Genomic DNA, 128,211 nt, shown 5'->3' on the forward strand with positions numbered 1-128,211 from the left:
AAAAGGTTTTGAGCACAAAATGACCAAACTGAAATGCTGTCAAAAAGGCTTTGTTTGGTCTGGGTATCGAACCCACGGCGGCCACACAGACAGACACACACAGCCGTCCACGCAGTCACATTTGCACGTACATTGACTGGAGTCAATTGCCTGTCAAATGCTTTGCGCGATTAGACATCAGTAAGGTAGAAGGCCTAATGGAGGGGAGCCCCCCACCCAAAGCCTGGACACTGTGGGGGCCCCGCTCTGTGAAACCTTCTTCCACCCTTCACCCCCCTTCTTTTTCATCTCACCGCCCCAGTTCAATGTTAATGTCCAGTGGTGTCCACTCTTCGGACGTCTCCCTCCAGAGCAGAAAAACCAAGAGAAGAAAAGGCGAAAAATGAGAAAGAGAATGAAACTTTCCCTCCTTCTTTTCTCACCCTGATCGCCTCTTGTGTGCTGTCCAGCTGGCTGTGACCCCTGACCCCCCGACCCTCACTCCTGACCCCTGGACCCGTTCCCACGCCACGCCTTTTTGTGTCCACCTCACCATGGCAACACCTTGGTCACCGCTGCTACCACGGTAACAGATGGACAGAGGCCTGGAAATAACTTCATTCAGCAGAAGGGACAATCTGCCCTCGCTACCCCCACCCCCTTCAGTCCCCAGTTTTTAACACACACACATACTTATACACACACACACACACACACACTCAGAGCGCCCCAACCCAACTTTGACACCTCCTGCGCCACACTCGAACACCCCAATCCCTTTGGATCTCTTTCCTCAGCAGGAGCCTGTGGGTATCAGGCCCTGATAGAGTCATTAACACAGAGATCGCAGATTTATTCTGGCATTTACACGGACATACATGGAAATAAGGATAAGTATCATTTCATCTGAAAAGCGCATTAAAAGAACCCCAACGTTGCCCCCATATCCAGATTTACATCGCTGCTTTTGATGGGTTAGGGGGTGGGCCAACTTCTTAGCGGTGTTGTAATTATCTCTCTGCTTCTTTTATTAGCTCTATTGTTTTCTCACATCCTCGGTTGTGATGAGGGGTTCGTGGAGGGGGGATGAGTTGTAAAGAGACAAAACTGAGCAGCAGGGGACCTGTTTGCCAACTCAGAGACAAATGACAAAGTTAATAGAATGGCTGAGGAGCTCAATAAGGTGCAACAAGAAAATGAACTGCAACACTTTAGTGCTAATCAGTAACTAACCTCCAAACAAGACTGCATGTGTCAGGCCTCCATTTTTTTTTCTTTTTCTCAGAGAACATCTCCCAAGCTGAGACAGGGAAAAGATTAAAGGGGTATTGTGTGATTACTTGTCCTTTATGGGGAAGGCTCATGCAGTTAAAACACTTTTTGTCTTTGTAAAAAGAACTATACTCCTTTGGGTGCCATCTTGTACTTCCAGCCAAGAGCAAACAAACAGTGAACAGATAAAACGGCACCTACAGACTCTGACGTCGCTCAGCTCAAGAACACAAAATGATTTTGAACTTTTGACAATGTCAAAATCAATCAATATGAGACTTTAGTTTAATAATTTTTATGATTTATTTGGAGTTTTTGTAGAAATTTTATTGAATACCTCAAATTAGTTCATTCTTAATTAGTGGGACCAACTGGTCTGAGGGGCTTGCAGGTGGGGGGAGGGTGGTCACCATAAGTATCCATCAAAAGACTGACCACTGAGGCGAAATCACACAAGCGAAGCCACTTATTCAATTTTTCGTATCCCCCTTCCATCCCTGCATGCATCTGCATCCCACTATCTTTTCCCTCCACCCCACCTCCCTTCCTGTGTCCAGCACCCCCTGATTTTACCCTGCACCCCCCATTTCTCTCCCTCCCCTCTGCCTCTCGCCCAATTCATTGTACCAAAGGAGATTTTCTCCATTGAGGCCCAGTCTCTTAGGTAACCCCAGCGCTGCATGAAATGAGGGTAGAGAGAGAGCGAGAGACAAGGAATGAGTGAAAGAAGAGGGAGAGAGAGGCGAAAGAGGGCGGGGAAACCAAGAGGAAATGTAAAGGCGGAGGGTGGGCCCGACAGAAAGGGTTGAAGAAGGAGAGGGAGAAGGATGCAGGATCAGAAGAGGCAAAAGCAGAGAGAGTGAAAGATGGAGAAGTAGGACAAGTGCGGTCAGACGTCGACAGCGATGCAGCTAAAATTCGACCCACAACGGAGGGAGGATGGAATGGAAGAGAGGATGTCGGTCGCACATGTAAGGATGAATGATCGGTGGTTGAGAGGGACTTTATGGCGGGCTTTTTGCAGAAATTCTTGATCCAGATTTTACGTCCCACAGGGTCTTAATACCTGGCACTACAAGCCTCCTTTCCTTTAGGTAATACATCTTTTTTGTCACTTTTAAACAGGGCACCGAGCATTTTCAGTGCCTGCAGACAAGTGCGAGGCAGAAAAGTTTAGGCTTTCAGGCCTTTTTCATTCCAGCAGGATCAGTACTTGTTGTAAAGGAGGAGGTTAGGAAAATGGAGCAAAGAGTTTATGAAAATTGTTCAGAATGCAAAACAAATTCTTTCTGTTAATGCATAAGTGAAGGTGAACTTTACTTAGACTTTATGGACTTCATTAGGAAAAGATAATTGAAATGTTGTAAACTTACTATTACAATGCTGAAACATACCATATCTATGCTGTAGGACTTAAGAAAGCATTTAAGAGGTTCCACTTTGAATTTATTTTTTCAACAAAATGAAAGATTTTCTGGCTCTAACTGCAAACTTTATTCTGAACACAGGCTTAAAACTTTAAGGAACAAGCTCGCTGAGTTGCTGCCATCCTTTGTGGCCATGCTACTCTGCACCTCAATGGTGGGCACACAGCACATGGGGTTCGGATGAATAGGCCAGGCCTCACCAAAGACCGCATCATTTGGATAAAGACGGAGTCCCACAGAAAGAGAGAACGCCTAACAGAGCAAAGCAGATAAAGAGAAAATGTTGCATTCGGCAAATCAGATTAGAGCGAGTCACGGTTTTACTTTTTAATTCTCAAGCATCCCGTTACTCCACCCTCACTTGATCTAACTTGGGCAAATTTTCTACCCCTGCTGCTTATGTGCTTGATAATCAGGTGCACAACTGCTGTGCTGAGTTATCATCTCAGGCTTTTGTCCTCTTTGATCCGTGTGACCGTTGGGGGGGACCCACTCCTTCTTTTGTGCAAGGTCACAGCGCTGGCTCCTTTAGGACGGGCCTGCCCCCGGGTGGTGACCCCTTCGTTTATCATGGTGTCACCGGCTCAGAATACAAGCATGAGTTAGCGCTTTTTCCCTTTCTCTTTCTCGGGCTTATTCTTGGTTTTTTCAGGTCTTTCTTTTTTTCCACCCACAATTGCTGACCTGAAGGCCACGGATAAAACACTGCTTTGAACCTTTTTTCTCAGCAAGTGGACAAACTGATATTTTGGATCCTCTCCCAGGCCTTGGTGGCTTGGTGACTTAAATCACTAAATCAGCTCTGCACCAACTGCCACACAACCAGGCGATGCACCTGCCTCTTCAAGAATGTGAGTCCTCTAATGACCAAAGGAGACGTGGAGGTCTGGAGTTGATTGTCCAAACGCAATTCTTGCGTCTGCCTTTGTGAAACCAGGAGTTGTGGATGGACATCACGCCCCTGACCTCCGAACATCAGCGAGGGACAGACCACCATGGATGGGATCAAACTCAGCGGCTCTGTGGGTGGAAAAGTGAGGCGCAGAAAGACAAACAGATAGAGGGAGAGTGCTATTGAACCAGGCAGAGAGTGTGAGTTTATGTAAATCTAAAGCCTTCAAGAAACCCATCTGACATTTTTGCAAGTCATCCTGAAGGTTTTCTTAATAAGACCGACGCAATTTTGAGATTTGATGCTCTAGAAGCTTTTCATCAAAATTTCTTAAGCTTAGTTTTAATAGAATATTGCACTTATGTTGAGAAAAGCTAACAATGTTTCGTGGCAACATGTACAGGAAGTGAAGAGGAAGTCACCTGATTTATCTAAATGCAACTTAAACATCACCTTTGTATCTATGCTAAGCTCATATTTTTTTCCCAAAATGAAAAGCCTTTTGAAAACATTAATGTTTCTCATTACAAAAGATGCGATCCAGCTTCAGTTGAGAGTGAAAATTAACTCCAATTAATTGAATATCTGCTAACTTTAATTGCTTCTTTCACACAGGTGTCATGTCTAATTGTTCCTACTCATCTTGCTCTGCAGATCAGGAGAGTCCCCCATGTTGGAAACAAGGTTAAAGTCTTTGAGGTGCAGCAAGAAGCTGAATAGTTGAATGTGTCCGGCTCACACTCCAGCACTGAAGTCTAAAGCAGGTCTTGCTAAATTTGCACTGGAAAGGGTAAAGTGACAGAAAAGGAGAATGAATGGGGATTTGGAATTTGTGTGTGTGTGTGTGAGTGTGAACTCACCCTCTCTGTGTTTGCTCCTGTGAATTTGCTTCTGTGTGTGTTTTCCTGTGTTTGACAAAGTTCAGGGGGGAGGCAGACCTGGAGAAAGAAAAGGGAAAATGAGAGCAAGTGAAGGATTTGAATGAGGTGCAGAAAGAGTGGGGGGAGAGGCAGATTTTTGGAGGGAAAAAGAAAACCAGGAACCTTGAAGTTTGTGTGGCCAGATTGTGTGCTGCTTCACAGCACGAGGAGCGTAAATTGGTGAGATTTATAGATTGAAGCTGCAGGAAGCAACATTGCAGTCTGGGAAATATGTATAGAGAAAGAGAAAACGCGAGAGAGGGACAGAGCGGGAGAGTTAGAGGGCAGAGGGAGATCAAGAGCGAGGCTGCATTAATATGCTAATGTCCTGAGTGAATGCACAACAGGCCCACTGACCAGGCTAATCACTAGTGGACACACACTGGGGCTAATCCCTAACACAGCACTGACACACACATGCGTGAGGCACAAATGCACATATTTAGATAGTGACATCTTCAGCATTAATTAGTGTTTGTTTGAAATGCAAGAAATGGACAGGTTTGGGTTCAGTTTTTGAAATTGCAATTTGATTTCTAGATAATATTACAAGATGTAACTGATTGCTTCCATCAGTAAAATCACAATGTTTTAAAGTTTTTCTTGTTCTAGATGTGACTGAATACAAAATGCTTAAGAAGCATCAACACAAAAGGATGTTACATTTCCATAGTAATATAGTATATATTCCATATATCATATATATGGAATATATACTATATTACTATAAGGGTCGAAACATTTTAGTCTAGCATAGCTGAAAAAAAATGCCATCGTCTGTTAAAATCTGGATAAATGTGTAAAGCTAATATGATAATTATTAAAAAATTCAAAATGATGTAAAACATGAAGATAAAGCTATTCTTTTCCTTGCATTTGAACTTCAGTAGCTTTCATTTGCTTTAAAATATTATTTTATGTACTTTGTTTTAAAATCTGATACTTTTGTACTATTACTTACATGTTTTCAAAATAAAGTGATTAAAAACAACATGTCAAGATTTGTTCTGGGTTTTTGCTCCCTGCCTTTTTCTGTTCACTTAAAAAAAATCAATAAAAACTGATAAACCCTTTTCTGTCTTTATGGAGGAGAATGACAAAAAATAATGGCCATATTTATGGTCTGAATTTAAAGCCTTTAAAAAGTAGCTGAGACTAACATTTAACATACATTTAGCTTAACTGCAAAAGGATTAGTAATTGGGTTTGCTTATCTGTTAAAAACATGGTGTAATAAATTCTGAGAAGGAAGTTAAATATTTCTTATAAATAGTGCTATGACATAATTTTATCCACAATTATTTTTCCCAAAAATAAAGTTTTGCATTAAGCTTTATAACATCCCACGCACTTCCTTCAAATTTCTTCAAGAAATTAGAGGATAAAAGTAATTCAATTTGAATAAATAAAATAAAATTGCGTTTATTCATCTGGGTTTTAGGCTTTATTTATCCCTGGAACTGTAAGCTTGTCAGTTTTATGTAATTGTAGTACCATGTCAGGCCACTTGGGGGTGATAATGTATTTGAAATCTCCATTAGGAATATCCTGCAAAAGAACAAAAAAGTTATGAAGAAAAACACATCCAAAAAAGACGTGAGCTGTGTTATTAGACATGTGTATTAACAGAAGGAAAATAAATAAATGAATAAAAAATCTGATGTAATAATGAACTTAGCTGCTTGACATAAGCATTTATTTTGTGTGAGATTTTTTACTGAATAAATCTTACTGTGACATGACCAACATTTGTTCATTTTTATTTAAAAAAAATTATTTGCATGAATTCTATATTAGTGTCATATTTTCAAAATGCTCACTTTTAAATTTAATTACACAGAAAACAGACTTTTCTTGTATGCTCTTCTATATAGAGTTCATTTGTTTGGAATATGTTTGGAAAAAAAATAGGTCATTATTTGCACAGATGAGGAAATATCCAGTGCAAAACTTGTTCCAAAGAGAACAGTTGCAATCCCTATGAAAACCAAAACATCTAATTTAAAAGCAGAAAGTGAAGACTTTAAACATATGTTGTTGAGCTAATAGAAAAGGGACAAAAATACCTTACAGATGTACCTAAAAGTGGTTTTATTTGGTCCCACATAATGATAATTACACAATAAACTGTTCCGTCATTTTTGTAGTAAAACTATCATTCAGCGTTGTCATTGCAGCTCCTTATGACTGATAGTACATAAAAATATTCACCAAAACATTTGTGCAATTTATAGTTTTTCAGGTTTTTAAGTAGAGATGCTGTGTTGATCTGTTTTAGTTACTATTTGGTAAAATTAAATATGTTTATTTTTTATTATTATTATTTCAATATTAAACACAAAACCAAAGTAACCATGTAAATCATGTCATTTATGTGTTTACTCAGCAGTGATTATCAGTAATATTGGTGCAATAAAACTCTTGAGTATTGCATAAGAGCACACACTGGTACAAGCAATAACGAAACTGATGAACTCACCAATGTCCGACAATAACCTTTGGAGCTACTAAAATGCAAAGCTGAACTTGTCTTGACCTCCTGACCTCTTGCTCTGGATGTGTCTCCCTCGCTCAGAGACGTGAGGCGCATCATGACCACACAGCCCCTCTCCGAAACCAGGGTGCTCTGTTGCTGTTGCAGTGATTTTTCGGGGCCAATGTTCATCTGTACAGGAGCACTAAGCCAAATCCTCCACCATCATCATGTTTTCATCGGCGCAGGGGGAGGAAGAGAGGGAGGGCTGACTGCGAGGCAAAGTGGGGGGAGAGATAGACACACACACGGGGCCTAGTCGCCACATCTTTTCATGCGAAGAAGCTGCGCCGTTAAACCGTCAGTAATCCGTTTTTATTTGCTATAAATATGCATTTTGATAATTCAGCTAGTATATATATGAGAGAATGAGCTAGAGGCGGGACTGCCAGGGATAATCCGGTTTGTTCTTGTCTGTCCTATTTTCCTCTGATCCACTTTAGCTATCTAGTTAGCTTGCTGGGGTAGGTGGCTAAACATAGCTAGCTTACCTTGCCAACTTAAAACAGACTCTAATATATTGGTTTCTAAACGTGACAAGAAATATCAACTTTCTTTAAACTGTGTGCCGAGTGCTTTGCGTTTGATTTCGCATTGAAAAATAAGTAAAACAAGTTATTTGTACGTTACAGTCTGATATTTTAAGTTTTCTTGTAACGTTAGCTTGGCTAGTTTACGAGCCCTACCAACTAGCTGTCTCAGAGCAGCAGTGGTTTGTTGCCATCTGTCAGGGCTCCGTCTGGGCTATGTTGCCGTGAGATGTTTGAATCACTGCGATAAACGCACAATGTGTTATGTCAGTAACACGCTGTTGGGTTAATATTGAACTATTACAACCCTGTAATATATCCGGACAGGACGTTCTTGGCACCAGCTGAGCAGCTGGCTGCTTTTCAAAGCCAAACTGTAACGTTACACAAAATGACCAGAAAAAAAAAATCAACAGATTCGCTTTTATGTCTTCTGGCAGCAGCAGATTAAGTAATCGCAACCATTTGCGCAACTGTTTGATTCTGATTGCAGTCACTGAAATGTCTGCCTCTTGTGTTTATTTTTATTTCTTGCTCTTCCTTGTGTTGGAATTCCAGACCCGTTTTTGGTTTCCCAAACCAACTCCGGCCCGGGCCTCAGTCCGCGGTCTCGAGTTTGACAGCGGGCTGTTAGAGACGAAAGAACGCCGGCTTGACGCTGCCAAGCAGCCCCTGCGCCCCAACCACCATCATGGGAGATAGCAGAGGTGAGCAAAAAACGACACATTTCTATTTGTTTCTATTGGTTTGTTCACAAGAAACAATATTTGTGTTAATTATTAAATGTTTATACTTGCATACATATTAGCACCTGCAATAAAATCAGCATTAATAGAACCATGGTTATAATAAGACACCCTGGCAACACTTGCTCACTTCTCCAAATTATCGTCCTAAAATAGCAAAGCGGGTTGTAACATGTTTTATTTTTAGCAATAAAAATTGTCTCAGGAGGTTATTTCGTTTGCCTAAATGTTACAATGTAACATATACAAATGGTTGTTATAAGTTCTTTAAAAAAAATCTATGTTTGGGTCCAAAGATTTTTTTTAAATATTATGTTTAATTTCTTTAAGAGGAGTTGTTTTATAGCAGTGTTTAGAGTTTGACTGTCATCTAACATATCTAAGAGCTGTGCATCTTTATTAGTGCATTATGAGTAAAATGATAAAACTATAATAGTCAGCTTACAAATGTTATTTATTTCAGTTTATGAGAAATTAACTTCTGAGAGTGTTCTACTTGTTTGTGAGTGAGAGCAGTGTTATAAGGACATTGTCTCGTCAGCTGATTTGTCTTATCTAAAATAAACAGATGAGGCGAAAATCAGCATATGACGGTGACAGTGACATGGTAGCTAGACAGTTAAAGCAGTGACAGTGCAGTCTAGACAGCGACAGATGATAGTGTCAACTTTTTGAAGTGATCATAACAAAAACAGTGGTTGAATTTATTATTGTCAAGTCTGTCAGTGTTTGTAGAAAACTGACCTACAAAAAAACAGACATTTTCTTTAACACAGCATCCAAAGTCAGTCTGACCTCTGGCTGTGTAAAATAAAATAAAAAACTAATAAATTCAATTTGTTGAAATGAAACGTTTTGTTAAATGTTGATTTTTGTTGTCCACTCTAATCCCAAGTGTTGCCAAGTAATTATAATCTTGCCATGTGCTGTTACATTTTTTGTCTGATGTTTAATAAATGCATGTTTGTTTCAGACCTGCAGGGGAAATTGATGTGTCAGTTTGATCTTAAATGCTGTTTTGCAGTTTTTATCTAAAACAGTGTAATTTATAGACCTCAGTAAATCCTCTGAAGGATAACTTCTTTAATCCAAATCAGTTGAATAAAGAAGTGTTTTTCTTTATGTTTTAAAGCTTCAGTTCATGATTTGATATCAAAGTAAAACAGTTAAACCCTCAGTGATTTTCCACACTGTGCATTTTGCTTAAAAACCATTTAGCTGACAACAGGTTACTGTTGTCTTTTTACGTTGCACAACTGTATGAAACTCTTTTACATTCTCTCTGTTATTTTTTCTCGTCAGATTCTCGCAGTCCAGACAGCTCGTCTGTGTCTTCCCCTCCCTCGGGCCAGCGCTCCCCACCGCTGGTTCCCTCTGCAGCTTCCATGACTTCACTGCCACCCATCACCACCACAGGGGTCAACAGCCCCATCAGTAGCATTGGTTCACCCTTTTCTGTTATTAGCTCATCACTGGACTCACCCTGCCTTCCTGGCACACCGTCAGTGGGATATGGCCCAATTAGCAGCCCCCAGGTAAGCTAGGTTGTCAAGAAAAAAAAAAGTATATTCTAATGAAAATCTTTAGTTTAAGATGATGAGCTGACTTTGTTTTACTTTATGATATGAAAATAGGTTGGGACAAAATGGCAAACACAAGGTTTTAAATGGGGGTAAGAGTAGGTGAAGGGTTGATCTTGTTTAACAATCTCAGTTTTTCTTTTGTTTTTTTGTCTGTTCTGTTAGATCAACTCAACAGTGACCATGTCAGGGCTCCATGCAGTGAGCAGCTCCGATGATGTGAAACCTCCTCTTGGCTTGAAGCAGCTGTCTTCCCACAGCCCAGGGCCGATGCTTTCCCAGAAACGCCTTTGTTCCATCTGTGGAGACAGATCCTCTGGTCTGTAGGCCTCTTCAGCTCCACTGTTTTAGTGAAACGTGTTTGAAACATTTAAGAAATGTGCAGTTGTTTGACTGACTTTTTCTCTCTATTTCACCGTTTGCTTTTCAGGTAAGCACTATGGCGTCTACAGCTGCGAGGGCTGTAAGGGCTTCTTCAAGAGAACAGTGCGAAAAGACCTAACCTACACCTGTCGGGACAATAAAGACTGCATAGTTGATAAAAGACAGAGGAACCGCTGCCAGTACTGCCGCTACCAGAAATGCCTGGCAATGGGAATGAAGAGAGAAGGTGAGAAAGCATCAAAAAGATCCAGAGACATCCATTTATTCCAAAGATAGATGTTCTGTTTCATAAGAAAACAAGCAACAGAAAGGGGCAGGTTTCAAAGAGATCAATAGCTCTCCTTTAAACACTCTGGGTTGGGATGTTCTTTCAGATCCTCTTCAGGTTTTTTGGAACTGAAGAGAACTTGCAGTTCAATAGAAGAACACATTCTGTGAATGTCTTCCACCCAAAAACCTTTTAAAATCTTCAGCCTTTAACACAGGCAAAGTTTTTTCTGTCCTTAAATTATTTTAGTTTTTTTACTTTGTTCAAGGTTTTTAAATAACGAACAAAGTAAATAATCTTTGGGGTAAGGAGAGTCAGGAAGCTGCTGACGGGTCGGTTTTGGAGTAACAAACACTAATGCTCATTTTTTGAATACATCAGATAAGTTGTGCAAACAGAAAAACCTAAATGTGCAGCAGTTAAACTTGAACAACCCTGACTAGCTCTTTTGTTTAAGTATAGCTCATAACCATTCTGCTTAAATTAAAGACTCTGTTCTATATAAAACTCTAACTGTGGAGTTACTTGTTAGTGAGTCTATTTCACTATTTAAATTTTCAAAGTGAACCGTACACGTTCAGACGTGGAACAGACTGAATGATTTACAACATCATTCGGGTTTTTCCTGCAAATCATTTCAGGGCCTTTCATAAGCCAGTCCACCTGAAGTCGTCTGACGGCAGATCTTAAAGTTCAGAGGTTTAGGAACCAGTCAGATTACTGGTGTGTTTTTGTTATGCTAGGATTTCACACTAAGCTACAATTCAATATTTCGTGTAGCTTTATTTGACCTAAATTAATGATACTTTAGCGATGTAAAGTGAAAATGTACAGAAGAAACATTCAAGGCTACTGGTCTCTATAGGAGGTTCTTGCATGTTTTACTCAACTTTCTCTAGTCATTAGTTGTAATATTTGACAATATGTGACACCAATAAAAACAATCAGGGCTTCAAATTATTAAGAAAGCATGTTATAATATGTTTGTTTTTTGGAGAAGATTTATTTTGGCTGGTGCCTTTTGGTTTTAGTATTGAAACAAGTTGGTTGCAGTTAATTTATCACCTTTTTGCCATTTAAAACATTTTATTCTACCTTAAACAAGAAGTGTCACTGGATGTATTGCTGGCACAGAGACTTGGCTAACTCTGTTGCTTCTTTGTGATAAAACTTGTGACACAATGTGCAGCCCTAAAAACCTAATATTGCGTCAATATTGAAAGTCTAGGTTCTTTTTTTATTTCCATCACTGACAGACCTGGTCAATGTTTAGTACCGTCTCTGTCAGGAATACATTTTTCTCACAGTTATTATTTATAATTCAGATTTTCTTTGTATGTTTTAAAATGACAATAATTTGATCTAAAATAGCCCTCCCAGCCGTTGCTGTTATTTAAAAATAATCTGTATCAGATCAGATTATAATTCATCTTTATCTCATTCTGTGCTACTGAAAGACTAGAAACTATCACAGTTTACAGAAACAGCATTTCTGCTGTAATTGTCCTTGCAGCCACAGCAGCTGAAGAATTTTTGAATGGTCTGGTGTAATCTCTGGTCAGTTTGTGGAAAACACTGATTGGTCTGTCTCTACAGCGCTGCTCTCAATTCCTACAGATTACAAAATAATCTGGCAGTGTAGAACGACCCAGGCATCGCTTACATAATCTGTAACTTTTTTTTTTTTGTTCGGGCTTCGATATTCGTTGTCCGTTTTAGTGCATCTAACTGGACCGATGAGGTGACGTCTATTTGCCTGCTGAATGAGCAGCGTGATGAACAGAGTCGATGATAATCTGAAGGGAGGGGGGGGTGACGTGTTTACAGTAGAGGATGGGAAGAAGGAGAGGGGGATGTGGGGTGGATGAGTCCTATAAACACTAACCCCTTGCCCCCTCTCTTCCTCTTTTGTGTTTCCTCTCGTTCTCTCTCTCCCCCTCCCTCCTTCTGTAGTGGCCAAGATGAACGACAGATGTAAGGAGAAGAGAGAGGGAGGGGGGTGTGGCTGTCTGTATGAGCGATCAAGGCATAGAGGCATTTTGCGCAGCTTGCTGTCGCTTAGAAGGACCTCATTTAAAATAAGTTTCCGTAGCTTAACGCCAGGCCTCAGAGGCAGACCAGAGCAACCCTTGAATGACTTCCATAGGTGTTTTCACCCCTTGTGGACATTCAGCCAAATATACAAACTCTTCTTTAATCATCCCCATTCTTTAAAAAGCTTTTCTCCTCCCATCTGATTGCTGCACAATTAGGGCATATTTCCTGCCGTCAACCACAGAGCCGTTCCACATTTGTTCAGAGGCTAAATGAGACTTTGATGCTTGTGGGGCTGGAAGTATAAATGTTTAATTTCCTGCATTTTTTTTGTTTGTGGTTTGTTGCACAACATTTAATTTTCTCTCTCCATTTCCCAAGTTGATGAGAGCAGATTGTTGTGAAAGCAAATCGTTTTTCTAAAGCGCTTGCCTGAGTAAAGGACGCTTAACTATATTGTTTCCAACAGTAAATAAAGTGACTTTTTTTTTTTCTCCTATTGAAAGTGTTTAGCCTGCGATTTCCAGCCTAGGTGGCGCTAGAGAGCTCAGGGCAGCAAAGGATTTCTGTTTTGCAATAAAAACTTACCACACTAAATCAATAACAAACATTACTTTTAGACATTTAACTGATTTAAATTCAAGGGTTTTAGGAGTAATAATTATTTTCAATAATACATAAAACTTCTTGCAATCACTGTTTAAGGAACTTTTTTATTGAAACAGTATTCCTTGGGGATGTAAATCAGGATTTACTCTGAGACTAACGAGCAGATGCAACGTCCTAAATCAAACATTATTTATAAACTGGAGGAAAAAGATTGAAAATGTTTTATTGGTAGCAACAGGGTGAGTCTGGAGGATAAGAATATTAATTTAATGAGTTGGTAGAGGAAAACTCCCTCAACATCCTTGTTTTATTGCCATTTTTACTGAGTATGTTTATAATAATAATTGTTGCACTGAGGACATTCAAACCATGAACTGCTTTTAGGTTAATGAGGCCAAATGAACAGATTTCAGGTCATTTTATCATCCAGTAACACATTCACAACACATAATTTACCTCATTATGTTTTGGAGGATTTAAATATTTGGACTAATTTAGGGATCAAATAAGATAAACTACCAATATTTTTGTCAGTGGTAAAAATTGTGAACAGCTGGTTTAAACAGTTATTACTGATTTCTATGAAAATGTTTATTTACGGAATAGTAATAATTGACTGACCTGATTAATTTTCATATCTGTGTGTGATGGATTTGTTGATACTGAAGTTATTTGGCTGCTATGTGACATAATGAGGAATAATTGGTGAAGTGGAGCAATTCCTTGATTATAAATATAAACTCATGTTCAGGAGTTACATGTTCAGTTGTGCTTAATGGTTTTCTTGAACAATATTTTCATTATTTTGCAACCTTATAATTCATGATTTTAATGTTTAATTGTCTCCACTGCAGTTACAGTGGGTCGTTTGAATTAAAATACAGAGAATACAGAAAAGTAAAAGAAGAGAAATGTTTAATGTTTGACTGACTTTTGCATGTTTTCATGCTGATCTCTTTCATTTCTCTGCTTCTCTTTCTGATGCTTTTCTTCATTAACTTTTTCTTCTCCTTTTCCACACATTCTGTCCATCTTTGAAACCAATGCCCTTCTTTCTGCTGCTTTCATTAATCTTTTATATCCTTCATGTTCTCTGTCCCACCTTCATTCACCTAATCTCCTCATCCTCATCACACTTTCTCTACTTTTCTCACCCTTTTCTCCAATGATGTTGATCCCGTGCTCCTCCTTTCCCGCTCTGATCCCTCGTTCTGCAGCTGTCCAGGAGGAGCGGCAGAGAAACAAGGAGCGCGAAGGCGAGGTGGAGTCGACCAGCGCAGTGAACGAGGAGATGCCGGTGGAGAAGATTTTGGAAGCTGAGATGGCCGTAGAGCAGAAGACGGAGCTTCATGCAGATGGAAGTTCAGGCGGCAGCTCTGTGAGTAACTACCATGGTAGAAATTAAATCCTGAATTAATTATAAATTTTTAGGATATTTAAAAATATTCCTAGGAGAATGTTCCTGTGAGTATTAATATAAATCTCCATCTCCATGTACTTCAGCCCAACGATCCGGTCACCAACATCTGTCAGGCAGCAGACAAGCAGCTCTTCACTCTGGTGGAGTGGGCCAAGAGGATCCCTCACTTCTCTGAGCTTCCTCTGGATGACCAGGTCATCCTGCTGCGTGCAGGTTAGTCTGGGCCACTACTGTAGTGTCATAACTTGATGAGGATTTTATCCTCTGTATCTTAAACCTGTGTCCTGGTCTTAAAATATAACAAACTGGTTTAAATTTGAAATATGCTAATTTACACGGCCAGGCCAAACACATTCATTAATATTTCTCTAAATGCACCAGAATCAGCAGAAAGGCTGTTTTCCATCTGTTGCCCCTGGACAAAATGATGAAACCAAACAAAGGTTGAAATGACATAACTACACAAATGTTGTTAATAGCAAATACAATCAGTGCAAACAGCAACTATAAAACATTACAATTATTATAAAATGTATAAGAAATCATTAAAACTAATTTAGTCCTTCATCTAGATGACAAAACACAAGACGTCACATGGTGGGATTTGGAGCTGGTTCTTATTTAAAATGTTGGCAAATCTGGTGTGTTATGAACCAATTATTAGTTTTTTAAAATGCAACATGTTTCATATGTTGCTTCCTGACACCATGTTGGTGGTTTTTGTTTGTTCTTGTATCATGTAAGAGGATGAATCGTGTAAATCCAATACAAAATCAGTCCTGATAAACTAAATAATCAGTTTTGAACAAATGTATTTAATAGTGGTTCAACTTTAAAATCTTTTCCACGCAGTCACTTAAAAGGCCTACTATTATTTCACTCTCTCAATCACTTAAGTATGGATGAAACCGTCTCCACTGTGTTCAGACTTTATTTAGAAGACCAACCTGCAGATGTCACAGATTTTATTTCCTATTTTTTGTGTAAAATCATTTTCATAAAATCACCAGTTTGTGCTCACAAACACTGTTGCTAAGTGGAAACAGCAGCCTGCCAGAGAAATAGGTGTTTGTTTGGTATTTTGTGTTCACTTTTAAGAATCTTTGAAGGCCATCTGGACATATTAAAATATTATAACATTATTAATATACTTGCAAATACTTCATAAATTCCAAAAAGATAAATGCTTTCTGGCAAACCTGCTAGAAAGTCAAGATTCTTTTGTTTATTGTCAACTATAATAAACTAAATTGTAGAATTTAAAGCATTTCATAAGACTTTGCTGCTTTTAACCTTAAATGACTAAGCTACTTTTGTTTAAAAATAAGACGGTATTAGAAATGATTATGGTTAAACAGCTCTAGAAATGACTGGAGAAAGAAAGAAAAGAATCTTTAAGACCCAGTTCAGACACTGAGCCGCCGAATCCCCAACAGGCTGGAACGAGCTGCTGATTGCGTCCTTCTCCCATCGCTCCATCTCGGTGAAGGACGGCATTTTGCTGGCCACTGGCCTCCACGTCCACAGGAACAGCGCCCACAGCGCAGGGGTCGGAGCCATATTCGACAGGTAATTTACATATGCATGGGTAGAAGAAAAAGATGTGCAACATTTAAAAGTTTTGCAGATATATGTATGAAAAATACTGCAAACTGGAGGGATTTGGCATAATAAGTATATTTTTATTCACAATATTGTTATCCCACACTAAGAAATAAAATTTAATATCCTTCTTTAATTTTACCTTGTAATTTAACAATCATTTGTCTCAATGGTTTTATACTCCTGTTTAGTGTTTAATGCTAAGTTAGGTTATTAATTATTGACTGGGATAAGTTCTTAGGATATTATCTTCTCATCTTTGGTTGGCTGCAACTGCTGTGTTCTGCATTGGCTGAAAGATTCTGCTTGGTTTTATTTTATTATTTTTGTTTTTGTTCTGGCTGTCCGACTTTAGTGCATGCAAGGTGAGGGAGGCTGGTGGTGAATGCTTACCCATGAACATGCATGCACACCCACCCCGAGTTAGTGGCGTAGCACCGACTGTAGAATGTATTAATCCTGTAATCATGGCTGGAGAGTGGAAAGATACTAACAAATGAAGATTTCATAGCAGTTTTCTTAAAATGATTTAATTTTGATTAAAGCGTTGCATCCTGTTATTGTGGTTGTTATAAAGCATGTGTGTGTAAGTTTTTTTGTTTTTGGTATTTTATCTTGATTTGAAGATATTTTCTAATGATATGAAAACGTATAGTACAGTAGGTAATTTTCTGATGATTACAGCTATAAAGCAAGGCTTAGGTAAAGTACGGCTGTCTCATTTAAAGTGTTAAGAAGCTTTTATATCTGTTACCTGCTTCCATCCATGTATTAGATTCTTATCTGCCTTGATTGAAATGTATTGCTGCAGATGTCCGAACTTCCTAAAAAACATCAAAGTCTGATCACAACGTGTTAATCCACTGTCAATTACACTTTGATTATTTAATTAAAATTAAGCTTTGCTGTAGATTTTAATGGTTTTATGTATATCTGGCTCACTGCAAGTCATTCATTTCCTGCTGATAATTACCTCAAAGCTCAGATCTCCTCCTGCAGCTAGATTATTTTCTATTTGTTATCGTGGATTTAATTAATTATGCATTTATCGATTTAATTTTAACTTTTAACTCTCCATTCATAATGTCTGCAGCGAGTTAGTCATGTGATTCAGGTCTGTTGGAACAGAGACGCATCTGAAGTTTCATTTAAACATTTGATCTAAAGACCAGCGTTATCATCATCTACGCTCTCAAATCTGATCCACCAGATTATAAACAAAACGCTACTTTGAATCATTTGACGTTTTGTAAACACATCTAGGTCGCATCAAGGCGTCATGTGTGAATTGTTATTAAAGTAATTAAAGGTCATGTAGTGCCTGATGACACACTATTAAGAGCAATAAAAGAAAGAAATAAGTACAACGCCTCCATTTGTCAATTAAAATAATGTTAAATTATTTTCTCTCTTACTAGTTTATAATAAAGCATAGAGCTACATCAAATTAAACATTTTAATTTATTCTTATGCAAATCAATAACAGTGAAACATTTGAAACATTTTCACTAGTCAGCGGATTCATCTATAATTTTCTGGTATTGTTGATTTGAAATATGATATTTATCATAATCTGCTCCTCCGAACTAAAAGATATAGAAACATCACAAGTTTACTTTTTAATTATTTTATAAGCATTTGACCCCAAACAGTTTTCTGGTTTAGGTCCAACAAACATAGCATAAAATCCAGACAATAGATTTCAAATGAGTTCAGTTTTAAAGTGGTGAAGTCACGTCTAAGCATGGACTACGTGTAGAGGTGAAGTGCTCAGCACACAGGCAGAATACTGTAATGACCATCTGTGTAATGACATTGTAATAACACATTGTGATTGAATACACAGGGCGAACAATGCTGAGGTTGGGGCCCTATTTGACAGGTAATCACGCCACTACACAAACACTTCTCTTGAACCCCTCCTCTTTGACTCGATGTGAAAATAAACAGAGAAGCTGAGGCTTTAAAGCTCTTTCTAGATCGTTGCAACAGTTTTGCGATTCCTTGGTACAACATAAAAATCTGAACAGAAACTACTGAAAATGGCTCAGCCTTGTCGTATAGCTAGCTTGACTTTTTTTTTCTTTTTGTGGCTTTTATTGCATTTGAACATTGGAGGGATGTTCTGCCCATCGCCTTTGACATCAGATGCTTTCTGAGACAAAAACAGCAAAACGAAAATGAGTGAATTGGATTTTTTTTAAGCTTTTGTTTCCAACACGGTGGAGTCAGAAGATTTGTGTTTGGGTGAAAATGATATTCCACCAGTCCTCAGTTCTTGTATTTACGCTGCTTTACCATGGAGGTTTATGGAAATTGTGTTGGCCTGCGTTAGTCAACGGCGCCTGTGATTGGACGCACCCATTTCATCACATCAGTAGCATGTGTTTCTCATATGTTCTGACAAAACTCCTCTCTCCTTCTTTTATATCCACTAACTTTCAAACCAAATTAATCTACACTGTCGGTGTGAATATAAACCACTCGTATGGTATTGTACTGGTTACTGTGGTTAGGTGATGCCTGTGAAAATACATTTAACAGTAAACCTTCATTTGGATCTTAGATGATCCATCAGTAAGTAAGCAGAACCTAATTTGCATGACTTTGTTTTTCTTAATTTTTCTTGATGGTTCTTATTTTCGTATTTTTATTACAGGTTATATTTCTGTGAGATGCTGTTAATAAATTCTTACGTTTCTCACAAAGCATGCTAACTCTTTTTGTTTTTACATGTTGATGAACAAGATCGTGTTGAAATGTTGCAAAGACGAGTCAGGTGTTTCAGGCATGTTTTTGAACATCTTGGTTTTTGTGAATTCAGATGTCAGGAGTGGAAAATGACTCCTAAATTGACTTGTTTTATTTAGTCGAAATTAAATATAAGTAATAACGAACAGAAGTGCTGAAAGCTCAAACTGTAGAAAACCAGCAGCAGTTAAAAATGTTGATCTTTGGATGAAAAACCTGAGTTACAATTTGCTAAATCTGAATATGTATGTATTTAAAATGGATTTGTGTTACTGTTTCTTCGTTGGTTGTGGTCAGTTTCATCGTCTACATTATCAAACTTCACACATTTTCTAGTAGATCTGTATTTAAACAGACCAGCGCTCAGTCAGCCGTTAGGTTTGCCACTCGGGTACAAAAACGTTTTTTCCTCCCTCCTTTATTTTCTTGTGCAGAACCAGCAGTTCAGCCATGCCATACCTAATGTGATAACCATTGAGCAGCAGTTATGAATGATCATGTGGGCCTATGGAGTCTGTTTTTCTTAGAAGTCATTTCCTCCGTGTCTCTTTTTTTAATATTCTGCTCTTTTTCTTTCATTCTCTCCTCTACTTCTGCTCTCTTAATGAATTCCACCATTGTGGCATCCCCCCTGTATGTATCGTCCTACTGCATATCTCCTTTCTCTTCAGGGTTCTGACAGAGCTTGTAAGCAAAATGAGAGATATGCAGATGGACAAGACAGAGCTGGGCTGCCTTCGAGCTATCATTCTCTTTAACCCAGGTAAAGACTGTTGCTATATCGAAAACCTCGTTAAAACAGTTCAAGGCAGATATTCAGGTTATTTTACATTGACAGGCATCTAAAATAGTTAAATTTGATGTACTGATTGTATATTTTTCCTTTTTTGTTGAAAGATGCCAAGGGTTTGTCCAACTCCAGTGAGGTGGAGCTTCTGCGAGAGAGAGTTTATGCGTCTCTTGAATCGTACTGCAAACAGAAATACCCTGACCAGCAGGGCAGGTGCTGTAAAACTTTAAACATTTTTAGACAAACAGGACATTCATTGTTCAGTAAATTCAGTTTTCCGAGTATCTGATTTTTCATTAACCCATTTGCTCTCCATCCAGGTTTGCCAAGCTCCTCCTCCGACTCCCAGCACTGCGCTCCATCGGTCTGAAGTGCCTGGAGCATCTATTCTTCTTTAAACTGATCGGTGACACGCCCATTGACACCTTTCTGATGGAGATGCTCGAGGCGCCTCACCAGCTGACTTAAGGGAGCAGCGTTCAGACCGGTCAGGATCCGACGCACACCAGGATTACCAACACGGCCTCCAGCCTCTGCTCGCTGGCTCCCCCTGCTGGGCCGCGCTAAACTGCAGCACCCGCTGGTTTAATTCTGCCAGCTCTTACACCCAAACACACACGCGTTTCCCATCACCATACGCTTCATTATGTGTTCACGGACATACAGTCACACACACCTGCAGCTCTCCAAAACTGGATACCTGAACTGAAAACAATCTAACAAATACACAGAAAGAGCTTGAAGTTAATAATTGCTAATGCTCACACAAACACACACGCATGGATTTTTACTATTGTTTCCCATCCTCAGTTTTCTTCTACAGGAGTGTCGACTTGAGAAATGATCCCACACATACAAGAAAAAATATCTTAATTTAAATTAGACGTTAGTTTTCACATCTTCATCTCACAGTGGGATTTTGCTTCTGCATAACTGGTGATTTTCTTTTCTTTTCACTTTGGTTACTTACAGTTGCTGCTCGCTGCACCTCTGTCTCTTACATTCATAACTAGCTGGTTAGTTATTTGTATGATTTTAGCTGAAGATCAGGTGCAAAGCATTTGAATCAACTGTCCAGCGTCGAAACAAAAAACCTCCTTTTAAGGACTTGAAAACACATCATCAAAGCGATTTTATTCAATCGGGTAAACATAGAAATATTGGGGTTTTTTTAAATAGTCATGCTGAAACTTGTTTGAGTTTCTATTTTGAAGTACTGTACTCATGAAATGAGCGCTTTTTAAGGCATTGAAATCCAGGAAAAGGGGGCTGGATGTGCTTTGTTTAACAAGCGAAGCCCCTCCAACCCTGATGCGCACAGCGGGCTTTGTAAGAAAAGAAGAATGACTTGAATAATTTGTTTCTTTTATTTTTAAGTTGAGATTTTATCTCTACTCCGCCAGATGTTTGGCATTTTAAGATGCTTGAAGCCTACAGGAAGTAAAGCTTCATGCAAAGATAAAAGTATTGTTTTCTCTTTTATCTTCTGTTCCCCAAACCAGTCCCCCTTTTCTTCTCTTTTCTTCTTTTCTTCTCTTCTCTTTTCTGGTGGTCATTTATGCACTTTTGTGAGTTGTAACTGTGTAAATGTTCCTGTTCCCTAAAAATGACCATCTCTTCCCAAACACCTAAGATGAACTTGAAGGTACTAAGTGTAGGGTTTTCTCATTATTGCATACTGATATGTTTAACCCGGTGAATGATTGCTGAGTTTCGGTGCAGATGTTAGTGAAGCAGTCTTGCGGTTAAACATTTTGTCCGGCAATCATGATGTGAGTCTCTCCTAACGACCAGCACAGATTTTATCCAGTGGCCACGAAAGAGGAAATCATTCTCTGTGCCCTGAAAGTAATCATGTGGATAATTGGACAGCTTGTATCAGAGTGTGTGGCCTTCTGGTCAGCAAGTCATCGAGGAAATAAATGTGTCTGACATTTGACTGTTGAAGTGACCTTGGACTGCACACTTAGGATGTTTGAATTGAATTGATGTGACTCCACTCTACTCTGTTCTTATGTGGAAACAAGGTGCTGAAATCTTTGCAACTAAGCATCAGTAGAGTTGGGAAATGATATTAGAAGCTGGAATGATGTGACAGTGGAAAAAGTTGATTTAATCTCACCTGATCTCATCGACTGCGGCGCGTCTGCAGATCCAACGGTTTAAATGTGGTCCACAAACAATGAATGAATTACAGAGGATCTCTTGAGTCGTGTTGCAATAATGTAATCCCTTTCTGCTCCACAGTATAATGGAAATCCTACACCTACTACCGGTGGATTTGGACGTTTTGCTGTGTGTTGGCTTGAATCTTTTTGTACCATAGCTGTAAATAATACCAAAAAAACGAACAGAGAAGTCATGCAGAAACGATGACCTGCTCACACTTGTGAAATACGTGGCTTCAAGAAATTTAAAGCTCTATTTTTTGCTGTTTATGAAACATCACGTTTTTATCTCTTGAAATCACGAAACATGAAACTGACCAGGGCCAAAACCACACCTCATTGCTGCTTTTTTGCACCAGCTTCTGCCAGTTTATTCCTGTCGTTCCCAGTAACTGATTGGCTGGACTTTTTTTTTTTTTTAATCTTTTTTTGTTGACATTAGCTCTTGACATCTACTGTGATTGAAATTTGTGAAGAACCGAATCGGTGAAAAAGTCAAATGCAGCTACAAAGTGTTTAGAAGAAAACCCTCCACACACCCTTGAATGTGAGCAATACTGGGAAACACAGATTTACTTCGCTCTCTGGCAGTCATGTATTTAAATTTTTAAAAAGTGTTGATATTCTAAAGTATATTTAGCCGCCTCCTTAGCCAACATTTAATAGAAGTGAGAACATTTTGCTGTGTCATTCTAGTGAAGAGGTACAGCTGTCTTCTTCCAGGTGCTAAATCATCCATGGTCTTTTAAAGACCTGCACATTCACATCAATGCAAATACAGTATGCAAGAACACCGACAAATCAACCATCCATCCTCCCACTCTGTTAGATTTATTCTGACCTCCATCGGCTTTGTTGTAGATTTTAAGTTGTGGAAAATGATTTCCAGCTACGTTCTAGTAGAGTTTGGCTCTGCCCGTCAGAGTCAGACCCGGTTTTAGAGACAAGCGTAGGAAGCTGCAGGGTTTTGCCATCTGGAGACGTTGTGAGCGTCCAGCCCAGCAGATGACCCTGGTGTTCCTCAGAGATGGGGTTCGGCCCCCACGTCGGTGTGATGCTGCGGCTGACCTGTGAGACAGGTGATTTATTTCAATCATGGGAAAAAGTTGGTGTAACTTTAACCTTGTTTCAGTTTCCTTCCATCTCTGCATATGTTTGGTCAAATTAGTAGCGTTTCTATTATTTGTGGAAAAAGTCAGCTTTTTATGCAACGTTGCTGACTCGGATTGTTGGCAAAAGGAAAGCGAGATGAAGGTGGACTTATGATTTAGGTGACCTTCCGGTGTCTGCCAGCCTTTTTTACTGTGTAGTATAGAATCAGTGCTTTAGTGGTGTGAGAATATGAGCTGATGCAGGTTTTGAGTGAGACTGATTCTGTAGCTGCTGAGCTTTTAGATCTGTGATCTAGATTAGAAACAGTCGGACCGAGGAACCCACAACGAGCGTCTCTTTATTTCTCCTCTCCTTGTACCTCAGTGGTGAAGCTGACTGTTGGATACCTGCTTGCATGAGTTCTCTCCTCTGACCGTTTGAAACTTTTCCTTTTGGAGCTTCCTCTCTCGAATGTTTGAGCCTTCTGCTACTGCACAGCGTTTGTAACCAGGGATGAAAACAGCTGAAGGCAAACTATTTAACATGACTCAGATGATTAAACGGTTATTCTGCATTATGTTTCTGTCTGCTACATATTAATTAGGAGTAATTTACGTTTCTCATCCCTCCATACGACATGTTTGTTTTGCTTTCTGTATTTTTTTTTGTTATCTAGCTGAGAGCTTAGCTTTGAGTGATTATAATCATACAGTGATAAAAGCTATAGACTCAGTGCAGGTTCTTAAGCTAAGTTTCTTCCAGCTTTGCTGAGCAGGAAAACGCTTTAGCAGAGCTGGTGGTTGAGCGTTTATAAAACAATGTGCGGCCATGTTTTTATGCATTTGTTTATTAATCTGCAGCTACACGTTTTAACTGGCAGAAACTGTAACTTTGGCTGTGATGTGCTGAGCGTTGTTGAGAGAAATAGGGGGTTGTTGGAAGAATATTTGAATTTTTAAGCCGGTATGTTGACCTGAAGCTTTATTACAACAACCCAACCTCCTGGAGTCGTTTTGCCCCATCTCAGCTGCCGTAGCTAGAACCTAACATTTTCACTCACCCGCTTCGACTTCGCTTGGGAATAAGTAGACTTGCAGCTTAAACCTCTGGTTGTTGGACTGCTTGAGGATGTGAAGCTTTTTCTTTGACGGGAAAGTGTAGAGAAGAGGATTCAGAGCCGCGTGTCCCTCTTTGCTTACGTTACTTGACGGCAGAGCTGCGACGATCCGCGATCACCGCGTGAGACCGCTGAATCGCACCGCAGCGCCCCGCCCACAAATGTTTGTCATTGCAAGTGTGCACTCAAGGCAGGCGCATGCTGCCACCTTTTTTAGGCTGTGTAGCAGCATTGCTGTCGCCATCTTTGTTACATTTTGAAACTTCTTGTGTTTTTATGAGTAAAGATTTTAATTAAATGCTTTTTCTTTTTAAACGGATGGCATGATCTGACTGAAATTGCGTCGATTGGACACGAGGGTGGCGTTGTTGCACGTCTTCTGGAGCCAAGGCTCGCGCTGGTTTAATCAGAGAGGTTCAGTGTGTGCTATGCAGCCTTCAAACTCACCACCCTCACAGTTTTCAATCACTGCCAAGCTGTTTGCAGCCATCTTTTAATGTAGGGCCACTAAGTCCTTGTCATGTGTGTAAATCGTGATTCTTGTGCAGCACAGTGAAGACGGTGTGCTAACGTTAGCCTAAGTAGTGCGTTTCTGAACAGAGGCCCTGATAGGAATGGAAATAGCAGCTTGTGTGGGCAGAGACGTAGAGCAGGGTGTGGACCCCCCTGGGTGCTCAAGCTGATCATTTGGTGCTTTTTATGGGGTCCTACAACCTGACAACATACATATGAGTGAAATGCAAAAAAGGAACGATTAGACAGGGCGAGACTAACCCTGGACCTGGTCTTCTCTGATAGGTTGGTGTTGTGAATATTGTTGGGAACTATAACCTGTCAGAGAAGCAGAGAGAAACCCCCGACCAACATGTTTCTAGTGCAGGAACCTGACAGGAAGGACTGATTGAATATAGCAGCTCTCCTGGAGGACGAGGGGGTTTACGGATTTATGAAGCTCTGATCAGAAACAGAGGGAGAACACAGGGCAAGGACTTAAATAACTTGGATCAAGTGTTCAGTTATTGATTGAGAGAAAAAAACAACTATTTTCCAGTAGATCTAGGATCTTCCTTAATCGTTTACTCTCCATCTTAAAAACTTTCACACGATGTTTCTTTGTCTCGTTTCTCGTCTCCATCTACTCTGACTATGCTCTCCACCTTTTCTTTATTACAAAGTATTAAACAAATGCAAGAACTGACAAGAAAAAAAATCAGAACTGAATTTGTCACTCTTCTGTTTGATTTGTCTGTTTCTCTCTCTTGTGTCTGTTCTCTGTCCTGTTTGTATTCTACTCCATTTTACTCATGGAGCTGATTGACTATTGTGTGCTTTGGGGATTGAAAGAAGAAAAAAATATGAATAATATTTTTTTTTGTTCAGTCATTAATTCTGAATCTTGTTTCTGTTTGTTGTATCATGTCTGAGTAAAAGTTTTAATACTGTATATGTTTTTTTGTTTATTATTCAGAGAAAACGCACTTGTAACTCTTATTTACAACAGTCTTAGGGATAAACTAAGAAAATGAAAATAATACTGTAGGAAAAATTCATAAGGACTTTGTTTTTGTAATTTTATTACTTTTTTCTCGTAATTTGTTTTTAATTTAATGAGCTCAATACTCTGTTATACTTATGTATTATATTAGCTGATCCAAAATAATTATATTACCATAATAGAAAGTACAACAAAAAACCACAACTATGAAATAATTTACAGCTCAGTTACTTCAGAACCAAATGAAGGTTTTTCTACATTATAAAAACCTTCATTTTGTTGCTGGAGTGTCCAGGAGAAACGATGCGCTGCTCAGTCCAGCAGGACCCCAGGGCCTCAGCTGACCACTGCCACTGCACTCCCACCTGTTAACCTCTAGAGGGAGCACTGACCTTTTATCCTGATTAACTTCCTCCATCAGTGGTCTGCTAACTCTGATCCGCCTCCTCTTATCTCCTCCTCTGGTTGTTTCTCCTCAGCAGCACCTGTTTGACTCAACTTCACCTATAAGGAAGCAGCTCAGCTGAGATTGGAGTCTTTCGAGAGAAAGTTCATCCAACAGTGGTGCCTCTACCCCATATCCAAATATGAAGTTTGATCTCTTTCCCCCCATCTCTGACAATATAATCAACATAACCCAAAACTACTGCGCATTTTATTTTTGAAAGTTGATTTATAGTTTCTTGTAATAAATCCCTTTGAACCTTAGTGGTATTTTTGTATGTTACCCGAAAACACAATTAATTAGGGATTTTTCTTGGCAGTTGGAGTATATGGGCTATAAATAATAAACTAATCAGTAATAGAAAACCATTAGCGCTATGTAGGAGTGTTATTATCCATGTTGGAGATTTCAGGGCCAACCTGCCTGTGTGGAAGCGGTTCCTGCAGTACCAGCTGCTGCCAGTAGAGGGAGTTGGCACAATGACCTCTCTGTTGAGAACCACAAGACATTTTCAGCCAAGTCAGCAGCAGCAGATTTAGAAAAGGCGCTATCAGCTCGTAACCTTGTAAGTTACACGTCCGCATTACGAAGGTAGCTGCTGAGTTTTTTTAGTTTCTGAACATAAATATTAAACATAATTTCCACCTAATAAATGTGTCCAAATGAAGTATGATGCTATATTTTCAGTTTCAAGGTTAGGGGGTTTAAAGCTGAAACTTATTTATAGTTGACTGCTTCCTGAATTAAACTGTTGGTGGTCCCTCTGGTTGTTTCCAGCTTTATCTACTCATCCTGTCTTTGTTTCTTTCTTCCTTCGCTTGAATTATCTTCCTATTCTCTCTTTCTAATCACTCTCCCTGCCTCTTCTGCCAGTTCCTCCCTCGGTATCTTCCTCTCCTGTTTCTCCCTCCCCTCCGCTGTGGTATGTGAGGCTTCGCTCTATAGAAAGACACCTTTATGCCCGGGGTCAAATTCCTCTTAATTTCAGCTACAGAAATGTCACTTTTCACCAGGTGAATGTTATTGCTGTACTCTGGATAAATGAGGCGTGTTTGAAGTCACTTGGCACCAGCGACTTGCTGGATCCTGTGTGGTAGAGGAACCCCACACACACACTGCCATTAAAACACACCTGCAGAAAACAGCTTATTTGATTCAGTGCATTCTTGAGAGGAGGCAACATGTCAGCTGCTCAGTCTAGTGGACCAACGCAGTAAAATAACAGTTTAATGGCTGTTTGAACTCAGAAGTTGATGTTTTCGCACATTTGCTGATCTGTTGGAGTTTCATATATGACTTATTATCTGCAGATTTGGTTAGAATTAACCAAATTAAGCATATTTTTCAATCTTATCAAAACTGGCTTCTCCTAAAAGGCCTAAAAATTTTACTTTTAGGGATGATAGTAACAAATCTGTACTTCTTAAAGCTTGAACAAATTTTTGAGCGTCTTGGATCTTGAAGATTCAGATGATGAAGGGAGGAAAAATCCTCAGGAACGACCAGTGACAGCATTTAGCCAAACCAAATTACTGGTCAGCCTCCGTCCCCATGTTCCTTCAGCTGTAATCATATGCTCGGTTTTTTTGGCCATACACAGACTAAATCAGAGCCAAGGTACACTTAGATGACTGAGATCTAAATGTGGGCGAAGCACAACAAAATATAATTTTACATTTGAGGACAGATGATCTTTGTAATCAAGGAAACAGACAGACTGAGATACTTAAAGAGAGTCTTAAAAGCATCAAAAAACAGTCTGAATTTGAAGGGAGGCCGTTCTGGTTGCAGCTATTGGTGCTTAGTCATTATAAGGATGTTAAAAGACGAGGAACGCTGCAAACTATTTTTTGTAGAAAATTTAAAAGTGTAATCATGATTTAAAGTCAGTTTTTGTTTGTAGCTGCCTATGTCTACCCTTTCTAATGTGAGTTTTAGTATTACATTATATTGTTAAAGTCATAAATCTGCATGAAGGTCTAATTAGGGCTTTATTGATGTATTTGAACCATTAATTTCCAGGATAATTGACTACAAAATTTAAAACGCCAATGATCTTTTTGATGATCATTTAATGATCTTTTTCCATTGAAGAACAGAAATAAACTCGTAGGCTGACTGTTAAACATACATTAACCCTCCACCTCCCAAGTTGCACCTAAACCAAACCTTTTGCATCCGTCATCAACTTTCCAACACGAATCTGGGTAAGTACATTTGAGGTAAGTTGAAGAACTTATTCTTTTCTTCTTGTTGAGCTACTAATAAACAAAAGCAACTCGTGCCAAAAATAACCTTTATAAAATCCTATTAAGTCTTATATTTCAAAAGTATTGCAATAAATACTTTCTTGAAACAGAGCAAACCTTCCAGTATTAAAATATACAGATCAAGGACGGCTTCAGACATTTTCAGCACCTCTCAATGGCGTTTAGAAGAATCTGAACTCTGAAGAGTCTCCAAAGCATCTGAAAATGATGTAAGGAATTTATAACTCTTAACTTATTCATGGAAATTTACATCATTACAGAAAAGGAAAACAATAAACATTATTTTACAAATGAATGATTTCCAAAAAAAGGAATAGGCTGAAGCTGAGGCTTATTCTTGCCTACTTTATTTGTATGATGTAAATTGGTATTGGTAGTTGTTTTTTTCACTATTGAACTAGCTTTTATTCATTAATGCTGCTTATTTCAGTGATTGTGGTCACATTTGAAGTTATCTTCTGTTAAAACCTTTTCTCAGATGACCAATTCAGTTAAAGCACAGAGTTAATAGTCTAACATTTATCCACCAGGCCTCCTAACTTCCCCTCAGTGGAGAGAAACTGGGTTGTGTGTTTGGGACCATTAATGAGCTTTTGCCTGTTTACCAGGATTCCACAGAGGGAAATTTAGAAAGGAAGATGGTGATGAAAAGAAGGAGACAAAAAAAGGAAGAGGGGGGTAGTATTTGCATTCTGCAACGCCTCTCGTATTAATGATGCCGCCTTGGCTTGTGCATGCTTTGTTCGTGCAGCAGCAGCCCGGATGAACTGAAGGCAGAGATGAAAAGCTCTTTTTACTTCAAAGGTCTGACAGACTGGAAATAGCTAAAAACCATAACAGTTGGATTGTTTTTATTGCTGGTTTTTCCTGACCTCATTAAGCGGCTGCAGAGCCTGAGAACAAATAATTTTTCTGTGTTCCTTCTTTTCCTTTGGAAATTATTAAAAACTAGTATTTCTTTCCTTTAACTTGTTTTGAGTCCTCACTTTGGGCACCAATCTCCACACATGGTCCTAATTCTGGTTCATATTTGTTACTCATTCTAGTTTTAAATGGACTAGAACCTGTAACTAGACCAAAACCAGACATTATGTGATTGTAAAGTTTGGAGGTCGCAGATCCAGAAGAAGAACCCAGATAGTAAAACGTCCCAGTGATATTTTCTACATCATTCTCAGTGATCCAAGACGTTCCTAACCCAGAAGGGCATAAAGTCCCACCAATGGGTTCTCGGTCTGCTTCTGGGCATTTTTCCAATGTGCCTTGCTTTCGAAAACCTTCAAAATGAGGCAAGCAGGAGGAATCCAGATGAGAAGCTCGAACCACCTCAAAACAGATGCCCTCCATAGTTGCCTCTATAACCCCAGGAGGTCTGTAGGGTGACGGGTTAACTGGGGTAACATTTGCCCACAAAGGAGGTATTTGTTCATCCAGATTGCTGAATCTCTCTTAATCTGACCCCAGACCACCGTGGACCTCACCCTACCAGGTACCGGAGTTCACAGGGAGACTCCAGCCTCTCTACCAGGCTGAGCTGCTGATGCTACAGAGCTGCAATAAAGAGAAATATTACATCAAAGATATTTCTACAGAGGTTCTGAAAAATATTCAGATGTGTATAAGGGCCTTAATTAAACTGGAATATGTTCCATAATGTTTTCTGATCCTCTTTCTAAAGATGGAGAAAACATTTCCAGGCTGAACAAACTTCTGGTTTTCTTAATGAGTTAAAGTTTGTTTTGATATAAGAACTCGACATAATAAACATTGATTATAGATCAAATATGCTGCAGGTTCATTGACATAGGGTACAGTTTGACTCCAACAGAAAAGGAAGACATTTTTAGATTATCCCAATTATGCATCAATGTTTATTTCCCTAATCTTTATCTGTTTTGTTTTGACTCAAAGCAAAGTGGAATTAGACATTTGCAGATTTCAACCCATAGCTGATTGATTGGTGCATCATTTTCTTATATTATTATTGACCATCTCATTGTTTGCTCTTGTAGTTCTCCTCCCATCTTCCTTAATTTCCCAGATTTCTGTCCTCTCTACTGTACCCAGACAGAGGACCTGCTCTCTGCAGCTTCCTGTCTCACAAAAGGCTATACTGTTTCCCCCCTCTGTGTTTCCTCTGCTGCCTCCCTGCCCCCTTCCTCAACACCCCAGTGGTACATTCCCTCCCTCTCCACCGGTGCATTCCTCACTGCCTTCGCCCTCGTCAGGAGTCCCTCTGTCAGCCGGCTCCACGACTTTGGAGCCGCTCTTCTAGTGAACCTGAGAAATAAGTTAACATGTTTTCTGATCATTTTAGACTTCACATCTCTAGATGTGACTTAAGGATCATATTCAGAAAATTAAATCATTTATTATTTAAATAGATGTAAGGAGTTATTCCATGGCACATTTTCATGCCTGTACCTTTATTAATCCCCAACATTTGGTAAAAAGTAATGTTGTTCCACCTGGAAGGTTTAATTAAAATTGTATGCAGAAATATAGTTGTGATGTTTTAGGTTACTCATGCTGACAAAGATAAAACTCAGTTTTGCTCAAACAATGTTTGCAACAACGTCCAACACTTTCATATTTACAGTTTTTCTGCTGTGAACCAAACATATTCCTAATCTAACATTTCTGATGTTTGGGTTTCCGTTGGTCATGATTTCCTGTAATGCTCCAGGTGTGGGTACCAGGTGTGGACGTTCAGGTAGGTCACCTTCGTTTACTCTGCAGCGATGCTTTTTCATGCGTACAGGACGCGACTTGTGTTTCTGAAATATGCAAACCCTCCTCTAAAAAGATGTTATCACACCGAGAGGCCGCGTGTGTTGCTCAAAAGCTCCAGTTATGGTTCATAATCAGTGGTGCATTCACAGAAGTGTAAATTAACAGTCAGTGAAAGCAGCGACCACCCAACGGTGTTTTTCACTTTCATTTTATCCTTTTCCCCCCAAAAACAGATTTATCCAGAAACTGAACAAAACTAAGCATCTCAGAGACTCATTTCCAAGTTTTTGTGTTTTATGTTAATTTTTGTGTTGGTTTTGCCTTTAAGATCAGTTGTTTTTTCTCTTCTTTCAGATATGAGTATATATCCAAAGATCTGAAAAGAACTGGTACAGTATGTGTGATTCAGTTTTGTTTTTATTTTTCCATCGCTCAAATGTCACTATGACAAGTTTTATTAAATGTTGACTAAATTGAATAGATTTTGATTTACATCAGAAGTTTGTAAAGATTAGCTGTAGATAATAGCATAACCTCTTTATTATTTCCCCAATATTTAATATTTATCTGTAATTATTTAGACATTTTATAGTAAAAATATTTGCCTTTTATCAGTTTGAATGTTTGCCTGGAGCTCAGCGCAGCAGCTGGCATCAGGAAAGCATCTCAAACTTTGCTGCCCTGCTTTGCTTCCTCCACGGTTTCTATGTAATCATCAGGTTCACTGATGTGTCACTTCAACACCAAACTGACTCACCTGACCTTCACCTCGACCCCACAGTGTCTGCTAACGAGTCTGGGTTACAGCCGGCCTTCGCTGCCCTTTGTTCCTTCATCGTTCAACCAACCAAATACTTGTGATGCTTCACATTCTTGGTGTGTCTCCTGTTTCATCCCTTACAATTATGAAAACCACTAAAAAAAAAAAAGCTTGATTCTCATTCTGAGTCAAGACGTTTAATAGATGTGCTTGTAGTTTAGTGAAATCTGTCTCACTTTTGTTCCCGCAGAGCCTGTGTTCAGATTAAAACTCTGGTAAATTCCCTTTAGACCTGTTCTTATGGTGATCATTTTATATAACTTTGTACAGTGATTGTATGAAGGGTATGGGAACTTTGAATGTATGATTTTAGACTGGATTATTGACTGACCTGCTCAGGAGCTACAGACACAAATTATTCTAAACTAAATCTGAGGCAAGCAATCTTTTATGGGGTTTTTTGCAAATTGTCTCTGTTAAATAAACTAATAAACTAAACTAAACTTATTGTGCAACATTTTTGTTACATTTGAAAAAGAAACAACAAGTCCTGAACTTTGGTAGCACCGTGGATTAAGATCTTAGTCTGATTAAATTAAGATTATGTCTCATTAGCACTGTTTGCTGACATGTTCTGCTTTTCTAATACTGGATTTTCTTTTCAGATCAGTAAAACTTTTACTCTTTTTCACCTCCAACACAAACCTAATTACTAAAATGTATCTTATACTGTAACCAATAACTCGCCAAACAAACCATGAAACATATTTTCTCTTATAATACGGGGAAAAAAATCTGCCAGCTGAACTTTTTTAAAATCAATATTAAGGAAGTATTGATTTAAATCAAGCTCCTATGTCTTACTTAATACCTACTTCAAAGTTAGTTTTATATTATTTCAAGTTCACTAAGATATTTGCACTAGAGAATAAAAAAAATACTTTGTTAGATTTTTGCAGTGTACATGTTGAGCAGAGATGCTCTAGAAAAGGAGAAACACTTTGATTCTCCTGTTTTTATTCCTTTTAGCTGAGGTCAGGAATACTGTGGTGTCACCAAGTCAACGGTTCCATCCATCCATCCATCCATCCATCCATCCATCCATCCATCCATCCATCCATCCATCCATCCATCCATCCATCCATCCATCCATCCATCCATCCATCTTCTGCCCCACACCTCTGTTTTATTCTGGAATCTCGATGTGTAAATACCTTTTGGCCCCTCCCCCATCCTTCCAGCTCCCTTCAGCCCTTCGCTTCAGTCCCAGCTCTCCTTCTTCATCAATGGCCCTCATTCATTCTCTCTCACCCTCTGCATGCCTGCGTGGCCCCCCACCACCAACTCCCTGCCACCCCCTTCCTTCCACCCCGTCTTTCTATTCATTCCTGTGATTTTTCCTGCCTGTACCTTTCCACGGCCCTGGAAGCCCCCCTGCTCCCAGGCTGCTGTTTCCCCATGTGAGTCCTATCTCCCCTCTATCTTGCTTCTTTTTAGAGATTTCAGTCTTCAGGATATCTGGGTGGTTCCAACATCTCTGACAGAACAGACATCAAGAAAAAAGAGGAATCTGTCAGTTCCTTGTTTTCAGATTTTCATCTTTTATGTCTAATGTTCAGGTGAAACCCAGTCCTGCTGGAACCGTTCACTCTCTGGCTCTGTGCAGCATTAAGTCCTTCTAACTGCCTTTTATTATCCCAGCCATTATTATAAGCCATCTGGGTAAATTACCTTCTAGAACTGGGTAATTGTGGTAAATTGAGCGAATCTTGGAGTTCACCTATTGCTATATTTAAGGTGAAGGAAGCTGCCTGAACTCCAGGAAAAGAACAGCATTTGTGTAGAGAGCCAGAGATGAAATAATAGATGTATGAGGGACACAGATGGCATTCAGGGCGTCAAACATTAAAACTGCTGGTTTACTTAAACAAAATAGACGTTGTGCTCATGTATATATATATATATATATATATATATAAAGCCAATTCTTTCTGCCTCACACATTTTCTTGTGCAGCTGACAGACTCACCCCACTCAGAAAAACACACCCACTTGCCCTACCTCCCTCTGCCAGTTGTCACCCCCTCTCCTCCCTCCTCCTGTCTATTTCGAGGTATGTGGTTAGCAGGGTGTGTGCGCAGCTCAGTTTTAAAATCACTGACCCTTTCTCTGCCTAAATTCCCGTTTTTATCCCCCTCAGCACACCTTCTGCATCTTTCATACTCCGAGCGCTGTGTGTATTCATCACGCGGGGACATGCACGCTCTTTGGTCACTCTGTCTGCACCGACTGTATCAGTCCACTCCCTTTTCGCTCCGTTTCCTCCCAGGCGAGCCCCGGCTCTGATCTATTTCAGTGTGTTGTGGCTAGCAGGGTGTGTGTGCGTTTGTGGCCCTGCCCTGCAAAATACAGACTTTTCAAGGAAGTCAGCTGTATAATATGGTTGCTTTATTGTAATTATAAGGTTCTTCTTTTGGAAATAGCACAGAGAGAGAGAGCTGCCCACAAGCACTTGCTGGGTCCATCTCGCCGAGCTGATGCCATCTCTCTGCAGACACTCTCCTCTCGCTCTCGTCCATCCTTGAGGAGTCTCCTGCTCCCAGTGACCCAGATGTTGGCCCACCAGGGCGCTCTGCCAGCTGCACACTAATCACCCTTTGATATTACAGTGTGTGATGCATCATTGGTCTGGAGGACTGTGAGAATTCATTTTAATGGGAGGCTTCGTGTGATGCAGGTTTTCTTCAAGGAAACTCTGCGGTCTCTGGGTTCTCCCAGTCTTTAAATACCATCTTGACTAATTAAAAGGTTTTATTAATTTGCACGCAGCTGACATTGAAGCTTAATTTTACAGCTGAGGCCTGAATCTGCATCCCAGATTTTGGGGCAGATTTAACAAATGAGAGCACCTGTGTTTTGAAACCAAGCAGCTCCAGCTTTTAAAACATGCCACAAGTCTGTTTTCAGATGATGAAGTCATGCCAACGGAGATAAACGTGTTTTCCTCGTTTTCTGCAGTTTATTATGGTTCCATAACGATGGTGGCCAGCAGTTTTATGCAGATGCTCTACTGTTGCGAATGGCATCCTGCTTTGTGCAGGATATGGTAAAGGGTGGGGACATGTTGGAGGAAATAGACTAAATCAGAACTGACAAAGCTTTTAAGTCTAATTGTTTTTATTCTGCTGACTGTGACAGCAGTAAAACTCTAATACTGAAATATTAAATTGATGTGAATGAATTCAGCAAATAATCTTATAAAAAGACCAATCAAAAGACGTTTCATTACTACCCAGAGTCTGAAGCATTCACCAGTAGCCGTGTGATTGACGATGACGTTTATTATTCACTACTTTTATACCCAAGTCTGTGATTTGACTGGATTACACTGGAATTAACTGAATTTTTTGAGTTACTGGAGATGAGCTGGACCAGTTTGCCTTGTAAAGGTTCTTGAAATTACAGCTTTTGTGAACTGACATCACAGAAAATTGTCTGTTCCATGACTTTTAGAACCAGATCTAAGACTTTCTACCATTAAGATAAGTAAAGTAACAATATATGAGTTGGGACATGGCACCACATGCACTTGGCTAATTGTAAATTTCCTTTTGATAGAGTTTGTCAGAGTAAGAAATTCACTGGAAGAATAAAATCAGAAGAAATCTCTATTTCCAATTTGCATCAAGCAACTCTCAGTCTGCAGCACAATTTAATCAAATATGATATTTTTAGTGATATCACCTTAATCAACCCCACAGTGGTGCATTTATTTACAGTCTGAAAAGAAGAGAGGAATTTCAAATCTTCTCTAGTTATTGATTCTTGACTTCCTGGTCAATAAACAACGTTTCTGTCATGTTCTTGGTTAAACTACAGCTACACTAAAATACAGCTTTGATGGCAAATTTACTGCCAGAAACTCCACACACACACTTAACATGCGAAATCCAGAACAAACATAAACCGCATATGTCCCCTGGGGTGTCTCCTTTTACAGCTTGTGGTGTCTTCTTTCAGAGCAAATTGAGGCTAGAACCAAACAGGCTGTCCTCAGAAGGAAACACTCAGTCCAGTGTGTCCAGAAAACCCAAAAAATAAAGCTGCCACATGGAGGGGGAGAGACTCAAGTTCTTCTGATTTCATGTAAATACTGTTAGAAAGAAAATAGCATCTGAATAAAGATTCCCTGTTTGTGAAAGCAAAATAACTCTTACCTCTAGAACAATGCTAAACGGCACTTTTTGGGTATGTAATTTTTATTTGCACACATTTTTGTTGTTTAAGTCCACAAATATTTGGATAACAGCTGAAATAACCTCTGAGAACTTTAGTTTAGTCCACATTTCTGTTTATTTGCTCAAATTCAAGCCAGTTCGGTGCACCAACACCTAAAAAATGCAAAATTGCGACAAATGTTCTACTATTTCTTTCTATTTATTTCAGGTCTGCATTTTGTGCAAGGAGGAGGCACCGGATGTTGAAAACTCCCTGTTAACAGGAAGAGATCTGCAGCAGAACCAGAATCATTAAATGCAGTGATCTATGACCAAATATTTAACAAACGACATCAAACACTTTCTACAAATCCATGAATCATGAGTTCAGCTGCCCTGCCCTCATAAAAGCAAAGCAACACTCATTTAGGTTTCTTCTATAATCAGACAGAGATATCATCTTGTTTTATATTATAATGTCGCCAGAATAATGCTTCTGCAGAGAAGATTTTCTGATTTTGTTAACATGCCATTCTTACTCTCCCACTGTAAAGTCCAGTTATACTTTTTCTGTTTTGGTCTTTACAGTTTTTCTATTGTTGCTAAGCCCCCAGACTGAATTACAGTCAGGGAGTTATCTTGGAAAGTACCACAGATTGCAAACACACCCCTCAGAAAATAAAACACAAATGGGGAAAGAAATGAGAAGGTGGTGAGAAGGAGTGAGTGGTATAGAGCATCAAGGCATAATTATGGTTAATTACGGCTTTCTGGATGTGAAGTCTGCAGTCAAAGAAAGTGACTAACCATGGGCTTTGTGGAGGCAGCGACGTTTAAAAGCCAGACATCAGGGCACAAGCTGGGACTTTGAACATAACATGGTTCTTTAAAGTGTTTACAGCAGGTATGGATTTGAAAGCCACTTTTAAAGGAATGCATCTTTAGATTAAAGTTTACAGCGCAATAGTCTGATACTTATAACAGTCGGTTACTTGACAGCTTGTTATTTCTGCTCATTTATCTTTCAATTTATTTCCATGTTCGTCTGCTGCACACGTTCTGCACACAGAGACCAGAGGGAATATTGTCGACATGAGAGCTAATCAGATCCAGTGCTATAACTTTAGATTCATTTTCCTAAAGCAGACATGTTCAGGTCTATCTGCAAGAAAAAATGCTTTTGTTGTGTTTTCAGTAAGGACAAATTATTATCAGCAAACACAAAGAAAGTATGAGCTGCTGTTGGCTGCTAGGATTTGTCTTTGTGTTGTTCTGCAGTCAGAAGGGATTTTATTATCTGGAACACAAAGAGATGGTTCACAATATTTATCTGAGCAATAGACCAAACCTTGAATTTGCCTAATCATTGTTTAAATACTCTTTAGGGAAGATATGCATTAGTGCTTATAGGTGAGCGTACGCCATAGATCATAATAATAACAGTAATTATTATGTACTAACAATTATAATATTGTTAGTATCATTATTATTATTATGCATTTGTTTAAATTGTCTTATTATAATAATAATAATAATAATAATAATAATAATAATAATAATAATAATAATAATAATAATATAAAAAATAGTTTAAAACAAAACTTAAAAACATTATTTGAGGTGGAAAAAATTCTGAATTCTGACAGTCCATGAAATGTCCTATGTTACCATAAACATTTTTATTAGAATCTAAATAAACCTTTTCACCACGATAACAACGTTGTTTATGTCATAAAATTAATTTATAAAAATCTATAAAATATCAGTACAGGACTGTGGCTATGATTTTTAAACAGTCTCCTCATTTTTTCATTCCTAAACCTGAGTTGATATTTTATTACAGTTACAGCAGACATCTCGTGATGTGATGAAAGGGGCGTGGCTAATTGTGCGGACAGACTTCTGATTGGTTGGCTCAACACTCACTCAAATCTGCTCCTCACGTCGCTCCAGCTGGCAGCTGCAGTTTACCTCGTTGGTTTTAACTGGGAATAAACGAAGGTAGAGAGAATTAAAATAAACTTCACAACACTTCTTCGGTAAACTGTGATTTTTAGCAGAATCACAGACGAAAACATAAAGTTCTTTCACTGTCAGCCGTAACTTCTAGTCATCAAACTCCGAAACCGCATTAGAAATGCAGCATAATTGTGCTTGTCAGATGAATATTTGTACGTCTCATTGATACTTTTTTATATCTACATGCGCCCTGCGCGCAATTACGCACGCCCTCTCTCACCTTCCTCTGCCTCCGCACCATTCTCTCTCTCCCATTCCATTTGCACACACACACGCACACACACTCACACACACACTTTCACTCTTCTTGTGCGAAAGTAAAGAAGGGGAGAGGGAAGGAGAGAGAAAGAGGGGAGAGAGAGAGTGATTCCAGGTCTCTTCTACTCTCTCCACTTTGGGTACTCGTACCCAATCTGACTCAATGGGGTTTTAGCACCAAGGGGTTAAACGTTACCATTATATTTATTAACCCCAAACCCCGTTCTGTGTTTAGGTTTTTTTATGCATTAACTTAAACATTGGTATCTCATCAAGGAACGTCTCCAGGAGAAAGGTGAAGACGTCTCCAGAGGCGTGCCTTTTTGTCTGCTGCCTCACGGAGAGTTCAGTCGGGCTCCGCTCCACGGCTGGCTTTCTGTGACAGGATAACATCCACCTCATCCTGCACTTACAGCTCAGTCAGGCCGCAAAACCTCCGCAACGCTATGGATATTCGAGACTGTCCCTTCCGGAAGAAGCGGAGACCGTGGCGCATCGGCTTCCCGTCCTTCGCCTTGCTGACTGTGGCGCTCACCCTGTGCCAGACCACCGTGGCTCGGGCAGGTAAGACAGAGACCCTTAATTAATATTCTTGGTTCTGTATGTTGCGCTTCTTATCAAAACCCGAGCATACTCCTCAGTCACATATATCTACATTTCAACCCCTAAACTTCATTCTTGTCATATCTCACTGGATTAACCGCGTAATGAATTCCCGCTTCATCCATTATCGGATACTGGCGCACCTGACATGCTGCTCTGCGGACCCCCTAAAGAATGTGGTAAACAATGCCCCGTTACTGTGGGCCCCACAGTATCCAAACATGTAAACCTCTTTGGTATTTGTTGCGCAGAGTCCGACAGGTTTAAGTCGTGAAGTTTATGCTTTGTGAACCAACAGGTCAAATTCCCAAATCCTCCCAGGGAGATTCCTGCTCTGTTCCTGAGCTCATGATTGGACCAAACTCTTATTTATTTGTCAAATTTAATAGTTTTATGAACGAATCCCGTAAAATTTGTTAGTTTTCAGGATACATTTTATGTGAAATTTAAAATATTGAAAAAACAACAGAGGTATAAATGCTGTTTTCTGGTTAATCTGCAAAGTTTTTTCCACTAATATACAAAAGATGCCAGCTTTAAGTCGTTGAGCAGCTTTTTATACAAGTAAAGATTATTAATAAAGTTTAGGAAATGACTATTACCTGGAATATTTTATTGAAAATCAGATCATATAAAATTCATATCAATAAAACTGTTTACTCCTGACATCGTTTCTCACTCAGAGTCTGCAGCCTGATGCTGGCAGGTGTCGTCCCACTGAATCCGGCAGACACTTTGCTCAAATGTCTCCCAAGCAAGACTTTTAAATATTTTGAAACTTTTTATCTGGATTTATTTTCCTGTTTTAGCTTCTCATTGCGTTACATGATTATCTGGAAGCATTATTTTTTTGCATGTAGAAAGTTACACCGTTGCATGTCTTCCAGAAAAGAGCTTCGGGAAGAATAGTGCAAACATTTGTTTTTGTTGCCTCTTTAGATGTTTGCTTCCTGAACTTCATGTTCTTAAATTATTTTTGTAATAGAAGTAAATATGTTGATTCTGCGTCATGATGAAGGCTGCCAACTGGACCCTGCCAGTTCAGCCTGTTCACCAGTCCATCCGTTACGGCCTGTGGTTGTTTAAGGAGGAGGGATTTCATTCCCACATGCTCAGATGATTTTACTTTTGATTAGTAAATATCAGTAAATATTTGATCAGTATTGAAACTATGTATTTTTTATACAAACTAGCTGGATCCATTAGAAGTTTGCAGTTTAGGATTTTACATTATGAGCCAATTTTTGTGCAGATTTCAGATTCCCTCCTGTCTCTTCTCTCCCCAGATTACAGATTAGTTGGTCTTGGAATGATCTGTATGCAGAGCAGTTCCCTGATGCACCACTAGTCATCTTTGGGTTCTTTTTAGACAGAGAACCCATTTATTCACCTGAGTCTAAAAAGAACATTTGGTCCAATCTATTTTGTACAAAAAGTAGATTTTTAAACATCAAAGTGTGGTTTGTTCTCACCTCTTGCTATTTTTAGAAACCCCAGATTCAGTGGTTAAATAGGTTTTCTTATTTTTCAGGTAGTTTGGAGAATCAGATGCTGTAGCTTGGACAGTTTTTTTTAAACCCGCTTTCTTTGGCCGGGTTTTCAGTCACAGATCCCCAGATTGGCCCTTCTGGTCTCCCATGTGTATTTTGGAGGCAGAAGCCTGAGACATTTTTACTTTTTATGAATAGCTTGCTATGCTGCGGAGCACCTCAGTGGCACGGGTTTGGGACTGAAAGCTTATAGTGTCTGCAGGTCTATGTGTGCTTTGTACAGTTCTGTTTGTGCATATGTAAGCTATGGATGTTTTCTCGCAGCTCAGGGTGTGGAAATGTATGCTTCATGAGTGAATGTGCCTCTGTGTGCCTCCGAGTCAGGCTGGCTGCGTTTTTCAGCTTAAAGGCTGCTTATAGAAGGGAAGGAATAAAGGAGTATTTAAGGTATTTAAACCTTCCTGCTACCTGTAAGAGCGTTTTTGATCCTGGACAAAAGCTCACGTGTTGTGTGAGCTCATTGTGGCGCAGCAGCAGATGTGGGTGTAAATTATGACAGCGCCCCACCCAGGCAGTGAAAGCCCTTTTTAGAGAAAAAAGTGGTCAGAATCTCACATGTTTATTCATTCTTCTCTGGGAGAAAGAAGGAAAAGAGGAGGAGGGATGGACAAGTTACAACCATCATCCAGAGAGCAGCGGAACCAGAGAGCTATGAAAGCCGGGTTTTGTTCTAAAGAGGAGAAATTTAGAGGGCAATATTTGCTTGACATGGATGTTCCTCAGCCTCATTTCAAAGCAGAAGGCTCCTCAAAGGGCAGCCTGTCTCAGTCTGACTAAACATAACATAACGCAGCCCTCCTCTCCTTCGTATTCTCTGTGCCGCTGGTGATGAATGGAGCCACTATATCTGGAGGCAGAGCGGGGCTTTGACAGCTCATTCCTGTGACTGTGTGGAAGTGTGTGGCATTCAAGGCTTCTCCCGGTGACATGTGACCAAAACTGACATTTTTAACCTTGTCCCTTTCATTTTCCACTCCTTCATCATCATTTTCCCATGGATTCCTGCTCCTTTCATGATTCACATCGGTCCATCCTTCAATTTCCTCAACCATGACCTGCCTGTTAGCTGACTTGTTCCAATTTGCAGGCCCTAATTTTGTGCCCTGAGTCACGTTTCCTGACCTTTTGGCAACGTGGCTCTTCGTCTGGCAGTCAGAAGGGATCCGTGCATTCCCAAAGGTTTAATTTAAACCCTTGCTAGACCCAATAAAAATCTGACTGTTTGCAACATAAACTTAATTAGGATTAAAGGGTTTTTCTTTTATAATCCTAGCCAATCACGTACTTATCCTCGACAAATATTTACAATGGATATTATTTATATACAGAAATTGTAATAATGCACAGTACAATGGAAACCAGCTGTTTCTTTAATGCCAAATGATAAGTGTGATTTAATTCAGATAACCCAGAGGATTGTATCTAGTACTTTGCAGAAATCTCTCAACAGAGCAAGTATGTGGCAGCAGCTAAATTTGGTTACATTGTTAAAAAAAAAGTTATGAACCAACATCTGTAGCCTACATGAAACACAAACAAGTCTGTTTTTCTGTTTTAAGACTCCAAACAGCCCATTTCTAAAACCTTTTCCAAACCAGATTTTATTAAAAACACTTTGCCCTGGATTTAGTCTTCCAGGCACTGAGTGAATTATTTATTTTCTTCAGATTTCACCAGGACTGAAACACGTCCACTTTACCTAAGCTATAAATTTACTATAAAGGTATTACTTTGGTGGTGGAGTTACATCTGTGAAAACAGGGTGGTTGGAAGTTCATGGCAAACAGCCTGTCTTAATGTGCTAATTAGTGTCAACGAGTCCACACACTTTATAAAAATAGAGCATGTAATTGCTTGCATGTCTGAACTCTGGCTAACTTCATTTATCACAGGAATTTATTTTCATATTGGATACCTCTCTCTCGTTTATTTTAAGATATGATAAGAGTTTCTTAATTTTTGCCCTCTTTAGGCATCATTTTGCTTAAGGAACCACAACTTTGCTCTCCATCATTTTCTCAATAATTCAGCAGACTCAGATGGTAGCTGTAGCTAAATCACACAGAAGTCAAAGCAGAGATATGATTTAACACCTCTCAGGCCTCAGCTGTAAACCATGACATCGCCTCAAAATGTAAACTTTTAAAGGCATCTTTCAGACAAAACCGCATTAAAAATGCAGACTTGAAGAAAGACAGGGAGCGGAAGATCGCTGTTCTGTTTTCCTTTGGTTTTATAGGTGATGATTTGGTGGTTTGTCTGACTGGATTCCTCCAAGACGTTGTGTTTCAGCAGAAGATGTTCAACGACGGCAGGCGAGCGTGCCAACTTCATAATGACAGACTGTCTGCATAAGTTGCTATTCCCAGTCGCTGCTATTTTCTGTTTCAAGGAAGTCGATGTAGGAGGGCGCAGAGCCCAGCTGCATTTTTACATTAAATCTTAATGTACATCGTTTTTCCAGACATCACTTCAGTCTGCTGGGTGTTCAGACTTCCACAGAAAGAGCTGCTCTTCGCGATGCAGAGCTGCAGGGAAGCACTTGAAATTAATTACCTTTCTGGTGATGCAGAAACTTTTGAGTATAAACTAACATTTAGAGGAAACAGCAGTCCTCTGAGCTTCTCTTGAAAGCTAATAGTTTTTAAAAGGATTATGTGTTGATCTCAGTTTGCTCAGTAGGAACTGTGTCAGAAACGAGCACTGTGCACCAGCAGCTGGTTCAAACTTGTTTAAAATCAACTTAAAGTCAAGGATAGGCTTTATATTTGTGTTATTTCTTTTTAACTTTAAAATTTAGACATGAACTCTGATGATATTTTGTTTGGGTCAGAACAAGATCTTTGGAATGAAACAGAAAGTATTTATGGCTTTCCGTATATGGGTTTTTCTGATCCACAATTTACATATTACATTTTTACTCCACATGTCACTGTTTTAGATTAAATTATTCTGAAATAATCTCCGCTAACAAACAGGTGGGTTATCATGTTAATGTTATTATTTACCAGAACACAACATGTCCCAACTACTCAAGCCCAGCCCAGGTTCAGGTCTCTTGTTTCTGTTAAGATGCACCAATAAAATCTCAGAAATCTCACAGTACTGCTGATGTGGGAATTTCCACATTAAAACGTCTAACTGTGAGCATTATTACCTTTTCATGTATTCTAATTGTATTTCATGAAAGTCAGGATTTGTTTTAAAGAAGATATCAGTTGCTTGACTAGTGAATTTTCAGAGCAGTAGCTGGGTGAGAATAAGACCTGTAAGTATTAATTGCTTCCAAACTTTGGGAACTTTTAGTTTCTGCTTTGATTCGAAACATTTTTTTCTTCTTTTTTTAGAATTTTTGTCAGAAATTACCTATTTTTGTCAGATGTTTTAATAAAAACTTGTATGTCTTTGTTTTCTAACTTCTTCTAATGTGAAATAGTTCAACATTTCTCCATCCCATCATAAGGAGCTTTATAGTTTTTGAGACTTAAAGAGTTTCCCGTATTTGCAGTAAATGCAGACATAACTGAGCTGCTTTTTCTGCTTATCATTTATCATAATCACCGTCATCAGTGTAGTTTCTAATTTGTGTCTTTGCTAAATATGCGGTCCATATGATGGTACAGAGCAGGGAACCACTCATTCTCTCCCTGGTCGGGGCTCCATGGTCCCATGCTGGCATTGTGGTGTCAGGGTCCTCCCTCAGATCCAAACTGAGCCTGCGGCCTGCAGTCCAGAAACCACACAAGAGTCCGGCATGGCATCATCAGTGGAGCAAATGCACACTGGCAAAAGCCACATACAGGCTGCCAGAGAAGCGCAGTACAGTATAAATTGGCTCTTCAGGGACAGATTCATCATTTAATATATTAGGTAGAGACAAGAGCTTAAAAACTTAGAATAAACAGCAAGAACAATACCAAAAGATAAAGCCTAAATATGAATTTGGGCTGAAATATGGAAAATGTGACAGGCAAATTTTAGATGTCATGGATGCTTTGGTGTTTCTTTTTAATTTATCCTTTTTAGAAGAAACATTTTCACACATATTTATGTAATAAACACATAAAAATGGCAACTACATTGGTTTTCACATGTCACTGAAGTTTCTTTTAATTGGTCCTTTACAGCTGAGTTTGTTTTCAGTTGTTCTTTAACAGCTAATGTCATTCATCTGCTTTTTGGTTTGCACATTTTCCTTAATTTCTTTCCTTTTTTTTATCAGAACCACATCAATTTTACACAAATCCGAAATACATTAGTTTTTCTTTGTGGATTTCCTTAGGGGTTTTTTTCTGTTTGAATGCTTTTGTCTTCCCACACTGCAGAAAACGTTGCTGAAAGTCAGCAAACCCACACCGACAAACCCAAACCTCGGCTTTAAACCAATAACCTAAATTTTAAAAGCTTTCTCTTTGTCTTGCATGGAAACTCATTATACATGCTACTGTCTCGGTACTCACGACATTATAAATAAATCATAACTATAGAGGTTCATGTTGAAAATTATAACCTGCAGTTTGAGCTCTGCATACTTTCTAGCGATGTGGTTTTCTGGGTGGACGGAGAAGCAGCTGGTGCCGGAGGAACAAGTGGAATTGAATTTAAAATTATTTCTTAAATTTTGTTTTCAACATGAAAGTCTTTATGCTTGCTTTTTAGCTTTTCAATCTTTTCTCACATATTCCCTTTTATTCCCTTTTCTCACATAAGTGTCTGTGAGGCTGAGAAGTGCTGAGACAGAGAGCAAAGATAAATTTGCTTGTGTGTTGATGTGTTGTAAATATAACACATTTCACTTGCTCAGGGTGTCTAACAAAGCGGTTGTTGTGTAAAGGTGAGAGGTTAGGGGTCAGTGTGTCGACTGGAGTGTGTGTCTGGTATTTGTCAAAGCTGTGCAAGAAAAGGAAAGGGAACACACACACACACAAACACACACACAAGTAAAGAGGTATGCTAGTACACAATGATCACACATAAAACCTGCAGCGCAGAGCATCCTGGTCCCATCGGGGGGTGAAGATGTTGTCTTTTTGGGTTAGCTTTCAGCATTTTTCTGATACTGTTAAGTTTTGTTCTAGTAAATCTGTTCAGCTGGAACCAACACATTCACCATGTCAGTTTCTAATCTTTGAAGCTGTTGAGGATCTCATGTGTGTTTCACAAGGACAAGTCCAGTTGTATAGTTTTCTTTCAGAAATGAAGCTCTTTCACATTATGCACATACAAGATCAAATCTGTGCAGAGCACCTGCTTTGAATTGTTAAAATAAGAGCTCTATGTTTTCTAAACTACCGAACATGTCACTATAGTTTCTAATCCTTTTGCTTTAGCACTGATTATTTATCACTGCAGTCAGCTGCTTTCACAGTCTGTGAATATGTAACCACTTTGCATGAGTAATTGCAGCATTATGCTCAGTTTCCACAGGCTTTGATTCTCCTCTCTAATTGTCTACTGTGTTAATTATATTTATTCCAGCTCCATCTAGTGGCCGTTAGCAGTAACTACAGCTCTCTGAACATCAGGAACTTAAAGCGCCATCTTATTTTAGAGTATACGTGCTTCTCATGTTGGTGGTGATTGAGCTTAATTTGGGCTCTGAGTGTTGAGCTGTTTCAGTTTCTGTGTCACTTACAGGATTACAGTGTTAAAGAGACAGGACTGTTTCAGTCTGGGTCACATGTTGAAAGACTGAAACACCCTATAACACAAGGCTCTACTGTACACATGCTACATGTGAGTTTATTACACTTTAAGTGTGTTGGTAGTTATGTCCACAAGACCTCTGAGGAGCAAATGGCCACAAATAATGAGCTTTATCTGATGTAGCGTTGTGATTTATATTCCTCTGAACTCTGCTGTGTGGGACCTTGTGTGTTCGACTTGCCAAAAAGGATGAGGGGAAAAGTCCAAGCTAGAAGGGACACCCTGGTCTTCCAGGTTGATGGTTCTGAACTGCTTTTACATCCCACCTTTAAACCTCTTAACAGTCAACTTAAAGATTAATTAAATTTATGGAACAGGCATTTCTTCTCCAACTGAATGTGTATTTGTAAATCCTGGATTTTCCGCTTTTTGTTTTTCCTTGGGAAAACAACCTTAAGCTGACATTTACACTGATATGTGAATTGCTGGGTGTGTACCAGACAAGAAAGCCCTGCAAATGTTTTAAAACTAAATAATGATGTGTGAAAGCAGCGCTTTGTAATTTGAAAGTGCTTTTAGTGTCAAGGGGTTAGCGTTAAATGAGAGCAGTGTGATTCAGGTGTCCTGTTTTGTAATTTTCTTGACAAAAATAGTTGCTTCTGTTAAACCTCAGCCAAATCCCTTGTTGGTTGGTGTTCATACAAACTACTGTAATCTTTACATCCAGCTCTGGTTATGACTGTTCTCATGCCTCAGAGCCCTGTTTCCTGTCTTAACGGCAGCAGCGTAATTGGGCCACACCTGCATCAAATGATCGAAGCCATCTGTGAGTCTTCATGCTAAAGACACTGAGGGAGCAGAAAGCGGGAGAAAGCAGAAAGTGGTGAAGGAAAGTTTGTGCCCCTCAGTGGTGTGTTTTCCCAGCTTGTCTAGTTTCATTTGTGCCACCCCTCGTGTCGTGAGGTGTGTATAAGTGCGCGGTTTGCCGCCTGCGCTGTGAGTACCTCTGCTGCTCTGTGTGTTATTCTTTTTTCAGGGTGTGTTTTTGTCGTGATTGTGGTCCTTCAGGCAGGAAGGGCCCCCGGCTGCAGACTTAAGCTGGGCTGGGAACGGGGGAACAGAGCGGCGCATTGTACTGGACGTACTGGGGGAGCTCAGGGTGCAATCTGATCCAGTATCCTGCCATCACAGAACCACACTGTCTACTGTCACTGACTGACCCCCCCAAAACACACACTCACTCTAACTTGGCATGAGCTTTCCTTCCCAACCGCTTCCTCTTTTTGCTTTCCCTACTTTTATTTCAACACATTGTTCCCTGATGATAATGATTTTTTTTTTTTATCTGTAAAGTTTGGGAATAAACTGTGGCTAAATGGACTCAGAAGCTTAATTTTCTGTTCAGGGGTTTTCAGATAATTAATATCATTATTATTATTATTATTATCATAAATCCAAGAAGAAAGTTTATTTGAATAGACCAATTTTTTTTCCTTTCTCTCTTTGCAATGGTCTGTATTATCCTGTTTACATCTTCTCTTAACTCCTTTCTGCTAAAATTTACTTCCAAACTGATTTTCTGAGAAGGTTTCTGCATGGGACAGCCTTATTACATATCTGTAGTCCAGTACCTCTTACCTTCACCTGCTCCTCTTCCTCTTGCTTCCTATTACTCTCCTCTGTTTCCCTTCTCTCTCTGATGCAAAGTGACATTAATAGGCTGTGGTCTGGACACCCAGAGGTAATATGAATGCACCGTTTGGCCAGTCTGAATAAACATGAACGTCTGTGGGATTATATGACAAACTGTTAACTCTGGGTGTTACCACTGCTAGGAACAAAAACAACAAAATGTCACATTTGGTACCAAGGGATTGTTTTGAAAGTGCATTAACACGCTCTTAAAAAGTATTTTTATTCTAGTATTTATTTCTGTTACTGATGTGCTTGAAGATCCATTTTGTTAAAAGATCATTGAATTTGTGCCAGTTTGAAATGTTTTCTGAAAAGTCATCTGTTATTCGTAGTTGGAGCTTTCAAACTTTGATTACGCGAAGAATTTACTGAACTGAGTATATTTTACTTTTGGTTTAGAAAAGTTCTTTATTTGGGTTTGTTCATTTACTTTTAACCAAATACAACAAAATAAAAGTTTTGCACCTGACTGGCACACAAGGCACTTTAAATGTGGTTTCTCTGCAGTTTGACTTTTCTCAGTTTATTAAGCATTGGTGAGAGGAGTACTATTGCAGGATTTAAGTATAAATATTTTTGCTTTTTAAATTTTACCAGAGCATGGTTTACTGACTTTACAAGTTTATTATGGAAAACACTAAATTACAGCCGCCTATAAATTCTTTTTTTATTGTCTGTGAACAATGAAACTGACTCACTAGTCATGGGACACAAGCTGGGGGAGCCTGATGACTAAATCTGGGAAAATGTGAGCACAGGTTCCAGCTGCATAACTGCGTCACCAAGGAACTTGTCAACAAATTACTTCTTTTTTTATTTTTAGACATGCTTGAGGTTTTTGTTTTGTTTTAGAACCACAGCAAAAAAAAATAAAACATTGGTCTGCATGATTGCATTGTTAATTAGTAAATACTATTTTGAATGAACAAATAAAAACTAGTCATGATTTTCAACATGCAACAAAATCTACACACAGGATCACGCATCACACACTCATACCTGAGGACAACTTAAGGAGATTTATATCTGAATGTCATGTTTTTGGAGTGTGATTTTTTCTTCTAATCTCAGTTTTGCATAATGTCATAATGCTTTTGAGCAATTTGAGAAAGTCAGCAAAATAAACAAAAGTGAGGAGAAACCAGCAGGTTGAGCTCGGTGTCTGAACGTGAGGACAGGATGTTAGATTGGCTGTTCACTCTGTTTCCTATAAATGAATAAGTCACATTAAAATGTTTTCTGCTTATTTTGAATGTGTATGAATCTCTCTATTAGGTGCATAAGTAAGGTAAAACTGTTAGATGTCAGATGAACATTCAGTTGACTCTGCAGCAGCATCACATCAGCAGCCACTTGTTCCAGTTGCTTGAAGTATGTGAGCAGAATATAGAGAACTGTCTGGTTCATCTGTAACTGAGCTTTACTAACCCACCCTGCTCTGGTTCATATGTACGGCTTGGACTGTTGCCCATCTGCTCCAACAGAGCAGCACTTTCTTTTTACAGTATAAATACAGTGTATGTACAGCAGTAGACACTTTAAGGGCATTCTTAACTTTATCTTATATCATAACTATGCTGCAGGAAGATTTAAGATCACTTTCAAGATCAGTTTGACTCAAACCTAAATCAGTAGAACTACAAAAATAATCTGTTTTAGATGATAGTGGTACAATTAGTGGCTTGATAAACAACTTGCAGTATCATTTTAATAATCACACTGCTGTCCCTGACTATGACTATATTTCTGCTGCTTAAGGAAATCTCTTAGCAATCCCAAAGCAATGAATTGAATGGCTTTCTTTATTTCTCGTCCTCCTCAGATCCAGTGGATGTGTTGCGTGCTCTGCAGGTTCCCTCTCTCCCTGAGGGTGTGAAGAAAGTCCCAGGCTTCTGCACATCCCGTCGCTCCAGCAGCCCTGATCATGCTTACCGCATCACCAAGAAGGCCCAGATCTCAGCCCCCACCAAGCAGCTCTTCTCAGGTAAGCTTCGGGTTGACCAGATTTGTAATTTTCTAAACGAGGAACCACTGTAATGATTTCCCCACAACCCTATAAATAAAAAAAATGTAAATATTCAGAGACACTCTTAATGTTTTCCACATTTTTAATGTAGCAGGAATAAAGGCATATCAGAGCTGCAGTAATAAACAAAGGAGAAAAACTATCACTGGGACACCTCTGCTACTAAGACATTAATTATTTAACTTATTTATTGGTAATCTGTCACTGTTTTGTCAGAAACATTGAGTCACTGATATACCTACATTATCCTGGTCATATATTTTGAAAAAAATAATAAGAAAAATAAAATAAAATGAAAATATAAACAAGTACAGAAAGTAAAACACACCTTTTTTTTCTTCTTCTTTTTTTTTTTTACCAGTGTCAATTAAACTCATTTTCAGTTGATATTGAAACGTCAGTAAATGTATTTTCTTGTTGTTTGGGACAAAATAAGGAATAGCCCAACTGATTTTATGATTTTATTCTCCACATTTTTAACAACCATCTTCACGCCGACACACGTATCCATGGCAACTGCAAACCATGCTAACTTTCACTCTCAATTAGCTTGAGTTAAGCTCTTCAATAATTGACGAATTTGGGGCTTTTGTTTAGTTTGTGTACTAATATAGCAAATGTTAGCAACATTTTTATTTTTTAAGTCGTTCTTTTGGCTAAAGAACGACTTTAGTCCTTTATATTGGTCGCTAATTTTTTGCTAACGCAGAGAAAAGCTAACCGTGGAAAAACAAGCTAACTGTTTTTCCACTTGAGAAAGCGTCGTGTATAGTTGCTTTTGTATTTTCAAAACAGATAAGTGAGCAGTATGTTTTGTAAAGTAATTTTCTGTACAATAATATGGTTTTTAATTTTATACATTTTATGTGAACGTATTCCTATCGTTCATTACATTTTGCTGTGTCTCAAACTCACATTCTTAGTTTGAGCTGCTCTGTGCCCTTTGCGCTGAATTACTTCTAGTATAATTATGTGTTATTGTGTTGGAGTTAAGTCAGTTTTGTGGAAAGATTTCAACACGTTACTTTAAGATTTTTGCCTGACACTATGGAGCAACGTATGAAAACAGAAAGTACCACTTATGTGGTTATATGAAGAAATCCTTGAAGCTGATTTTTAGCTTTGGTTCTGCTTAGCATTCTTTCTCTGGCTGTCGCCACCTGTTATTATGAGCTCATATCTTGATGCCAGCTTCACATTCTGATCTGTGTTGATCCTGAGGTACCTCTCCCCTGACTTTAATTTTAAGATTCATGTCAACTTGGTCTGCTTCTGTTTTCTTTTGCATTTCTCTTAGTTTTTGTGTGTCTTTTCCGTTTAAGGTCGTTTCCCGGAGAACTTCTCCATCATGACTCTGATCAAGCCCCAGGCTGGTCTGCAGGCCTTCCTCCTCTCCATCTACAGTGAACAGGGGATCCAGCAGTTGGGCATTGAACTGGGACGCTCACCTGTTTTCCTGTATGAGGACCAGCATGGCAAACCAGCTCCTGAGGATTACCCACTCTTCAGAGGCATCAACCTGGCTGATGGCAAGTCAGTAACCAGCAGCAACCAGTTTGTGACTGGTTGAAATTACGTTATTTTAGTTATTTGTGAAGTTAGAAATAGTATGTTTGTTGGAAATTGTGGGATGTCTTAGTTTAATATGGCTTTATGACTTTGGCCACATGTGTGTTGCTGTTCCTCCTACTCGTCTGTAGGTGGCATCGGATCGCTTTCTCTGTTTCAAAGAAAAATGTGACACTGCTGCTGGACTGTAAGAAGAAGATGACCCGTCCCCTGGCCCGAGGCAACAATGCTGAGGTTGACACCAACGGCATCACCGTGTTTGGAGCTCGTCTGCTTGATGAGGAAGTTTTCCAGGTCTGGATATAAAGTATTAGGGAAATTATTGTACTCTCTATGATCACAGCATGTCTGTATTACTTTTCATTGCACAAGTTAAATTCTTTGAAATGGCTTTGAATTAGGTTGTATGAAATTATTATATAGCAACACATGTCTGCTTTTTATCAACAGGGAGACATCCAGCAGCTGTTAATTGCCTCCAACCCTCAGGCAGCATATGATTTTTGTGAACACTACAGCCCTGACTGTGACTCCCCTCTGCCCAAAACCCAAGCTCAGGACCCCAACACTTACGTGAGTAACACCGCAGAACTGGTACATAGCAGAATACACCACCTAACCTTTGTTAAACTCACAAACAAAGTCACACATTATAATAATTGTAACTTAGAAGATTAGGAATTAGCACCACAAGTGAGAAACACATCTGCAGCTCCATCAAATCTGGCCCAATCAGAATCTGTGGACTGGATTTTTTTTATTTTTGTTCTGCCATTTGTAGAAACATGAGCTGCTAATTAATGTTAATAATAATGGTAGTAGTAATAATGAAGTTGTGCATTTCTTGAAATGATATTTGCTGCAAATTGGGGCTGTATAAGTTAACAGATTTAAATTAATAGCCAGTCATTAACTTGAGTGAATAAGAAGAAAGCTAGTTTTATTTTTTTTGCAAAAATTATATCATGTGTTTATCTTAACAGATATTTTTTTACTGATAGTTTTGGCTCTTCTGCTCTGGCACAGAAGTTCAGTCACTTTTTAATGTGTAACGCATTTCCTTTCACAAGACATTTTAAAATCTATCTTCCTTTCACCATGTAGTTTATGATTATATATGTGAATTAGGAATACCAGAGCATGCAAATATGGTCAAATAGTAAATTCAACAGCCTCAGTTTCCTGAAATAGTAGTCCGCAGGTTCAGTTTGGGTCATCTGATAATGCCATCAAAGTTCTGCTCCATCTTTCTGTCTTCCTCATGCATCCTTGTCATCAACAACTGTGTGTATCTATCCGACTTCTCCCTCACCTCCACCATCTGTGTGTCCCAGGAGTATTTAGAAAAGCTGAGGGATTTTATTTTCCTCTCAAATCTCAAAACATTTACTGCTTTTTAGTCATGATATATACTTTACTGTTTTCTGCTCTACTGCAATGGAACACAGAAAGGTTGGGGTAAGAGGATGATACAGGAAAACATCAATGTCTTCCCATGTTTTTTTCTTATGGATTGAAATAAAGAGAACATAAGCAGAACATGAAAAATTAATTCTGATTGGTTCTGTGGTTAAATTGTGACATAGGATTGTGGCTAAAGGTCGGCTTAGGGTGGAACCTGTTTGCTTACTGAGACTGGTTGTGCACAATACATTGCAGGCTTTGGTTAGCCGTTTTGCAGTGTTTGGGAGTTGACATTCCTTCAATACAGCACAGATTTAATCAATCAAATACGTTTTACCTGCATGCATTCATCCAAAGTACCAAATCTGAGCTTGCATGCCTGATCTTACTCAGTGTGAATTATTAGCTGCTGCACAGAGCTCTGGACATGTTGATGTTGTTGGGATGACTGCTTCTTGAATGAATATAACTCACTATGGTTACATTCATTTGACTCACCACTGCTTATGATTGTCTCATTCATCTGGGTTGGTTATTTATTGACATTTATAATATTGGTACCTTTTAGCACTCTGACTCAGATGAACTGAGAAATGAAAGCTTTGCATTTTCTCAATACCCCCTTGCTATCTATTGCAATCTGTCAACATTGTACTGTTGGTCTTCTGCTGTTCTGCTTCTTTGGCCTCCACAGCTCCTCCTTATTTCCCTGTGAAAATCTATACTTCCCCTCTTGATGAATTTCTCTTGCTTTCATGTATCTTCCTGTCCCATTCCATCTCATCCCTTCTATCTTTCTTCCAATCTTTCAATCCCTCCATCTTTCTCAGTACTTTGATGAGGAGCAGGATGACCATGAATACCCCTATTATTATGAGGAAAAACAGGCTTTCCCTCCTCCTCTGCATCTCCCTCTTCCCTGCCTGGGGACCACAATCAACAGGTAAATTGGGAGCAAGAAAGAGGGAAAAACAAATGAAAAGGGAGTGTGACATGTTAATACATTATTACAATCCATGATTTACAAGTACTTGATAAATATTTGAATATAATTTAAATTTATTCTACAAACTGTATGAAGTTGTTGTGTTTTATTCTTTAGCAAGTCAGGGGTCTTTTATCTGTTATCACGCTGTACCTCCTTTATTTTACTTCACATTTTCCTTTCTTATTTATCAAGATTCACCTCCTAAACACCCACTTTGTATCTGCCATTTGTCTTACACAGAGTTATATTTGTTTCCTGTCAGATTTTGTCTCAAGTCATTAAAATGTTGTCATTTATGTATGTATGTATGTCCACATGTGGCCAAGTGGCGGCACTGAGGAAGTGTAGGTATGCTTGTTTTGGCATACACACATGTAATTGTTTTTCTCTGTTATACATTGTTAATTTGGATACATTTTAGCATAAACATAACATAAACAGCAAAATCTACAAAAAAAATAGATGTACAAGTCATTAAAACATTTCCTATTAAAACTTCTGGATTTGTTGATGGTACTAAATTAATTGCATTGGACTGAGTTTATGCAAATATGATTAAGATAAAAGAAAAATGCTTAAGTAATTTCATCTTTTTTTATAATGTTGATATGATTCATGATATTCAGTTGTCATAGAAAGAAGTGCTTAAAGTTTAATCTTAAAATTGAGTCTTTAGTTTGATGACCTCCCTTTCATGGTCTTTTAAGATGAACTCCACTAGTGAGTTATTTTATCTTTTCATTGTTTTAACACTTGCATGGTCACTTAATTGTTCTGAAAAGTTAAGATTGTTGCATGTTGCTGTCTTTTTGTTATATGTGTTCAACATATTTTTGTCAGTACCTACAGTTATTTTACTGCATGGTAATACAGTTGATGTTTGCATTATATCCATAAAAACCATGCATGGATGCCACAGTTCGTATCAAAATGTGTTCAGATTCATTTATTACCCCTGAAGTTCTGCTTCTTCTCATGTACCATTTTACTGTTATTTTTTTCTAGAATAAACTATTCTTATTTGCATGCATGTACCTGTAGTACTTGTGAGATAAGAGTTGATCTACGTATTGTACTTTTTTATTTTAGGGGATTTAATTTCACTGACATGTTTTTGCATGCCCAGATAACATTATGCTGTTGTCCTTTGCATGGCTTAACAGCTGGAAATTACCTGATTTTCCAGTTGGACCTCATAGTACATTAGTGCAGCTCTGCAACAGGTTAGTGCTTAATATGTATGTTTTATGTGTGTTTGTGGGATTGTTTCCACAATGTGTGTGAGTTAAAACAGCTGGCTTTAGCTGACCGTTCACACCCTCAGTGCCTCTACTAAACCACAACCTCCAGTTCCTTAGAGAGCAAAGATGCTGCTTTGTCATTTGATATTGGGAATGGCATTACTGGAGAAAACAGCAAAATTAAATCATGCAATTTTGGATCAAAGTACCAACATCTCTTAAATGCCTCTTGTGAATTCACTGCTAGCTGCTTTTAGTAATGTTATCTTAGATCTAGACTAATGCTGTATCCAGTAATGCCTGCACAGTCTCAGTAAATCATCCAGACCTTAGCCATCTTTATGTCACTGTTTGTCAAAACACCCACTCTTGTCTTTTTGTCTCTTTCTGTCAATCCTTTGTGCTTTCCATTTTCCTCCCAACCCCTCTGTTATCTGTGTCATCTTCTACCCTCCCTCCCTTTCTTTGTCAATTTGCACTTCTACATTATAAATACTCTTCTACAAACAATTTTGCTGGATATTAGAAGAAAGCACTCGATGGAAAAGCAGCTCCATCTAAACCCCTTCTTGTAAAAGTTAAACCCACTCCTCCTAAGACAGCCAAGACTGGAACATACAAAGTGGTTGTAAAGCCACCTATGCCCACCAAAGCCTCTAAATCTCCTACAGCTAAATCACCTAAAGCAAAACCTACTGCAGCAGAGATCCTCTTGCCTAAGATCAAGCCAACTACAGCAAGTAAATCTAAACCCACATCTGCTCCTGCTAAGAATGGAAATGGCAAATCAACTGCTCAGAAGAAACCAAATACTGGTGCTAAAGTCAATGGTAATGGTAATGGAAAGACTTCTGCGGAGAAATCTAATGGTAACAGCAAAGCTCAAACCCAAACTAGTGGAAATGGTAAAGGGAACGGAAAGGCCTCCATTGTGTCTAAGGTGAATGGAAATGGCAATGGCAAAGCTACAACAGAGAAGAAAGCTGTTGGAAATGGCAAAGCTGCTGCTGAAGTCAAAGTTAATGGCAATGCTGGGAATAAAGTGAACGATGCAGCTAAAGCAAACGGCAAAACCAAAGAGGCTACAAAAATTAAAACCACTAACAAACCAAAGACTGCGGCCAGTGTAGCTACTTTAACCTCCAAGCCAAAAACTACTAAAGCACCCAAACCCACCAAACCAGCTCCAACAAAAATGGCAAAACCTGCTGCAACCAAGAGTTCAGTAGGAAAGAGTAAAGATGTGGTCAACAAGGTTCCTCTGGTCAAACCGACTATCGGCAAACCTCAGAAGGTTTCCAATCCAACAAAAGCAACATCTCCGTCTCCAGCCATCCGACCCACTTCGCCTAAACCTACAAAACCCAAGACGACAAACAACGATGTCAAATCCCAACACAGGCCTTTCCCACCGTTTGACAAGGCTGCGCTGAGTGGATCTGAAGTTAAGAAAGTTACCATCGGTTTTCAACAGGTACAACATGAGGGTTCATGTTTGGCTTGAAATGTCCACAGATTTCTGCTCCGCTCTTTCATTCTCTCTGCTAGCATTTTCCATCTGCTAGGACCTACAGCAAAATTGCAGACGTCATTGCAGATTTTTGTTGTAAATTCTCGAGCTAGCTGTCTGAATGGAAGTTAGTTCATAAGAACAGACTGCCTTCTTGTATTTGCACGTATCATATGTTCCTCACAATCTTTGCAACCTCTCCATATGATATGATCCTGCGGCGCACATTGAAGCATGGCTAAAAACAGTTGATCTGTTCTTTACTTCATGCTGAGACAGAATCCTAAGCCCAGACCTAATTTTCCATGGAAGCAGTTAAAGCAAGAATCAAGTATTTATCATGGTACAGAAAGTGGGAACCGACATTTATTACTACATTTGCAGCAAAGCAAACCTCCAGCTGTCGCTTTGTCACTGTATGGCAATTGTTTTGGCAGCCTGTCTTTCTGATATCTATCTGTCTTTTGTTGACTTTATATAATATATAAGTAAAACAGTTTCACAGAACGCATGACAAAAGTTCAGCTCTGTAAGGCTGTTAAGTCACTTTAAGATTTCTTATCTTGGTTGAAACTACTTACTGAAGCATCAAGCTGTGGTATTTCCATCTCATGGGATGGGCAGATGCTCTCAGTGTTGCTTCCAATAAGAGCAAACTTCACACTTTTTGAACTTTGGCTTGTGAGCTATATAAAGCAAAACCAGTTCAAGAATTGCATGAAAAGAAGTTTCAGTAAACTCTCAATGACACTGCAAACTGTGAAAAATGTATAGTCATTGATATGTTAAAGGTTCCTGAAACTTCTTTTCTAAAATTGATCTTTATAAGATTAAAAATGTGCGTTGCCAGTGAAAAGAAAATGGCCACTGGTGACCACAGTTTTACGATGCATTCCAGTTTCTGGCTAAAGCAGAATGAACTAACCCTGCTCTTCCAATCAATTCTGCTTACTTCCTCTCTGCTCTCAACTTCCTGTCAACCTGACCAATCAGGATGTAGACACTGAATATTCTGAGGCTGGCCACACCCCTACAGACACCGATTATTACTATGAGGAGATGGTTCCACAGCCAGACGGTGAGGTGATTGGACAAGAAGAGATACCTGTTCAGGTAAAAGAAAATGACTCTTACTGACACATGTCAATTAAAACCAGATATATAGATCTTCCATTATGAATTTGTTTTCAATATTTGTAGATTAAATTCAACTGGATAGACAAATTTGTCCAGTGAAACCCAGCAGCTGAGAAGTAATTTGTAGTAATTTTGATTTGTATCAGAATAAAACTGGTTTAGTACCTGTATGATGGTGAGCCCAGTCCTTGGAGTTTAATATCATAGTTTTAGTTCTTTGCTCTTCTTTACATGTTTCTAACTTCTCATTACTTTGCTGTTGGCTCTGATGCCACAAGCAACAGAGAGAAACAAACTCCTTTCAAAGCACAATGTCCCACATTCATCTCCTTTCCCATCAAACATGTTTATGTGACTCTTTCTCCTTAACAGCAAGATTCTTATGTTGTTCTCATGTCAAGATACCAACTTAATATTCAAGTTATCCTGAAATAAGAACAAAAATCTTGTGAAAAAAGCTCCACATAAGAATGTTTCATATGTGGTTTTACCATAGTGACACAAGGAGATGGATGAAATGCATTTCTATATGACAGAAAAGGCAAATTTGACTTTAATACACTTAGGGTTCATTAATGGCGCTTTTGTTTATTTTGTCAGAATCTGAAAAAGAGTGTTTTCTTTCATTCTATTCACGTAGAAAATCAAAGTTATTCTTTTTATTTATTTGTGTTATATAACTTTATTTATCCAAATTTTGTGCTGAAATCTGTTGCAACTTTGAAGAAACCTTTAGTGTGGTAACGAATGCTGTTTGAAACACTACAGAGGCTTTCATCTGTGTTTTCATTTGTATGAGTTACAAGCAAATATTTCTGTTTTCCCAATTGGATTAAAAACACAGTTGGTAAGTACACATGCAACATTTTTGCTTTGCACGTAGCAGAAGCTTGTTTTCACAGTTTGTCATTATCAGTTTGTGTTCAGAAATTTAAAAATGAAGGTCTGCAGCACAGACTGTCCTTCTTTTTGCACCAAACTCTTACAAAATAAATGTGTTTACAAATCATCAAACACAAGCTGGTAATGAGATGCTCTGCTGAAAACCTATTGACAAAAGTAAAACAGAAGATTTAGAGTGGCAGGATAAAATCAAAGACTGATCAAGTTTTCAGGAAATGCCACATTGTTTTATTTTAACTCACTTTTAACAGTTGCACAAGGTAAGTTATATTTAAACTGTTCCCTTCCTTTTCTGGTACACCTCCTTATTTCAACCCTCTTTTTTTCTGCTACACTTACATTTTCCATTCTACACATCTCCCATCTCACTACTTTCCCTTCCCTTTCTTGTGCCTTTATTTTCTCTTGGTTCTTTCTTTCCTGTTTTTCCGTCCATCCTTGTGGGGCTGTAAAAACGCTTCACAGCCTCAGGTAGAACCAGCCCTGGAAGGAGAGGAGTTAGACGCCACAAAGACAGGCGGTGTGGGAGAAGAAGTCTTCACTGAGGAGTATGTGACTGGAGACTTGGGCATGAAGGAATATGATTATTCCTACAAAGACTACAGTGACCCAGTACCAGAGACCAGAGAGGCTGATGGCTACATGGGGCCCGCCTTGTCCGCTGTGACCGATGAGGGAGGCGTGAGTATTTTTGCTTTTGAAGCAAAGAATTGCTTTAACCAATCAGGAAGTTCTGGTCTTTGATGAATTGTATTCAATGTCTTCTCGGTAACTTGTTTGGGTTTGCCATGTGTCTTTTTTAATTTATCCCAAACCAACACAGTCCAGATAAATTTATTATTTACTGTTGGTAATTCAAACATGTTGTTAAAGTCTTTTTTTTTTCACTGAAAAAACTCAGTGTGATGTCACTAAATTAGAGAAAGTTATTTATTCAAAGATATCCAGGCAAAACTCAGTCAACCATAGAGAAATATGTTGAATGCAATTCAAGACCTTGAAGTTACACTATTGGTTGAAAAGGCTTTTATTTTTTAAGCAGTAAAAACAATGCTATAGCTAGTACTGATGTAGAGGCTGTTAAACATAATCAGTAACCTGAAGCATCACATACACTGAAAACTACCATCTGAATGGCCGTTGGTTTTCAGCGTCTTTACAGTGTATGGTGTTTCCTTAGTGGTGGTAAGCTTCTTCCTTTTTCATTCAAAATGTATGATAGTTATGGACCAAGACTATGGAGATCCATGTCGGTAAATGAAGAAAATCTTAACAGTTTCACACAACCAAAACACATTTTCATTGTATTACATTTATTTCAATGCTTTAAGATGACGTGGGAAACTGTTGGCCTTCTGTTGATGTTTTTGTTGTTGTATATATGTGGAAGTATCTCCATAATGATTGTGTTGTGTTCCTGGATACCTGTGTGTTTTCCTCAGGCCGGCATCAGCGGCCAGAAAGGAGAAAAGGGAGAACCAGCTGTTTTGGAGCCTGTGAGTCATTGTTGTGTTTGGTGTTTCCACAGTGGCTCAGAATTATGACAGGTGGTTTTAAATATAAGGAGGTTTTTAATCCAGCCAATAGGTCATCTTCATACTTAAGAGCTGCAACTTCCCATATTAAACAGTAAACTAATAAATACTGAATCTTCTTTGCCTAATTAAAGTCTCAACAATTTTGAATAAAGTTCTTTTATATCAGTTAAGGTACCAAATATTAAAAATGATATACACATTTTATTGTAACTATAATTTAGTTACAAAAGATTTTTTTCTGACTCCTTATATATTATTAGAAGAATACTGATTTCTTTATAGTGCAAGCTGTGACATCTTCTTGTCTTCAGTTTTTTTCTGACCTGCTGTAGTAAAATATTTTATTTAATTGTTTTTGCAGGGAATGCTGATTGAAGGTCCTCCAGGGCCTGAAGGACCTGCTGTAAGTAGTACATTGTCTGCTGTTTTGATTGTCTACTTGATTAGATTGTATAATTATATTTCTTGATTTTGAAATTGATTTATTATACGTAGTTTATTAAAGTGATTTTGTCTGTTTTTCAGGGGCTTCCGGGACCTTCTGGTCCTTCTGGACCTCCTGGCTCAGTGGGTGACCCTGGTGAGAGGGTGAGATTGTTTTTACTAGTGCAGAACTGTGTTTAATAAGTGATGAAAATAGTTTTAGTGTTTCTTCCCTATTATCTTTGTTTAATTCTCTGTTTTGTCCTGCAGGGTCCTCCTGGCAGGGCGGGTCTGCCGGGGGCCGATGGAGTTCCTGGACCTCCTGGAACTTCAGTCATGCTGCCTGTAAAATATCTTTACTCAATAATACTTTAGACATGATTTCTATTTCTAATAATGTTTAAGGTGCTACAGTGTTTCTACTCCCCAGTAGAGATAATTTTGTATATTTAACATGTTTAGCCTACCTTTATCGAAGGTCACAGATGTTTTTAATTCTGATATCACAACAACAATTAATTAAATACAAACCTTTAGATTTATTCTGTATTTGTGCTTCAAACAGTTTCTCACCAGTGGGAATCTTTCTGCTCTTTGCTAAAGTTAATGTTCACTGTTTTATTTTGTGTTATAATTATGTAGTTTCTGTCGGTGGTTCAGCAAACAGATCTGACTTTCAGTTTTAACCAAACTTTTTATTTTCTTGTTGCAGTTCCGCTTTGGACAGAGTGGAGGAGACAAGGGTCCCGTTGTTTCTGCACAGGAAGCTCAGGCAGCAGCCATCTTGTCTCAGGCCAGGGTTAGTTCTGATTCTCATTTAATTTTTTCACAATGCAAACAGTTTTTTAATAATTAGTGATGATTTGCAGTTATCCATTTAGGTCCATTGTTGCCTGTGTCACTGTTATGGCTACGTTCTTTCTTATTGGTTAACATGAGATGGTTTTTTATTTAAATTATTCAAATGCACCAACTGTAAAGAGATGACTAATTAAATTAGGAAATGGAAAGGCATCTAAATATTTTCTAAAGAAACTAGTACATAAGGGGTTTTAAGTAACAAATTTACCGTTAGTTTTTTTTTTTGACAAAATTAAATATCAGTAGAGAAAAAATGTAAAGTTGTTGCAGAAAGACAATTTCTTTGACTTAAACAAAACCATAATAAATAGCCATATGTCCCTGTCATCATTGAGGTTAAGATTTAATTTTTTTGCTTTCTGTAGATGGCTCTGAAGGGACCGCCTGGACCGATGGGATTCACAGGACGCCCAGGACCCCTGGTGGGTTAACGGCAACCAGCTACAGATCTGTTCATTTTATCTCTGTTCTTCCATAAGCCTCTTTGTTCATTTTTTTACATCAAACTGTGCCATCATCAATGCCTGGGGAATTAAAAAAAGTTTGCTCTGATGATCTTGTTTTTCCTCAGGGAAATCCAGGAAGTCCAGGTTTGAAAGGCGAGAGTGGAGATCATGGTCCTCAGGTAAATCAGTCGTTTCACCAGACTGGTGAGTTCAGCGTACATGGATGTAAAACATCACTGACATTTTTTTTTTAGGGCCCCAGGGGTCCCCAGGGTTTGATGGGTCCTCCAGGCAAATCTGGAAGAAGAGTGAGTAAAATTACAGTTTTTTAAAGATATATAAAATATTTTATCCATGTCCATTTGACTCTATTTAATTTGTGTTTGTACAAGTATCACCCTCCAGAGCTACAGATCATAAACAGTGTTTCCTATATCCTGTTAACAGGGCCGTGCTGGTGCTGATGGTGCTAGGGGAATGCCAGGAGAGACTGGGACCAAGGTAAAGTTTTCCTCAATAATTTGGAATAATTAATCAAGTTTAACACAATTTTCCAGAACTCCAAAAACTAGCAGAATAATCTCAGCTTTTTCTTACCAATGTTTTGAAATAATATGAGTTTCCTAAAAATGATTGTTCTTGTTTCAGGGTGATCGTGGTTTTGATGGCCTTCCTGGTTTGCCTGGTGACAAAGGACACAGAGTAAGTTAAACTTTAGTAATAATATACATTTTTGCCATTATTTTAACATTAATGTAAGATTCTGTTCTGATACTGTCTTATTTGGAGCTTTTATTGCTTATAATTTTATAAACAGCTGTAGAATATCTAAAGTCTTCACCTGAAATATCCTCTATTTAGGGTGATCCAGGTCCATTGGGACTGCAAGGTTCTCCTGGGGAGGATGGAGAGAGGGTGGGTAATAAAAAGAAAAGCATGACATTTATTAAAAAGTATTTTTTACATATTGTTACTTCACATCTTTTAGTCATCACCTTCTCACTGACATGTTGTGTCTTTTTGTAGGGAGACGATGGAGACGTTGGACCTAGGGGTCTCCCAGGTGAACCCGTGAGTGTTTCCATGACAACCAAGGAGATTTAGCATCTCTGTATTTTCCGATTTTGTGTTGTGCATGTAAATATGTTTATTTATTTAGATGATAAATTATTCAGTTTCTCACAGAAATATTCAGGATATTTTAGGTTGAATGGAAGATGATTTTACATGAAACTTGTTATTGTAGCATGAAAGTCTTTAGATGTTAGTGATGGATTCTCATTGGTTCTTTGTCGTCCTTCTGCAGGGACCTCGTGGTTTGCTTGGCCCTAAAGGTCCTCCAGGAATAACTGGACCTCCTGTGAGTAAAATCAGTTTAAACTACGCTACTCTGTCTTATTTTAACAGCATTAAGTTATTAATGTCTGACCACAACAACCTCGGATCCTTAGAAAGGAAATTACTAAATGAATCCTCAATATGTTTATCACTGTAATTTGTGATAGTTATGGAAAAATCATAACTGTTAGAATCAGTTAGAAAACCACTTGATTTTTTTCTGCATATGTTACAGTTTGAGATTTGTGTTTTTATAATAACCTTAATGCAACATAATAGTTATGCCAGCTGTTTAGCTTTATTTGCTAATATTTTCGAATAAAATATGTTTAAAACGTTCAGTTGATGTCCATGATTGATTGATATTGTATAATCTCTTTTTAGGGTGTAAGAGGAAATGATGGACCTCATGGTCCCAAAGGAAACTTGGTCAGTAACCGTATAATCAAGTATATTTTCTGGTAATCTGTGTATGCATTTTTGACTCTTATGGTTGTTGCAAAAGAAAAAAAACAATTGAAAATGAATTACCAATCTCTCTTCTTCATCATGCATCTCTCAGTCAGTTGTTTATCCTCTCACTGTCTTTAAGGGTCCCCAAGGTGAGCCAGGACCTCCTGGTCAGCAGGGAACTCCAGGAACTCAGGTGAGAAACCGTCAGCTGACCTTATGTGACAACTTACTGAAACAATTATGTGCTGAAGTTTTTATTTTATCCAGCCTGAGATGCATTTAAAGCCGCATCTGCATACATTTTAATTCCTTCATTCTCAAAATATGTGAGAATGCCACATTGTTTTATGTTTATGAATAAAACGTTTCTCCGTTTGCTTTTCTTTTTTAATACTAAAACGTCTGCGTCCTATTTGTGCCAGTATTATTACCTAACGACACAAGAGTCAGTCAAGGCTACAGGGCAGAGATTATGTAAAGGATCTCACCTGGGATGGTCTGAATACAGAAACACTTCAACCTTTTCACCTTCTGCACCTTCTGCACCTTCATGCATTTTTACATATTTTTATTGCATTTTTAGTAAGGAAAGAGTAATGAAATGCGAGATGTTTTTTCCATTACTTTCCACATGAATGTTTGAAAAGTGTTTCATGCAGAGGAATTTTTAACCCTTCACTTTTTTGATTTAAAAAAATTACCATATTAGCAAATAGAGACCAGCTGTGTGTCATTTAATGTCAATAAAAATGCAGATCTTCTGTGAAGGACCTGTTAGAGAACATTATTGTTCAAACAGCTTCATGAAGACCAGAAGCACAGCTGAGAAGTCAGGAAGGAACCTCTGAAAAAGTCTAAAACAGGATTATTTGATAAAACAGCGGTGAACTACTTTGATCTCTGTTCAATTTATTATCTGAAAACGGAAAGAATATGGCACAACTGTGAGCCCATAAGACATGATGGCCGTCTAGTCACCTTGACAATGTTTGGCAATACTTGAAAATTGATGTTTAATCCAATCTGATTGATTTATTTTTTTTACAAAGAAGAAACAGTAAAAATCTCTTAAGATGTAAAGAGATGTAATAGAGTTGTAGTTGTAAAATATACACAAAGAATTGAAGCTACGTATCATAAGAACCTCTGAGTTGTACAGTAGTTAAATCTTGTGCAGCCTTAATGTGTATCTGTTGTCTTTATGTCAGCAGTTATCAATCGTGTTGCACAGTTTTGCAACAAACTCGATCAAGTTTTTGCTGCTTAGATACTGAATTCCTCATGCCTGCATCTCAGTAGAATAAGTCCTAGATTTGTTTTATTTATAGATATTCTTGGAGTGTACTTCTACAAAATGTTTTATAATTTCAGCAAAATTACCTGTTTTCCTTTGCAGGGAATGCCAGGACCTCAGGGGGCGATCGGACCACCAGGAGAGAAAGTAAGAAGCCAGAAACATCACAGTTTTTTAAATCTGTTTCAGAAATTGTGACACATCTTTAACCTGATTTGGCCTCTATTTTAGTATAGAAAATGGATGGATAGGATCATAAAACCTTCATTTTCCAGTTGTAACTACTTGGTTAAAGAACATTTCAAAAGAACTGAGAATAATCCTGTCATGTTTTATAATCTCTTCATCTAATTGGGTTCTAGATTTTATTAAATTGTTATATTATTGATATATGAAATACTTTTGAAATGCAACCTTTCCTGAGTCCTCACCCATTGGCTGCAGACAACAAACACCATCCCACCTTCAACCCTGAAAAGAATATGAAGTCTATATTAAAAAGATTGATGGTTTGGTGGCTTTTACTTTTAATTTTAGATTTTTACAATCTTTACTTTCTCTCTAGGGTCCGACTGGAAAACCAGGTTTGCCAGGAATGCCAGGAGCTGACGGCCCTCCTGTAAGTTCGTTTTGATTAACTATTTTATTTTTAGATTAAATAAATATAATCAACACTAAGGCTGAGGGTCTACTTCATTTATTCTCAGGGTCACCCAGGAAAGGAGGGGCCATCTGGCACTAAAGGAAATCAGGTTGGTGTCACAGACCTTCAGTTTCTCTGACTCTACCAGGGTCTGAATATATTTTCATTAAATGCATTTTAAAGTTCATGGAGTGTTTTTGAAAATAAATATATTTACATAAATGTTTTATATGTTTTCAACTCATCGTTCTGTCTTGTCTTCAGGGTCCCAACGGCCCTCAGGGAGCTATTGGTTATCCTGGACCTCGTGGCATTAAGGTCAGTGCATTTTATTCATAATTTATCAAGATGTTCATTAAAATGTACATTTCTCATTGAATGATTGCTAAGTTTCTACCTATGTGTTGCATATAAAATTTATTTTCTATCTCAGTGTGATGATAATGTGATGCTTTGGTTGCAGGGAGCTCAAGGAATCCGAGGTCTAAAGGGTCACAAAGGAGAGAAGGTTTGTCCTTAATTAAAGGTTTAATGCCACCAACAGTAACTTAGCACAGAAACATTATGACATATTAATCTATAGATGACTAACAATAATACAAAACAAAGACTTGTGCTATATTTTCATGTGCTTTTGTTCTCAGGGTGAAGATGGATTCCCAGGAATTAAGGGAGATTTTGGCGTCAAAGGAGAACGGGTAAAATGAATTATTCATCATAGACGGTTGGATTAATGTGTAATAAATTAACTATTTAAAATCTCCATTGTTCTGGTGAATTTTATGGTTTATTGTTGCTTTCTTTACATAAACCAAAGGCGTTGTTTTGTAATCTGCTGGTAGGGTGAGATTGGAGTACCTGGACCCAGAGGAGAGGACGGTCCTGAGGGGCCAAAGGGTCGTGTTGGACCCCCTGGTGAGCTTGGACCGCTTGGCCTTGCTGGGGAAAAGGTATGAATCTTTAATTTATCTTTAATTTTGTATCTATTTGAAATGGCATCCAGTGTTGTTTTAAACCAGAGCACATGCACAATGTTTATCTTGAGGACTAAGTGCATAACACTACAGTCCATCAGGCAACTTTAAAAAGCAACAGAAAAACGTAGCAGACTCTCTGACTTCACTGAAGTCTCTTATTTGGAAACCTGAAGATTTTTCTGTTGTTTGCTGTTATGGTGAAGAAAAAAAAATGTGGACCAAACCAAAGATTTATGTCAACATTGTTCAGCCCTTTACTTAATTTCTCACCTTAAACAACTTCAAATGTAGCCACTGCTGGTACTGGAGAAATTTCAGCCAAGGCCCAAATCCTGCTGTCTGCAGCATTCAGCCAGTCCAAAATGCTGCACAGCAGAAGACATGCAGTTCTAATTTTTCTGGTCAATAATTGGAAGAAGGATTTGATCACTCTAAGGCCAGTGAAGATTTATCAGTTGATCATTGAGAAGGCCTTTTTTTATATAAAATGTAAATAAAAGTAGATTTTTTTCCCCAAAAAATTGATACTCCTTTTACATTTTTTATTATTTTTTGACGGATTTAAGTCTCAGGATTCCCACTGACAAATAGAGATTTCTCAAAAGCTGCACTCCTGTGCTGCTGGTCAGAAGCAAACTGGGTTGAATAAAAATAGTATTAGGTCTAAATCTGCCAGGACAGAATAATGTTGAACTAAAGTGTATGGTTAGTCAGTAATGCTTTTCTACCCTCCTGTGGTCGTGTCACAATAGTCAAGACAGTTTGTTTCTTTGATTGTACTTAAATTATATTTTTTTTAAAACTATGTGGAAATATTACCCATTACTTCTCATAGAGTCTAATTCTGTCTAAGTTTTTTTTTTATTTTGGCCTGGTCTCTTTAAAAGGAGATTTTTAATCTCAATGAGAAATGCCTGTAGCTTAAGGTTATGTACAGATTAACCATCACAACCAGTTCCTTTGTTAAATCATTTTAACAATGTAATAGAAATAACTATAGAAAATTGATGGATTGATGTGTTACTTATGTAATTACTGTGAGTTTTTCCCCTTCAGGGTAAACTTGGTGTACCTGGACTTCCTGGATATCCTGGAAGACAAGGAATCAAGGTAAAAGAAAAAGTGCAGCTTAAGAATGATTGTTTTTTCATATCACTGCAAATATTGAGATATTTGCTCCTTTTATTAGGGATCTCTTGGATTCCCTGGATTCCCAGGATCAAATGGAGAGAAGGGAACAAGGGTAAGTTTTTAGTCCTGTGAAAGATTTTAATGTCAGACAATATCAGATGTTATTTGCAGCTACTGTAATATTGTAGTATTGTGATTCTATGTAAAGTTAAACTTCACAAATCCCTTTATTGCTCTGCAAATTGTGTTTCATGAACTTTAAGTGTCTAATTCAAGTTTGTTGTTTGTTAAATCAGGGAGTTAGTGGAAAACAAGGACCAAGAGGACAAAGAGGACCAACGGTAATTTTAATTTATTTAGTTATCAAGTTTATTAAAGCTGCACAGGTCTGTCATTTTGTCAGCAAATTTAACTGACCTGAGGCCAAAACAATAACTTTGTAATTGTTTGACCTTTGATCTCCTGCAGCATCACTTATAGAAGATGCTGCAGTTAAACGTTTAACCTCCAGGGGTCAGCAAAGAAAATGTTTCTGTAGGGTGTCCATTATTATTTATGTAGCAATATGAATATCATGTATGACTATGATTTATTTATACCAGAATGTTTGGTGTAGCATTTTATCATTTATCCTTATAACATTTTTATATTTAGATTATAATTCTTTGTTGTTGTTTTTTGTTTGTTTGGGTTTTTTATTGAAACTTGTTTAATAATTGTTGCTTGTTGCATTCAGGGCCCCAGAGGCCAAAGGGGGCCGAGGGGAGCGACTGGAAAACCAGGAGCAAAGGTTTGTCTAAACAATGATTTCATCCAAACTGTTGAGATTAACTTTATTTAAATGTACGCTGTCCTGTCGATTAATATTATTAAATTAAATACCTAGCCCAAACCATAGCATTTGGCTAAAGTTATTTATTTAGAGTTGTGCTCTAAACCATTTGGTACAACATTAGACTGAAACTAATTGTAAAAAATAAAAATACTTTGCTGTCGGGGTTGTATTTGTTTAATTTCCTGTGTTTTAATTAGGGAACATCTGGAAGCGACGGCCCTCCTGGTCCTCCCGGAGAGAGAGTGAGTGTTAATTATCATTTCCATTCACTACAGAAAAGCATCTTCTGGTTGTTAACTCATATATCTGCCAACACAAACATGTATAACACATTCAGTCACTCTCATCGTGTCTCTTCTTAACAATTATCATATCCTGTGTTTCCACCAGGGATTGCCTGGACCTCAGGGAGCCAACGGCTTCCCCGGGCCCAAAGGACCTCCTGTAAGAAAATGTTTTAATTAAATGGTTGTATGGCTTATATTGAAATTCATTATTTCATTACTTACTATTGAAAATAATATTACAGGGACCACCAGGGAAAGATGGACTGCCTGGACATCCTGGGCAGAGAGGAGAAGTTGTAAGTTTTATATATTAGTTGTTATTTGTCATAAAACATTTCCAGATGTGTGAAGTGATGTTTGAGGATCTTTTGACTGTTAGAAACTCTGTGTACACAATCAGCAATTATTTTATTCTTTATAAACAATTTGATTGAAATAGATTTTGAGGTAGTGTTGGATTAAACCACCAGTGTTGAAGTTAATTTTAATAATGTGTCTTAGCAAACACTGTTTAGAGATCCTATCTTATTGAAATCTAAATTAGCTTTAAATGTTCCAGGATTCTTCAGTATCACTTATTTTAGGGTGGATTATTATTTCCGGGTTCTAAATCCACAGATTTCTAATGAAAAATAGGATTTGTGTCTGTACCTTCATTAAGCCACTTGATGTTTCTCAGCAATATGGTGCTGCTGAGATTATCTGTTCATTCAGTTTCTCTTCTGCAGGGTTTCCAAGGTAAAATGGGCCCACCGGGGCCTCCTGGAGTTGTTGGACCTCAGGTGAGCTGATGTTTCATTTTGCTTAACCTTAATCACTGTTTTGTTATGTCATTTTTCTTTAATACTCTTTTCCTTCTGATCTTTCCACCTCTATCTTTTAGGGTCCATCAGGAGAAACTGGCCCCATGGGTGAGCGTGGCCATCCTGGCCCCCCTGGTCCACCCGGAGAGCAGGGGCTTCCTGGTCAGTCAGGGAAAGAGGGCACTAAGGGTGACCCCGGGCCTCCAGGGGGTCCTGGAAAAGACGGGCCCCCAGGCCTAAGAGGTTTCCCCGGAGAGAGAGGACTTCCTGGAACCCCTGTAAGGATAATCGATAGAAATACAGAAAACAGGTTTTCCCAAATCTTTAAAAAACAGACAGCATCTAACTAGATGTGTATGAAATGTACCATTAGTAAAAGCAGGACTGGAGCACAGTCTCCACATCCCAGCCACATGCAGACAACAAAGCATCCGCCACTCAAACCCACCTGCAGCCTGTTTTCCAAATGGGTTTGTGGTCTCAGTCACAGGCTTTGTGTCTTTTAGTTGAGCCTGAGCTGTTGGTGAATCTTAATTCTCAACCATGTTGAATTGGACATGGTGGATTTGCAACATATCCCAAATGTGAACACGTGCAGCAAGTTATTGTTCCTCATTTTTACAAAAAGTTTGTACAGAAGTATTTATTATTCCATTTAAAGCTGCACAGCAACTCGCTGTCGATATCTAAATGTCAGTGACTGTAATGTTGAAATCTCCATGAACTAAATGGATGCTATTTTGGTGAGGATTTTAAATTTCAACTCATGATTCATGCATTAAAAATCAGCATTTGGCCAGTTGGATGGACTCTGACTAGCCCAGTCAGCAACACAGCATTAGTGCTTTAGATTGTTGTGATGCTCACAGGAAATGGAGGGATGTAAAAGAAAGAAAAGAGTTTGGAGGATATATATTAATCTTAATCATCACAATATTCTGGAAAAATGTTGTTTTTTAAAATTTGGCAGCCCTTGTAGGGAAAGTCCCTGCTATACCTGAGGAGATGCATTGATGGTTTTAAAAGGTTGTAATATAGAAAAATCTGTTTTAATAGCCAATTTATAGCGAGTTGTGCAAAGTTAAGTGCTGAAGTTTAGCTGTTTTAAAAACAGGGTTCGCTTTGTGAGAAAAACACAAAGTTGCATTTGACCTAATGTTGGGTCTGAAAGGATCTGTTCTTATTAAAATAATTTGATTACCAGAAATGAGATTTCCTTTTAAAGAAAGTTTGTAGTTAAAAACTGATTTCTTCTTCCTGATGTTTGCTCCCAGGGTGGAGGAGGACTGAAAGGAGGAGAAGGACCTGCTGGACCTCCTGGACCTGCTGTATGTTTTTAACCATCTGATATATTTATATTAATATTTTTAAACAGTATGAGCTCATGTTTCATGTTTAAGTTTTTCAGCTGTGGATGTAGATCAAGTCTAATTTTAGCATAAATCTTTTTCGGTGTTTGAATTTTTCAACACATCTAAACATTGCAGCAATGACAGCTGATGATTTGTACTTTTCTAGGGTTCTCCTGGAGAGAGGGGCCCAGCTGGAACTGCCGGACCTGTGGGGCCTCCGGGCCGACCCGGTCCTCAGGGGCCACCTGGACCAGCTGGAGAGAAAGGAGTCCCCGTGAGTCATCAAGACATTTTTTTACCTGCAGTTGACAGTGGGAATAATAGCTAATCTGTTTCCTAACACATTGTGCAGCTGCAGAAAAACTGACCCAAACTTATTGTTGTCTTATGTTAAGGGAGAAAAAGGACCTATTGGCCCAGCGGGTCGAGACGGAGTTCAAGGACCGGTGGGTTTGCCAGGTCCTGCTGGATCACCTGGAGTACCTGGAGAGGACGGTGATAAGGTCCGAAACTCAAAATACATTTTATCTAATATTGGTATTCCTACACATGCTTACTAAGTTCTGGGATTAGTTTATACCAGTGACTGATTATTAAATTTGTATCTGGCTTTATACAGAGCGACAGTATTTAACTAATTAGACATGTTGATCTGGATAATATGAGAAACCTTCTTGTTCTAAAGAAATTATCTGAAACAGAATTATAAAAATAACTCTTAAAACAGAAAATAGGCCAAATTGCAAAGGTGTGAGTCAAATATTGGGTGTTTGCATCCCATAATGAAATAAAGTGATGTGGTTTTGTTTCAGGGTGAAGTTGGAGAACATGGTCAGAAAGGAGCCAAGGGAGGAAAAGGAGAGCATGTGAGAAACTTCAGTAAAACTTTCATGTTTAATTTTAGTGGTAATGTTCAGAGTAACATGTTTCAAATGAATCTTCTTTCTCTGTTGTTTAATTTTTATATGTTGTTGTTTTTAGGGTCCTCCTGGTCCACCTGGCCCAATGGGTCCAGTCGGTCAGCCTGGTCCTGCTGTGAGTGCAAAGTTTGATTTATTTATTTCAGATTTTTAAACCTGGTGTTTCTGTATTTGATTGTTGGTGGAGTTCATCAATGTATTCTTATTTCTACGTCTGCAGGGCGCAGATGGAGAACTGGGACCCAGGGGCCAACAGGGGCCGTTTGGGGCTAAAGGTGATGATGGGACTCGAGGATTCCCAGGGGCTCCAGGACCAATCGGACTGCAGGTAAAAACAAACTTACAAGGTTGATTTTCTTGGCTCCTTATCCCATAATTTAACATATTTTTAGAAGTGATTTGATCTACAGCTACATGTTGCTGAAGTCTTTCTAACGAGTTTTTATTTAACATCATGTTCTGTCCTTCAGGGGCTTCCTGGACCACCTGGTGAGAAGGGAGAAACAGGCGATGGTGGACCTATGGTGAGTTTCACAGAATCCTAATTACTGTAAAAACATGTGATGTGACTTCTTCTGTAAAAAAAAATCATAATCAAAAATAAAAGCAACAAAAGCCTCTTCCTGTTCCAGGGGCCACCAGGACCTCCTGGACCTCGCGGCCCTGCTGGTCCCAACGGAGCCGACGTGAGTCTTCAGAGCGTCTCTTTCATTGCTAAAAACATAACATTTCAGAGAAACTAAAACAAATAAAAGAACAAACACAACAACCGTATCAAACAGCTCAGGCTGCTGGAGATTTCTAAAAAAGAATTAAATTACTTTTACTGTCAGTGTGCTGAGTCAAACAAAATTATCTTTTAGTTTTTTTCTGTTATTAGGATGTAAATGTAACATCATAAGATTACCTCTGTCTATTTAAATACATTTTTATTTGTGTTTCAGGGTCCTCAAGGTCCTCCTGGCGGTTTGGGTAATCCTGGACCTCTTGGAGAGAAGGTGCAGTGTTTTTGGAAAAGTTGAACGATTTCAACAAAGGAACAGGTTTAAAATGTTCTGTTTGCTCCACAGGGAGAACCTGGTGAAGCTGGACCGCCTGGTGTTGGAGGAGAGCCTGGAAAGAAGGTGAGGACCTGCATCCATCTAGATCTTTAAAAAGTTTGTGTGTTTAAAAACAGGTGCAAACATGATAGCATGCACAACGCTGATCTGCAAAGCAGGTGCTACCAGGATTGCATCAGCAAATGAGCAGAACATGTGCTGATCATTTGAAATGTTAAAAAACTGGGAGGAGGATTTGCAAACGTGTTGACTGCAATATGATTTATTAAACCAGAATCAGATTGAGTGATGTTTTTGTCTCTATGTGCAGCGTAGACGAATAGTGACCCAAAAATGTCTGCAGTCACTGTGGCGAGCAGGAGGCATAGATCCAACAACAGAAGATAATGATCGTCAAAATATTTGGAATATAAAATAGGTGACTAATATCCTTTGAGCTGCAGGATTACCAAATAATTCCAGATCTCATTACCACTTTATGGCAGCGTAACTCCATTAGGTCTGGATGTCCTGCAGCAACCTGTCTATGTTGCCCAGAAAAGATTATGCAGATTTTACTGCATGTTTCTCAGACAAAAATATCTGGTCAGACAGATTAATTTACCCCGAACGCTGTCATTTATGTAATTAAACCAAAACAAAAAACACCATGACTAAACTTAAACTTTTTCAACAAAAACAGAACATTAACAGCCACCAGAGACCAGAAAACCAGAACCAGAGAAACACTGAGGATAAAACAAGTTGTCAGAGTTAAATACAGCAATTTAGAACTTTGTCTTACTGATGTTTAAATGTTTAAGTGCTGTGTTCAGATGCTTATTTAAATGAAAAATATTATTTATTACACTTCCAACGTCATGTTTTTTATGACTACTCTGTTCTCTGACACTCCATGACAACCAGCATCTCTCACAAATCCTTATTTAAATAAGGTGGATAGTTTTGCACCTGTAATCAATTGCACGTGCAAATCTTTGTTGATCACCTGCAACCTGCCCACTAATTGGATTTTTTTTCTTGCACAAGGGATTTATCACTCCTTATTTGGAATCTTTTAAAAGGGCAGTATTATGTATAGTAGATTTTTTTAGGTTTTAACATTAAAAAATTGTCATTTTATCATTTTATAATATTCTCTCATTAAAAATACACCTGGAGGTGTTGCCTTGATTTCTTTCATGCAAGTTTGAGAAACTCTTTAATCTTCATGGCAACCATTCAGCTGTGCCAAACGCCTGGGCGGACTTAGTCCCGCCTTCAAGACACAGCTCCTCCTCTGAGTTGCAGTTTCCAAGCTTCAGAGCTTCAGAGCTTCAGTGCTTCTGCCTTACTTAGAACCCCCCTCCACGAGTTTCTCACTCAGCTCCTTAAGACTAGCCAGCAGCAATTAGCAAACACCTGGTGGAACTGCACCTCTGCTGAACTCATTGTATGAGTTACTTCAACGGAATAACATTGTTAAATTGTTAATAGAAGAGCAATGTTATGACTTTCTGAAGATGAAGTTTTTAAAGAGACAGAAGCCCAATTTAAGATGTTAAATTATAAAGTCAAATTTAGCATTTTTATAAAAAATAAAGGTAACATAATTACTTGATTGTAATTGGAAAACACATAACACTGCCCCTTTAAGATCAGGCCCTTGTTGCGCTAATCAGCAGTCACTGTCATCTCTGATTGGTCAGCCGTGTCTGTAGGTCAATAAAGAGTCGTGCTGTTGTTGACAGGGACCTCGTGGAGAGCGTGGAGAGAAGGGAGAGGCTGGACAACCTGGAACAGCTGGACCTGCAGGAGGGAGAGGACGACCCGGGGACGACGGACCCAAAGGAAACCCAGTAGGACACACACACAAACACACACACACCCAGGTGAATGAATTAAAACATTCTAATCCTAAAGCTACGTTTGTTTTTCCAACCAATTTCAGGGTCCTGTTGGTTTCCCTGGCGATCCCGGCCCCTCTGGTGAGGTCGGACCCAGAGTGAGTGACTTTTACGATTCTTAATGCATCTTTTGTTTTGTTTTTATTTCAGATCTACTTTCATAGCTGATAACCCAGTTTAGCACAGCTGCTCTATACTGGCTTAAATGTTTTGCTAAAGAAGCATAAAATTTAATTCTGACTTTGTTTCCAGGGTCAAGATGGGGCCAAAGGTGAGAGAGGAGAGGACGGAGAACAGGGAGAGTCGGTCAGTAAAAATATGAAACAGTTCAGATTTTAGGATGAAACATTTAAATCTTTTTGTCTCTTGAATGTTATCGCTGTGCTTCTCTATGTGGCAGGGCTCCCCGGGACCTCCTGGAGAGAATGGACCTCCTGGCCCGCCAGGAAAGAGGGTAAGAACATCTTCAACATTTCTTAGCTGATCTATAAGGGCTGCAGAGAAGCAGCTAAACTTCATCTCTACTCTGCATTTGATGAACAGTTTCTGAAAGGATTTCTTCATGTTGAAACACGAAACATTTTGTTTTATTTCTATGTGTTTCGCCTGTCAGGGTCCTGCTGGAACAAGAGGAGCAGAAGGACGACAAGGAGAGAAAGGAACCAAAGTGAGTGTGTTTTCATGATGTCTCAGTTTATACATGATCTCTGTTTGACTTTACGAGATCGGCCATGTCCAATTCTAGATAATCCATAAATATTTGGTTCTACTTGGAAAAAAAATAAACAGGATTACGTCTCTGATCCTCATCACACCAGAGAGAAATATGACGAACTACATCATTAAATTATATTTTACTTCCAACCAAACAAAGTTAGAGAAACAAAGGGTATAAAAGGCCGTGTGCCAGATAGTCGATGATGATAATCACATGTTTTTTATCTTTGTTAACCAACTCTAGTACATTTGGCCTAAATATCATAAAATGTGACATCTACTGATGGAAACACTCTTAAAAAATCCTTCTAAATCAAGAGTCTTGATTCACATTGTAATATCACAAACTTCTCCATTGTCACACTTTTATATTGGTATCTTAATAAATGTTTACCTTTCTCTGATGTCAGTCATGCAACAATCTCTCTAGGTCACAGTTTTAAGGAAACCATTATGTCTAACCTTCTATCTATGGAGTAACTCAGCAAAATGTTGACAATGGTTGTGATTGTTCACAGGGAGACCCCGGTGCCGTTGGACCTCCTGGAAAAACTGGACCTGTTGGTCCTCAGGGTCAGCCAGGAAAACCAGGAACAGAAGGTCTGAGAGGTCTGCCAGGATCAGTGGTCAGTTGGGTTTTATTTATTCTGGAAATGCAGCAACGGTGCAACTTTTTATTGATGTATTTGAGTCCATTGCTGAATGTGTTTGTGTTTCAGGGAGAGCAAGGAGCTCCAGGAGCTGCTGGACAGAAAGGACCGCCTGGACCGATGGTAGGACAGCAGCTGAGTTTACGTTACAAATGTGTTGAAATCTTTGTCAATATCCCACTAATGTAAAAAAAAATAAAAAATTTTGCAGTTGTGGTGTTTCAGTTGAATAAGAAACTCAGTTAAAATCACATGTGAATTTTCCTCCTGCCACTTCCTGTTGACTCCTTCATCATTTCTGCCAGTAGTAACATCCTGCTGTTGATCACATGACTTGTGTGATGTGAAATGTTTTCATTGCAGTTTGGCAACATACACAAATTTTAATACTTCCTAAAAACCTCTGTATTCTATCACAAAAACTTTTTATAATTTTCGTTATTAATTGGTCTGTTTCCAATAAGGTAATTTATTTCCGTAATTCCAATTTGCACAATGGAAACATCGCTTGCAATCCCCTCTCCTCTTTTGTTCTGTTCATCTTTAAGGCGCCTTCCCTCTGGTGTTTTCTCCAGTCCTCCATTTATCCTTCATTTTGTCGTCCTCTTCCATCATTTCCTCCTGCAGGGACCTCCGGGTCTGCCTGGGCTGCGTGGAGAACCCGGAGCGAAGGGAGAGAAGGGCCACCAGGGTCTCATTGGTCTGATTGGACCTCCAGGCGAGCAGGGAGAGAAGGGAGACCGAGGTCTGGCTGGGCCACAGGGGTCCTCTGGACCCAAAGGAGAGCCGGTAAGTTTATCATCTACACATAATTCTGCTTATTTGAAACTAAGTGAAAAACCTTTAATAATTTTAGCCACATCCTGTTTAATGACAGGGCATGGCTGGAGGAACCGGACCTCTGGGCCCTGCTGGTCCTCCTGGTCTTCCTGTGAGTTTCAACACAGCGACATCCTATAAATATTTTTTTTGTCTCAGTTAGATTGTGTGTAACTTTTAATAAAAATTACGATTTTTGATATTTTCAGGGACCTCAAGGTGTCAAAGGAGCAAAGGGTGCAACAGTAAGTTAAAGATATTTCCAAAATAATTTAAAATAAGTAAATGTGAACACATTGAGAGTATCTCTGACATTAACCAATTTCAGGGAGGATCTGGTCCAAAAGGAGAAAAGGGTGTTCAGGGACCTCCTGGGCCTCCTGTGAGTTCTACTTCCTGTTTTCTTTAATAAACTTCAGAAACGTGATAACATGAAACTGTTTCCTGGTCAGTTAGTGGACTAAAGTGTAAATCTTAATCCAGGGCCCACCAGGCGACGTCATTCAGCCGATGCCCATCCAGAGGAGTCCCAAGTCCAAACGCTCCATTGATGCCAGCCAGCTGCTGCCGGAGTTCGACCCGGACATGCCGGCGTCGGACACGGCCGGCGCAGAGTTCCTGATGGGCAGCGAGGGCATGGAGGAGATCTTCGGCTCTCTGAATTCGCTGCGGCAGGAGATCGAGACGATGCGCTTCCCTCTGGGCACACAGGACAGCCCGGCCCGCACCTGCCAGGACCTTCACCTGAGCCAGCCAGAACTCAAGGATGGTACAGAACAAAGTCCAAATATTTACCTGCTGCCTCATTTTCCATCAGATCTGAGTCCTGATTGATGTTCATGATGCTTAACAATGCTTAAAATTTTAAATTACTAATGTATAAAGTAAATTTTATCTGTAAACTTTAACACATATGAGGATACTATTGGCTAAAAGAAAAACAAACATATTTGTCTCTAATTTTCTGTTTGTTCTGCAGGAGAATACTGGATCGATCCCAACCAGGGCTGCTCCAGAGATTCCTTCAAGATCTTCTGTAACTTCACCAGTGGAGAAACGTGTCTGCAGCCCAGAACAGGCGTCGACACGGTCAGTCTGCAAACATTATGAAAGCTTTTCGTTTGAATCTCAAATATCACAGGTGCAAAGTCAGCAATCAGATTATATTTCCAGTTGGAAAAAACTTTGAAAATCTCCAACATTTAAATTTCCAATAGGCAATGCGATTAATCTGCATCATGTACTATTAGAACTTTAAACGTTTTAACATTGAAGCCCTGCTGTGTTTTTATTTTAAGTTACCAGGTTGCCTTTCATGCTCCAGACTTATTTAACTAAATTAATGCTCCGCCTTTCGTTTCCGACTGCAGGTGAAGATGAGCACCTGGACCACAGAGACTCCAGGCTCTTGGTACAGTCAGTTTTCCTCTGGCAGTAAGGTCAGTGACCCGGAAGGTTTTTAACTTTTCATTTTCCACATGACTGAGCTGAGTTTCAACATTTCTTTACTCTCTCCTCATCTGCTCAGTTCTCCTATGTGGACTCTAACGGCGCGCCCGTCGGCGTGGTCCAGCTGGGCTTCTTGCGTCTCCTGAGCGTCCAGGCCCGTCAGAACCTAACATACCACTGCCACCGCTCCGTGGCCTGGGCCGACCGAAGCGCCAAGAACAACCACAAGAGGGCGCTGCACTTCAGAGGCGCCAACGACGAGGAGCTGAGCTACGAGACCAACCCTTACATCAAAGCGTTGATGGACGGCTGCTCTGTGAGTCCACAGCTGGTTCTGGTCCTGATGTGGAGGAAATGATTAAACATGATCGTGAGGGAACTGATCCAAGTTCGGGTTCACAACCAGAACCACTTAATCATTATCACCAAATCTTTGTTACATGCTTTAACAATGTGGTTTATATCACACAGTCTGTTTTCTATAAAACTACAGAAACATTCAGCAGCCTAACCTCCATCTGAAGTGTTCAGACAAGAACTGAAACGATTAATTAGATTAATCCTTATGAGTTGATTATTGAAATAATTCAACTTATTTAGTAATTGATTACTTATTAACTGGAATATACAGAATATTAACTTTAAAACATGCAATTTGATGAAAGAACAACATAGTCAGAGCTGCAATTCAGCCAAAACTGCTAAAAAATATATACTTTTTACATTTAAGACATAAAAAACCTTCCTCTGTAAATCGTTTCTATCCAGAACTTCCCTTTTTCCACCTTTTGCATCCAATTATTAATCAGTTAATCCAAAATTTATCACCCAATCAAATCGATGTTAAGCAGAAACCGCTGAGCTTTTCACGTTTTGATGTTAGGAATATTTTTTTACCTGCAGATTCATCCTTCGCCACAAATTATCAAATGTTCACTAAACGAAGAAATTTATTAAAAAATGTATTTGTTTATTTGCATGTGTATTCTTAATATTGTATAAAATAAGGTGAAGTGGTTAAATGCTAAATTTGCATAATGTGGCAACGTTTTTATATGAATAAAATAGTCGATTACTAAATTAATCGTTAGTTGCAGACATGATTTTCCTTTATTCTCCTCTACGTGGATCAGCCCAGACATGCAGTTAAACAAGTTAAACTCATGTAAGCTGAGGAAATGTCTCTAAGGTTGGACTGTGTCTCTTCTGCAGTACCGTAAAGGCTTCGACAGGACAGTCCTGGAGATCAACACGCCGCAGCTGGAGCATCTCCCTCTGATGGACATCAAGGTGACAGACTTTGGGGAGAGCAACCAGCAGTTTGGCTTTGAAGTGGGACCTGTCTGTTTCCAGGGCTAAACACACGAACACACACCACGCAGAACACACACCAACACTCACACACACACACGCACTTAAACATGCACACATGATCAACATACATGCCCGATAATTTGTAAATTAACTTGTAAATGATATTAAATACAGAAAACCCACACAGACACACACTCACTCTCACTTATGCGCCTCGGGAAACATTTCCCCAGCGGCTAACGGACTTAAAAACACAAGAGAAGTGAAATAAAACTTGTGAAGAGGAGAACGACGACTGGGAGCGCGGCGGCTTAGAAGGAGGAAAAAACCAGGAGAGAACATTCCTTGGAATAAAACGTTATTTTACGAGCAACAGGAAGGTTTCCGGCCTGAGATGGAAGATGGAGCCGGCGGCACGAGGCCTGCAGCTCCCTGGTCTCCAGTCCCACCTCCTCCTCCTTCCTCCACCCAAATCTCCTGCTCCACCCCCCGCCCCCTCCTCCCTCTGAAGAGAGTCACATGCAAACTTCATCTCCAGGTTTATTGTGCAAAGCAACATGATTAACAGTCACTTTAAAAAAGGAAGAGTAGCACCGTATAGTCTTCCTATAAAATATTTCATTTACTTTGGTTTTCAGCTTTACTGTTACGCAACAACTTGAATTAAAGTTCTTGACGATTTTGAAGTGCCGCGTTTTACCTCATGAATAAAATCTGAATTCAGGCTGAAACAGGAAACAAAACTCAGAACCAGAAACATTGTTGCACATCTAAACTTTGGGTTATTTCTGCTGGGTGTTGACTCGTTTTGTTTCTTCATGTTAATCATGTTGCTTGCGTGTAACCTCATCCTGTTTCACATCAGGAGGAACCAAAGAGTTGATGTCACCAGATAAAAACAGGGGCCTCACCACGTCTTATCTGATCTTTATTATCTTCATCCTGAGCTTCTTCTGTAAAGTGAACTTTATGTAAAACATCATCGACACCCGGAGGTTTTACCTTTTATTGCCTAACATGATTCCCTGCTCAAATTGATTATTAAAATCTGTCTTAAGGTGCTTTAAACTCAGCAGTTTTGTTTGTTGGACAAACTGCTGCAGACATGAAAGAAGAAGTTAAAGCCATTTTTATAAGCTGTGCTGAACATGAATATTTCTGGTGCCTTTGTAAAGAAAAACAATCCAAAATGGCCTCAACATCCATGTGCAGTAACTGTCTGTACGTAATCGCTCCCTTTTCATTTGTAGGAAAGATTTACTGAATTAAACTGTGTGGCAAGGTGCTAATTATACAAATCTCCATTTTTTTTAGTCTCTTTTCTATTTCACAAAGCGTTTTAGGAGGGAAATGTGCATTACAGTACATTTGTACAGAAATAGCAATATTTTATTGTATTTATTTAAAACAGGGTGCTTTGAGAATAAAATAAGAACGATTATTTCAGACAGATGTGTGTTTCAGTTGTATTTATTTTAAAGCGGCTCAACTGAAGCGATAGATTTGCATGTTATAAACTGGAGCTTTGATGCTTCTGTCCCTCAACAAACGTCTGTTGTACAACCAAAGAATCTGTGGCCGCGACTTATTGTAATATCCCTTTTATGATGTTTTTATCAGCTGTACTGTGCCTTTAAATGTTGCTTCCACTATATTGATTAAATGGTGACTCTCCAGTTCTGTCACATTCCTGTTTCCTTGCTAGCAATAACGTCTACAGAGTCCGTTCCTGCAGCTCCTGCAATATAAAAACACTAAAAACAATACATTTCTGCATGAGACCGCAGGGAGGGGGAGAGAGGCGGTGATGGGAGTGGATAAACATTTGATGGAGTGAGAAGTTATTTCTAAAATTATGGGGGGATTTCTGACTGGAGTTCTGGTTTGGTTTGTTTATTTTTTGTTTGTTGTTTTTTTTAAATATAGCAGTAAAGCGGGGAGGGAGGGAGGGACGGCCGAAAGCTGAAACCAAAACAATCTGTCCTTCTCCTTTGAGAACGACCTCAAATATTTGTTTTTGTTGTGTTGAAGACAAAAAAATATGGTGCTGAAAAGTTTTATTTTATAATGTCTGTAAGTAATTTTTTAAAAAAGTTGGTTTGGTTAATATATAATCTTTTTAAAAGGAGAAGTTTGAGTCTTTGTTTTTCTTTCAACTAAAGCTAATAGATGCAGCTGCAATTGCTGCAAATGACCACCAGGTGTCGCAGGTGGAATCCATAATTTCTTGATATTTTTCTTCCAGATAAATTTTTGTTGTTGTCATTTTTACCTGAGCTAACGGGATTTAGAAGGATTTTTTTTAATCAATTTTCTTGTTCCAGTCCAGAACTTAATTGGACGAAGAAAATTTCCTGAAATCAACAAACACAATTTGTTCCAATTTCATCAGCTGAATGAATGAAAACTAGCAAACATGATTAACTTTTTTCCTCTTTAAGCACCACTGTGCAGAATGATGAGACCAGAACAAGAGCAAAGTAAGTGAAAAAGCAGCAAAAGTTTGAGAAAATTGTTCTATAAGACCATTAGGAAGCCTGGAGGTATAATGATCAAGAATAAGATTTTACAATAATTTTTTTTATTGTTTTCAATAAATTTCTCCATCTTTTGTGAACTTTTGAAGTTTGAACTGGTTCCTTTTCCATGGGCCTAAACCTACTTATTGATAAATATTTATCAAGATAGAGTGATTTAGTTTTAAAATATAAGATTTCTAACTTTATTTATATTGATTTGTTTTGAATAATGATCGACTTATTCACTTTATGGTGTAACAGCACCATCTAGTGGTCATACCAAGCTCCTGCTTTTCTGAGTTTAGTTTGTTGAAGCTGTTCAAAGATTTAAAACAAATTAAAATGATCAAACGATATTATCTAAATTATTTAGTGACACATTAGGGAAACAAAATGAAACCACAAAAATCATTTGATGTAATAAAGAAATGTCTTCTTATATACCCAAATGACAAATTTGTTAATTTTTTTTGGTGGGGGGGATGCCAATTTAAATCACTTTACTGACTGAAGAAGTAAAAATGCTTTGTAACCTTTGATATTCTGTTTTATTTCTGAATCCTTATATGTTGGAGTGAGAGCAACAAACCTTCAACTTATTGTGTTCAGAAGCAACATATTAAATTTTGGAAATTTGTTTTGAACAAATCAGAAAGTGAAGCCGTTTTAAAGACTCACCTGCTACATGTGAGGATGAAGAGATTCCAGCTTCAGCCGCTGGAAGATCTGCATCAGACCTGAGAGAATAAAGAAACTGGAAACTGATGGTCAATATGGTTAATTCATCCATCCATCCATCCATCCATTTTCTTTACACCCTTGTCCCTCAATGGGATCGGGAGGGTTGCTGGTGCCCATTTCCAGCTAACGTTTCGGGCGAGAGGCGGGGTCACCCTGGACAGGTCGCCAGTCTGTCGCAGCAATATGGTTAATGTGGATTTTTATAAAAAAAAAACATCTGGGACATGAATGATGGATACAGATGTGGAGTTTGGACAGTTTGAATCTCAGTTCTGCCCAAAATAAGGAAATAAAAGAACAAAAAAAGTTTTCTGGCTATCAGGTTTCAAATAACATATTTAATGAAAAAATGCTTCAACTTGGCATTCAGGTGTTTATTCATACAAAAAGTAGGTTCATAATTACAAATATTGTCCTATACAATCACATTTAAGTAATCACTGAGTAAATTACATTAATTAACTGTTTTAGGGAGGAAATATCTTCTCTTCGGGCTTCATTAACAGGTTGTTGTGTTTTAACCCATGAAAAGTCCACCTACGAAACAAAAACACACATTTTACCTTCCGTCTGTTCAAAGTGAGACGTTTTGATTTATTTTAAATCCTGCAGAGAAGTGACGCGCGCCTACCTGTGACCTCGATGCTGGTTCCTGTGATGTAACGAGAATCATCTGAAGCCAGAAAGGCACAAACATCGGCGACCTCTAGAGGACAAAACAAGCCACAACACATTCTGCCTCAAAGCTTCATCCAAAACCGTCACATTTCAACATATCAGTGGTTAAAACTAGCAGGAAGAAAACAGGATAAATGCTGCTGATGATTAAAGTTATATTCAGTGATGTGAAGCATTTAAACCGACCTGCAGGGTCACCCATTCTACCCAGAGGCACCAGGGACTTCATCTGAAACACAGAACAACAAAAAATATCATTTCATAAAAACGTTTCTCACAGTGGATTTAAAATTTTAACTAGTTTAACTGCAGGAAAAAAAGAATGAAATATGAATAAATGAAACCTGGAAACAGTTTAGTGGAGTCAATGAGTGGTAAGTCGTTAGTAAATATATTTATAATGGAGCTAGAGACGTAAAATTCATCACATCAGAAGTCAGCAGCAATTCAAGTGATGCTTATTCAGACGCTTATAAAATGTAGTAAGTATTAAAAGGATTATAATTCAGTCATAACAGCTGAAATTCTTATTTTCTGTTCCTGAACCGTCTGTAAGTCTCTGTGCTTCTTTACCTTGACTAGGACCTTCTCTGGCACTTCGTCCGTCATGGGAGTGGTTATGAAACCAGGCAACACGCAGTTACAACGAATCCCAAACCTGGAGGAGATGAAACATCTCAGTGTTTTTATCTCTGGTTGTTCCTGCAGCAGCTGTAGCAACAGCAGCTCCTCTGACCTGCTCAGCTCTTTAGCAGCCGTCCTGGTCAAACCTTCGACTCCGGCTTTAGATGCAGCGTAGTTCACCTGGCCCAGGTTTCCCACCTGCAACATCAGAAAATCACATTTTAAATCAGAGCTCGGATTTTGGTCTGGTTTTTATGTAGATGGTTAAAAACAACAGAGATGAGACTAGAAATAAAAGATGGAGTCTGACTTTTCCTACAATGCTGCCCAGAGTGATGATGGATCCTTTAGGAGATCCACAGGCAACCAGAGCCTGAGCCACAGCCTGGGTCACCAAGAACGACCCCTGGACAAGACAGAAAACATTTAATCTCAATAACCTCAATAAACTAATTGAGGTTTTTGTAGCAATTTAGTCTCTAAACTTTAAAACTAAATAAATGATACAGATTTATTGTTCATTATGTGTAAACATCTGTGGAAATTTTTACTTTATTCTCATTTTATCGTATTGTTAAAACCATCCAAACATGTTTTTATGTGTTCCATCTAGTTTGCAGTCTGACAGGTGTGCTACCTTCAGGTTGACCTGGATGACTCTGTCGAACTTCTCCTCCTCCATGTTGAGCAGGAAGTCGTCCTGAGTGATGCCTGCAGAATTTACACACACCGAGGGAGGCTGGAAGTACCGAGTCTGCAGAAAGAAAGACAAATTATTTATGAAAAAAGAGATGAAAATGCACAAAACTCCCTGCAGGAACCAATGACCAGCATCACGAAGCAGCATCACCATAACCAGGTTCTCTTTGACTTAATTAACCCCGACTATTTAGACTCACACTGGTCCTACAAATCTCACATCTGCTCCATGTTTTCTCCATTAAACGTTTTCCGATTTGATAGATGTCATCGACTTGTATATTAATTTGTTCTTGATTTCCTTCAGATGGAGTCATGATGATTTAATATTCTTTAAACTTACTTTATGATGTCTGACAAGCTCTATGAGGGATTTCTTGATTTTAAACATATGACAGAAATCAGGCCTGTGTGACTTGAGGAACTGAATTCAGAATCAGAATGTGATTATTCAGTTATTATTTAATAATTTAGTAAGGGAGAAATTACCTTTGCATCTAAGACCAGGTTGGTTTGTTCAGCGTTTTTCTTAAATTAAATAAATATCTGAAAACAACTTTCTTTTTTCCTCAAGTCTAGCATGGGAATTTGTTTATACACTGAAATTTGTGATAAAAAATTAAACAGAAGAAACTATCTTGATATTATAGGAAATCTCAAACTTTGCCACTAATCTTGCTCCATAGAGCAGAGCTCCACCTGATCCTCACACCTGGATTCTCGTCAGCAGCTTCTTCACGCTCTCCTTTGACGACACGTCCACTGCAGCCGCCATGTGACTCTGACCTTTGAGGTCACTCTGCAGGCGTCCCACCGTCTCATTGGCTGAATCCTCGCTAATGTCAGCGACCACCACTGAGGCGCCTTCAGAGGCCAGACGCTGAGACACGGCTCGTCCGATCCCGCTGCCTCCACCTGGGAACAGAGGGGCAGAAGGTCAGAGAGGAACCAGAGCAGAACAGACGGATGTAAACCTGAACACGGGAGCTGAGAGACGAGTGACCTGAGAGAGGAGAATAGTTATTCTGCTCCCAGAGTGTTACATCATTTCTACTTTTAGGGTCAAACTGCATAATTAATGCTGAGATTAATGCTGTTTAATGTGCATCAGTCGTATTCACACAACCTAGTGCTGTTTTTATTTTTATTTCTGATTGGAGTATCAGATTCTTTCATGTTTTTAATCCACTCATTTTTTAGATATTCAGTTAATATTTTCATTTTCAGATACACATTAAACTGGTCAAAAAGTCCAATTTAAGTCAAAATCCGTCTCTCTCTTTAACAATTTATATCATATTCCGCCGTATGAATCCACATTCAACAGCTTTTTTAAAGGAAGTTATTTTTTTACTGACTTTGCATTTTCTGCAAACTGGAAAAAGAAAAGTTAAAACAAAAGGACACAAAATGATGCTTAATTTACGTCACCAATTGAGTTATTTGTACTCAAGCAAAAAACGAGCGATCATTGCTTAAATCAACTTAAGAGTAGATTAGTTTTTTTATATGAATGTTCAAATCTCTAAATGTAAACATCCCTGACTGCGATGAAAATGTTGTACAGTAAAATAACATTGAATTTAAACTGAACTCACAGACGGCATCTAATAAGTTTTTTAATCGCTACAAAATGGTTTTAGTGCTCCAAACTTTCACCGAGTTCGGAGTTCACGTTTGGCTTTAGCAGATGCTAAAATATTAAAATATCCGCAAAATGTTATTTAAGGAATTTCATAAAACCACCCGGAATATGGTTGGGTATTTAATATAGCAGCGGAGTTACTAAATGTTGACTAAATGTAGACTAACCAGTGACCAGAGTCAACCTTGATATGAGCCTCATGGGGGCAGCCATGACGGTTTTCTGTGTTATTGTAGTTTTCCGTTTGTCCGTCAGAGGGCGACAAATACCCATCCGAGGTTGTGACTTTTATTCCGTTTCTATTTTTGTCATCTTTATTTATATAAGGCCGCAGTTAGCTGTCAACGGCTAAGCAAACGATCAGGTTTTCACTTACAGTTAACAGAAAAATATATTTCATAGATAATCAACGCCTAGTGATTTATATAAATAAAATTTTTCAAAAATCGTAAATGCGTTGGTTTCTTAAACCCTCTTCGTCTGTTCAGACGCAGCATTAAGTATAAACATAAATCTAATGCGAGATCTTTGCTTGCTAGTTTTTTAAATAAAGGAAATACAGTTGAACGAGTCACCCCCGTCAGTGTTTTATTTTGAAGCAGCTGACAGGAAGTAAGACCACCGGTTTTTATGCAATTCCCCACTGTGACCACAACGGGGCAGCAAAACCCCGGATTCCAATCCATGAAATTCTACAATCAACATATATACTGAAAATATTCAAACAGATGATATTCAAAAAGAACAGATTAGCTATGAATGTTTGATAAACACCAAAAAATCAGCCGACTTTACACAATTAAAGGTTTAAAATCACGTTATAGTTAACTTTCACGGCTATGAAAGTATATGAAGACATATACATCCAATTAAAATATAGTAATAATATTTTTTTATTTATTTGTTAGTTAGCAGAGATCACACTAACTCTAGAAAATGATCGCTATAATGTCGTATTTGTTGTTATCCTCTGTTATTTCTTTGCTGACTAGTATTTTATATATTTTTATTTTATTTTCTGTGACCGGCCTAGAAATGTTTAAACTAACTATCAGTTTCGGTTGATTTTTTCTATCATCATTTTAGACTCCAGATCTGAAAACGCTGCAATTCCTCTATGTGACCACGAAGAAGCGGTGAAATTGTATTTTTTCTGAAAAATTTCACATTTCAACTGTACATGATTTTAAAAATCCAACAAAACGTTTTATTTTTAATATTAGACAAGTTTCAAACTATTGAATATTGAATCTCAAATAAAAAGACTATGTGTCAGAAAAACCATAAAGACTTTCTGTGTATCAGTGTGTGTAGATTTATGGAATGGATTTTAAATGACGAGCTTAAACAAAGTACAAATATAAACCATCTTCTTATTGGGAAATATGTTGCATATGATGGGTGTCTCAAAGACCAACAATTCTACTGCTGATATTAAAAATATGTAAACAAATTATGAGAATGTGAGGTTTAAGTGTCATTCAATGCAATAATTTAAGAGTTTATCTGGTTTGAGAAGATTTAAATGTTTGCAGGCCGGAAATCATCAGTTTCTACTTCCTCGTTTTCGAGCAAATTATGTAAAATTGCATGTCAATTGGCATAATAGTTGGATTTTTTTTTTTCTGTATTTACCTTTTGTTTGTTCAAAATAAAATATTTTCTGTGTTAATTTTTGTCCTGACTAAAAACATCCAAAAATCTACCGAATAATGTGAATCAGGACACGTTGAAGTTTTAAGTGTAACGACAAAATGTATCCACTAGATGGCGTCAAACTAATTGCGTAAGAGTTCAGTTTCTAACATTCAGTGTATTCATTAAAAATACAGGTTAAACGAATTTTCAAATAAAGTACTAAGACAAAATGAAATATTTTTAACCTTAAGTAGGTAAATAAGACAGGATGACCCAAACAGTGAAATGATGACGTGTTTATTTATGTACAAATGTTCAGAAGAAACAAGCAGAGGCATTAAGATTTCTGACAAACTTCAGAGCAAGACCGACATGTAGTTTTAAATCTCACAACTGGAGCCAAACAGTAGCAAATAAAATCAGACCATAAAGGAAAACCACTCCAAGGTTTTGATTCTGTAAAATATGTACACCTTTATTACTCTGAATGTGCATATTTCAGTAGACTAAACCCTTTCAGTAATATCCATAATTCTTCTAAATAACTTAGACACTATTTCAATCTGAAACCAAACAGAAAACCAAAATGCTATCTATGCATTATAAAAAGCTCTGTGGAACGGTCAGCATAAACAATGCATCTTTACATTAATACCTCCTGATTCCAGTAACTGATTTTATCAAAGTAAACAAGATTCAGCTGCAAGACAAAAGATATTTTAGAGATTCTACCAACAAACCTGTAAGAGCTCAGATTAAATCTGTAACTAAAATGAAGAAATGAAAAGGATCCAGAAGTTATTTGGGCACAGGCGAGTCGACAAGACACGTCCTCACAATTTATTAGCAGATTGGTCACGAAGAATAGAAAACCAACATGTTTACAGAGAACTTGTAATACATGGAGAAAACAAACGGTCGGCATGGGAACAGAAATATTGAAACTATGACATGTTTTGTTTTGTTTCTGTACAGCGACCGGCTGACGGAGGCGCAGTGAGGCCGTCAGCTCCTCTGTTGCATGCAGGATGTTTCCTACTGAACCAAGGTGCTTCTGCGTCTGCTTCTAAACTATGAGGAACTTCACCAGGATGCACTTGTGGTGCCAGATCTCACAAACACACACATGCAAACACACACACATCATACATTCATACAATAACTCAACTCCCCTCTTATCGCTCAAAAAAAAACAAACAAATCTAAACACACAGCTCTGTTCACGCCAGTTTAATCTTTTCCCAGAAAGAGGGAATAAATAAGCTCCATAAAAGGCTTCTTTATAAAAGAAAATAGATATTTATACATCTGTACATGTTCTCTATACAGCATAAAGACATGGAGCATGGCAAGAAGGGAAAAAAAATCCAGAAAATGCAGGTATTCTGGCTGTAGCACCCTAATCCCTCCAACGTATGCATCAATCTTCATCAGCAGGAGATGGAGCGTCCTGCCGCTCCGCCCGGAGCCAGCAGACGCTCCAGTCGCTCTCCTCCGCTCACATTCATCTGCCGGGAAATGTTCAGGGCTGCCGGACGGAGCCGAGCGCAGGGACAGCCCGTCTCTGTCCGGACCCGGTGGGCCGGCCTCGACCCGTCCTCCGTCAGTCCGCTCGGAGGGGAGGAGCACACCAGGGCGCCGTCACCGGACCCTTTTGGTTTGGAAACAGTCCGAGCGACTCGGATTCAACCGGAATCCGACTCGCTTGTGTCAGAGGATGAGGAAGAGGAGGAGGATGAAGAGGAGTCTGAGGAGGAGCTGCTGGCGCTGAGGCGAGACGGCTGAGCGTGAACGTCTGACGCAGGTTTATCATCTGGAGGAAAAAATATCAAAGTTAACAGAGAACAATCTCATAAATGAAATCATCTGTTTCACATAAGGGCGGGACACATGCAGTCAGAGTTTTCAGAAACCTTATATCCAGAGACAAAACAATGAACAAAGTTTAACTTACTTTTGGTCTTAGACGGTTTCTTCCCGGAGTTGAGCTGACCGCTGACGTCCATCAGTCGTCTCTCCAGCTCCATCTGCTTCTCCATCGCCAGCTCCTCCCGCGTCTTTCCAGCGCTGTTCTTTTTACTCGCTGCACAAAGACGAGAAATATTAGAAACATTACGGCTGAAACCATTAATCAACTTATTTAGTAATCGATAAATCGTTTGCTGGAGTACAACGATTCTAAAACAGGCCTTTTGCTGAACAAAGACTCAACTGTAAAAAAATATACATTTTTTGCATTTAAGATTAAAAAACTTTTATCTTTAAATGTGTTGTGAGAAATTCAAGTGCTTAGGATTCGCAGCCAGATCAAACTGTCCGTGTTTCCGCTCACCGTACGGCTTGCGAGGTTTCTTCCTCAGACACGTCATGACGTATCGCTCCAGCTCCCTGAGCGTCGACGGCTTCAGCGTCTCGAAGTCGATCTCGATCTCCTCGGGGTTGGTGTCCCTCAGCGACGGCTCTCTGGACTGGATGATGTAAACGACGCGGCCCAGCTTCTCGCCCGGCAGCTTGTTGATGTCCAGGCTCAGCTGGCGCTTCTCGTCGTACGACATGGGAACCGTGTCCTCCTCCTCATCAGAGTCAAAATGGCTGACCAGAGGGTCGTGCATCGGCTGGGACACGCTGAACATCATGTTGGTCTTTTTGGATCTGATGGAGCAGAAGGACAGACGGAGGTTTGTAACAATACAGCATTCAATTTAAACTTCGTCCACCAGGGGGCAGTACTCACTTGCTCTTGTTGTTTTTCTTGCTCTGAGTCTTCTTCGCTGGTATGACAGGACAGCTGATGCCTTTGTTGCTCTTTGTTGTCTTTGAAGACTTGGACATCTTGGGGGTTTTGGGCGGTTTCACAGAGACCATCTCCTCTTCCACCCTCCGATGTTTCTCTACTTTCTTCTTCTTTTTCTTGTCCTTCTTTTCCTTCTTCTTCTTGGGTTTGACGATGGGACCTTGAGACAGAGCGGTGAGCTGCTCATGTACAGCCTTCAGCTGGAAAACACAAAATAATTCAACATCAGGGCCAGGAACGGATTTTACTTACTCAGTGAAAGGCTTTTACTCAAATTTAAGACGTCATGACATTAAAAAAACAACTTTGTTCACATAAAACATAAGATATGAACATTTACAAACCTCCCAGAATCAGAAGCAGAGTCATGGTCTCAGCCTTGCAGTTTTATCAGAGCATGAAAAGCATTGATCTCCAGCCAGAACTAAAAGTTATTTAATAAATGCTGCTAGTATCTCACTCTAAGTTACATAAATACGTTAATGTAAAGTAGATGGAAGGAGCTGATGCATCAAATCCATAATTAACTAAGTTTAATTTAACATTTGTATGACAACATCCCCATCCGTCTCCTTAGGTTTTGTTATGGTTGTATAGACGGAGCAGAACCTTCTGGACCAGAACCAACCTGCTCCTGCAGCTCGGCCAGCCGGTTGGCCCGTTCCTCCTCGGAGTCGGAGCTCAGGCTGCTGTCGCTCTCCTCGCTGTCGCTGCTGAACTCGCTCTCAGACGAGGAAGACGAGGAGGAGGTGGAGGAAGACGAGGATGTGGGAGGAGCTGGAGGCTCGTCGGGCATCTTAGCGAAGCAGAACTCAAACACGTCCTGGAAGACGGGATAAAAACCAGTTAGTCAATATTTTAATGAGAAAAAAAAAAACACATTTTTAGCTGCCAGCTCAGTCATGTTAGAGGGAAGTTATGACTTTTCAAAAGCAGATGTTTCATTTATTTACATTTCATTTTTATTTCATTTACTCAATAAATATGAAGTTTTATGCAACAACTAAAAAAAAATGTATGAATAGCAGAAAGAAGTATAAACTCATCCTATCTGCCTCCTCTGAGCATCAAGAGAAAACGAGTTATTCAACTCAGGAAACAGACATATTTCAAATTCACACATATTAAAAGAAAATAAATCTGCTTATTCAATGCCTTATTATCATTAAATCATAATGATTTTCAGATTTCTTTTAAATGCAGAAAGTTTAATAATTTTGTTCATAAACTGACCTTTAATTGAAATGCATCTTTATATTTTTGCTGTTCTGAAACTATCTTTTTATTTGCTTTCTCATTTTACAAATTTGTTTCGTATGTAATTTGGTAACAAAAATATGCACTTTGTACATAAATTGTAAAATATTGTACTAATAAATTCATTACGTTTCAACAAGCTTAACTGTATAAATATTGAGTTTTTGTGATCAACGTCTGCTAATAACTGAAAAATCTAATCTATACATTTACAGCCAACGTCCCTCACAACATGTCAGATATGGAACAATCAGTGATTTACATAAAACACAGTAGGCCTTTCTGTTTAGTAATTCCTTTATCTCATCGAAGTCTGCAATAGTTTTTATTATTTTATCTCTTATATGATTTTTATCAGATCTACATGACATCATTTCTTTTGTTTTCAACGTGTCGTTGTGCAACAGCACTTTTTTTTACTGCTCTTATATGTTGAACTTTGTTTTATCCATATCTAAAGCAAACAGACTGAGTGGTGTCACCTGCAGTTTTCTGGCCATGGCGACCACGTCGTGGTCTGGCGGGTTGTACTTGTAGCAGTTGGAGAACATGAGTCGCACGTCGGCGGAGAACAGCTGGGCGTCTCTGTACTCCCTGCTGTCCATCTTCCTCTGCAGAAACAAACAGGTTCAGATCCTGTCTGATAGAAACCCAGTCGGCTGTGGGGGGAACAGCCGTACCTTGATGGTGCTCAGGTCCATGGGCTGCTTGATGATGTCGTGGTAGTCATGGAGACCCAGTGACATGGCGTCGACGGGCTTGTAGAACGGCCAGGCGTACGCGGCGTGCTTCTTGGACAGCAGCTCCTTCAGGACGTTGCTGCAGTAGCGCAGCTGCGGCGTCAGCTTGCTGCGGCGCACCGGCGTCGGCAGGATGGAGTCCGGTAAGTCCTTCTTGGGAGGCTTGATGGGCCGGCCGCTCACGCCTCTCCTGCTCGCCGCTGTTCCTTTGTTCCCCATCATCATCCCCCCGTGAGCCATGTCCATGCTCATCACCATGCCCTGGCCCAGTCCCAGGCCTGGGGTCATGCCCAGGCCGCCGCCGTGCTCCATGCCCAGAGAGGTGAGGGTCAGCGGCGAGTCCAGGCCGCCGCCCATCCCCAGGCCGATCCCGCTGACGCCCATGGTGCTCATGATGGGCATGGCCATCGTGGTCGGAGTGGTCGTGTCCGCTTTCCTCTTCACACCTTTTTTCTGTGGCGGAGAGAAGATGGCGACAGTTTGGGTCAGAGCTCCGCCCCTGAGCTTTGTGGTGTAAACACACAGTGGTCGTGTTTCCATGAACCGCAAAAAATTAGCAAATTGAAAATACGTAAATAAATTTGCTTAATGGAAACACTCCAACTTTGAAAAAAACAAACGTTTATCCACTCAACCTCATCAAAACACTGTTTTTACATTACAAGAGTCACATGATCAACAGCTGGATGTCCCTGCCGGCAAAAAATATGACAGGAAGTTGTAGGAAGACGGTGGTTTGTCTCTTTTGGACAGTGTGCAGCTGGCCCCTCCGGAGCTCTCACAGCTTCGCACAGTTCATAAAAAGTTATGTGTCGTTCCAATGTATTGAATCTGTAACTATTCTGCAAAATCAGCAACTACAATTTCTGCAGAATGGCACAAACGTAGCCGCTCCCAAGTGTAAGGGGCCCCATCACCTGAATAAAACGCTTATATCTCCTGTCATGATTTTTAATGACTTATCGTGTCAACAAGCTTATGTGTGATTTTAATTTAATTTCTTACTTAATGGAAACACAGCAATTACAAAATGGTGTTATTTAGACATTAGCAGAATATAGACAAAGATTTGTGCACATTTCTTGTAGAAATGCAGCCAAAGATGCAGCTGGCGTTACCTTTGCAGTGGGCTGTGTGGGGGGCATGCTGGTGATGGAGGGGATGCTGTGCTCAGAGGGGAAGCTAATGCTCTTGGATAAGATAGTCTGTGGGGGGGTGGACAGGATGGAGTCAGGCGTTTCTGGAGTGGGAGGAGAATACGCAGACTGGGAGACGGCTGGAACTTGATGGGCTGTCGTCACTCCGCCTGGAACTGGAAGATACAGGAAGTTATTAAACTTCATCCGGTCCCTCAGATTCATGAAGCCTGAATGTTTTAACTGCAGTTTCCATCCTCACCTGGATTGTTTCTGGCTTTTTTGGATGATTTTGCAGATTTGCTGCGTGGAGGTGGAGAGGACAGTTCTATCTCCTCTTGGGGCATCTGGGCCACTTTCTGCAGGAAGGCTTTCTCCAGAGACTGGGCCATCAGCACAATGTCATCTGTTGGCTGTAAAAAAGATGAAAACAAACCTTAATTCAATTAAAAATACTTCAATGATCCATGAAAACTGCACAATACCAGTTGACACCGTTTGAAACATATTCATAATAGAAAAAAGGGGTATATAGTGAGCATTTCTTTGTATTTGTCTTATTTTACATTTGTTTTATTATGAAAAGTACTTCCTGTGATGCATAATATTAATTATATATTTGCACTATAAGAGTTCACTCCAGACAGAGTGATGAAAAGGTCTTGACTCATTTTAGTCCAAGGTTAATGAATCTGTGTTAGTATGTATAATTTAGAAATTCAGACCTTGTTACCGTGCAAACAAACAAATGCAGCCTGTTGAATGTGACGTGTAGCCAATCAGAAAGCAAGGTGACAGAAACATGGAGGGGAATCCAAAATACACAAATAGACTAAAAGACTCTTTGTATTGTTTCTTTTCTGTTAAACCTTCATCACAAAATATCACCAGTGCTTCTTCCTTGTCAGTCGTATCCGTTTACTCTGAACTCAAATTTAATCTCAAGAAATTTCACAAGATTTTCTACCTAAATGTTGGTGAGTAAAAATCGGTTCATGTGGCTCAACATCACACTGTAAGACCAGAGCTACTATACCAAAGAGTTTTCAATTATCGTGTGGGTCAGGTTTTGAAAAATTGGCTCACAATTTTAAAATCAATTAATCATTTTTAATCCGTGCAGACTTCTGCTACACATTCTTACAGATCCATTTTTTAAACATGAAACGTCCCATCAGACGTTCTTACCTTGTTGTAAATGTAGCAGTTTGTAAACATGGTGTTGAAGTCCTGCATGCACTCACTGGCACTGCGGTAGAAATTGTTCTCTAATCTCTTCTTGATGCTGCCCATGTCCATCGGATTCTTTATGATCTTATGATAATCCTGGGAATGAAACAGAGAAAGCTTTTAATCAAACAGTCACCTTTCAAACTATAAATAAATATTTCTACATCAATGAAACGACTCCTGGAGTAATTACTTAAACTACACTGACTGTAAATAAGGGTCCCAGTTGTACTTACAGGCAGGCCGAGCTTGAGTGCATCCACTGGTTCATGAAACGGCCAGGCGAAGTGATGCCTCCACAGGGACTTGAGGACGGCTTTCTGCAGAAACTGGAGTTGGTTGGTCATCCTGCCCTGCCTGCTGGGGTCTTTCACTGTGGGCTGGGGGGGTCCCAAAGGGGTCAGCTGACTGATGGGGGGCATCCCAGGACTCTCAAAGCCTTCGTAGAGCTGTGAGGGCTTCCGGATGCGTTTTCCAGCTGTACCAGTACTCTGATCCATTGTCACTCCAGTAAAACCAGGGTCAACCCCAGAATGAGTGCTGTAAAGAGGAAGCAAGAGCCGGTGAACTCTATGGAGGATGAAATTAAGAAAAAATAGAAACAAGAAGTAAATAGAGACTTAAAACCAACCTTTAGTCAAGTTATGCAATGTTTAGACATTAAACAATAACATGAAAGTATTTTCCCTTATAGTCTTATACTCCATGCCATTATGTAAAAGTTCTGGTTACTCCTTCAACCACTCCATAGCACCACCCACTTCACAGAACACCAAGTCTCCATGTCATGAAGAAGCCATCCATCATTCTGACAAGAGCATACAAGCGTTAAATCAGCCAACCGGCACCATGAGAACAGTCATGACTACCACTTCCTCGTCTGCACCCACTTCCCTGTCAATAGCACTGACTAACTCCACCCACTCACTTCTGTGTGGGGAAAAAAATAAAACCTCAGAACAGGGTGGGCGGAGTTATTACCACGCTGCTGCAGCAGTTGCTGTTCCACAATAAGATTTCACAGCAATACATGCCAACAATAGACTTCCAATGTTTCATGAATTTCTGTTATCATCCTGTTTAGTAATGTTTTATTTTTAGAGCAGACACTTCTAAAAAAAAAGAAAAAAGTGCAACGTCATCCTGGTTTTGGTTTCTGTTCACTTTTTTCTAAAGAAACAAAGCCCTAATTTGTTGTTCAGAGTGAATGACTTCATCATATATGGTAATAATCCTCACAAAATGCAAGGAAATTTTATCTCACTTGCAGTATTTGATATATTTAGCAGATTAAAATTGAAAATAAAAGCCGGTTTCTCCTAAGAGACGACTGTCAAAACAAAGAGGCAAGAAAAAATTAACAAAGTCAAGAACTTTGTTTTAAACTCGGGCTTGATCTTTTTGCATGAACCATATTTTCAGATGTCATCCTCTTTTCTGATGAATGTAACCGGCATCACACCGTTTTGCATTTTACTCCTGAATGCACGTGGCTTCTTGTGCAGTCAACACTCCATCAAATTGGGGGTCATCTTCTGGAAAACATTTGACCTGACTCGTACATGTCTTGAGATACTACTTTATAGAAGTCAAAGTAATCAATATTTTCTTCACAAAGTTTGTTTACACCCCAAGCAAAACCAGGGCATAAGATACATCAGGGCATTAAATTTCAGATCGTTAATTTCAGAGTTAACCTTCAGAAAAGGGCCATCAAAAACATACCATTATCCATTTGAGGCAATATAAAAATCTCAAATAAACATCTGGAAACTCATTTGACAGTTAGTGTACTTTATTTTTAAAAAAGCAAAGGAATGAATCATTTACACAAGAGCAACATTACTGAAAAAAAAAATAACTGGAAAAATGTATTTAAAAACTTCCCATTTAAAACTGAACTAAAAACAAAAATGGAACCATTACAGAAAAAAATGACAGTTTAAGTAAACTAAATATGGCGCCACTTGGTGATCTGAGCGACACTGAGCTCTGTAACCTGGCAACGGACAGAAACATAAACCACCCCAGGACACAGACTCAGGACTTATTTTAATTATTCCTGTGAACAATCAAAATTATCTGTTATAATAGTTTGAATAAGTTACATAGCTGGCATATTTTAGGTCGAACCGCACACCCCGTCACTGTCCATCACAACAATCTGACCACATGGCTACCACAACAAGCCGGTGAAGCCCTACAGATTGTTTGGATGTAGCAGCTCTTCAGTTATGGCATATGTGAAACTGTTTAACCACGGAATAACCAGCCGATATTTATATGATACGTCTAACAAAAAAAATAAAAACACGTACTCGGCAGCGGTCTTGCTATCGAACATCCTACATTCGGTTACACATTTCACTCTTCTATTATAACTGTATTTGACTGAGCACGTCTGAAAAACGAGTTTAGTCCGTGAACCTGCTAATGCTACTAGCTATGCTAACACCAACTGCTGAGATGCGGGAGAGAGCAGCCAACGGTCGCGAAGACCCGAAGATGGCGCCGGCGAAGTTGTATATATTCCAGTATATCTTTTATATTTATAAATAATTGTTTCAAGGTATCAATTAACTCATTCCGGTGCTTTGTCCAGTGTCCATCTGTCACCCCTGAGCGTTTAACAATACACACGGGGAGCCAGTAAAGATATATTTAAAAAAGGGGGGGAAATCTGTTAAAATAATCCTTTTCATGGTAAGACCAGAGCCAGTTCTACCGATAGATACCTGTCAAGGGGCGGGTTAACAGCCATATCCATCAGGATGGATCCGGATTCTGTTTTGGGAAACACTCAAAAGCAGGATCCGTCTCGGCTCGTCAGTTTTCTTCGCTGCCCGCCACGACGAAATCCCTCCGAACCGCTTCGTTGAAATGGCGACGAGATGGACTACACCCGGGCCTTTATAGACCAACCATTCACCTCATTGGATAAACCTCCTCTGTGTTTCTCCGCCCACCGACTCCTTATTCGCTACTCACGATGTCTGTCAAAATTACCACACCCACCGGTTGTCGGAGATCCGCAAGCAACGTTTAGGACCAACCTATTCGCATGATTCCCCTGTCCTTCAAGGATATTACCCAGCACCATTGGTCCAGTCCGCCCTGTCCTACCGATACGTCGTCTGTGACTGGCTCACGAACGCAATCTCTCACGGAAAACGAGAGCAACAGGGCCTCCCTGTTCTTTAACATATTATATTACGTCAACGTGTTCACAACGACGACGGGGATTGGTCAAAACGGTCGTAACGCGGGCTTATAGTCTGAAGACCAACACTCCTATTGGCTCACCGAATCAGTCACGAGTACCGCCCGAAGAGTGCCTCTCCCTCGTGAAATCATCAGTTTGTTCTAGAACATGTAGGCGGGCGCCATCTTTGAGCAGTGAAATACAAAGTATGTTATAATGATCCCAACTAGATAGACGCTTTACTATGAAAAAGAATACATAAAACTTCCCCACAGTGTTATAAACACGAGATTAGTTTGTCTTCAGTAAAAGCAAACGCGTCAGACGAGCTTACTGAAAAATGCCATCAAACAAGGCCTCCATGTGGCTTACATACATTAGAAGTAGTGAAGTACTAAAGACAAATTAGCTCTTAAATTCAGATTCAGCTAGTTATCATATATCCCTCGGGTAAAACAACTCAAATTATCAAATTGAAATAAAATACTACCCTGACAAGGTCATAGCAGCAACAACCCACAGAATGACACAGCAATTTTTCAAACTGAGCCCAGTCCATCCAAACCAAAAACAACTAATCGAAACTAATACATTTCATCAATTAAATACGTGTTGTGTCGGTAGTAATAAAAAAACTAAAATCTAAATACAGGTTTACTGTGCCCAGCCATGCTAAGACTGGAAAAAGCAGGACGGGAAAATAACTTTGAACTCCTAACAAAACCAGGTTATTACCACTGAAAAAATAAATATTTATCTTCCTAGATTCATTAAATAAAAACTAATTCAAGGCACACAGGACGTTACCTAACCATTCGCGCCCATCCCCCATACCAAGGTTACAGAGTCCCTACAATGTCACTCAAATAACCGACAGAAAGATTCCTTACAGTTCATGCAGTAATACACATTAGTATTGTTACTTTGTCAGGGTTACAAATAAAACTAAGTACTCCCTGAAGTGACAAGTTATATATACGAAAAAAAAATCAAAAAGTCTATTTAAAGTCTCTGGATAAAAGCAAAAACGGATGTGGACTGATAAATCCCCAAAAAAGAGCGAAACCTTTCTTCCAATAATCTTCTTTGTCTTCCACTTGGATACTTTTTAACCAGCAACATTTCCCCTCAAACATGTCCGCCTTCTTCCCCTGTTCCCCGGGCTGGGTGGGGGAGGGGAGTCATGTGATGAAACGATTCGGATCTGCACACTTCATCAAACCTGAACACGTGGCATTTCATCAAAACCACGATAAAACGTATCCACACTCCGTCTGTTCCACCAGAGCTTCAAGGCTACATCCATATCCCGCGGCGTTTCGATCGTATTTTTATCAGATTTAAAAGGTAAAATTGGCAAAACATCCAAACAATGAACGTACTTTTCCGTTGGACTTGGCTCGCTCTGATTAGTCAGGTTTGATCATGTGACACGGACAATTATTTGTGAGTTACGTATTTTTTAGGTTTCGTTCTCTCCAAATATAATATTCCATCCTTCCAATTTTCAAATTTATTTTTAGGTCGTGTAAAAATGTCAGAAAAAACAATCCCAGAGAAATACTGCTGTCAAATATTGTCCATTTTGCAACGTGAACCACTCCTCTTCTGCGCATGCGTTTGCCCAGAGGAGGAACACTGCAAGGGAAAAATATTAAATTTAAATTAAATTTAGTTAGGATTCACCTTCAGTCTGTGTCACATTAAAAAAACACACATGTATCTGAGTATATTCTAATTAGACTCCTTACATAGTCCATAAAAAATGCACATCTAATTTATTGATGTTATTTTTGTTGTTCAAGTTGTTTATTCCAGAAATGCATGAAGATTTTTTTTCCTGAAATAAAAACTAATCTTAAATAATCTATTGTTTATTAATAATAATTAATAGACCTAGGAGATTTACATTTAAATTATTTTTATTAATTTGTAAAATTGTTTACAATGGCAAATGACAGATATTTTTTAAAGACTCTTCAAAAAACAATAACAAAGAAAAAGAAGTATCAGTTTGGAATAAGTCATTTGATCTGGGAGTATGGTTGGAGATCCCCAATATAGCAAAAATAATTCCTCTAGGCAATGGAGAAAATTCTTCCAGGCAAGAAAAATAAAAATAAAAAATTGAAAAATTGAAAAACCACTTTGCCCAGGGGTAAGAAGAATTTAAAGCTATTCTAGATTTTGACTCGATGTCACATCTCTGCCTAAATTCAAGCCTTTATGTAACAATGAATTTCATTAATTCTTTGGGAGAAATAAATTTTCTTTATATTCCACCTCACCAAAACAAAACGTTTTGGTTTTCTCCTTGTTGGTTGTCTAAAGTACAGCTGTTGGCTTCAGGCCTGTTTTTCTATTATTTCCAGACAGCTCATTCTGAAAATGAAACAGAGGATATCTAAAAGTGAAAACACTTTATGCATTAATACTAAAAGTGATGTGAGTCGTTCCTGAGAAAATAACAGTGAATATACAGACATGCAACATGAACAGATTAGTGAAAGTAAAACTTTAATTATCTCAAATTTTTCAGTTTTTCTAGGAAGGATTTCGTGCGTATATCAGATTTTACAAGTTAATACTTTCTGAAAAAGCTTTTTTATACTTTGTACATTCTTAATTAAAAGTTTTATCTCATATGCCAAGCACTTACAAATCACTTTCCATACTTGTAAAAATTTTATTTTGTTATTCTGACAATTAAGAATATTTTTTTGATTAAAAATTAGTATTATAAATGTAATATTCTCTAAGAGTTTGCAACAAAGTTCCTGTATTTGATGGAGAACATGTACAACAGTAAACTGGCAGTTTGCTGGACACTGAGAAGCAGCCCTGCAGGCAGAGGAACTGATGAAGGGTGGAGCTGCAGGATTACATCAGAATCTGACTCATCAGTACCGGGCTCTCTCTCTCTCTCTCTCTCTCTCTCTCTCTCTCTCTCTCTCTCTCTCTCTCTCTCTCTCTCTCTCTGTCTCTCTCTCTCTCTCTCTCTCTCTGTGTGTCTCTCTCTCTCTCTCTCTCTCTCTCTCTCTCTCTCTCCCTCTCTCTCTGTCTCTCTCTCTGTCTCTCTCTCTCTCTGCCTCTCTCTCTCTCTGTGTCTCTCTCTCTCTCTGTCTCTCTCTCTCTCTGTCTCTCTCTCTGTCTCTCTCTCTCTCTCTCTCTCTCTCTCTGTGTCTCTCTCTCTCTCTCTCTCTCTCTCTCTCTCTCTGTGTCTCTCTCTCTCTCTCTCTCTCTGTTTCTCTCTCTCTCTCTCCACCTCATTCTTACACCCCCAGCTCTGTCTCCCTCTCTGTGTTTTTCCTCAGTGTCCACATTCATCATCACCGGATCACATGATCACAATCACTCCAGAAATGGTTGGCAAGGAAGTTCCTTCCTTCACAACACTTCAGTCCTGAGTCATGTGTTTACACATCCACAGTAAACTGAGTCAGTAAGGAATCCACCTTTCTAATGCTGCTTAGTTTATACTGACTTTTATCACGATTAGCCTGCAGCAAAACCAACATTTTCTCAGTGAATTGGTGTGGTTGTGTTTGTGTAACTCTGCTCTGGTGCTTTCAGTTTCCTTCATTAATGTTGTGAAAGTCGTCCTTAGCAACAACAGTTCCTTTGATAGCTGATGCAAGCAGCAGTGTGTGGACACAGAAGGACACTGTGCATCTGAGATCTCCCATTCATCACTTTGTTCTGTTGTTTCTTTGGGATCATTCTGTCTCAAAACTGAAAACTGTCTCTTGAATCCATATTTTACACAACTTAAACCTATTGCTGATTTATTGAACCATTTTAGCTTTTATTATTTCATTTTGCAAACAAATCTACAAAAAACTCAGACTTGCTTGCAATGACTGCAGTGATTTATGTGTGATGTTTGCAATAATTCAAAATATAATGTGACATGATCCCTCTTGGAACAGCTGGGGATATTATTCTTTTAAACAAAACCAATTAAACAGAGTTGTAAAAGCAACAAAAAAAAAAGTTTCCAAAGCTTGTAGATAACACTTCTGCTGCACATGTAGGTAACATTCACTCAAACACTACTGCAGCCTGATTAAATGAAAATGTGCGAGTCTCAGAGAGGACGCTTCATTAAACTCTGAAAAGAAGCAACTGAAACTGAGACTTGTTTAATTTCCATCTGAATAAGAACAGACTTTCTCTCTCTGAAGGTTACTGAGGCCTAGTTAAACAGGTTTAAAGTGACCAGAGTTCAAATATATATACATATATTAGGTTAATTAAAAACAGGAGTGATTTTGCATCTGTGAGCTTCACAAAGCTGACCAGTAAAAGCTGAATGCTGGCACAGATTGAATCAAGAAGATGATCACTGACGAGAAATGGGATTAAGATTAACATGCTTTCTAATCCTATTAAAGTAAATCTGTTTTGCAGCATGTGTCTCTGAAGGCTGTAGTGATGATGTCATTTACTATTTCAGTTCTAAACATAATCAGAATGACTCAGAAACATAATGAATCAAGTTAAACTGTTGTCAGATAAGAGTCACACAATACTTTGTGAAAGTCTGTTTTACCCTCCTGCACACCCACTCTGACTATTTACCCTCTGATGCAAGACTTTCAGATAACTAGATGGTTTAATACTAGTTCCTGCAAGACATTAAGGATTAGCATTTTGATGTGTTTGAAAAAATATTAATACTCCTTGAGATGTTCACAGGGCTGCACAGTGGTGCAGTTGGTAGAGCTGTTGCCTTGCAGCAAGAAGGTTCTGGGTTTGATTCCCGGCCCCGGTCTTTCTGCATGGAGTTTGCATGTTCTCCCTGTGCATGTGTGGGTTTTCTCCGGGTACTCCGGTTTCCTCCCACGGTCCAAAAACATGACTGTCAGGTTAATTGGCCCCCCCAATTGCCCCTAGGTGTGAGTGTGTGTGTGCATGGTTGTTTGTCCTGTGTGTCTCTGTGTTGCCCTGCGACAGACTGGCGACCTGTCCAGGGTGACCCCGCCTCTCACCCGGAACGTTAGCTGGAGAGGCACCAGCAACCGTCCCGACCCCACTGAGGGACAAGGGTGAAAGAAAATGGATGGATGGGTGGAGATGTTCACATTACAAATATAAAATTCAAATTAATCTATTGAGATTTTACTTTTATAATCTAACATGAAGTACCACATATTGAAAAGTGTGCAGAATATGATAAATGAATTTTCTTTTTCAGTTTTTGTTATATTAAAAATAAATTGCAACAGTTTTGCATGCCTTAAAAAACATGTTCACTTTTTAAGTGCTGCAGAGATTCACAGCTCAAGATTAAAACCTGTAGCTCAAATAACTATTAGTTGTACACTACACAATTCTGGCCTTCATGGAAAAGCAATAAGCAGTTTTTGAAGAAATCCACAAGAGATTTAAAGCTGACCATATAAGAATAATATTCAACCAGGAGCCACAGTAAACATGTTCTGAAGGATCTAGTCAGACGAGAACAAAATTTTTACTTTGGAACAACATGTAAAACACAACATGAGACAGAAAACCAACACTGCACTTCAGTTTAATCACATTCTCGGTTAAAAATGGTGGTGGCAGCATTATGCTGTGGGGCTGCATCTCCTTAGTGAGGATGGGGAGGCTGGTCAGACTTGTTGAAAAGATTGATGGAGCAAATTACAGAACAGAACTGCAATAAAACCTGTATACCGGTTTCAAAAGGTTTCAAACTGAGGAGGAGTTTCACCTTCCAGCAGGTCGTCGACCCCAAACATTCAGCCAGAGCCTCTAATGAAGGTTTAGATCTGGAGTCTCCAGCCTTCACAATGCAAGGAGTCATTTTTGACCTCAGTCCAGCTAAATTAAACAAATTTAATTTAGCTGGACTTTAGCCACAAAATACCATGTGGCTAAAGCCACATGGTATTTTGTAAAAGGATGACTTATCATGTTTGATGAATATCTACCATAGGAAATGTAATTTTAAAGAACCACTATTTTACTATTTTACTTCTAGTTTTAGGTTTTGAAATAATGAAAAATGTACCACTTTTGCAAAAAAACCCACAAAAAAAACGATGAATACAATGTCTTTGATGAGACGTTGAAATTTGTGAAAATGATGAAGACAAACAGCACAGAGTTTTCAACTCTAGGCAGAAAAATGATTAAAAAAAATTAACTGGTACTTTTATTGACGTGCTGTAGTAAAACTTTTATGCAATTATTCATTAAAAAAGTTAAAAACTAATAAATTATGCATTTGTCATTTTACCTTCATTAGAACTTTAATTATAATCAAAGTATATTTTTTGTGTTATGATGGCCTAATCAAAGTCCATAACTAAATCTAAGATTTGAAAAATGTTGTTTCGACGATCTCTGTCTAATCTGACTGAACTCGAGTGTTTCATGAAGAATAATGGGGAAAAACATCAGTTTCTCTGTAGATGAGCAAAGCTGTAGAAACAATCCCTGAAAAACTTGCAGCTGCAATTTCAGCCAAAGTCGTCTCTATGAATACAAATGCGTTGCTAGATTTTCTGATTTTAATGTTTAAAAATATTTGAAATCAAAACGACATTTTCATTTAACACCTGGATAACAAATAAGCTGAAGATAAAACACATTGATGTTTGAGGTTATAATAATCTGACAACACCTGGAACATTTATGAAGGAAAACTTACCAGTTAATTATATGTGAGTTAAAAAGGGACTAAAGTGTAAAATACTTCAGTCAGTCAGCAAAGTCTGCAAAATGAAACATAACGTTCATTTACTTTCTGTTACATTTCATTCACTTTCACTTTTTGTATCAATCAGTGACGCTTATCATGTACATTTTCTACAGTTTCACATGAAAACGTCCATGACTGCAGTTTATGACCTCAAGTCTAAAATCAATATAACATTTAGATTTTATAATCGCCTTTTTATTAAATAGTCTCTAGTTTGGGTTTTCAGATATACAGCACATGAAGGTGAAGGCTTTGGGGGTTTAAATTTAACTGAAATATTTGTCTGCATTGGCACTAATCAAAGAAAAGATTAAAATAACAGAATATGAATCTAATATGTTGTTGGCTTGACTGATTCTGGCAGAACCACTTGCTCTGATTAGTATAAAAAGTGCTAAGCTCTGCTTCAAAAGGGAGAAAATGTATTTTAGAATTAAATTGTTTGCTAGACTACTTCTTAGACAATTATTTTTATCTCTACCCCTAATTTGTGACGAAGGAAGTTCGTTATTTTGTTTTATTTTGTTTAATGACAATGCGAGGTAAACCGTATTATGAGTGGCACCAAGCTACTGTACATCATGTGATCCATGCTGCCATCTACTGACCGCATTGGGTCAATGCGTTTTACTGTTAAGAGTTATGTCACACTGCCATCTTGTGGCGTCTGTCATAAACTACAGAAGAATGTACCAAAGTCACCCTGCCTTCAAAATCTGCCACCTGTTGCTCAAAGTAATAAATGGTTACAGAAGGTTTGAATAAAACAATTTTTACTTTCCGTGTTATCAAAGATATTAAAACCAATCTATGGCGAGTCAGGTTAGTTGCAAACAAATACAAAGAGTTGTAGAAGTTGGAATCAAAGGATGTTTATTTCCAAGCCTGCATTACTGAACAACTTTATGAACATGAAAAGCATGAAGCTTAAGGTTGAATTCCGGTACTTTCTAAATCTTAAAATTATACGTTAGTTTTCTCTAAAATCCAAAGCCAGCGGGTCAGACTGGAAAACGTGTTTGCTTATTTCCCTCGTTTTGTCGTCTGTGAAGCAGCGATGATCGTCAAATGGCCGCTGAGTCAGAGACAAGGTAAGTTTATTTTTATAGTACTGCAGAACAAAACATTGAGAAATAGATTTAAAGCAAACTGTAAAGATTATAAAAGATTTAAGTAAATATGAACTGCTAAAATTAAGTGCTGTAAACCATGTGTGCATTATGTCTGGGGTTTACTGTTTGTTCTGTAAAGCTTCAGTAAAACGTCATTTCCTGCTTTATTTTGATAGTTTTCCTTTTGCCATTTAGTTGAATTCACTTCCTGTTACAATGTTTGACAATGACCCACCTGAAACTTGTTGTTTTTAGTGTAATTAAACTCATGGGTTTAAGTTTTATTTATCATATTAATGTTGTTTCTCTTTCTGCTCTTTGTTCTGTTGGAGGTTTTTTAATAATTTATAAAAGTAACTTTGAATCCTGCAACCTGCATCTGTCAGGATTCTTCTCTTCGACCAATCCTGTGTCATCTTGATTTAAAGGAGCCAGGAGATGCTGCACAGCTCAGATTTGTAGGTATGTTATGTCCACCAAGGGCACAACATATTTGGAGGACAAGAGACAAGAATGAGGGTTCAATATAGGCTATATATATTTATTCTTAAACTATCTTGAACTTTGGTTCTTGTTCAGCTGCTTTTGATTTTCTGTGAAGAAAAAGAGAGTTAACTGAGTTTTCCCGTGTCCTAAAAAAAGAAAAAGAAAAACAAAACCCCAAAAGTATTAACAGAAAATTGGACCTGGTCGATCAAACAGAACAAAACGGTAGAGCGGGAGAACCAACCCTGTACAGGGCCGTCGAAGCCTCTACTAGTACAAAACAGAACCTAATGCAAAAGTAAGATCGAAACCAGGACAACCGGTCCCATCAGGCAAAAATCACAACGAAAAAACGAACAAACGAAGACTAACAAAAATACCACATGGCAGGTTGGAGACGTCAGCTGCGGCCCACAGCGACTGGACGTGCGCGCCACGCACCGCGTCAAGACGCGTCCCCGGTGGCGGTGGAGCGAGCGGAAGGGCGGATCTCTAACATGTTTAAACCTGTTTAGCCTATTTATAGGCGGACCAACAGCGCCACAAATTAAAGTAATCAAATTAATTACCAAAAATAAGAAATTATCCAAACTCCAAAATATATTAACAAAAGGTCATTCAATTAAAGTCTATAAAAAACTATCAAGGAAAAATAGACACAAATAATTACTAATATACCCAAAGCACATAACAAGGTGACTGAGTAGCTTAACAGCATAAAAACCAAATGCATTTTTTTAGTTCTGGTCTTTGGGAAACTGGTTTTATTACTGAAATGTAACTGTGTAATCATGAGCAAGACTTTAAAATATAACATTTTGCAAAAAGAGACCCAACCTAGTGATGTCAGTATTGAGATCTGGACTTTTTGCATGATGATGCAAATTTTTGGTGAGCTGCAGCTACCAGGTGGATGCTGGGATTTTAATATTTTAAAATAATCCTGAAGGATTTACAGATAAAATCTGTAAGCCTATAAATCTGCCTGGCTGTCAGTGTTTAACATTAAACTTGAGCTTATTTGGGTTATGGAGCAGCACCTCTGACTGGCTAATAAAATAAAGGTTTTGGGGTGGCCTAGTCAAAGTTCAGCATTGAATCTGACTGAGATGTTGTGGCGTGACCAAGCCATTTGTGCTGGAAATCTCTGTAATATGACTGAAATTAAACTTTTATACAAAGAAAAGTGAGAAATCTTTCCCTAGAACTGTTCACTATTATTGCTGGTCATCTGTCTCTATCTATTCTTAAACTCTAAAGTGCTAAAGTGCTTAATGGAACTGAGTATTAATTATTTAATATCTTTTCTACTCTGTACATTATGCTTATAGTTCCAAAGGCACCAGGGCCTGAAAGGAACCTGCAGCTGGAAACCCGGTTTGGATTCTTCTGGCTGTGAGACAAGAATCACCAGTTCACCTGTCAGCCTGTGATTCTGTCTGGATCAGTTCACAAGTAGATGAAAAAGGTCAGAGGTCAAACTTTATCAATCATCAACCACCATGGATGGGAAATGACAGCTGTTCTGTCACATGCAAAAATACATAAATGCCTAATAATTATTTCCATAAAATAAAGTGATGTATCATTTATTCTTCTAATTCCAACAATCTTCATACAATACTGGTCTCTATCCAAGCTTGATGTTCCATTTCAGTAAGATGAAGCTAAAAGGGCCGAACACAGTGTGTCGTCATGATAACACACATTCATTCACACTGATACACAATCAGAAAACTAAGTGCCTCTGTCCCATCTTATCACCTTGAGCTCCATTGGGTATAATGGGTGTGGAGAGAATGGCTCCAACAATTTCACAAGAATATTTCAATATTTACAAAAGCAACAATATACTTAAAAAGAAAAAAAATCTTGACTTTTATTAGTTTGGTGATTAATGAAAGGCAAATTTTACTGGCCTTTCAGTAATAATTGTCTTGGTTTTGAGAGGCAGGAAACATCTGAGGCACTTTTCCAAAATCTAGGAGCCAAACGGTTCAGTGGGATCAACAACAACATCTGGGTGAAAAATATTTTTATTTATTCTACTTTTATCTATCTACATTGTTTTCTGGAATAAAGTAGTTAAATATTTAATTTATTTCAGTCTTTCCATGTTTGATCAGGCCTTTTGAAAACTGCTTAGGAAAGGAGATGAAATGATCAAGAAGGGAGCTGAGGAGGAAATAAACAATAACCAAGGGGAACCATTGAGCTTAGAAAAGTCAAGCACCAGGAACAAATTAACAGGGAAATGATCAGACATGAAAACACAGAAACGAAAGCAAAACCTCAAATAACCCAAGATCAGGACACCTCCACACTTCTGATCCCTCATGATGGCACCACTCTGCTGCTGATAATGATTTGTTTAATGCAAATCTGCTGTTCCATTTAGATCTGAAACTGAGGAGGGAATGGAGGACACTGAACTCACTGTCATGTTCAGAAATCCAGTCTGAACCGATCTGAACTTTGTGACATGTTGTGTTGGCCTGTTGGCTGTTAGAAGATCAGTTCACTGTGACCTGGGATACTGGCTCATCTGACAACAGGGGCAAAAATACACCAAAACATACCATATTACCCCCACAATCTGATTAAACTGTTGAGAGAAAACAGGATGGATCCATATTTTCATGTTGTTTGCTGTTCTGAGCCAACAGGTTGTGGCAGCAGGTGTCATGTTCTGCTGCTGCAGGCGTTAAGAATATCATCTCTGTACATTCAGAGATGATATTCTGCATATTTTTGATAGAGTGGTTCTTTGAGATACTGTTGTTTTTTTATTATTTCACACAGGTCTTCCAAATCTACTCTGACATATACAATGCATTTTTTTAAACAAATGTCATTCGCTGGATATTTTCTCTTTCCAGTCTGTTTTCTCTGTAAATCTGAAAGAAACTTGTTTGTGAACCCAACAACAATGTCCTATTCAAAGTCTCTTAAATCCTCTTCCTTCCCCATTAAGATGCTCAGTTCAGATGTCTCAGTTCTCACTCATTATTTGTATGAACAGACTATTTCACAAATATAACTTTCAAAACACAAAAACTCCACATTCAGATTCTCAAAAGTCAAATTAAGATCCTCTTTCTTTAAAGTCATAGACCTCCTCATTGCTCTGTATTTGTGTTTTATTTTTAATTAAAGCTGCCAGAAGCCCAAACAGCAGTAAGATGTTAAGTAAACAACACTAATCAACCCAGAGTTCAGTTTGATCAACATATTAAAGAGTTTTACAAATTAATGGCTAAAATCTGCAAGAGAAACAAGATCATGTCACATTGCATCATCTCATTTTAGTTTTTATTTTATTCCACTTGGGGGCAGTAGAGATCTATCATTTAAATCTATAGCTGAGAGAAAGAAAAGCTGCATTCAGCTGCTGATTTGCAATGTTGAGTATTTACAGGAAATCACGTGGATAACCAGATTCACTGTGAAGATGCCAAACAGCCGCTTGGTTTGCTGTTGACCTTCTGTTTGCTGTTTGTTTGTTTTCTGCTGTTTCACCGACCTCATTTTTTCATGCCTGACTTCATTTAACAGCCATTTTTAGCCTAAACCTCTGACCTTTGTGAAGCTGTATATTTATAAAGCAGTGTGGTAACCTGGCAGTGAGACTCTGTTTGTAGCAGATATTGATCTGCTTTAGTCTCATAAGCTTTTCTGTTTTCAGTCAGGATAAAAACAAGAGAATTACTTTCTGTTTTAAAACCTTTTGCTGAAATATTCAAATCTAAAAATGAGCTGCTTTTCAGAATGCAGAAGCAGAAGTTATACTTTTAAGGCAAATATATTTGTAGAGCAGCATTCTTTCAGATAGTGAGGATGATAACTACATTAAAAATAAAAAATACAGTAAGATGGTAATATTAAATGTAACATGTTGAATGCAGCCCGGATGTTTTTGATTCCTCCCTTCAGTTTCAGTGGTTCTGGTTTATCTGCATGTGGCCTTGTGGTTTAACTGTTACTCTCGCTTCTGTGAACTTATGTGATTGTGGTTTCCCAAACCCTGTGATCTTCAAAGGACTGAAAACACTTTTCACACACCAGACCCACTTCTAAAGGAGATCCAAATCTGTGTTTCTGTTGTCACTAGATGTCAGTGAAGAGCCACATTTTCAGCCTGCTCTGAGTCCTCTGAGAATCCCCTAGAATTCACCAGCCCGCCTAAGTTTCTGTTTCCAAGAAATCACATGATCTTGGTAGAAAAAAATAAAAATCCAGCCAGCGCTGGCGCTGTAACTCCACCTAAAAACAGAGGAGGGTTGATGGTTCTTTCCTGGTAGAGGTTTGCTTTCTGTTTTGCCAGTGTTGTTCTTTATCTGACAACCTTTGTTCTCTGACAGGCATGACTCTGGTATCTGATTGGATGCTTTTTTTAATTGTACCAAATAAGGAAACCTTTGACCAACTGTAATTTTATTGACTTCTGCTGCTGTAAACCTGATTGTTCTCACACTCCCCAGGGGACTTTAGGGGATTCACAAAGATACTGCGGGAGTTTACCTCTCAATAAAGTTATATAAAATACGGATAAACAGGGTTAATAGTCCCCAGTCAGTGTTATCATGTGGTTTACCAGAATCAATCAAGATTATCTATTTAAACCTAATTAGGCCTTTATTCCACACGTCCCTTTAGTTCAGCAAACCTCATGTTTCAGTCATTAGTCAAACAAAAGCAGCTGAGGTGTAGAAATCGCGCTACATTGGTGTCGTTTCTGTTGTGTTTGGTGCTGCATCGGTTCCTTTATTACTTTCGATTTAGACAGGCACAAAGGAGCAAGTGTCATGTTACACAGAAGCCATTTTATCCAGTGATAGTTAGGCTTCTTCTTTTCAAAGATTACTCAGCAGGACAGCGATTCCTCTGTTCAGCTGGAAAATTTATAAAGAACTGAAAATACAATCTAAACCAGAGGTTTAGATGAAACTGCAGCTTTACTCTGCCATTTTACCACACCTGTAGAGTACAGTATTTATAAAATATGAACAAATACAGTCCTAGAAATCCCAAATCAAGCTGGCCCTATATGAAGCGGTAATTACCCAACAACTCAATTAACCGTGATTGACCATTTTAGTTTGAATACCTGAATCCAGTTTTACTACCAGGCCTGATTACTAAAACCTAAATAGAAGCTCTCAGACAACATGAAGAAGACTAAAATATCTCAAAAAGCAACAAATCATCCATCCACTGTCTAACTGCTCACAGAGGGGCTGGTGCCCATTGGTCAGAGGTGGATCCACCCTGGACAGGTCAACACAAAAACACACAGAATAAGCAGCCATGCACACCTAAACACTCATATTTAAAGGAAATTTAGAGAAACCAATTGGACTATGGGGGTAAGTCAGAGAAAACTCACACATGCACAGGAAACAGTGATACCAACTGTAACAAACCTACATCATAAATCAGTACAAATAAATCATAGAACAGATGAGAAAGTGACTGACAGCTATCACTCCTGAAATGGATACAAATCTATTCCTAAAGCTTTTTGACTCCTGAGAATCACAGTGAGAGACGTTATCCATTCATTATGAAAACATGAAACGATGGTGAAACTTCTCAAGGCATAAAGTTACTCTAGGAGCGCATGATCAATTCAGCAGATCACAAAGCAGTCGAGAAGAACATCTAAAGCTTTGCAGGCCTCAATGATGTAAGTTCAATCATAGGTGATAATTAACCAACAAGAAAAAGAGACTGGTCAAAAATTGCATCCATAGATGGTAAAGGTCCATCTCCATTTTGATTTTTATGCTCAAATTTCCTCAGTTACACACTAATACAGTGATCCAGTGTTATCTCTGAATGCCTACAAAACTGAGGAAGGGTTTGGAGTGGCCTTGTTAAAGTAAAAACCCTCCAATGTGATTTCACAGAGATAGAAAAGACACATCGTTATCGTATACGGTGTCAGTTTTTAAAAAGGACTATATGTTCAGTTGCCCAGGCTGTTATAATGTGTACAACTAATGTGGAACTTTTTTGCACGGAGCTGAAAAAAGTTAGACTAGATTAGGTGCTTTGTGCAGAAATTAGCTGCATTTTATCCTGAACATGAATCTCAGATGACTTCCTGCATTTTGATTGTCTGGGGACGACAGAACGAGGGTCTCACCCGGACCGCCATTCAGGTAAAAAATAATGAGGTTGAAAATCATCCATAAACATTCAGACTGCTTGTAAAGTCTGGATGTTTCTTGCATGTGGAAACCTGTAACACATAACGACAGTTAGCATAAAGATGACAAACATAAAGAATAGTTCAAAATTTATTTGAGTTATAAGCACATCATGTTTGTTTGTTTGTTTCTAATTACACAAGTAAAATTGGAGAAAGTTCATAAAAGGGAAAGTTCAAAGTTTATAGAGTATTTCAGGGAAACACTAAACGATTGTAGCAAGGAGAAGTACGAGTTAATCAGTAAAGCAAAGTTTACAGGTCATGTGAAAAAACTTTTACATTTCATATTATTTACACATAGAGGCTGATGTTGCAGAAACAATTAGGGGAAGTTTAATGAAAATAAAGTTTGATAAAATAGCTACCAGCTGAGGATGACACTAAACAAAAGATACCGACCTTTTGAGAGGTCATCCTCAGCTGGTAGCTATTTTCTAGTGCAACAAGCTTGAAATTAATTTAGCAAAGAAAACTACAAATTCTGTAATGGATAAAAAATGAGAATCTTGTCTGCATTGCCAATCTGTCTTAATTAAGAGGAAGCTGATTTTATGTTTTTATGTCTCACAGTAGAAGCAGATGTTATAGTTCAAGCATGGGTTGTGATGATCATGTTTAAAAGTAATGTAAATAAAAGAAAAGGAATAGCTATTTCATTTAAGAATATTCAAATTATTGTTGCATAAAGTTGTTGACATTAGAAGTAAGTACCTATTTAGTGATGGACACATTCATATTATTCAGTTATATTACTAAAAGTATGTAGTGTATTTATCAGTACTGGATAAATGTTGTTGTACTTAAGATTTTCCATAAGAGCTCAAGCTAATGACTGGTTCTAAAGTGAATACATAAGTAAATTAAACAGTCAACACAAGCTGCTCCATAACAGAGCTCATTTTACCTTTTAGTTAACAGATTTATCCACTTCCTGCATAGAAATGATCATTTGAACTTTATAAATAAGAAGTGCGTCACAGTGTAGAAACATGGCCGGTAGGGGTCCTATCTGACCTGAGCTGCTTCATTACAGCTCAGATCGGCATATTTTACCACAATATCTGACACATTTCTGTTCCTAAGTGACAGAGATGCAGAATTTTCCCGAAACAAACTTTACTGATACAAAAAAAGAAAAGAAATCACCTAAAAGTCAAAGTCTGACACATCGCGGGTTCAGTCACAAGACCTGGCCTGTGCCTGTGGTTTGGCTCAGTTTGGCAGTCAGCGATGGTTACACAACAATAAAGACAGAAAGTGAAAGAAACGAGTCGGGACTTTCCAGCCTGGCTGTGATGCACCGGTATGGTGCAGAACTGGTTCGGTGAAAAGCTCCACGACATGAACACACATTCAGAGGAACTGGTGCTTAAAAAGACGTTAAGCAATGAATATCTAAAATGCACATTAGTCTGATTATCCAACTTTTATAAAAACAGAGTAAAAATCAGTTACACATGGTCTTTATGATGTCATGTCAGTCGGTTCAGTGTCGTCCATTTTGTGTTTGAAACTTTTATCTCTAGATAAGATGGCGGCTGCTAACTCTGCTCCCTGCCGCCTTTTCACCGCCGGGTTTCTGATGGGAAGCTGCCAACATTACAGATGAGTCATAGAAATAAACCTGGCATCTCCAAAACACCATGTTTTAACTTGTAACAGGTTCTTTATTCAGTCGGATCGCAAGATTTAATGATTTATGCAGAGGAGTAAATATGCATTAAAAATAAAAACAACATTTTTACCTCATAGGAAAATTTGACTATTTCATTACCTGTTAGTTAATGAAATAAATAAATTTTAATTTATTTATTAAATTAAAATTTAATAAATTTAAATTTAAGAAAAATGTTCCTGCCAGAATCCAAAAACAAACATTTCCCATAAATATTTTTTTTAATTTTTAAAGCTAAGTTGCATTTAGGTGTGAGTGAATGTTCCCAATCTGTTAAGATCTGATGATCTGACTAGATTGTTCATTAATCACTGAAGCAGCAGACCTTCACCTCAACTGTGCATGATGCAGGAATAGCTTAACATTTATAAGTTCAAGAAGATTTGTTTGGTCATGTTTCAATTTAAGAGAGTTAAAAATTAAAGTAAGTTTGTCAGAATAAATAAAATATTTTCTCAGCAAAATCACAAAGGACTAAATCTATGAACTTTGAGATATGTGTCTCCATTTTGTGGTTCTTCGGTCTTGTCAACAAAATGGCGTCAGATGTTTTGTCAGGTGAGCTCAGTATCTGTCGACAGAGGGAGTTGGTGATCATCATAACCACTGCAGGTGTTGGTGTTTATGCCACATGCCAACAGGAAACTCTCCAAACCTCATTCATCAATAAAATAAAAACATATCAGGGACTTTCCAGGTCAGATCAGCCTGTAAAGCCCAACCCACATTTACAACATTCTGATGAACATTAAATTAGTTTTACTTTCATGTTCTGCAACAAAATGCTTCAAGGTAGTTTAAAAGAGACACACAGAAACCGTCATAGATTTTTAAAGCTGATCACAAAACAAGAACTTTTAACTCTCATAAAGTTAGGAAACCAAACGAGTTATATTATTGTTTATTTGACGATGTTGTTGTTGATTTTATGTTTTCATCACCAGCCATTTTGTGTTTCATATGCAAAAACCCATCCTAAGATGGCGGCTGTTAGGTAACTTTGTGTTTGCTTGTTTGTTTGCTTTAACCCACAGGCGGCACAAACGCCAAAGAGATGAGACACTGAGGAAGTCCTGATCAACTTCATATCAGTTTGTCTTTTTTTGACAATACAGGATCAATGCGTGTGTCTTGAATCTGAGATTCATTTTAAATAAAAAGAGGAAAGGCTTTGTCATAATCACTGTGGGCATTGTTGTTTATAACATGAATATTAAAGGAGCTTTACATAAAACGTCACAGATTAAACCAAATAAAAACTGTCATGATGGCCTCGGCCTCTCTCTCTCAGTTTAAACAAAAAGCCCAACGCATAAATACCACTTTCTGATGCTCACAAATCAAACTATTTTCATTTTCATGTGTTTGGATGCATTAAGGCAGCTTAAAATACAAGAGATATACAATTGTGGCACCTTGTGTATTTCTGTTGTTTTCCCTATTAGAGTAATTTTTCTTTTGTTTGTTGTTGATTTTACCAGGTTCCAAAATTATTTACATTAAAAATTCTTATGCAAAAAATACAACAGACTTCAAACTGTCTTTATTATTTAACCTGAATGAGGTCAAATTCCTGTGGATTGAAATCTTTTTCAGCTAGAAATAACATCTAATCTAATTGTTTTTATTTTGACTGTGGAGGAATTTTGACCCACTCCGTTTTCTGAAATTTATTTAGTTTCCTGTACCATTTCAGTTGGGTTGAGGTCGGTACTTTGACTAGGCCACTACAACACCTTTGTTATTTTCATAAACTCTTTTCACCTCTTTTTATTGTGGTAACACACACCTGTAAATCCGAGTGCTGTCATAACTCCTCCTTTCATTAAGATCTTTAAACTGATCACCAGCTTTTGGTAACTAATATCCTCTGAGATCCTGCAGAAACAACAGAGGTAATTTTTTACAAACACTTTATTTTTTGGAAATCTGATGTGTTTTTATACATATTTGAGTGCAGAGTTGCTAAAAATCATTTTATGGCCCTGAAATGTAAAATAATATAATTAAATCAGGTTGACTCTCTACTACTGTACTTTCAGCGTCAGCCATTCGGTGACTGAAATTTGAAACCGTCATCATAAGATGGCGGCTGTCAGGCGGCGTTAGTTCAGGTTACCTTTCTGCTCGTTTTTACCTGCAGGCGGCAGAAACTGCTGATGGGAAGCAGCCAAGAAAAACAATGAGTCACTGAGCCTCAGAGGAATCTGCTCATCGAAACGTCTGTGTTTTAAAGTCAGAGCAATTACTTTTCTTTAGATGACCTGGGACATTTTATTAATTTATGTAAAATAAAAACAAACTTTTATCCTCACAGACGAACTCAGTCCTTGCATTATGCCTGAAACCACTTTTAAAAACAGCTTAAACCAAAAAAATTGGGGTAGGCATAATTTTGTTCAAATCAAGAATATCACATTTAAAAAATAAATCCTTAATTTTATATAGTAACTGTATACAGAATATAACATACATTTGTTTTACTGTGACTTTCTTCATCCCAAATAACAATCAGATACTTGAGTGAACTTGTTCTCTCAAAAACTGGTGTAGTTTGAACTTTTTATAGTAACTTTCTCAAATGGAGATTAAGGAAGAATGTACACATATAAGCACAATTCATAATATATAATTACTGTTCATATTTAAAATATATACTTGTAAGTATATATAGGTTATATATTGGTTATATAGGTTATATATGTAGGTTATAACCCTGGGACACGTGTCTTTAGTCTCCATTTTGTGGATGGGCATCTTTTTGCAACAAAACAATGTCTATTGTTACCAAAGCTAAACTCCACCTGAGCTGATAAAGGGAGATGCTGGTTATTCCTGTTTATGACACAAACCTTCAGGCAAGTTTCCAAACAGCCAGAATGAACAAAAAAAAACTATGTTTACAGGAAACGGCTCTCCAGGTCAGATCAGGCTACGAAGCCCAACCCATAAATACAGAAATGCTTTCGTTTTCACCCTCTGAGATAAAATGCAGTAAAAGATACAGTTCACCATTTTCTAAAAATATCTAAATCTTACATCAAGGGCAATAAAAACACAACACTTTTCTCATTTTTATTAAATAAAAACAAAGCCAAAATGGAGACGCTTTAAGTAGATAAAATAAGTAACCCTGAGCTATTATGTGGAAATAACTTTTAGTCATTTTCTGCCTTACTTTATCTCTCATATCCTTTTAGACAATCTTCCTTATAAAGTTTCTTCAGTTCATTGAGATTTGCTGACATTTATTCCTAATTCCTGCACAGCATTTTAGTCTGACTACAGTCAGAACTTTGACTCTTTTCCTGTTTTGTCATTCTGTTGTAGATTATCTGTTGTGGTAGGGATCTTTGTCTTGCTGATGACTCAGTTTGGATCAAGTTTTAGCAGTAGGTGGCACATGATTAATGGTGGGCAGCCGGAGTTAAAACTCAGTTCAGGTTCTGAAGGAAACTGTTTATCCAAATATTTTTTTCATATATAACATTAGTGGTTAATAATAGCAAAATAAAAACTGAATCTTAATCTCACGAGAGATCCAAATTCCCCTTTTTAGGTTCAGATAATCATTTAAACAGAGCCAAAGACATATTTTTACTCAACTAGCAGTAAAAAGTAGACCTCCAAACAATTTCTCAAGTAAAAGTAAAAAAGTCTTTGGTAAAAATCTGACTCAGAAACAAAGTAACTGTTTAATCATAACATCTGATTTTATTTCAGCTGTTTTGTTTGTTACTTTTGTTCTCATTTATGAAATAAATGTTGGTTTGAGCTCGTTTCTCTAAAGTTCTTCTGTTGGTCTTAACTTACTAGAGAACAGATTTGGCAAAATATTTTTATAAATATGAAATAAAAAAAATAAGAAACAGACTTTAAACAAAGACATTCAGAAAAACATTTCAGCTGTTGATTAATCTTTTATTTGAGATGTACCAACCACAAAGCAACTTTTGGCCATTCCAATTATATATGAATATTTATAGCAACAATATTCACCTGTTGAGTCAATAATTTCCAGAATATGGATCAGAAAATTAAATAATGAGCGTAGATCTGACAACAGACACTTTCATTTCATGATTATACCATCCTTAAAATAAATAAAAAGTTTTAAAAACATCTTTAATATCTGTACAAAACTATCTAAATTCACTCTATGCAAAAATATCTATTATACGGCAAGAATAGAAAACACTTCTTTCACTTGATATGAAGTTACAGTTTCAGTAGAGAAAATTTACAGTAGTTCACTCTGGTGAGTTTGCCTCATCAAACAGCTCATTTATCAGTTTATGGTAGCTCCCCTGCTGCTCCATCAGTTCCTGGTGGGTCCCTTTCTCCTCCACTTTACCTCCTTTAACCACAATAATCTGATCCGCTGTCTTGATGGTCTTCAGTCTGTGAGCGATCACCAGCAGGGTCTGGTTGGGGCAGCTGGCCAGACCCTGGAGAACCTGCACAATGATGACAACGACAAATAAACACTTTGGTCAACAAATATCATTTAAATATTTTATACATAGCATTTCAGTCTATTTTCATTATGCATAATGATAAATATGAGATGAAAAAACAAGATATTTCACAGGTTCATTATATAAATAGCTCAAATGATGTAACATTATATTTGAAAAATCTGTGCAATAATTAAAGTTTTATGGTCAAAAATGGTTTCAGATGGTAAAAAAACAAACAAATTTTTGTAAATTAGAACGTACCTTGTTTTCGCTTTCAGCATCCAGAGAGCTGGTTATTTCATCCAGAATGATGATTTTTGGATCTCTGACCAGAGCCCGGGCGATGCCGATCCGCTGCCTCTCACTCTTAGACAACTGGCCGCCGCTCTCACCCACCTCTATTAAAGTAAAAAAAGCCATTTATTCATTTGTTTAATGTCAAAAACCAAACAAATGAAAACATTTTTAATGTTACTACCCCTTCAAACAATGTATACATGCTCAGAAATTATGTTTTACTCTATAAGCCATCTTGATAATTCAGTTTCTTTTTGTTTCTTATTATCATGTTCTCCTTAACACCAAATATAACATATTTCTTGCTTGCACTCAGCCATGTAAACAGGATGAGATGAAGTCAGACCGGTTTACCTGCGTCGTAGCCTTTCTCTAGTTGGTGAATGAAATCGTGGGCGTTGGCTTTGTGTGCTGCTTCCTCGATCTTCTCTTGTGAGCAGTCAGTGAGTCCGTAGGTGATGTTATCTCTGATGGATCCAGAGAACAGAACAGGCTCCTGGCTCACCACTGCTATCTGTTACATAGACTCTCATCAGATTATATGAATAACATTACACATTTATTCCCAGGATAATTTCAAAATAACGTAGAGAAAAAATAAAAATAAACCAAAGCTGTTGTCAGGGAAGAGCACCTCACTGATTAAATACCTTCTTATGGAAGAAGTGATGATCATAGGATTTCAGTAGTTTCCCATCCAGTAATATTTCTCCATCTTGAGGCTCATATAACCGCTGTAAAAGACTCACACAGGTGCTTTTTCCTTCTCCAGATGGACCAACCAGAGCGGTCACCTGACCTGGCTTCAGCTCCAGGCTAAAGTCCTGAGACCAAAACAGAGACCGATAAAACACCACAACATGACGGCAATATTTGAAATTAAACTAGATTTTATACATACAAGTTCCTTTATCAGCTGTGTTAAAATGGCCACATGACTTTCTAAAGTGGAAATCATAGTTTTCTCACCTGCAGTACAGTTTTATCAGGGTTTGAAGGATAAGCAAAGTTCAGACCACAGTAGTTGATGCGTCCTTCCAGCTGATCCGGTTTCAGTTTTCCATCTGAGATGATCTGAGGTTTTCTGTGCATGTACTCAAAGACTTTCCCAGCAGCTACCACTGAGTTCAGCATTTCACCAAAGATATATGTAAGAGTCTGGAAGATAACAAACTCTATTAGACAACCTGGTTTGAGATGTGCTTTAAAGAAATAGTATGGGCCACAAATGTCTTACAATAGATCATATATTAGTTATGAGATTGTTTCAGCTTATTCATTTGTCTTTAAGAAGATATAAAGACTCAAAACTCTTGTTTGAATCAATCTCTGAACTTCAAAACAATCACATAGTATAATGCATGCGTCTATAGAGCATATGTCATGTGCTTGTTTATTAAACAGATGTGATATTCAAGAGACAAATTTTATGAAATATTTTGCCAACAAACTACTTATAACAGTTTCTCTGTGACCACAAAATAAAAACTGTACCAATATAATGGAGCGACACTTTTTGTAGCCCCATTGTATATAAGCAGTATATTATCATAAATAACAGCTGGCAGCTCTATGAAACACCCACCCTGATGTTGTCTCCCAGGTCTGACTGGTAAATGATGAAGGAAACCAGGTTTCCAGTGGTCATCTGTCCCATTTTGATGAAAAGTCTGCCATAATATAAAATGAAGACCTGCATTCCCAAACCTGTCAACTGCAGACACACATTAACAGGATATGTCACATAAGCAGACTTGCAAGCTGTCTCATATTCTAAGATAAATTAAAGCAAACTTCTCACCCTCCGTGCAAGCAGGTAAATAGCCCTAACAATGTCACGGCGATTCTTCAGTGACTGTGTTACTGTTAATCGTTTATCATAGCGATCGGCTTCATGCTTTTCTGTGTTGAAGCTTCGTACCACACGAATTCCAAACACAACTTCATTTGCAGTGTCATTTGTACGAGCCATCGAGTCCTGCATTTCCTGAGACAACCTCTGAGGAGAGAAGTAAGTTGGAAAGAAGACCATATATATATATTTGAGTAAGAAATAAAATATTGATATATGTTACAATAAATAATGAGATACAACATAATTAGATTTTTTTTTATATTAAACTTCCAATTCAGACTCGTTTCAGAACAACTTATGCCATTATCACCATTATAACATGGTGCAAAACAACAAAGTGATTTAATCTGACATTCTTCATTAAAGTGGCTCCAGCACAATCTGAACTAGATGCATTATATTTTACTGAATACAATTCAGAGCCAGTTAAACAGTGGTGAGGAATCATGTTTAATCTTCTGTTATTCTTTAAAATCAATTGGATCCACATATTTGTTCTGCAACAAAGATTCCTAATCTTTCATACTCTTCCCCAAATTATAGTTATAGCAGTTTATCTATTTAATCTGCATACTGTGACGTGCCTGCTGATACATTCAGGCAAAAAACAGTACCTTTCAGAAATGAAAGACATTGATATTAAAGATAAATATTTTTTATATTTCTTTGCTTCTTAGAAATCTGCATCAGTACTAAACACTAAAATCCAGTATACAGTGTGATCTACTGTGCTGATTAACATGAATAATGTATGAAAGGCTGTAAATCTAATAATGTTTCTTAATGTTTTGCTGTTACCTGATAGTGAGTGTCATAGATGTTCTGTATAAGTCCAGTTATGGGGGTTTCCATCAGTACCAGGAATGTGAGCTTCCATGACAGACTCATCATCAGGGAGATCATTCCCATCGTCTTCATAAATGTCCTCAGCAGCACATTAACATTCAGACACACTGTCCTTCCTGTCAGATTGGTGTCTCTAGACAACCTGGACGTGATCTCACCTGTAACAGAAGTGATGAGCCTTTTGTCATTATATCAAACTGTTCTATCCTATGATGTTAAATGCATATGGTGGTTTATCATTTGACAGGATTACCTGTTTTTACAGATTCAAAGAATCCAATCTCTTGCTTGGTCAAAGCCTCAAACAGTTTAACTTTGATTCTGCATGCAAATGAATTGATGGCACAAATTAAGAGGCCTCCTCTGCAGCCAGCACTGATAGAGCTGATCAATGAAACAGAAACAGAGGCTGAGTTAGTCATTACACATATTCATGAGGAGAATAGATTTAGTGAGGAAGCATTCCTTAATACCTTCCTATAGAATATATCCCCATGAAAAGGAGGGCTTTGAGAAATTCACTCTGTTGGTAATGACTTCCAAGGATATCAATGACTCTACCTGTGTAGAATGGAATGAACATGTCACCTGAGAAGAAACAAACATGTTTATTTATTTTCATAGGAAAAAAAATTCCAGCAAAATATGTCAGTATGTACAACGTACTACAAACAAGCTAGGGAAAAATGAAGCATTTTTTCCTAGTATGCCACATGATATCCACTCCATCCTCCTTTATGCATAAATCCTACACACGCACAGATCATTGTACCAAATAAAGTACTGAAGATCAACACCAGGTTGCATGGTAGCAGTGGGAGATAATCAAGCATATTTGCATTACGTTGTTTAAAAAACAGTCAATCAATGGACTTTTTTGTTGCTTGGGGCAAAAAACAAACTGCAAATTTGTTATGGTGACAGCCAGATTTTTGCAAAAATTATATTTGAAGAGATTATTCGAAAATGTTCTCTGCACGTTGTCAGTAGTTTTAAAACAATGAATGATAACACATAAAACATACATACATACACACACGCATACACACACATATATCTAGCTTTTGCACATTTTGTAGCGTGTCTGAAAGTAGAATAATCTGCTCTTGTCTTACAGATAACTGCCAGCGACAGGAAAACAAAGCCTCCGAACAGCTTGGGATAGTCGGGCTTAAAGAGATGGACAACCCTCATGAACAGAACCCTGGACTTCTGTTTCTGGGCTTTACTCCCAGCCTCCTCGTCGCTGTCCGGGATGGTGATCTCCCAGAACAGCGCCGCTCCGAGCGACGCTCCGGCGAACATCAGCCAGCAGCGAATATCCGCCACCGGGCCGCATGGGCTCTCCTCCCGGTACAGAACCCTGGTTCCGGTCTCATACACCGCTGGAAGCAGACTGTAGGCTGTTATGAACCGGATCAGAAGCGGGCTCGGGTCTCCCAGAACCAGCAGAGTTGTAATAGTTACTGCTGACCATCGTAGAGCTGCTGAAAGCCACAGATGCGCAAAAAGCCCCAAAACGCTGTGAATCCCAGTAAAACCTGATGCGTAAAATAAAGAAAGATCAACGCAAACTGCTAAAGTCAAAGCGAGAACTTTGTGAATTGTTGTTAGAGCTGCCATGTTTCAGCTGCAGCCGTCCTCATATGACCTGCTCTGCTGTGTAACTAAAACGTTTTTGCTCTCAGTGCTTTCAGTTTCATTTTCTAGTAAGTTTAGGGGTTTCCCGTAACAACAGTGAAGGGCTGAATAATGAAGAACACAAACTAATCATTTTTTTTCTTCTGAATACAATCTCCATTAAACTTTTCATAAATGCAGAACTATATCATTTATGAGTAGTCTTTGTAATATTTAATAAAGATAGGAGTTTAAACTTAACATAATAAGAATACAGCACTGCTACATGTATCTATTTTATATGTCCATATGTATAACATGGTATGTTTGGGTGACATTTTTATAACCTGCTAAATTCAGTAAAATAAAATAGAAGCCAACCCCAAAATAAGAAAAGTTTTAGACAAAACCCAATAGAAGGGGAAACTCGTCATAAAGTACACAGATGAAAATTACAAAATAAAGAATAATAATGTGGTGAAGCTATTTAAATAGTTTACGGATGTTTTATTTTGAATATTAGCTTTTAACAAGGTCAAAAGAAGTAGATGGTCAAGTTGAGCTAGAACATCTCTTCAGTGAAACAGTAATGTTTGCAGAGAACTTAAATCCATTTTTTCTCTCCTTACTAATCTAATAGAATAACAAACTAAGTAGTTCATAAACTCAAATGAGATACATTCATTTTAAAAAAGTAGATGAGAATGAGTTTTATTTTTTATTATTTTAATGAATTCCAACAATACAGTGATTGCTGTATCACTGATCAAAGAAAGTTGGTAGGTCATTTCCCAGAATGACTTTCTCCTCTGTGCTGTGTTCATCAATGGTGACCAAGTAGGCCACACCACCACTGGAGCCGTCACGGTTCATGGCCAAAGCGAGGGCTGGAGCAGGGGAAGGAGGAAAAAAAAACAAAGCAATTTGACAGGTGAGAAAACAAAGCGACTGTACATTATGTAGTTTATACATCTCAAACTCTTATTAAAAATGTAAATAAACTTTTTGTAACATAGACACAGTAATAACTTACTGTTAACAACAAACTGCTGGCACTCCTCCCTGCTCATTCCTTTGCGATACTCAGCATCAACAAATCCATAAACATAGGAGCTGCCTGAGCCGCCAACAGCGAAAGGCTGTCTGGTCAGGAGACCTTTCATGGTTGCAAAAACCTGAGAAATAAAGAAAAACAAACAAACAAAAAGAACTAGATAAATGCTAAAATGAATGTAACTGGGTATGTGAAACTTAAGTAGTGGTATTACAATTCATGTTGTAGCAAATGCCATAACGTCACCAACCTGTCCTCCTTCTCTTCTGTCCCAGCCACCCACAATGAGATGAGCCGACAGCTCCTCCTTATACTTGTACGAAATGTTTTTCACCAGAGTGGCAGCTGATCGAACCTTTGGGTCCTCACCTATTTCCATACTGACAAAGGACGAAATAATGACATTTACAGTACATAATGTTTAGCATATGAAACTCTAAAAATACTTTTAGAAACAAAACAAGTTACATGCATTAGTTTCTGACACCACCATCTAAATGGTAAAAATGCATATTCCACCAAGATGTAATGGTACACTACACCAGCTATTATGGTGTTCCATGTATTTCTCTTCTGTCAGTATCTTGCACCCTACTATAAGATGCTACATTATTTTTGTGAACCTTTCTGCACCTGTGACTTTGCCTGGTATGATAGATCTGAGCCTCTATTGCTCTGGCGCTCAAGGTCTGCCCCTGCAGTGCCATGATCACTGCTTCTGTACTGTTCTCAAGACCTGCAATTTCTTGCCACTGGTAGGATTTTATTATATCAGCCACTTGAGTGTATGGTACTTTCCATGGAGGGGTTTTTCTTTTCTGGTTCCCATTGTCTGAGGTATTGAATGGGACGGAATCCACAGCAAGAAGCTTTTGTGTTTTAACATTTGTGGTCTGAATTTCCTCATTTGATCTGATCACTGGTACATATACCACTGGTACATATACCAGATTTGATATAGATCATCTATTTTAAACGTAGTGGCATCCAATTCTTTCTCACATTAACATATTGTTCTAAAATCCACAATACATGCAAGCAGTTTGTTTTTTATGACAAATAAGCCTCAGTCTAGCAAGATGAAGGATGTCAAACAACATTCATCCTTTGATTTTTATGTGAATGAAGGCATGGTGTGTATTTTGCTATAACAACATCAATTCTTCTCTGTTTAGGCCACTTGCAGGTATGTTTTAGAATGAATAGTATTTACCTGTGGACATCTAGCTGGTAGTTGACTACTTCAGCAATGGTTTGAGCATCTGCTGCAGATCCTGACAGGGCACAGTAGATCTTATCATGAAGTGGAGACAATTTATTCATCACTCTGTTTACCACCGACTCCCTGGATGAGGAGATGAGATAAAATTAACAGACATTAAATATTACTGGAATATAATCTGTTAAAATGGAGAAAATGATTTTCTGATTTCTTTTAAGTACCTAAAGAGCTAATTTTCCCACATTTTTTGAAAAGTAAACAAAATAGGCTTGATTGGCCAGTAAATTGGCCTCCAATCCTACAGAGAGGATCCGTGTGGTTTTATCAAGAGAAGAATTAGAAACACCAGAGCCAACAATGCAGATTACCTGAAAGGCTATTTAAGACTATATTCCACCTCAGCAGCTCCACAGGCTGACAGACTCCATGAAACACCTAATTGTTGCAGTAATTAACGCAAAATGAGTCTCCATGATAAATGGCCTGCAGGCTACATGGATGGTTTTCACTAAGTTGGGCCACATTTTAGAAAAGGATGACAGGGACCCAATATTCTGGGGGCGTCACATATATTTTAATGAATGTTTGTTTTGCAAAAATTGTACTTTATATAAAGTTCTTAGGTCTTTATACAGAAGTATAAAGACCTATGAACTTTATATTTATACTTCGTTTATAAAAATATAGACTTTTGTTTATATTTACAAAAGTTCCAAACATATTTTGGAACTTTTGTAAATATAAACAATACTCAAGTATTTGAAAGTTATAAAGTTGTAGTACAAATCTTTTAGGATCAGCATGAAGCTACAGGGCAGTGGACATACTAAATCAGGTGATCCCTACTAATGTATAGGACTACCCATTCCTACACTATAATTTATATTAAATATTTTTTCCTTAGTGGATAGGGCACCAAAATTGTCTCCAGCCCAGTGACCCACATCCTTGTAAATCTGGCCCTGGTTGTAAGTCCTTAAATTAACAGTAGTAATAAAAAATAGAAATTAAAGCAGCGTGCAATGTACCTATAATACAGATTATTTCAGTTACATTACCAAATTAAGCTTTTCAGTGATATCCTACTTTATTGAGATGCACCTGCCTTCATTCTCATGAACACTAACTCACCCAGCAGACACTCTGGAATCAGATCCTAATACGACCCCTCCATTAAACTCTATGGCAATGATGGTTGTCTGGAATCAGAAAAAAAAGCAAGTGTTCATTGAGGAATGTCACTTCATTGTAGCTGAAACTTTACATAAGTAATGGATGCAGATGTAGTACAAAAACAAAGTGAGTTTTAACTCCTTCTCCTCTCTATGGCTCTATTCCTACAATGTCTCTGCTGAAAATTCTGCTCCCCTGACTCTTCTGCAAATGCTTACAGATATGAGACAAATAATGCTCTACGTCCATGACATGGTGGTGCATGAGAAACAAATACCCAGAACAACTGCGTATAGCGAAGGGCTGTTGCTGAACATGTAAAGCCTAGGTGGGGTTAAAATACGTAAAACGAGAAGCTCACATCGCCTTTAACAGTTTCTCAAATATAGGCTATTTAACGTCGTTTACTTACTCCAGTCTTCACTTCTTCGGACAACCACTGCGGCTCCGTTTCTCCCAACATGGCAGCTTCTTTTTAACGACGACGCCGAACTGGAATTAGTGTAACTTACCAGAAGTTGACCCTCACTGACGCGCAAGGAGTAGACCTTGTTTGCAGCGGTTCACTTGATTTAGAAAATGATATGTAACGCTTAAAAGTGCCTAGCAATTGAAGTTACACCCATTCCATTACTAAAACATCACAGACTCCATTTTCCCGGCGCTAAAGCGAAACTGAAAGTTAAACTGGTCTCCTTTGTAATACGTCAACCAGTCAGCACTTCCTTAGGATTAATGTGCAGGATTTTAAAGAGTTTGCAGAATTTAGTACATAAAATACATAAATTCTGTCAAAAATGTAATA

At 38.5% G+C, this 128,211-nt stretch overlaps 6 protein-coding genes and 1 long non-coding RNA gene across 21 annotated transcripts; 3 read left to right on the forward strand and 4 right to left on the reverse strand.

The window, feature by feature from the left end:
• The first annotated feature begins 2,065 nt into the window (after window positions 1–2,065).
• On the forward strand, window positions 2,066–5,481 carry LOC108166725 (uncharacterized). 2 transcript variants are annotated; one of them, XR_001777077.2, is made up of 3 exons: window positions 2,066–2,222; window positions 2,307–2,345; window positions 4,225–5,481. It is a non-coding gene; the product is annotated as an uncharacterized LOC108166725 (long non-coding RNA). The 2 variants fall into 2 exon arrangements; XR_014089660.1 differs by lacking the exon at window positions 2,307–2,345.
• A 1,688-nt stretch (window positions 5,482–7,169) lies between these two features.
• On the forward strand, window positions 7,170–25,558 carry rxrba (retinoid x receptor, beta a). Of its 5 annotated transcripts, none has more exons than XM_017307530.2 (13): window positions 7,170–7,323; window positions 8,112–8,260; window positions 9,602–9,834; window positions 10,045–10,198; window positions 10,310–10,489; window positions 12,485–12,505; window positions 14,392–14,552; window positions 14,678–14,807; window positions 16,031–16,163; window positions 18,043–18,078; window positions 19,619–19,710; window positions 19,845–19,950; window positions 20,058–25,558. In XM_017307530.2, the coding sequence occupies exons 2-13, from the start codon at window positions 8,245–8,247 to the stop codon at window positions 20,203–20,205; spliced, it is 1,410 nt and encodes a 469-aa protein (XP_017163019.1). In that variant the 5' UTR covers window positions 7,170–7,323; window positions 8,112–8,244; the 3' UTR covers window positions 20,206–25,558. The 5 variants fall into 5 exon arrangements, with proteins under 5 accessions (XP_017163019.1, XP_017163021.1, XP_017163020.1 ...); XM_081612284.1 differs by lacking the exon at window positions 7,170–7,323 and adding an exon at window positions 7,350–7,425; XM_017307532.2 differs by lacking the exon at window positions 18,043–18,078.
• Window positions 25,559–38,333: 12,775 nt separating this feature from the next.
• On the forward strand, window positions 38,334–81,456 carry col11a2 (collagen, type XI, alpha 2). Of its 9 annotated transcripts, XM_081612560.1 has the most exons (65): window positions 38,334–38,875; window positions 49,628–49,789; window positions 51,154–51,364; window positions 51,532–51,694; window positions 51,851–51,973; window positions 55,560–56,507; window positions 57,537–57,656; window positions 59,049–59,264; window positions 60,026–60,079; window positions 60,483–60,524; window positions 60,647–60,709; window positions 60,815–60,889; window positions 61,257–61,343; window positions 61,771–61,827; window positions 61,977–62,030; window positions 62,106–62,159; window positions 62,299–62,352; window positions 62,500–62,553; window positions 62,713–62,766; window positions 62,878–62,922; window positions 63,158–63,211; window positions 63,574–63,618; window positions 63,782–63,835; window positions 65,039–65,083; window positions 65,502–65,555; window positions 65,644–65,688; window positions 65,844–65,897; window positions 66,043–66,087; window positions 66,224–66,277; window positions 66,422–66,529; window positions 67,613–67,666; window positions 67,746–67,799; window positions 67,984–68,028; window positions 68,424–68,477; window positions 68,720–68,764; window positions 68,913–68,966; window positions 69,052–69,105; window positions 69,538–69,591; window positions 69,693–69,890; window positions 70,887–70,940; window positions 71,131–71,238; window positions 71,360–71,467; window positions 71,777–71,830; window positions 71,946–71,999; window positions 72,105–72,212; window positions 72,355–72,408; window positions 72,517–72,570; window positions 72,829–72,882; window positions 72,955–73,008; window positions 74,676–74,783; window positions 74,876–74,929; window positions 75,084–75,137; window positions 75,232–75,285; window positions 75,445–75,498; window positions 76,067–76,174; window positions 76,268–76,321; window positions 76,826–76,987; window positions 77,076–77,129; window positions 77,227–77,262; window positions 77,346–77,399; window positions 77,501–77,786; window positions 77,997–78,106; window positions 78,388–78,456; window positions 78,546–78,782; window positions 79,679–81,456. In XM_081612560.1, exons 1-65 carry the CDS (start codon window positions 38,758–38,760, stop codon window positions 79,823–79,825), a joined length of 6,267 nt encoding a protein of 2,088 aa, XP_081468686.1. In that variant the 5' UTR covers window positions 38,334–38,757; the 3' UTR covers window positions 79,826–81,456. The 9 variants fall into 9 exon arrangements, with proteins under 9 accessions (XP_081468686.1, XP_081468688.1, XP_081468687.1 ...); XM_081612562.1 differs by lacking the exon at window positions 59,049–59,264; XM_081612561.1 differs by lacking the exon at window positions 57,537–57,656.
• Window positions 81,457–83,358: 1,902 nt separating this feature from the next.
• On the reverse strand, window positions 83,359–86,957 carry hsd17b8 (hydroxysteroid (17-beta) dehydrogenase 8). The gene is made up of 9 exons (XM_081612988.1): window positions 86,854–86,957; window positions 85,754–85,956; window positions 84,980–85,096; window positions 84,653–84,748; window positions 84,455–84,540; window positions 84,292–84,376; window positions 83,905–83,947; window positions 83,672–83,746; window positions 83,359–83,577 (listed from the first exon to the last, which is right to left on the reverse strand). Exons 1-9 carry the CDS (start codon window positions 86,897–86,899, stop codon window positions 83,558–83,560), a joined length of 771 nt encoding a protein of 256 aa, XP_081469114.1. The 5' UTR covers window positions 86,900–86,957; the 3' UTR covers window positions 83,359–83,557.
• Window positions 86,958–88,605: 1,648 nt separating this feature from the next.
• brd2a (bromodomain containing 2a) lies at window positions 88,606–100,267 on the reverse strand. Of its 2 annotated transcripts, none has more exons than XM_008422805.3 (12): window positions 98,217–100,267; window positions 95,718–96,021; window positions 95,440–95,577; window positions 94,514–94,664; window positions 94,234–94,427; window positions 93,056–93,568; window positions 92,858–92,986; window positions 91,747–91,941; window positions 91,059–91,318; window positions 90,657–90,976; window positions 90,279–90,407; window positions 88,606–90,137 (listed from the first exon to the last, which is right to left on the reverse strand). In XM_008422805.3, exons 1-12 carry the CDS (start codon window positions 98,246–98,248, stop codon window positions 90,010–90,012), a joined length of 2,493 nt encoding a protein of 830 aa, XP_008421027.2. In that variant the 5' UTR covers window positions 98,249–100,267; the 3' UTR covers window positions 88,606–90,009. The 2 variants fall into 2 exon arrangements, with proteins under 2 accessions (XP_008421027.2, XP_008421026.2); XM_008422804.3 differs by having other exon boundaries at window positions 95,718–96,051.
• An 18,859-nt stretch (window positions 100,268–119,126) lies between these two features.
• On the reverse strand, window positions 119,127–124,017 carry tap2a (transporter associated with antigen processing, subunit type a). The gene is made up of 11 exons (XM_081612882.1): window positions 123,453–124,017; window positions 122,811–122,925; window positions 122,591–122,721; window positions 122,290–122,495; window positions 121,438–121,635; window positions 121,222–121,350; window positions 120,606–120,794; window positions 120,287–120,460; window positions 119,991–120,150; window positions 119,601–119,737; window positions 119,127–119,336 (listed from the first exon to the last, which is right to left on the reverse strand). The coding sequence occupies exons 1-11, from the start codon at window positions 123,958–123,960 to the stop codon at window positions 119,130–119,132; spliced, it is 2,154 nt and encodes a 717-aa protein (XP_081469008.1). The 5' UTR covers window positions 123,961–124,017; the 3' UTR covers window positions 119,127–119,129.
• A 635-nt stretch (window positions 124,018–124,652) lies between these two features.
• On the reverse strand, window positions 124,653–128,010 carry psmb9a (proteasome 20S subunit beta 9a). Its single transcript, XM_008422802.3, has 6 exons — window positions 127,819–128,010; window positions 127,365–127,432; window positions 126,225–126,356; window positions 125,262–125,391; window positions 124,991–125,132; window positions 124,653–124,844 (listed from the first exon to the last, which is right to left on the reverse strand). The coding sequence occupies exons 1-6, from the start codon at window positions 127,867–127,869 to the stop codon at window positions 124,717–124,719; spliced, it is 651 nt and encodes a 216-aa protein (XP_008421024.2). The 5' UTR covers window positions 127,870–128,010; the 3' UTR covers window positions 124,653–124,716.
• Between the last annotated feature and the right edge of the window lie 201 nt (window positions 128,011–128,211).

The sequence above is a fragment of the Poecilia reticulata genome, chromosome 11 (genome assembly GCF_904066995.2).
Source record: "Poecilia reticulata chromosome 11, P_reticulata-male-v2, whole genome shotgun sequence".
NCBI classification, from domain to species: domain Eukaryota; kingdom Metazoa; phylum Chordata; class Actinopteri; order Cyprinodontiformes; family Poeciliidae; genus Poecilia; species Poecilia reticulata.

Excerpts from the sequence above, each read along its gene's own strand:
- col11a2 (XM_081612560.1), top strand. The coding sequence starts at position 38,758 with ATGGATATTCGAGACTGTCCCTTCCGGAAGAAGCGGAGACCGTGGCGC. Across the intron at positions 62,160-62,298 it reads CAGGCAAATCTGGAAGAAGA|GGCCGTGCTGGTGCTGATGG; the intron begins GTGAGTAAAATT and ends TCCTGTTAACAG. Across the intron at positions 78,457-78,545 it reads AGTTTTCCTCTGGCAGTAAG|TTCTCCTATGTGGACTCTAA; the intron begins GTCAGTGACCCG and ends TCATCTGCTCAG.
- rxrba (XM_017307530.2), top strand. Across the intron at positions 9,835-10,044 it reads GCCCAATTAGCAGCCCCCAG|ATCAACTCAACAGTGACCAT; the intron begins GTAAGCTAGGTT and ends CTGTTCTGTTAG. Across the intron at positions 10,199-10,309 it reads CTGTGGAGACAGATCCTCTG|GTAAGCACTATGGCGTCTAC; the intron begins GTCTGTAGGCCT and ends TTTGCTTTTCAG.
- psmb9a (XM_008422802.3), bottom strand. The coding sequence starts at position 127,869 with ATGTTGGGAGAAACGGAGCCGCAGTGGTTGTCCGAAGAAGTGAAGACT. Across the intron at positions 127,433-127,818 it reads CCGAAGAAGTGAAGACTGGA|ACAACCATCATTGCCATAGA; the intron begins GTAAGTAAACGA and ends TTCTGATTCCAG. Across the intron at positions 126,357-127,364 it reads GATTCCAGAGTGTCTGCTGG|GGAGTCGGTGGTAAACAGAG; the intron begins GTGAGTTAGTGT and ends CTCCTCATCCAG.
- brd2a (XM_008422804.3), bottom strand. The coding sequence starts at position 98,248 with ATGGATATGGCTGTTAACCCGCCCCTTGACAG. Across the intron at positions 95,578-95,717 it reads CACTCAAGCTCGGCCTGCCT|GATTATCATAAGATCATAAA; the intron begins GTAAGTACAACT and ends TTTCATTCCCAG. Across the intron at positions 90,138-90,278 it reads GAAACCGTCTAAGACCAAAA|ATGATAAACCTGCGTCAGAC; the intron begins GTAAGTTAAACT and ends TTTTTCCTCCAG.
- tap2a (XM_081612882.1), bottom strand. The coding sequence starts at position 123,960 with ATGGCAGCTCTAACAACAATTCACAAAGTTCTCGCTTTGACTTTAGCA. Across the intron at positions 121,351-121,437 it reads TTTACCTGCTTGCACGGAGG|TTGACAGGTTTGGGAATGCA; the intron begins GTGAGAAGTTTG and ends GTGTGTCTGCAG. Across the intron at positions 120,461-120,605 it reads CTGATAAAACTGTACTGCAG|GACTTTAGCCTGGAGCTGAA; the intron begins GTGAGAAAACTA and ends TTTTGGTCTCAG.
- hsd17b8 (XM_081612988.1), bottom strand. The coding sequence starts at position 86,899 with ATGGCTGCCCCCATGAGGCTCATATCAAGGTTGACTCTGGTCACTG. Across the intron at positions 84,749-84,979 it reads TCATCCAGGTCAACCTGAAG|GGGTCGTTCTTGGTGACCCA; the intron begins GTAGCACACCTG and ends TGTCTTGTCCAG. Across the intron at positions 83,578-83,671 it reads AACCAGCATCGAGGTCACAG|GTGGACTTTTCATGGGTTAA; the intron begins GTAGGCGCGCGT and ends TTTGTTTCGTAG.